Genomic DNA, 142,017 nt, shown 5'->3' with positions numbered 1-142,017 from the left:
CAGGACGGTGGCAATGAACAGCACCAATTGTTTCGTATAATGAACTAAGACCCAGTTTTAAAATATTTGCCCTCACTGGAGTACTACTCAGCCAGGAAAAAGGTGAAACCCTGCCACTGTGGCAGCATGGATGGGCCTAGAGGGATCTTCCTCTCCTGAAGTAAGTCAGATGTAGAAAGACAAATACTGTATCTTTGCACTCACTGCGGTGTGTAGCGAAACCGAATACACCATGAGCTAAATAATACAAAAATCCACTGTAGGACTGTCAGACCAAATTGGTGTTCACCAGAAAGAATGGGGGGAGAGGTGGGTCCACCAGGTAAAAGGGGACGATGGTCTGGGGAAAGATAGGCCTGGACTATGTGGACCTTGTGTAGCGTGTACAAGTGGATCCGTGAGGATTCACACCCCAGACTTATATGGGGTCATAGCGAGTTAACATTGGCAAAGACTAGCGGTGTCCCCAGGCCCTCCCCAAAGAGTTGGCTGCATGGACTGAATTGCTAGAAATAAAACCAGAACAAGGCTTGGGATGATGTGGCTTTGTATGGAGGGTCAGATATGCCCGCAGCTCGGACTCTGAGGCACCCTCTCCACCACATTCAAACACATCTTTGAAAAATCCCACCGCATTCATTTCAGGTGGAAAAACACATCAGAGCCCTGGCATGGCTGCAGGGCGAGCATCAAACGGGGTGAAGCGGAGCTCCTGCTCCCACGCGCTTATTCCGCACGTCCTGCGTACGCAGAGACCCCGCAGGATCACAGTGTTACCAGGTCGAGATTGCTGGCGCAGCACAAGACTGGGCGAACGGACACTAAAGAACTTCCGCTGCCCTTCTCCTGCGCCCTCCACACACAATCCCTCGTGACTGTCCTCACAGCCTTGGGGGTCAATGGTGGCCATCCCGCTTCACCGCTCAGGAAGCTGGAGTTTAGAGCAATCCGTGACTGGCCCGGATCTCAAGGCGAGTGTTGGGTGGGGTGGGATGGTGGTGCTCTTCTCTTTGCTTCCCAAGGGGTGCTCTTCTCTTTGCTTCCTGGACTTGCAAGTTGGCCTCCCTCAAAGGGCAGCTCTGGAAATGGGCCAGGGACTTGGGCGGCGGCCTGGCCTGGCCGAGGTGCATGATGGTCAGGCCAAGGCGCAGCGGCAACCTGAACCAGGAGCTAGCGGGAGGTGAGGGCACATGGCAGCTCACCACCGCAAGCTCATTAAGCCTCCGGCGGGGGTGGGGGTCTCATGTTCATCCTGGAACCCCTGGGAGACTCACAGAGAGGCTGCCCTGGTGGCCCTGGATATGCTGTCAGTTCTAGAATCTAGGAAAGGCAGCTCAGATGGAGGGACTCAGTCTCTGGCTAGGTGTGTGTGCTGAGGAGCCCCGCCTCCACTCCTCTACCACTGTGCCCTTGGGGCAGCAGGTGGAGAAGTGGGGCCCGGGTGGGCCTGGGGAGTGGACAGATGGGCACTGCTGTTGGAGCCCTGCCACCTGCTGCTGTGTGATCTTTGCGAGTCAGATATCCTCTCTGGGCCTTTTCTCCCCGAGTGCAAAGCAAGGTTGACGACTCTGATGGGACGGCTGCTATGTGTGGATGACAGAGTCTGTGTGTGAAGGCAGAGTGGGGAGCAGGACAGGCGCTGACTTTGGTGGGCCCCCGAGAGGCAGAGCTCCTTTTCCCTGCACGTGGCCAGTTGGGCGAGACTCTCAGGAGAAGCAGCGGAGGAGGGAGGAGGCAGGATGGGGCTGCAGGCAAAGTCTAGATTACTTTCATTCATCGCAGGTGGGCCTCGTCCCGGTGGGGGCAAAGACCACAGCTTCCTCATCTGCAGCTGATCAGATGCTTGTTGAATGACTGACTAAATGCAGCTGGGTCTCCCAGGACTTTCCCCACAGCCTGATCTCACAGGAGCGCTGGAGTGTAGACTATGTCATGGGGTCTGAGACAAGGGGGCCTGGCTTTTGCACCCCAGCCACAGTGAATCCGTCCTGGCCGTCCCACGTCTTTGTCCTCTGCTTTCGGTTCCTTCTCTCTGTAGAGTTGGAGGTGGCAGGGGTTGGGTGGCAGGGCTAGCGCACTTGCGTTCTCTTCCGCTAGGCCTTGTTTTGAAGACAGTTGAGTCAGCCTGGCCTCTGGCTGCAGGAGGGCACACTGGCAAAGCCTTCTGCCTGCTGTGTGGTCTGAGCCTGCCCGTCCTCCCCTCAGAGGTGGGACAAGCGGTGCCCGCACCCTGAGAGCCACTTAGACTCGTGACCATGTGTGGGCGCCGGCGGACGCTGCTCCCCACCCCCTGCAGGCTCCTGGAGCCCATGCAGAGTTACGGAGGGGACAGGTGGCCTCGGGCAGAAACTGTCAGCCCAGGTGGCCATCGCGCTGCTCGTGGTCTGTCTCCCTCCCCTGGGAAGGAGGGCGGCCTCCCGCGAGCGGTGACAGCGGGCTCCCGGCTCAGCGTCTCCCGGGAGATCAGACGCCCCGGAGGAGCGCAGTCAGGTGCTGCTGCCTTATCTTTCCTGGCAAAGCCCGGCCGCTGGGCCAGGTCCCTGCTGGCAACCGAAGGCAGGCATGAATAATAGAAGGGCTGGCACTGGGCTTGGCTGCCCAGCTGTGTCGGAGCCTTGCAGATGCGCCGCGGGGGCAGGCGGCTCCTGGCCTGGGGATCCCGGAAGCCAGAGGAGCGTGGGCCGGCGCTGCCAGGGATGGCGTTGCTTCATCAGCGTCACTCGTATGGCCTTGGTTTGAAATCTCAGCCTGATGTGCTGTGTGTCTTTGGGCAAGGCGCCCAGCCTCTCCAAACCCTCTCCTGCTCCCCTGGGACATCGCCACCCCCACTCCTGGGATGGTTATGGTGCACAGTAGGTGCTTGGCAGTGGCAGCTGTGGAAAGAAACACTCAATGAATGGGACAGTGGAAATGTCCCTCCGGCTACAGACTGGGGCCTCTTCTCTTCTCCCAGGCAGGGGCCTCTGCCTGGTCCCCTCAAAGTTTGCAGGACTGCAGTACTAATTTACACTGATGCTGACAGGGGCTCTGCTCCAGCCCCGCTGTGGGGCAGGAGCAAACTAAGCTGTAGTCCAGGTGGCCCAGCCAGGAAGGTACGGCCTGTGGGAGGCAGGGGCAGGGCCAGGCCCTGGTGAGTGCCGGAGAGGCTGTCTCTCAGACAGAGAACATAGCTCAGGTACTCAAGCGGTCCGGTGATGTAGACCCCGGGGCCACGTTAACCTGGGCAAGGTCACAAGTCCAGGCAATTGGAGGCAATTGGGGCCCCCAGAGGGGGACCTAGAGGGACACCCTCACCGTGTCTCTGAGGTGGCACCCTGATGGGGTGGGGGTGCCGACTAACTCCTATCACTTCTGATTTAGGGTGGGTCAGAGTGGGGGGGTCAGACCTGGGACACAGACAGGGAGGGCCTGGGGAGTGGTGCCACGTGTGACCCACCCAGAAGGCAGCGCTGGCCAGGCCCTGCGGTGCTGGGAGGTGGGGGCAGGGGCTGGCCGTGGAGGCTGCTGTGTCCTACTACCCATGAGTCACTGCCTGGCTGGGGCCCCGGCAGCCGAGGGAGCCCGCAGCCAGGCTTCCCCGCGGTTAGCAGCTGTGCTGTGGTCCCTGGTGGCAGGCTGCCATTCCCTAGAACCTGAACTTCAGACAGTGGCGTGGGCAGTGAGGAGGCTGTGAGCCGCTGCGGCCCTAAAACCAGCCTTCATGACCCACTTCAGTGCTAGCAGCCCCAAGTCCACGTTCCTGAATGTTGTCTGCATCCCAGGCTCTGTGAGAGGGGCTAGCGGAGGTTATACCCTGGCCCCCCGGGCCATAGGCCCTGTACCCCAGGGAGAGGGTGACTGTGCCCCCTCCCAGCCAGCACAGGAGCCTCTGGCACATTCACTGAATGCTCAAATATCTCCACTTTCTGCAGCCCCCACCCCCACAGGCTGCACCCCCACACGGCACTCACATCCACATCCGGATGGACACCCACACGGCGTCCTCAGGGCTTGGCGCAGAGTGGCTATGCAGGCCCCAAGATTGCCTAGACGTTTCAAGGGACATGAACCCAGGCCGGGGCCCGGGTGACAGGGCCAGTCACAGTCCACAAAGCCGGCCCTCTGCCAGAACCCCCAAGTATGGGCCTGCCCCGTAGCTCACATGCACACACACACACACACACACACTCAAGGGCACACATGTTTATGGGCAGCGGGGCTTTCAAAACAGCTTAATAGGGACAGTGAGGCGCTGATGTTTAACCAGCAGCATGAATGCTGAGTCACAGGAGTGGCTCCCAGCGAGAATGGCCAGCTGGAGAGTGAGATGAATGACCGTCTTGGGTTGAGTGAGTAACATTTGAATGGGGTAGTGACTCGTTTGGGAAAACTTTTAAGCTCCCCCCGGACCCCAAATCCAAATTCCATCTGCGGTTACTTAATGCTTCTAAGGTCACACGCTCACTGGGTAGTTGGGCTCAGCGCTCTCGGCAGACACCCCCAGGCGGGGGGGGGGGGGTTGTGTGTGCGGCGGGCGGCCCTGTCTTTCTAGGAAGAAGGGAGGGGAGCGCATGTTCACTGTGCACCTACTCCGTGCCCACCCTGCTCTCAGAGGCGTGCACATCTAGCCCATGTACCAAGCACAGTAGCTGCACACAGTAGGTGCTTAGAAGTGAGTAGCTTATTGCTGCATTTCATTGGCGCCTGCTGATTGAAAGAAGCACAAGCCCATTTGCATCAACCCCTTCCCCAGCCAAGACACTGATGGAAGGTCATAGCCTGACCCAGAGGGCATAGTGTGACGCAGAGGGCCCTGATGTCACCGGGAAGAGGTAACAGCCCCCCCACTGAACAGACAGGAAAGACTGAGGCCCAGAAAGGACCGCCAGGGGCAGGAGGGGGGTTTTGGCTCCAGTTCTTACATGATCGGAGGCTTAGAAGGGCTTGTTCCCGAGCCCCCCCTGTATATGCTGGGTTGTTTTGGGGGAGGAGACCTGCTTCAGTTTCCCTGAAATGCTGCTGGCATACCCTGAACTGTGACCTGGGCTAAGGCATTCCCATGATGGATTCTTCATTCTTGGGTCTCCCCCACTTTTGACCAAAGTTAGGCCTAGTTGGGTGCATTTTCTTCAGAGCGAATTTTAGGGACTGGCGTCATTGTGAGGACTCCAGGTCTGTGTGAGCCGGGGCCGTGGGCTCCAGTGAGCTCCGCGCAGGGTTTCATCACGTGAAGGCTTTTCACAGACAACCACTGGCCTGGGAAGGCGGTGGGCGTGAATATGCACCAGCTCATCCTCATAAATTATGCATTTGATTCAGAGACTTCCCCGGGAGGCAGAGGAGGGATTGGCTGTGTCTAAGACAGAGTCCTGCTCACAGGGCTTCCCATAAACCCCATCTCCCTGCCCACCCTGCTCCCGACACTGTGAACTTGCTCTGTTCAATGCTGGACTCTGCTTTTCAAAGAATCTGGAGTCACTGGTGGTTTCTGGTCCGAAGATGGTGCTGAGGCCGGAGGGTCAGAGCAGGCCTCGTTCGCCATGGTGGCTTTATGTAGGCCATCAATCTCGAGAGTGCCCCAGCCTCACTGAGGCCCTGGCAGCTGGAAGCTGACCCCCAGCCTGTGATTTACTGTCATTTTGATTTAAGAGCTCACATTCCTACAAACTAGAGCATCATCGAGTACAGGCTGCCCCAGTATCGTGCAGCAAACACTGGCCAGGGTGGAGCAGGCCTGTGTTTGAGCAGGAAGGGAAGGAAGGGCTCTGCCCCCCGATGCAGGGGTCAGGGTGAGCCCAGGGCCTCCCTGCAGCCTCTCCTCCCTTGGGGCCTGCGTGCACACAGGGCAGGAGGCGAGCCCACACCTAGGACTGGTGGAATCGTGGCTTGGTCTGCTCTGCTGGCAGTTGTCTCTCCCAGGCTCCACCCCTGCCCAGCTGCAGTCACATGTACACCTTCTGGATTTCACTGACCTCATGCTTCTCTTGAGGTGCTGCTGGTCCTCGCCGGCCGCGCCTCTGCCTGAGGACAGCCAGGCCAGAGGTCCCCCATCTTTGTCTGGGACTGTCAAGGCCTTCCCTACCCTCAACAGCTGCCATGTGTGAGCACCCACACTCTCCTTTTGGTTTCTTTTGCCCTCCAGCCTGGGGTGGAATCAGGTGGACCCTGTGGTGACACAGCCAGAGGGGAGGCCTGGCCGGTGCGCAGGAGAGGTGGCACCTCTGGGCCTGGGGCTTGTCCACCTGGCTCGGGTGCTGTCTCCAGCCCGCATGGCTCAGGGGAACCGTCACTGGGCCACTTTAAGGTCTGCTGACCCCTCTGCATGGAACCAGCCCTACCATGGGCATGGCCATAAGGGGTTTCTGTCATTCTTCAGAGGAAATGACTCCGTGTGTTGAGTCAATTCTGATGTCGCATTTGTAATGAAAGACATCTATGGGCCATCTATGGGCCATCGCCTCCGCGCAACACAGCTTTCCTCCCCAGTGCCAGCCACCAATGTTGTCTCGTCTCCTCCAGGAAGCCCCCGGGACTCCCACCAGGCTTCTCAGGCTGAGCCAGCGGTATCTTGCTGGATACTTGCTCTCAGCCAGTGTGTGCAGAGCTGCATTCATACACAGGCCCGGCTCTCTGGCGCCAGCCCTGGGGAGCCGTGGCAAGCGGGCAGGAAGACAAAGGACTCACCGACAAATCCAGACGCCTGTGGACAGTCGTGCCAGGCAAGGTGGTAAAGAGCTCCACCAAAATTAACTCATTTAATCCATACCCCACGCACGACTCTCCCACCTGATAGGTGAGACACCAAGGCCCAGAGAGACCGAGTAACTTGGGCAGAGTCACACAACGTTCAGGGGGCACAGTAAGGATTTGTACTCAGGCCCCCGGCTCTAGGGTCTCTATTGTAATCACCTTGCAGGAACCTACATGGGGAGCTCAGGCCCTCCCCCTAGGAGGGGCCCAGGGAGATTGTCCGGAGGACTGTGAGCCAGAGAGCATGCTGTGGCTGGACAAGGGGAAGCATGTCAGGAGCAGCAGAGCAGACCTGCAGGCTTGGGCCTCCTGCATCTGGCGCTGTGCCAGCAGTAGCCCGCCGTCCATGGGGTCGCTAGGGGCTGGAGAAGCGTCCGGTGACAGGAGCTCATCCTCCTGCTCTCAGGATGCTGGGCCTGGCGGTGAGCTGCTCAGGGCTGATCTCAGCACTTCCAGCCCCTCCCTCTGCTGCAGAAATAAGATGGCACAGCAGGGAGGTGAGGTGGGCTGGCAGCTCAGGGCTCGGGCCCCAGGAGGAGCCCACTCTCTCTGGCCCTTCCCCAAGTCACACACCCTCTTCCGGGCAGGGAGGCTGGGCCAGCAGAAGCCTCTGGCCCTTGGCCTTCCCTCGAAGGCCGCATCGGTTTCCTGCTAAAACTGTTGGTCAGCTGAGGGCCTCGGAGGCTCCTCCAGGAGGAGACAGCAAGTGAGGGGCCCCGGTTGGGGGAGCAGGGCGCAGGCACTAGTCCCTTGCCGGCTGGCGACTTGCTGTGTGACCCCCACATCACTCACGGCCCTCTCTGAGACTCACTCTCTTGAGGGGGTGCCGGCTGGGGGTCTGCGGGGCTGCTCCTCTCCCCTGCCCTTCCAGTCCTTCTCATCCCCCTGCCCCCCTCTCTGTTGCCCTTTCTCCTCTCAGCAACCCCGCAATTTTACAGAAAAAAAAACAACCCTGAGTCAAAGAGCCGGTGACCTGCTGACGCACGTGCCTGTAGGAGGCAGGGCCGGTGTCAGCACGATTGCCCCGCCGTTCTGGCCAAGGGTGGTCCTCCCGCATGAGTCTGCCCTCCCCCCCTGAAGCGAGAGGCCAGGTCCAAGTTCACCAGGTTGGGCCTGTCTCCTAAAGGGCACAGAGCCTGGGCTGCCCCTGTGTCCCCCTCAGCAGCTGGACGATGGAAATGAGAGCTACCTCTGAGCCAGGACTTGGGGGAGCCCCTTTAAATCTTCTCATTCCAGCAACATCCTTTTGGGGAAACCAAGTGTCTCAGGAGCAGGGCTGAGTCTGAGCCCGTGTTTGAGAGTGAGGCTAGGTCTGGGTGGACTGGCCAGTGGGGGTGGGCTCTGCAGGAAAGACGGGTCAGCCTGGGCAGCCACAGCTCCTGTTGTGCCCCGTCTCTGTGACAACTTCAAGACTGGCATCCGCGCTGCCCCTTGGCAGACCCACATGGGCTGTACCCTAAGGCTCACGTGCCAGCAGCTCTCACTTTCAGGAAGACAGGCCTCAGCAGCCAGGCGGGAGAGGGGCCCATTCTGCTGGGACTGGACCCGCAGCCAAACGCACACCCACCAAGCGGCACAGGAGGGCCAGCCGCCTGTGTCTGGCCTGGAGGCAGAGAGACCAGCACCGCTGAGCAGGGGAGCCCAGTGCTTTAGTCGGGGGTGTCCAGAGAAACAGAGCCTGAGGATAGACACATGAGGGGTTTGCACAGGAGCTGGCTCCCAAGTTACCGAGGCCAGTAAGCCCAACGGTCAGCTGCCTGCAAGCCAGAGACCCAGATGTAACCAGGCCCTGTCCGAAGACCTGAGAATCGGGAGATCTTGGGGGTATAACTCCTGCTCTGCGTCCACAGCTGAGAACCAGGAGGGCCAACGTTCCAGGTCTGGAGAAGAAGGAGGTCACAATGCAAGACGGAACAAACGCCCTCCCTCCCCTTTTTGTTCTATCCAGGCCCTCCCTTCAGGAGACGGGGTTCAGGGCGTCCTGACTTAGTCCCTGACTCAAAGCCTAAGCTCTTCTGGAGAAGCCTTATGGAGACACCCAGAAACACAACTTTCCCGGCCATCCTGGGATCCTCAGCCCAGCCAAGTGGACACGTGGGATGAAGCCTCAACCCACAAGGCTGGAAGAGAGTGGCGGGAAGAGCCATACTGGGAACAGCGTCCCCACTGGGAACGCCCCATTTTCACTCCCTGGGTTGAAAGAGTTGACCCTTTGGGAAAAGACAAAAATGCATATAAACAGCACTGATGGATGTTACAGGATAGAGCTTAGCAAAAGAATGAGAGGCCCCTGGTCCCCCGCCCCCCAACAGGGCAAACGTGCATGAGGAGGGACCCCAGAGCCTGCTCCCAGAGAGGGGTGGGAGGGGAGCCGGGCAGGGAAGGGGAAGAGGTCAGAGGAGACAGATGGCCTCCCGCAGGGGGGCAGAGAGCGCTCTGGCCTGTAAAGGGGCCATGAGAGTCTGTCCCCCCACGCCAGGCCTGGGCCTCACCAGCCGCAGGAGGACAGGGGAGCCCCCCCACACCAGGCCTGGGCCTCACCAGCCGCAGGAGGACAGGGGAGAGGATGGTGACACTGTCCTTTGTGCCTGGATGATTTGTTTAAACCCAGAGTCCTGAGCAGCCCCCTCCTCCAGGTTCTAGTTACTGGGCGGATTATTCACGTCTCTGACCAGCAACAGTCTGAGGGAGCACACAGGCTTGTGACTAGATGGAGGCCTGGGTGGGCCAGGGAGGGCAGGACGGGCTTCCTGGAGGGCCCCTGGGTGCCGCTGGAGGACAGAGGTGGCTGACCCAGTGTAGAAGGAGAAACCACCAGCTGCCTTCTGTCCTGGGAGCACATCTGCCATGTGAAATTTGCCCTGGAGTTTCTGGATGGACCTTTGACTGCCAGCCATGGGTCCCGGTCAGTGTTCAGGGCACCACCCTGCCTCACCTGCTCCTCTGTGGGCAATTTGGTGCATAAATGCTGAAATACACATTACCAAAGACTGACCGTCTTCATGGCTTCTCAGGGCACAGCTCAGTGGCATCAAGTCCTTTGGCAGTGCATGCCACCATCACCACCATCCTCTCCAGCCAGAAACTCAACACCTGCTAAACACTAACCCCCATTCCCCTCACCCCAGTCCCTGGCACCCACTATTCTGCAGCCTGCCTCTGCAACTGTGACTCCTCTAGGGCCCCCTAGAAGTGGCATCAACCATATTTGATCTTCTGTGCCTGATTTATTTCATCCCTAAGGTTCACCCTTGGGTCAGCATGTCCTTCCTTTTCAAGGCTGAGTAATATTCCATTAAGTGTATGTGCCACATCTTTTATAATCCATTCACCCATCAGTGGAGACTTGGTTGGCTCCACCTCTTGGCTGTCATGAATTAAGTCAAACAGGGGAGCAAAAAGCTGTTGAAGCCCCTGCTTTTAATTCTTTTGAGTATAGACTCAAAGGTGGAGTTGCTGGAACATATGGTAATTCTCCGATTTGTTTGAGCAACTGTCAGTATTTCTCCTTGACTCGTTGACTAGGAGCTTTAGGGAGGCTCACCAATAGCAGGAGAAGCCCGTCATTACATTCTACTATTATTTAGTGTTTGATGAATAGACCATTATCCTGGACTTCCAACCCAGGCTTGAATGCCTCACCATTGAAACTCTCTTGGACCATGCTAAGTAGCCACCAAAATCAACATCAATAATTTGTTTCACTTGGCAAGGAAAAATGTTTAAAATTTAATGAAGCCAGCAGATATCCACCGCCTCGTGTTGCCAAGCAGCCATCACACTAATAAACGGCCAACACTCTGCTTGTTAGAGGAGCGGCCTGCAGCTGAGGGGTGAGGCTGACCATCCAGTTTCTATAGGCGGCAAAGTGCAATCCATCATTTTGGAGTGTTTACTTTGAAAATGTGGCCTGTCCTCTGGGACCCACGCTTTTCCAGAGGTCCTTTGGCTGGTGCTGCTGATTCATATTCCCATAATTCCTTCACCGCATAATATTTTCCCATCGCCATGGTGACTGTGTGAGAAGGCAGAGTGAGAATCTTAGGGTTTATTCCTTATTTCACAGCGCTGAGATGAGAGTGCTGCTGAAAGTGGGCTCCCTGTTCATGTTTTAAGGGAAGAGTCGGTTCCGCCGCATGGAGGGGCCCTGGGGACCCGGGAGAGCGGGCGCCTGGCCTTTCCCATCCACCTGCTTCCAGCCTCCATGTGTCTTTATATTTCGGCATCTCCAAGCTGTAGCCCTTGGACAAGAGTATTTGCTTCTCTGAATCTCAGTTCCTTTCTCTGCAAAATGAGGTGGAGAATGGGAATTAGGTTTCTCTTTGTGACAGCAAATATGCAAGACATTTACCAATTGCAAAACCTTAGTCCAAAAGCAAAAATCACAAACAAAAAGCAAATAAAAAACCCCTCATCCCAGGCCAGAGCGCCTCCGCGGGTGAGTCTGTCTTGCGTGATGATGAGTTGCCTTCCCTTTGCTCCAGTCTCCCCCTCCGCACACATGCAGTCTGACCCCTCAACCCTCCGCTTCACGGAGCTCTCGACTTTACTAAGAAATGCTTGAATTGAATTCAAAATTGGATCCAGCAAAGACTTGCCAAGTCCAGTCTGTGGGGGCAGAGACAGTGGCAGAGGGGCTGAGTCACCTAATTCTCATGCTTGCCTTTGAACTTTCCACTTCCCACCCACAGGGTGGGGCCTGGAGAAGCAGGTGGGCGGGGACATGAGGTTAAATCTCATGTCAGGCAATCATCTTCCAAAACAAAAAGGAGTGTGTTAGAGTGGAGAAATACAGTAATCACAAAACCAATGAGGGACGTCTCAGGAGGGCAGTGTTGCTGGCAGAGGTGAACGGGGGAGGGAAGGAGTCCATCTGTGGGGTACAGTGGAGCAGCTGTCTCACCTGAGGGTGACTGGGCTGGGAGGTGACATGTGAGCTGGAGTTGATGTTGGAGCTGCGAGGTGACTGAGCCATGGGTCCCAGCAGAAGGCTCTGTGGTGCACAGGCAGGAGGTGGTCCCTTGGGATGCCAGCGCTCACAGGCCCTTACAGCTCATGCTCACTGGGTAGTGCTGATCCCTCTGGTCTGAGCTGGAAGGCAATGTCTGAGCTGGAAGGTGATGTCTGAACTGGGAGTTAATGTCTGAGCTGGGAGATGATATCCAAGCCGGGAGGTGAAGGCTGAACTGGGAGGTGACAGTGAACTAGGAGGTGATATCTGAGCTGGGAGGATGAAGGAAGGGCAGTGGCAGAGCCACCACAGAAGAAGACACTTCAGAGCGGCTAGAGGCAAGTGGGCAAAGGCAGAGGCACAGATTAGCCTGACTTGTTCACTGACCCATGTGATGCCCCCTGGCTAGAGGGCAGAGAATCCAGGGCCAAGAGTGCCCCCAATCATGATTATGCTGGACTAACGGGCAGGCACAGAGACTCTGTGCTCAGCATATGTACCACACCCAGAACAGCTGGGAGAAGGGGGACTTAGAAATGCTTTGAACCCCCCATGCTGGGTGTGTCCTTTTGTCAGCAGCCTGGGGCTCCAGGGTGACCCCAGCTGGTACTGGTTGGTGGTTCTGATGTGAGTTGAGGTAACCAAGAGCTGCAGATGCCTCCACCATCAGGGACACCCACTAAGGTTCCCTTTCTGGTCCTCTTTTCTCAGCCAGCCTCCGGAGCCTGGCATGTGCCAGCAACTTGCTTGAAAAGCAGGAAAGGGGGCAGCATTACTCATCTCTTCTGGCAAGTCAGCCTGGCAGGAGCTTTGATGGACACTTGGAGGGTGGAGGTATCAGCATACAGATAGCAAGGCCTGACCCAGGATGGGGTCTTCCTGTGGGGAGAACTTATTGCTGAGATTCCAAGAATAGCACATCCCAAGGGGTGAGTCTCTGAGGCCCCCACTATTAGCACCAGGAGGACGAGGCTCTGGGGAGTGTGTACAGGGGACAGCCCCTTTAGATGTCACTCACACCAGATGCCTAGAGCTGATCCTCAATAGGCAGTGCTGGTCACAGATCTCCGTGAGCTTAGCCTCCCTGACAGAGGACAGAGGAACTAGGGCCTCTCTCACTCCTGAGAGCTTCTTTCTCTCCCCAGCACAGTCTCAGCTTCCTTGGTGTATGTGGTGATCTTGTACCACCTTTTGGGGGGTGTGGTCCCTTCACTACACCCACCCCCTAAGCACCCATAACCCTCCACCGTAGTCCTTTGGGACCCCAGGCCCCTTTGTTCCATACCATTCTCCCTGCCCCTCCAGTAGCCTCAGTTCTGCAGTCACATACTGGGATTAGCCTTTGTTTACTTGGGACTGTTTCTTTGTTTTGTCTCTCTGTATTCCACATGCTAGTGAAATCATCTAGTATTAGTCTTTTGCCATCTGACTTGTGTGTTTTGAGGCTCTGTTGCTTGATAATACACATTTAGTATTGTTATGTCTTTCTGTTGAGCTGATATTTTAATCATTTGAAGTGTCTCTTCTTTACTTCTAGGAATATTCTTGGTCTTGAACTCTACTTTATCTGGTATTAATAGAGCCCCTCCAACTTGCTGTCTCCATGCTACATCCTTTCCCATCCTTTTACTGTCAGTCTACATGTGTCTATATTTAAAGCAGGTCTCTTGTAGTCAGCATATATTTGGCTTCCTGGTTTTTCCATTCTAGTAATCTCTGCCTTCCAAATAGAGTGTTTAGCCCATTAATGTCTAATGTAATTATTGGCTTGATTGGACAGGGGCCTACCATTTTATTATTTATTTTCTGCTGGTTGCCTCTTAAATTTTTCTACATACCTTTCCTTCTGTGTTTCAGGATCATCTGAGTATTTTTAAGATGATTAACCTACCTATTGACTTTGCAGTCATACCTCATTGTATTTCCTATTCAGTGGTGCTCTAGGGGTAATATTATACATCTTAATTTTTTACTGTTTCCTGAAAGTTATTATTGCACTATTCACAGAAAGTATAGGAAATTTGCAACCAAATAAATCCATTTATCCTCATTCTACCATACTTTATACTACAGATGAATATATAGCTATAGCCATTATAAATTCCACAAGACAGTGTTATAATTTTTACTTTAAACAATTACAGGTCTTTTTTAATTAAGAGGGAAAATTGTCACTATGTTAACCCAAATATTTTCTATTTCTGATGCCATTCTTTCTTTAGTGAGGATGTAGATTTCCCTCCTGCATGTTTCCCTTTAGACTGAAGAATTTCCGCTATATTCTGGCCTCCGTGGTTTCTAAATGAGATGTGCACAGTCATTCAAATCATCAAACCCTTTTGTATAACACCTTCTCTGTCTGCTTACAAGGTTTTGTCTTTATCTCTGGTTTTCAGCGGTTTGATTATGATGTGCCTGTGACATAGTTTTCTTCTCTGGAAACCAGTAATTTTCTTTCTGTCTCCATGGATTTGCCTATCCTGGAAATTTCCTATAAATGGAATTACATAACATGTGGTCTTTATGACTGATTTCTTTCACTTAATATAATGTTTTCAAGGTCCATCAAATGTTAGCACTATAATCATTTTACAGCTGAATAATATTCATTATAATATTCATAATGAAAAATATTCACTGTGTAGCATATTTCATTTACCCATTCATTGATTGATGGTCTCTTAGATTGTTTCTACATTTTTACTTTTATGAATAATGCTGCCAATTAGTTCATTGTTATATTTTATATTTCTCAATTAAGATGTCCTATCTTTTTTTCTTTACTGCTTTAGTTATAATACTGCTTTTTAAAAAAGATTTATTATTTATTTATTTATGCATACAAGTACTGGAGTGTAAGCCAGAGGTGTGGGGGTGAGAGGACTCACCAGAGACAGAGTGGGGAGCAGAACAGGCAGAACTACTGAAATACACTGCCGAGGGGAGCAGCGGACGAGACAGGAAAGGTCTGCTGCACCATGTAGGTCAGCTCCCTGGCTGGGGATTGATCTCAGACCGCACTGGCTGGTGATAGTTTGACAGCACCAGTGCTTTAACCCCTGCACCACCAGGGAGGCCCTGTTATAACAGCTGCTTTATTTTTTTTTAAAGATTTATTTATTTATGCATACAAGAGCTGGGGCACAGGGCAGAGGTTGGGGGAGGGTGAGAGGATTCACCAGAGACAGAGTGGGGAACAGAACTGGCAGACTAACTGAAATACACTGCTGAGGGGAGCAGCGGGGAGACAGGAGAGGTCTGCTTCACCATGTGGGTTGCTCCTTGGAGGTCTGGGGATCAAACTTGTGCTGCAGAGGCTTCGGATTGCTTCATAGTGCGGTGCTTAACCCCTTGCGCCACCAGGGAGGCCCATATAACAGCTGCTTTAAACTTATTATCTCATAACACCAATATCTGTACAATCTTAGGGTCGGTATCTATTGATTGACCCTTTTTGCTGGTGAATGGGTTGCATTTTCCTGACTCTGCAGATGTGGAATAACTTTGGATTGTATCCTAGACAGAAAATGTTGTGCTATGAAACTGCATTGTGCGATATTGTTTTGAAGATTGTTGGGTCTCATGTCAGCAGGTTTTCCACATGTTTAAAATCAAGTTTTGCTTGTGACATTGTGGTGGGTGGGGACTCAGCTCTCGCTTCTGACTGCATTTGTGCATCACCCACATGTGTAGCTTGGGGGTAGCTGGAGACTTGGGCAGAGTTCCCAAAACTTGGAGTTCTGTCTCCTCTCCAGGATTCCTCCCTACTCTCCAGGGACCCTGGCTGTCCAAGTGGCCCTCTTCTGGTTCCTCTGTCCAGAGGGACAGCTGGCCTGCTACTGGAGGTAGTCACAAGTATGGCTGTTCTTAGGGCAAAGTGACAGAATGGAGGATGAGTCCCATGAGGGTCAATTTTTCTAGATCTTGAGGTTGCCCCAAAGCCTCTCTGCTTATGTTTATTCGCTAGGGTCCTCGGGGTGTTGTTTTTATATTTCATCCATGGTTTATATATTTATAGGTGTTATCTGGAAGAGAACTGGTTTGTTAGGAATTTATTCCTCCAGACAGAAGCAGAATGTGTATCGTATTTAACGTTGACATGTATGTGACTATGTATATTCTCACTGTACGAGCTCTCTGAATGCACGCCACACCAGCTTCTCTCCCCCCCGACTCTGTGGCTTAGTGTCCTGAACACATAGTCACAATGCTGTCCCCAAAAAGGGGGGCACACCTGGTCCCCTCCTCCTCCAGGGCCCACAGTGACCAAAACCCAAAGTGAGAGTCCTTCAGGTGCAAACCTCACCACTAGCTGTGACTCATGAACTTTCACAGGCCCTGCCCCCCCCACCCTGCCCCACTCCCCCGGGACATATAAAACTGCCGCCATTTTATTTTGCTAAATATAGGAATTAAAACATGGTGACCAGATGACTTTGGCCATCATTTCATAAAAGAAAAGCTACAAAGATGTCAGATGGGCAATTTCAGAATGAGGCAAAGTCCTGAAATTCAATGCATCACGTCATGACAATGCACCCCACATTTCCTCAGCTGTGTTTAGGGAGGGGGTTGGTGCCTCCCGTACCAGGAGGTCCCAGAAGCTCCGCTCTTAGTCCCTCCCAAGTCGGGCCCCGCGGTGGGTGCCCAGGAATACATACCTGGGGAAGAAAAGGCGTCCTCCGGTTTTCTGCAGATGCGTCTACCCTCCAGTTTCTAATGGCCCTGACGGCAAAGATGCGCCGCCGCCCCCCACCCTCTCCTCTGTAACTCCCAGGCCTCTGGACTCATTTCACTCCCTGCAGCCGTCCCTGAGGTACCTCGTCTGCCCTACTTGCCATCACCCAGATACGCAGGGCGTCGGGACAAGGGCGGGGAAGGTGGGTGGGAACCAGCCAAGCAGGTGGGCGCTGCCCCCACCGCATAGACCGGCCAGGCCCCAGAGCCTCCCTGGGGGCCCAGACCCATTAGTGCCTGTGCAGGGAGGCGCCTTCTCTCTTCTTGGAAACCACCAGCCCGCTGGCTTAATGGCCGTGAGGGAAGCTGGATGCAGGCCCTCTGCTCGTCAGGCCTGCCCTGTCTCCCAGTCTCCCCTTGGAGCAGGGACAGCCGGCTGCTCCTCACCCGAGGAAGAAGGGGCACGCAGCCCATCCGCCACCTGATGAAGCTGGGTGAGCACCTCCCTTCAATCCCACCTCACGCCGTCCTGCTGGGCCTGGGGTGCTGGTCTGGAGTAGTCTCTGGGCTGCACTTGAGGGTGGGCAGGGAGAGCTTGGGTCTGGAGAAACCTTTTGAGAGGGCGGGGGGGTGGCTGAGCTCCCCGAAGAGCAGAGGGCTTGCTGGTGAGAGGTGGGTTCTAGGGGTGGGGGCTTCCACAGACATCTGTGTGGGGTACAGCCTGGCCACCTCCACACTAACACAGGCACTCACCCTTTTCTCCTGCCACCCTACCTCCTCTTCCCAGACCCCAAAGACCTCCCCGTGTGCAGTAACTAACGGGTTCACTCTTCAGGGGGCTCCAGTCTCCTGCTCCAGCCTGGGCTCTAGAGGCTGTGGCAGATTTCTGGGGCCTGGTGATGCAGGTGTTCCCTGCCCGGCTGGTGGGGGCAAACCCGGGATGTCAGCTGTGTTTTTGGGCCTGCATGCCTGGGGGTGAGGTGACCTCTTGGCCCCCGCAGGAAGCCCTGGGCTGGGGAAGCTGCAGGGAGGGAGGGCTGCAAGAGGGCTGCGTCGCCAGCATCCTCCTGAGTGGGAGAGACAGTTGAGAGTGAAATGTTAACTGCAGATCCCACTGACAGCTTGACTTAAAGGGAGGAGATGAGCTAAATTTAACCTCGCCAGTTAAAGAGCCAAAAATGCAATTTACTAATTAGCTTAAAATGGAAAGTAGTCCAGTGATCACAAAGAAGCTCTTCTGGTTACAAAATACAAAAAAAAAAGAGGCCATTCCCTTCCATACCGATGCATGGCTTTTACAATGTGTTGCGGCTCCAGAATGAGGACAGTAGCTTGCCAGCGACTCCCCAAGGTGCAGAGTAGGGCCGCCGGCTTCTGGAGAGCGCCAGGAGCTGAGTCTCCAGGTCACTTCCAGTTCCCTGTGGCAGGGAGTCGGAGGGGCTGGTCTCAGTTCTCTGGGACTGCGGCGCCCCTGGGTGGGCCTGGTGATGTCTCCAGGAGCCAGCTTCACCCACACAGTTCTAGGGGCCAGGGGGCTCAGAGAGGGAGAGGGCCATCTGGCTGGGAGGAAGAAAGGGTCCCAGGGTAGGGGGCGCTTACGATGGTCCCTGAGCCATAGACTCTCACTCACTCAGTGCTGGGAGGCCACAGCAGAGCACCCGTGGCGGAGCCCAGACACTGCCCTGTGGTCCTCCTGGGGTTGGGAAGGCCAAGGCAGTCTTGGTTTCTAGGGAGGCCTCTGTCCCGTGGCTTCAGACCCTCTCCGGTGTCCTCACAGGGAGTGGAGAGAGGCTGGTTGGGGGTGGGGGTTCTTACTCTTCTGAGAAGGAACCAAGCCCACCACCCTGGGGTGCTATCCATCTGCCCTCTTTTAACCTTAATTATCGCCTGTCTCCAAACACAGCCACACAGGCTGGGCTTCAACCCAGGGACCCAGGGGACACAACTCAGCCCCTAACAGGGGGCCACAGGGAAGGACAGCACAACAGTGACCAAGATGGGGCCGAGGGCTATTCAGAGACCAGTGCGTGGTTTCCAGCCAGCAGGCTGAGGCCTGGGTGGACGAGGCAGCCCCCAGGAGGGCTGGCCTGGCCCGGTCACAGCCGCTCACACCCAAGCCAGGCTCCCCTTCATTTAGAGGGCAATGGGGAGCCCTGGGGACTTTTGAGGCAGGCAGGGATTGCTTTCGAGCTACACGCTGGCAGGGCAACAGCAGCAGAGTGCAAGATGCACTTTCCTTACTGTGGGTGTCGTTTCCTTCCATCACCCTTGCCCTGATTTGAAAGGCATGCCCAGCCCCCGCCATCACGTGTCTGCCTCCCATGTCCCATATCATGGCAGCACTAACGGGGACCTGGAATAAAATGCTTTGTAGATTCAGCCAAGACATTATAAATAGTGTTAGCACAAAAGGTAACATTTGGGAGAAAGCATTTTCACAGCAAATTTTCATGTTCCTCATGTGTATACTCTTCCAACTGAAACAGATGGATTTTCCAAATCATGGCTATCTTTTAAGAGTATTTTTCTGCTGTTCCAATTTGGTACCCAAAAAATGTCCTCCTGGCAAAAATCGAATCTTAGCAGGTAACACAGCTGTTCATACATTTTTAAAAGATTTTTATTTATTTATTTTTGCATAGAAGAACTGGGGTATAAGCCAGAGGTGCAGGGGGGTGAGAGTATTCACCAGAGACAGAGTGGGGAGCAGAGCAGGAGAATTTCCTGAAATATACAGCTGAGGGGAGCAGTGGGCAGACAGGAGAGGTCTGCTGTGCCCTGTGGGTCAGCTCCCTGGCCGGGGATCGAACTCAGGCCATGGTGGTGACGATACTGAGACTTAACCCGGAGTCCACCAGGGAGGCCCCACAGCTGTTTGTAAATTAAATTAAGTAAATAGAAGCGATTTCCTGCGTGTCCCTGTAGCTGAAGCTGAAAGGACACAGTATCTTTCACAAATGGAAGGAATGTAAAAGCCTGGGAAATGAACTCGTGCCGAATCCTGATGATGATGTACAGCTAAATATCTTGCTACCCCATTTACTGGATATGGTTAGTTTTCAATCACTAAGCAGCATCATTATGAGTGCACATAATAACATAACGAAGGGCTCAGTTCAGATTAATATAGGTAAATGAATTCTAACTTGTTAATAGTAACATCAGATAAAATGGATTCCCCTTTCCTAAGTGACATTGTCCTAGCTGTCCTGCAATACCTATTTCTCACCAGAGTGGCCAATACATGAAAGTATGAGTTTACACGTTAACAGATCATGTGAAGTTTTCTTCATGAGATATTTATCATAAGACTCAATCACACAGGCTTCAGCCACATGTTATCCCAAGGCTTGCGGTGACCAACAAGTGTAGAATTTTGAGCTCTTCAGAGCCCTCCACTACACAAAACAAACTATTCTGAGCTAGGGTGACCACATAACTTGCCCTCCAAACTAGAACACTGCAGCCAGAGGGGGACCAGGAGTGACAGTCCAGGACTCGCGCGTAAACCCGGGCGCCTGGGCATGCTGGCCAAGCCGCTCAATAAGCTGGGATTAGCATATTTACTCAGGTTGGAGCGTGGTGTCCAAGAACTGCCACAAAACCTGAGAAGCAGCTCAGAGGAAATGAATAAAAACTCCTGATGATGACATTGTTGGTGAAGGAAATTTCATTTACATTCTACTATATGATGGGATGAATTAGGGACAATTATCACACCAAGTTTCCTAAACAGAGGGACACTTTTAAAAGAGAAAACCAGGGCCACCCTGGAGGCACAGCAGTTAAAGACAGCGCTATCAAGCTATCGCCAGCCACTGCATCACGGGTTCAATCCCTGTCTCTCCTGCTGCGCCCCTCAGCACTGTATTTCAGTGGATCCACCTGTTCTGCTCCCCACTCTCTCTGGTGAATCCTCTCACCCCCTGCACCTCTGGTCTACACCCCAGCTCTTGTGTGCATAAATAAATCTTTTTTTAAAAGAAAGAAAACCAACTGAATATTGCTTTTAATTTTCCACTCCACTTCAGACCCTTCAAAATATGTAAGTGGTTTTGATCAACGCAAAGCATGAAGTATGCTTTCGAGCAAATCACCTACTTGGGTAAAAAGCCATATGTTTCTTAGGTAATGAGGAGTTTTCATAGCCATTTGGGCTATTAACAGTAACCTGGAAGGCTGAATTGCCTCTGGGGTGCTGACAATTTCAGGGCAGACGATGACACTGGAGTGGGCTGTGGAGAGGCAGTGTCACGGGTTCACGTGTGCTGTTCCTCCCACAGGCCCAGCAGGACAGGGGTCCAGGTGGCCAGGGCAATGGTTCCTTAGCTCTCCCGAGTGGAGCCCTGGATCTGCTTCCCCTGAGGATGAGGCTCCTGGAGAGGGCAAGGCTTGGGAGAATGCTCAAGGATTCCACATTGGCCACCATGCAGGCCAAGTGAGCACAGAGTAGGGGGCAGAAGCCCTGTCCCCAGGGGCCTCCATGGGGCCGACAGTCCAGTTTCCACAGAGCTTTCAAAGGCAGAGACAGGAGGTACTGGCTGTTCAAGGGTTTGGCAGAGACAGGAGGTACTGGCTGTTCAAGTGGTCCCTGTGGGAGGACGCAGAGAAGGGAGCAGGTGAGCCCACAGATGGAGTGAAGGGATGTGTCCAGCAGCCAGAATCATGCAAGCGAAGCCCCAGGGGCAGATGCTGGTGGTACTTGGGAAAGGAAAAGCAGGATGGGCTGACCAGGGCAGAGGACACACAAGCTGCAGGGTGGGGCCAGGGAGGAGTCTGAATAGTTAGGACATTGCTCTGCGGGCTTCTGTTTCTCCAACACGGAGATGACCCTAAAGCTGGGAAGAGTGGAAGGAATATCCCTTGGGAGGAGCTGTCAAGAGCCCAGGCTGGTGAGAAATGCCTTGGGGGCCCCTTAGTTATCATGACATCTTCTCTAGACCCTGACAATGATCCCAAATCTTGCCAGATGGGAGTCACAGAAAAAACTGGGAAGGGGAGAATGTCATGATTTTCCAAAAAGCAGAAAAGATTGGATTCTGGAAAAGATCGCTGATACATTTGATATTAACATTGGTTCTGAGCAAAAATTTGAACAGCTCTTTAAAGAGCTAATGTGTGCACACTTGGAAGGGAAGGTGGTTACTAGGAAGCAAACCAGCTTCTTCCTCCACTTTCCCATTTACAGAGTGTTGGTAAAAATCCTTCAAAAACCCTGTGAGTGAAACTAGGTGGTAATCTAACAAGCGGGACAATTTCACACTTAGTTGAACAAACACACCTGGAGTGTGGATAGTCGATGAGGGAGTTGCGGCCCAAGGGCCTCTCGGGATGGGTTAGGCCCCACCACTTCCCCTCCCAGGATGCTTTTATCGATGATAAGGCTGAAGAAGACATCGAAGTGTCTGTTAAGGCACATTTGCTGCTGTCATGGTGCTGATGTGTTAGATGCTGGATTTAAGAGTTTAAAAGATTTCGAAAAGAATGGATTGAAATCAATAAAATGACACTTCACCGGGGTAAAGATAAAGCCTGACTTTAGATTAAAAAAATAAATTAGCTCAGTACAGGATGGAGCAGACCCAACAGCAGTTCGTCTGAAAAAGACTGACAGGCTTATCACTGGCTGGGAGTTCAGCACGAACCAACTGTGCGTGTATCCCTGGCGCTCCAAAAAATCAACACGAACTTCAGTTGTATCAGCAGAAACGGCACCCAGCTCAGTCCCTGAGGTTACTGCCTCCGGTTCTGGGTGCCGCTGGATCCAGGAGGAAAGAAACTGGTTGGAGGGAGGGGGTGCAGATGAGGGGTCTAAAATCGTCACACGATGAACAGGGAGAAAATGAACTTTACCCTGAAGAGGGCGAGGGCTCTCTTCAAGGCCATGGAAGTCTGTTACATGAGCGGGCTGTGGTGGGCAGCCGTGTCCCCTGGAGAGTCCACCACTCACCCCTCAGCGTCTATCACTGCAGAGTGTGTTCTGCATTGTGTCGAGCATGATGGGTGTTGGGGCACCTCAGTCCCTGGGAGAGATGGGGACACACATGGTTTCCACAAGGCAAGGAGGCCTGACAGCAAAATACCAGGTTGCTCACAACGGCAGAGACCTGCCAAGGCCTGGCAGACTGGCGGCTTCTGTGCAGGTGGGCGGGGAAGTGGGCGCTCAGACCTGGAACAGGCTGGGGGAGGTCCAGCGTGGTCAAAAGTATGTTCTGTTCGAGAGCTGAGATTCAGAGTGACCGATAGTGTGTGGCAGGCGCGTGTCCAGGGTCAAAGACAGCACTGGCAATAGACGTGCAGTCCGTGCCAGCCCTCTGCACCTCCTACGGTGGTCACGGTCACTGAGAGCAAGCAACACCCCGACCCCTCTTTGGGCCAGTAAATCCCGGAGTCACAGAGCTCCAGGCCACCAGGACATAGGCGGCTGTGGTGGTTTTCAGAAACCTGAACCGGGACAGAGACACTTCCATGACCAAACAATAGTGCCATGAATACAGGGTGATTGGGGATAAAAATAACAACAATGTGTCTAATAATTCAAGCTCTTTAACTTTGAGATGGACAGAGGAGGGTCTGCCCATGTGGGGGGGGAAGTTGGAGACCAGAGTGGATGGTTCTATACTGATGCTGAGAACCTGTAGCCCCATCTTGTTTTATAGAGTAACACTCTTATCGCAAGAAATGATCTTTAGTATTTTAACATCCATAATTAATGGCTTCCCGCGCCCGTTCTTAGAGGTTCTGAGTTCACGGCGTTCGTTCACCGTTGCAAAGCACCACAAAGCCAGGAGTTGAAACAACAGCAACTTATTTCCTTGCAGCTCTGGATGGAGGCTGCAAGTTCAAGGTGTTGGCAGGAGCGGTTCCTCCCGAGGGCTGCGTCTGTCCCAGGCTCTCCTCGCCGCGTGGACGGCAGGCTTCAGGGGGTGGTCCCGTGTGTGTCTGCGTGTTCATTTCCTCTTCTCGTGGAAACACCTGTCACGTTGGAGTCAGGCCACCCTTGTGACCTTGTTTTAATTGGATTCCCTGTGTAAAGACCTGCTCTCCAAATAGGTCACATTCTGGGGCTCAGGGAAGGTTAGGACTCAGCACACAGATGGGGGGGCATAATTCCCCCATAATGCTAGCTGAAGGGCAACTTCTCTTCGCTCATAAAGTAAGGTCAGAACCCCACGGCTGGGCCAAGTCCTGGCGCAGTCACCTCGAGTCCTCAGGGAAACTTGATTTGCTGCAGAGTCCCCCCCAACCCCACTATGGCTCCGGCTCCGTCTTTCACTCCTCAGGCCAGTTGAGACCCTCCTGCATAATCTTCCTTCCAGTTTTGTTTTCCAGCACCTGCCACACTTTGTAATGGTACATTTATTGGCACGATCGTTATCTGCCTGAATATTTCTCGGACTTGGTGACCTAGAGGAAGAAACACATGTTACGTCGCAACTCGGCAATAAGACAGATCTTCCCAGTAAAGACCAAGGTTTAGAGTAGAAAGCCTTGTTCTATGTTGAAGGTACTCTGACATTTTCTCTCCCGTTTCATCTATTTTGTGGTGGTAAACTGTTGAGACAGGAACTTTGTTGCCACTCTGCAGTGGGATGTGATGAGGGACACAGCAGTCGTGGAGCAGGTTTGCGAGGTGAGACTGTGCTGCTCAGTCTTTGAAGGATTTTTACCAACACCTTGAACATTCATTCTCGTGCCATTTATTGAAGACACACCGGCTGGTAAAAGCTGATCATGCGACAGTGGAACGAGGCATTAAGTCCGGAGGGTGGGGTAGGAATGGGGGACAAAATTTACGAGGGACAGAGAAGGGGACATAGCCACCATACGTCACGAGACATTTGCATCAGCAAAGCATGTGATGTTATCACGACGCAGTTATCCGAGACCACCATGGAGATAGTCTCGTAATCAGGTCCACAGCGGCCTGGACGTCCCTGGCCTGCCTTGTCACGGGGGGTATCCTCCGTATGTAGCCAGGGAGTGCGCTGCTGGGATTAGAAGATGGGAAATCGTTGCCCATGAGCAGTCAGCTAGTAGCCAGCTCATAGGAACCCATAGTAAACTACGCGTGACGTGTGCCATCTGAAGCGTTTCTTTTTTAAAGATTTATTTATTTATACAAAAGCTGGGGTACAGGCCAGAGGCACGGGAGGGTGAGAGAATTCACCCGAGACAGAGTGGGGAGCAGAACAGGCAGGCGACCAAAAGCACTGCTGAGGGGAGCAGCAGGCGAGACAGGAGAGGTCTGCCGTGCCATGTGGGTATCTCCCTAGCCAGCCAGGGATTGAACCCATGCTGCAGAGGCTGTGGACAGCCCCACAGCACTGCACTCAACCCGTTGCACCACCAGGGAGGCCCTCATCTGAAGCATTTTCAAGTGTGCAGCTCAGCGGCGCTAAGCACATTCCCATTCTACCCAGCCACCACCACTTCTGTCTCCAGAATTCTCTCACTGTCCCAAACTGAAACTCTCTCCCCCGAAACACCGTCTCTCTCTCCTCCAGGCCCTCACACCTCTCCCTTCTACTTTCTGTCTTTGTGTTCTTCTGTGACTGGCTTGTTTTACTCAGATCGTCCTCTAGGCTCATCCACGCTGAGCGGGTGTCAGAGTCCCTTCCCTTTAAAGGCTGCATAGTATCCCATGATATGGTGGGGCCGCGTTTGCTTATTCGTTCATCTGCTGATGGACACTTGGGCCATTTCTACATTTTCCTGGTTGCAAACACTGCTGCGTGCACTTGGGTGTGTGGGTGTCCTTTGCGAGACTTGCTTTCAATTCTTTGGAGAATAGTTCCAGGCCGGGAGTTCCTGATTTCATTTTCTAAAGAGTTGTTGTTTCTCTAAACCCGCTTCAGGCCAGCTGCAGGTTGGAAACGCTGCTCAGTTGCTGTCTCCCCTACCCCAAGCTGGGTGCCTGGTACTGGGTGACTATTTTTGGAGACATGTTGATTTAAACAATAGATGTACAAGGCCCCATGTTTCTGGGTAATTTTTGCTTTATTACTTCTCAGCAAATAAAGGCAACTGAGTTGCCATTTTCCTTTCTCTTTCTCGCATGTGGCACACACGCTGCTATTAACGCCAGCAACGTTGTGGTTATATTGTCCTCAAAAGAGGACTTCATTTCTTACAATGACACTATTTTTTGGACTCAGGCCATAAATTATCTCAAGATGACGTGGAATAACAGTCTGTTAAAATGTTTGGGCCCAACACTACACATTATTAATTAAGGTTTCAGAGATTTTTCTTGAACTTTCTTCCTAGATCTTTTTTAATGCTACTTAGATTATACCTTATTGACTCAACATGCATAGCCCTGTAGTTAGACTAGATTTTGCTTTTTATAGAGTAAGGTTTTAACAGGGTGGGGGGAACACATAGCTGCTTAATGCCATCGGCTAAGCGCATAATAATGATCTTTATCACTTCAAAAGCAAATAGATTGAGTTTGTAATGGTTATTTGTCATTGTCTTCTAGTTAAAGTAAAATCTTCTAAGACACTCTCCAGTTCGATTTTTATCCTGACCCACATGTGAATCTCCTTTATTCCCTAACTTTTCTTAGTTGTGGCCTTCAACTACCTTCCCTTTGTCATATAAATCAAGAACACTAACATCCTCCAGGAGCACCTCTTCACCATCATTCACGAATACCACTTCCTTTCTAAATTCCAGCGTGCACATACACCTCTGCTCGTACATTCCAGCTCATACACCTCTGCTCCGATGTATCCTAAGGCACTCTAAGGTGAAGCACAGGTAAGGGTCGGACTCGAAGGGGAAAGATGGAAGTGAGAGGACAGAGAAGAGCTAAGGTCAAGTGTGCACCTGTGCGAAGCCTCACCTGTCAAAGGTCCTTTCTCCATTGCACCTGCCCCTGCCCAAGATGCAGACAGCCCCCCGGTACTGGAGCTGGGGAGCATGACCCTTCTGCCAGCCCTACCCTTTACATTGGCCCCTTTCCTTGCCCCCAAAGTTCTGAAACATGCATCCACATGCATGCTCCTTTCGCTGTCCAGCAGCTGGGGGCCTGTCCCTTCTCACCAAGATGCTCCAGGTCCCCACTCGAGCCCCCTACCCCCGGGAAAAAGCACCCTTCCCAGCCTCACCCCACCCTTGACCACTCCTGCAGAGAACACTGAAAACGCACACCCCTTTGTAGCTGTCTGTGCTCTTAGCTCAGTGAGAACACATGAGGTTGATCTCCTAGCCTCTGACTGCCCATGGGAATTTCCTTCTCTCCTCCCTCTCCAAGGCTGGGCCTAGCTCCTGTCCCACCTTCCAGCCCTTTCTATACCTTTGTTGCTGAGAAGCTCCCAGTCCCAGTTCCCTCACTGGCTAGTCCCTGGCTGGTTTCCATGTCCATGGGGCATTTTCAAAGGGGGGTTTGCTGTCCTCTCGGGCCTGCCTGATGTTCCAGTTGTCTCATTGTGGGGTCGTCTCCCCCTGACAGTCCCCAAGTCTCCTTTCCAGACTGTCCCCACCTGGTCCTGCAGACACCCTGGGGTGCTCCAGCTCCTGGCTCCCCGCGGTGAGTTTGCACAGACTCATCTCTCTAATATCACTCTATCAGTCACTTGCTTCCCTCATCTTGTGCTGGGTCTGGTTCTGGCTCCCCTGTGGGCTCCCGGGGCCTCTCCTACCCAGCCCCCTTCTCTCGCTCCATCTTCTCCCCACGCTCTGCAGTACAAGCAGTCTATTCATGTCAGGCCAGCCCTTTGGCCTTCAAGAGGCCTGTCCCCTCTCTCCCCCACAATCACTAGCACTGTCCTCACACTCCAGGCCTCACGAAGACTCCGGCCCCCTCGACAGCCCCTCCTGTCTGTCTTCTGGGCTGGTCTCCCGGACAAGCACAGGGCAAGGTCTGACCCTCCCCTTCTCCCCTCAGCGTGGAATACAGCCCATATGCCAAACCTCCCACATGTGGGGGCACAGCTGGTCCGGGCACTGCCTGGTACTCCTGTAAAGATGGCCTTTTCACTGCTGAACCCCATTTTCCAAATAGCAACTTCTTATTCAGTTCTCATTCCACCTACTTGTGTTCCATGAGTACCCACAACTTGGGACCACTGCGATTTTTACATGTCAGCGGACTTGAACTTGGGCCAGGAGGAGCATCAGTGTCAGGGGCACCGAGCCCGCCAGCCTGTTCCCTGTTCTCCCCGTGACTTCCTTGCTACTTCCTTGCACCTGCAGTTCAGGTGCCCGGGGGCCGCATGTGCCTGTCCAGGCCACTCGCCCTGTCTTCTGAGGGCACACGTGTAGATTCCCTGGGCCCTGTGACAAGTCAGCAGTTTGTAAGGTGACAGAGGTGTCACCTGTGGGCTCATCAGAGGGGCAGGCCCGGGGTGTGTGCGCTCCCTGCATCAGCCTGCTAGTTCCAGGGCCTCCTTTTGAAGGGGAAGCGCGTCTGTTCCCCTGGATCCTGATGGAAAGTTCCAGTGGAGTTGCAAGCCCAGAGCCAAGCCCCCCTTGGGACCCGGCATTGCTGCAGCGGAAAACTGGGTGCAACGGGGCGCGGCTGGCAGGCAGGACTTGTGGCGTTGCCCGGACCTGGACAAGCCGCTTAAACCAGCTGGCAAGTTGTCCAGGTTCGGTCCTGGAGGTGCCAGCGGGCGCGGGGACAGCGCCTCCGGGGAGCGCGGACCGAGGCGTCCGGCGGGGGGGGGGGGCGGTGGGAAGGGGGCGGTGACCCCGGCCGGGCCGCGCCCCTTCCCGGCGCCGCCGCGCCCCACTGCCCGCCGCGAGGGTGCGCGCCCCCTCTCACGGCGCCAGCGCCGCCCTCAGGCCTCTCCTTTGTCTCCGCGTCCCCCGCACCTCGCCGTCCGGGTAGACACAGACGGCCGCGCGGGGGGCGGAGCCTGACAGCGGCGCCCCTGAGCCGCGGGGGGACCCGGGCCGGGCCGGCCGGCTGCGGCCCCGCCCCTCCCCGCCGAAGCCCCGCCCCTCCCCGCCGAGACCCCGCCCCTCCCCGCCGCGGCCCTGCTCGCCCCTTCCCAGCCGGCTGCGGCCCTTTCCCTCCCCACCGAGACTCCGCCCCTCCCCGCCGAGACCCCGCCCTCCCACCGAGGCCCGCCCCTCCGCCGCGGCCCCGCCCGCCCCTTCCCCGCGCTGCCCCGCCCCTCCCCGCCGAGACCCCGCCCTCCCGCCCCCCCGCCCCACGCCCCGCCCGCCCCGCCCCGGCCCCGCCCGGCCACGTCCCCCGCCGAGGCCGCCCCCTGGCGGGCGGAGCGGGCGCCCTGTTCGCGCGGCGGCGGCGGCGGGCCCGGGGTTGCTATGGTAACCGGCCGCGGCCGCCGCCACAGCAGGGCCGGCCCCAGCGCCCGCCCGGCCGCGGCTCGGCGCGGCTAGTGTGGGTGAGGGCGCGGCGCGGCCGGCCGGGGCGGGCGGCCGGGCTCAGCATGGAGGACGGCTTCGCGGGCTTCGGCAGCCTGTACGACACGGCCTCGCTGCTCCAGTTCTGCAACGGTGAGGCGCGGCGGCGGCGGGCGGCGGGCGGGCGCGGCCGGCGCGGGAGGCCGCGCGGAGTTGCGGGGGGGCGCGCGGTTCCCGCCGCCGCGGGGCATTGTGCTGGGCCGCGCCCGCCCGCCCGCCCGCCCGCGCTCGGGGCCCCGCGCCCCCCCACCCCCGCGCCCCGCGGCCCGGCCGAGCGCCAGGGAGGCCCGCGCGCGCGGCCCGCGGACGTGCTGCTCTCGGTTCCGAACCCGCGTCTGTCCGGAGAGGCCGGGAGCTCGGGGAGCGATCGCCAGCCGCAGAACAGCTCGCGGGGGCGCGCGCCGCGGCGGGGCCCCCCCGGGGCTCCCCGGGCTCCGGGCTGGAACCCCGCGCAGCCTCGCGCGCCCGGCGGACGGGCCCGACCCCGGCCCCGAGGGCTCCACTTGCTCCTCTCGGCTGCCGGGGAGGGGTGGATTTTAGGTTTTCTGGGGAGGGAACCCGCGCGGCCCCCCGGGGCGCCCCTCCGCCCTGCCTGCCGGGGGACCGCGCTCGCCGCGGGGTGCGGGAGCCCGCGCTGCGCCCTGCGTGTTCCAGAGCCCGGGGTGCGGGATAGTTCATGCGCCAAAGTTAAGCACATGATTGTTTTTTGGAAATCTGTGGGGTTTATTGCTTTATCAGAGGGTCCCGAAAGTTTGTTTTAAAACATGCTTATTTTATGGGGTTCGCCGATGGTGCCGTCGGGGGGATTTGGAATTCTAGGCGCTTTGACACCTCAAGCAATTTATTTTGCGCTTGTGGTTTGGGAGAACTTTTCTGGGTGTTCAACACCTGTTTGCAAACCGGAGGTATTAACTGTGGCAATAAAGATTAATGAGTGTGTTGATTCATCCTCTACACGGATATTTTCAGCTCTGGGGAAACTGCCTCCTTTTCACGGAAGCGTGTACACTCTGATTATTTTTGCAGCTTATAATTTTCATATTAATCGCACGGGCGCCTTCCTGAATTTAGTCATGCGCTTTTCAGTGGAATGAAAGAAAGTTCTTGCCTTCTCCACATGGAACACCGCCCCGAGCAGGGCCTGCTCTCCATCCTGCCAAGGTGTTGAGGGCGCTCCTGGGACAGGGGTTCTCCGCTGCCCTCGGGGACCCTCCAGCTCGGCCTTACTCCCAGCGGCTTGAGTGGGCGCCTCCAGTCCATTGATCCCTCACCAGTCATGTTTGAATGACTATGTGTGATCTTAAAGGTATCCCAGAATTTCCCCTATGTGAGTGGTGAAAGGCATATGCCAGGCGTTATTAAGGCTTTTAGAAAATTAGTACGTGGGCATATGTGTTGATGGGTGGGTTGAGGTTATGAAAATGAGACTAAATATTTTTCTTTGAGCGGTTGTTTGGGGGCTGGTCATGTCATTAAATAGCAGTTCATGAAGTTATTTACACTTCTATTTGTGAACGTTTGGTTTTCTGTTGTTGTTTTTTTTTTTTTTGTAATCAAAGATCCCCACAGCAATCCTGGTAAGGTTGTTTGCTGGTGAAGAGGTCTAGAAAAAAGTAAAAGCCATCTTTTCTCTGTTGTATAACTAAGATAAAGGAACATTACTTTAAAATAACTTCAATCAATCAATTTGTTCTGAAAACAAAATAGAATCGTGTCTATTAAGCTGCTATTCTCAAAGTGTTCTTAGCTCTGGCTTTATTATTTTTTGCTCACTTTAGGAAAATAAGTTTCAAGCAAGAGTAGTCTGTGGGGCGGACGTGAATGTTAACGGATGATGTCTTAGGCAACAGATGTTTTGATGTGAAACTATTCTTTGTAAGAGGCTGCCATTAAGTGAAAATATAAATGAATACAATTCAGTTAATTACTATGATGATTCAATTAAAGCATGAATCACAGAAACACCATTTCACCAGGAAAGAAATTAAACATTGGGACATGTCGCTAGCTTTTTGAGAATTTCTTTCTTTTTAAATTAGAGATTTACATTACAATGGCAAGACCATACACAACAGCACAATATATGAACTCATAAATTTTCACATGTTAGGGACACGCCATGCTTTTGATAGTGACTGAATCTGAAAAGCCCTACATAGATTAGTTTTAGGAAACACAACGTGCATTTAATAGTTGGATGACTATCACAGTTAATGCCCTTGTGAGAAAAGGTAGTCTCTAAATGAGAAGGGAAGAAAAGAAAGCTTTGTTCTAATGAATGAGATGCTGTCTCCCCCATCTACTTTTTGTCTTTCTCTCCTACGTAATTTGTAGTCGATGCTAAATGTGAAGTTAGGCAGTATCTTGCCTCCTGAAAAAACTGTCCATTCTCATCTTTTAGACACTGACTTGCTCATAGAAGACACTGACTTGCTCAGTGTTTTTCTTTCTTCTTTTTTTACATTTTTAAAAATAGGTCTATTAGGAAAAGAAGAAAGAAAAAGAGGCACCTGCATAGTCACAGGTGGGCAGGAGAGCTGCCCAGTGTTTTTCTTAAAGTATTTAGAACGCTGTCAAGTGAGCCAGACATCACAAATTTCTTTACTTTAAGAAAAATGACAGTAATTGAAGATGAATGATATCTGTCATTTATGAGCCAATTTATGATTTGGGGAATATTTATATCCTCCCCTTCATATTGTTTTCACAGTCCCCCTTTGAGGTAGGTAGGATTACCATCCCCTTTTACACAGGAGAAAACCAAATCTCAGAAAGATTTGGTAACTTTATAAAGCCACAACTAGTAAGACTTGGATACTGTAACAGGGTGGTCCCCAGGAAAGGGGGAGGTTCCCGGTTCCCTGCCCCACCCAAATGGAGGGTGGAGCTAAGCAGGGAGCAATAGAAGCTGCAGAGGAGACTGAGGAAGGAAGGAAGCAGCATGGAGAGCCAGAAGGAGACCTGGAGGAGGCGCATGGGGCCAAGAGGCATGTAAAGAAACTGCGCTTGTCTTTTGGTCGTGGACTGGGTGACACAGATGTGGGTGAGACCCGTGGGGAGGTGACCATGGCAGCTTTTATCTTGATGTTGATTTTGCTCTTTTCCTTCCGGGCTTGTCTGGTTGTTTCTGACCCTTTTCTGTGGGTCCCCACTGGAAGATGCCTTAGACTTGTGGCAGGCTTTGGGGCCTTGCTCTGGGCCAATCCCATTTGGATGGAGTTTTACCCACGGGGGGACGGGTAACTTTGGGTGCTTGATTCAGAATCTAGATTCTTTGCTTTTTCTGTATTGTTTCCTAGTTGTATTAAAGTTCCTTCCCATTAAAGTCTCACATGTTTTGTGTTGATGCGGCAGATGGAAGAACCATTTAGAATAGGCAGGTTTGCGGGGCTTGGGCTGCCCCTCTCCCTGCCCTGTAACAATACTAGTCTGAATCTTTGTTTTTATTTTAATAACAGCTTTATTGCAATGTTATTCACATAGCATAAAAATTCACCCTTAAAAGTGTGCAATTAAGTTTTAGTATAGTTGCAGAATTGGGCAGGCATCGCCTAATTTTAGGACATTTTGAATCCCCTCAAAAAAACCCCACTACCTAATAGCAGTCCTCAGTAACAACATTGCCCCAGACCCAGCAACCATGGCCCTGCTTTGTGTCTTTCAGTTCTGGATGTTTAGTGTGACTGCAGCTGTGGAGTAAGTGGCTTTTTGTGTCTGGCTTTTTCCCATGGCGGTGTTTCCTGGTTCCGTGTTGCAGCAGGTGTCACGACTTCATTCCTTTTTATGGCTGAATAATATTCCACTGTATAGAGGGATCGTTCTTTGTTTGTTCGTTCACTCGTTGATGGGCATTTGGGTTGTCTTCACTTTTTGACTATTTTGAATATGCTGCCCTGAATGTTCACGTATGGTTATGGTGGATGTGTTTTTGTTTCCCTGGGGACATACCCCGGCATGGAATTCCTGGGTCAGACCATGACTGTGACTCTAGGTCTCACATTTTTAAGGAACCTATCTGAATTGTTTGAAATCTAAATATCAAGGTTTTTTTTTTTTTTTTTTAACATCTTACCGATAAAAGAATAGGGAAGGAATGAACTGGATGGAAGAAGGAAAGAAGTAGCACACAGAACAAATGCTGCGATTTCGTTTTCCTGAGTCACCTAGCTGACTTTTCAGCTAGGAAAACGATTTCATTTTCCTTCCAGCACAGCTCCCAGCTTGAGTCAGGATGCTCCCTCTGGTGCTGGAGGTGTAGGAATCTCAGCATTTGCGGAGACTTAACCGGTAACCTGCTCTCATGGCTGACTTTCTTAAGCCTTTAAGCTCTTTCTTACCCAGGAAGTCAGAAGTGAAGTAGGTAAATGCGGAGCTGCTGCAGTTGAGGTAGGCTGCCCCTCCCCTACCTCCCAGCAATGCATCCCTCCAGGTCTTGAAATCTGTTCTGTGGCTGGATGCCCCACAGGTCATTCAGCTCCTGCTCCAGCACTTCCAAGGGACTGGAAACCCACCATCTCGCCCTGTAGTCCATTCCTCTTTAGACGGTTCTGACTATCAGTCCCTCCATGCCCTACTGTACTCATCGAGAAGAGACTTAGCGTCTTATCCATAGATCATGACATGTTTGAAGATGAACCAATAGCGCTTTCTCAAGTCTACGTCTTGCTAAATATTACCATTAAAAATTTCCTCCTAAGATGTGATTTTAGGCCTGTAATCATCCTAGTTTGCCTGATCTATACTCATTTCATTGTATCTATATGCCTTTTAAATTTTGACATAACTGCATGTGGTATTCCAGGCCTGGCTTTTCACTAGAACAGAGTAGAGCAGGATACTTCACCTCCCTTTGTCTAATGTCTATACTTCTAATAATGCAGTCAAGACCACATTATCTCTTTTGCTTGTCACTCCATAGTGTTACCTCTTAATGATTTCACCTACAGTTTTGGTCTGTTTTATACTGTGGCTAAGCCCTTTCTTTTCCTGTTCTTTTCTTTTTGAAGGGGGAGTTTCCTCCAGCAGGCAGCACCTTATCAGATTACCATGCAGTTGGAATCTGGATTGTAATTCTGTGAATAATCCCAGCACTCCTATAAAATAGTTCATGCTTTAATACCTGGATGTTGGTCATTACCTCAAAGGCTTATGATCCTGGTGTTTTCTCCCTCTTGCCCTACCAAGTGCCACTAGCCTCATGCAGTGTTCCTTTAAAGCCCTCATGTGGTGTATTCACCAGCCCCCTAATCTAGCCTGGCCTCTTCTCCAGATCTGCTTGTTAATGACCATGGCAGATCAGGTCCACCCTGCTTGCTTCTCCCTGTGACATTTCAAAATCCCTGTAATAGCCTTTGAGCTACAGCCACTTATTTTTTTCTAGTTTTGAAAACGGAAAATTGTTTTACTGTCTAAGCATTTACATTTTGGAAATGAAGAATAGCTCATTTGAAATCTTCAACATCTTTGGCAGCTATGCTGCCAAACTCTTTCCCTTAACTAGGATGGTGATGGAATTTTCAAGTGGGAGATAGTTGGATTGCAAATGGATGAATGGACTCGTGTGAGGAAGCCATCTCAACACCGGCTGTCTCCTCAATCCTCTCTGCCTTCTCCCACGGTGACAGCACAACCGGGCGTCTGATAGCAAAATCAAAAGGGAGCACTTCCTCCGCAGAGTGCTGAGCGAGCCCAGGCTCAGTGAGAAGGTCTAATTGGTATACTTGGGGCTCCACCCAGCAAGGAATTTATTTTATAGCCAAACCACAAGCATTTATGACATTATAAACAAACCCAAGCTTTTTGGTGGAAAATTCACAAAACTGTGTTTCAAAAGTAATCATTAGTTAGTTATTGTTCATTTTTGAGATTGAGTAAGCCTTTTTGTATATTTTCTTAAAAAATGAACATTTTAATGGAGTGGAGAGTGGCTGTGAAAGGAGGCGTCACAGCTTCCTTTCCAATGTTATAGTCTATTATGCTATAAAATGAGGAGCGTGAAAAGCATAATCATGGATAATACTGGAAATTGTACATTAAGGTATTGTTTTTACTAGTGAGGCACTTTAACCCAGGCCTTAAAATCAGTGGTATCTTACATAACAAAAATCTCATGAAAAAGTGTTATTTTTCATCTTTAAAAATCCTGGCTTATTAATAGAGGATTGCTAGTATTAGCAAAATACTGGAATGTTTTAAATGCTGTCAGAGATGTTGATAATAAAGATAATGAAGGTGTTGATAATAAAGAGGCCGCGATTGTTACCAGCTCAGCCCCAGCCCTGCGCCTCAGGCACGGCCACGTAATGTCCACGGAAAGCATACCTGTACACACCTGCTCAGGGCCAGATGTCCTCAAGTGTCTGCAGGAGCCACCGCACATCCTCTTGGGTTTACTTCAAAGGAATGACTCTTTCTAAGAGTTTAGCTTAATGAGAATACTTCTTCATTAAGACTCGCTTGCGATTTTGTTTAAAGCTGTAACTTCATTGGGAAACACTATTGGTGGGAACCATGTGTTTGTGGACTGTTCAGTTGAATCTTAAGTGCAGCCCTGTGCCCACCGGGCCAGCGCTCCCCCAAAGACTCAGACTCCTCCCTGACTTTAGTAAACAACCCAGCTGTGTAGGGACCAGCAGGGCCCACAGGTTTGGGCAGTGCAGGAGGGCAAGTACCCTGAGCCCCGAGTCTGCCACTGGGGAGGGGGGGGCACCAATAGATCTTTGGCCCCCTCCCCACAGAGGGAGGGGGCTCCCTCAAGGGGCACAGTCAGATCCTGCATTTCCAGCCCGTGGTGGGGCAGGCGTTCGCTCTCTAGGGGTGGAGCACCAGTTAGGAAATGAAGGAGATTGAGCGCGTCCCCCTGTCCTCGAGGACAGAGGCCTTATGTCCACTGTACATGGAGCCAGTTCAGGTGAACACCTGCCGTGGGCAGAGGACAAAACCATCTAAAACATCCGATTGTCCTGGACTGCTCTCCCCCACCCTCTATCTCAGCTGCCAGGGAGATTCTGCTCCCCGGTTAGTGGCCACCCACCCCTCAGCTTTAGCTCAGGCCTCAGCCCTCATCTGGGTTTGGACTTGGCTGTAAGATAATAGCAGTCCCCAGACCAGCCTCTGCCTCTGCAGCCTCATGCCCTCACACCATTCCTTTTTTTATCAATGAGTGAAGCACCCACATGCCTGTCAGACACCGGCCCGGGGTTCCACCCGCTGCGGTGGCAGGGCCCTGGCCCTCAGGAGGCCTGCGCTGCTTGTGGGGCCTTCAGTTCCTGCCTGCCGAGGGCCCCTGGCTGGGTGGTGCTGAGACGCTAGGGCTCGGGGCTGGCAGGACACAGACAGACTTCGTAGGCCAGCCTGGAAGGCTGTGCTTTCTGGGGTGAGTCCCAGTTACGCACTGAGAGGGGAAAACTTTTAGGAAGCCCTGAGGGGAAGAGGAAGGACCTTCTAGAAGCTGAAATGTCAGAGTGGGGCTGTGAGCAAGGCTTGGAGGGCTCTGTGGGCTGCTTGGTCTCATCCAGGATCCGGAGAACAGGGCAGGGGTTTTACAACCAGGCCAGGCGGGCAGGCTGGTGGAGCAGGTCAGGTAGAGGGGACTGCAGTATGGCTCAATGGAGGGTAAGGGGTGGAGTAGGCTGTGGGATGCAGGGTCTGGGGTGGAGCTGCCAGCAGAGAGTGGGGAGTGAACCCCAATACCTCATCCGCCAGAAGTCAGAGGTCTGGAATGTCCTTCTGGAAGACACAGCTCTCAGAACAGCCTCCCTGTAAGGTCTTCAGCACCTCCCCCCACCCCACTCTCCCCGGCACACTTCAGGGAGTGGTAACCCAAGCCAGCCTGGTCCAGCTGCTTAAGCTCCTCCTACCCCCACCACCCAGCATGGTGAGGGCCCCCTTTGATGACCATGTGGTGTTGAGTACAAACCTTTGCCATCAGTATGATCCCAGAGGTCTGTCACTGTGGTTTTTTTCACATCTCCCCTGAGACCATCACCACCTCTGGGCCGTCCCCCAGGAGCTCCAAGTGTTTGCACCGGCAGTACCTGGCATGCAGTGGGTTTTCACGTGGGTTGGATGAAACCAGGGACAACCGCATGGCTTTTCTGAAGGCCTGAATGGATCTGTGGTAGAGCTCGCATGTGTGCATACCGCACTCGTAGGTACCCGTGCCAGAAGTAGGTACCCGTGCGAGTACACACGTGCCCACACAGACAGCTCCCCTCATCACAGAACCACAGACGTAGGCATCCCGCTGGGAAGCATTCCAGGCTGGGGACTTGACAGGGAGACCCGTGCGCCTGAGGGCCTGAGGGGTAGCAATGGGCCCGAACGCGCCCGCACAGACCTTGCCCCGGCTGGACCCTGGGCCTCTGGAATCAATCAGTAAGAAACACTTGGGAAAGGCACTTGGCGGTTTAGCAGGCTTAAGGCAAATTATTTTTAGCCAAAGTAATTGACACAGTGAAGTCGTTCTTGGCAAAACTAGCATTTTTAACAGTAAAAGAGATTTGACTGTTAAATCAGCCCCCAACAAGAGTTATTTTATGTAACCAGAATTTTACCATTCTTAGAAAAAGATGCTGCAGCAGAGAAGCGGTCGGGCAGCGCAGCATCCCCGAGGGGGAGCCCGACAAGACGGTTAGCCCCTGTGCCCGAGTCCTGACGGTGATGATTCTTAGGCGCCGAGCCAGTGGTGACACCTCAGCCCCTGTCCAGCCGCTGTGCTGTGTGTCAGGCCCGGGACCGCACCGCAGCTGTCACAGACGGCGGTCTCTTTGCGGACTTCCCGGAATCGGTGCTTCAGCCAGTAACCTCGCGGGATCGCCCGCACCCTGTTGCTCCCCAGGCCGAAGGTCTGGCTCTGCTGGGGGGCCATCTCACCCATCCTCTCACCTCGGTGCAGGCACCAGGTGTATGCATGCATGTGCACATGTATGAGTGCATGTGTGCGTGTGTGCATGTGTGTATATGGTGGGAGAAGTGTCTGGCAGGAGAAACACTGATGTTGGCTTTTCACCAAGCAGCCCCAGGGGTCCCAGGTCCAATCACTTTACGGTGTTCCCCGTGGAATCCTCAGCACCCCTTGGAGGTGGCTACTACTATGGTCTCCATTTGGACTTGAACTTAGGAAGCCCCAGCGTCTAGGTGACTTGCCTGTGGCCCCCGGGCTGGTACTTGACCGGGTGTTCTTAGAACGTCCACAGTCAGCTCAGTATGAAGTATGTTTGACGAGTGAATGATAGAGCCAAAGACAGAATGGCATAGGCAGAAAGGGGCTCAGGAGGGGGCTGAGGCGCAAACACCAGGAGAGGCCTGAGCTCCGAGCTCCTCCGTGTCCCTCTTGGCTGGCTCAGGGGCGCCCAGGTTTCCTCGTCATCACCTATTTTCCCTTGAAATCACACCCCTTCAACACTCTAAAGCACAAATCTCATTTACCTCTGAGATTTATCTCTTAAATCTCACCACAGCCCCATGCTGTGTCCCCTGCCTTCCCTGCAGAGGCCAACAACCCTGGCTGTGCAGAACCCAGCTCCAGGGGCGGGGAGCCCTGCCAGCCTGGATTCCCTCTGGGCCAGGAGGTCCCCAGCTTGCAGTACCTGTGGTTTGAGCCAATGAATCATCTCAGGGTAGAAATGTGAAATGGTCATTCAGCCTGGTAATTAGAAAGTTTGACTTTTTAGCAACCCACTCAAACCAAGCGTTAATGACACTCTTCAGCCTGGGGAAGAGTTATCAGTTCTAGTTCTTTCCTCTGCAGACTTATTCTAGTAATTATTCTCTCGCATTTCTCAGCCCCTTTAACAATTTTTAACTGAGGTAGAATACACATAAAATTGACCGTTCTAACCATTCTCAAGCACGCACTTCAGGAGCATGAAGTACAGTTCCCCGCCCCAGCACCTCCCCACAGAGTCTGTCCCCACTCATTCCGCATCTGACCCCTCCCTGCCCCCTCCCCTCCTACTCTGTCTCTGTGAATCGGACCCCTCCGTGGACCTCAACCGAGAGTATCGCCCCTCTGTGATGGGCTTACTTCACTTGCAGCGCCTTATAAAAAGCGACATGAGGTGACAGGATATCCAGCTGGAGGTCCAAAGTCCAGCACGGAGCGAGGCAGTTACCTGAACGGTCAGGTCAGGTATCAGTGCTCCTGCCCGGGCGTCACCAGGCCGCGCCCAGTGTGTTCCCAGCCACTCCGCTTGGCCTGTGTAAAGCCTAAGTATCTTATCTCCACAATCCCTCTAATAAAAGTGTGTTCTTTCCTCCACACCAGAGGCAGTACAAGGCCAGGCTCAAGAACGGGGTGCAGACTCCCAGGAAACAGGACTCAGGCTCAGAACTGCCCTTGACACGCGTCGAGCAGCAACAAAGGCCCGTCTGACAAGCAGAGAAAGGCGACGTGCCGGGGTTGTGGGAGTGGGGGGGTTCAGAGCAGTTGAGCAAAATGCTGAGGGGCGTCTGTTGCTACAGAATTTCCGTGATTGGGCCTTCAAGCCTTCCGATTGCCAGAAACACACATTCTCACCCAGCTAGCTCGGAGCAGGGAGGGGACCGGCAGGTGGGGGGCCCCACCATTGGGGGGGGGTTCTGGACAGAACCTTGGAATATCTCTGAGTTTTTTTTCTCCTTCTAAGACTGCTGTTGCACATTTGGCACTATCCGCCGACGTGAGTCTGGCAGGAGCATCTCATTTGCGGGACGGTTTGGAAGGGTCGGCAGGCCCACGTGGCTCCTGTCTGCGGTGAATCGTCAGCCCTTGGGAATGAGGCAAAAGTGGATACATTTCTTTCAAGAGCCTCTAATCTGTTGCTGAGTTACTCTTCCCAAGGCTGGGCGCAGGCAAAGCTGGGTTGGGATCTTGCTTCTGCCATTTAATCGGGTGGGAGTGAAGTGGAGAGGGTGGTTGCCTGGACCTCGTCCCTCAGCTCTGGGAAGGGAGGCTGTTGTGGGGATAGAGGTGGACCATCCCGTTAGCATCCTGGCAGGAGAGGGGGTGCCCTCAAATCGGGAAGTTTAGGCAGAAATTAATGAAGGGGTGGTTTACAGAGCTATGTGGGGGGCCCATGTAGGACGTCCCAGGCTTAGCATAGTACCAGCACTGGCCCAGCACGTAGCCTTGCCCTGGACCCCAAGGGCAAGGGGAAGCAGTTACCAGTCACTGGACCTGTATTCAGCGGGGCCGTGTAGACAGGCTACCTGGTTGAAGCTGAGATCAGTCAGCTCACGGCCACCCTACACCACGCAGCTGGGGGTGAGGATGTTGGCCTTCCCTTCTTCCCACCCACCTGCTGCTCTGTGCCCTGAGGGCAAACCCCGTGGAAGCTGGGGAGCCAGGCAGCTCCTTGCAGCCCCCATGCCCCCAGCGCAGAGGCCAGGAAGGAGGACGGAGAACAGGGCTGAGGACGAGCCGGGGCACAGCGGCGGGTCTGCACAGCGATGCTCGGGCTGAGCACTGCCTTCCTGTCACCTTGCGGGCAAAGCTGTGTTGATCTAGCTCAGTTCCTGTGCCAAGTGGGCATCGCGGAAACACTGGAGTCAGGTCCCACCTCGGCCCCATCTTGTGGCTGCGTTGCCACACGTGGTCCTTTAGTGGTGGTTTATCAACCCTTAGCCCCCATTTCCATATTAAAATATGGTCACCCTGGGGACTCAGTCTACAGACGTCTCTGGGTGAAAATGTCCTGGTCTCCCTGAGCTCTCGTCTTCCCTTGGCACTTCCGGGGCACGAAACACACTCCTGGAATGGGCGTTGGGGTCGGTCCACCTGGTCTCTACCAGCTGTGCACCTCTGGATTCTGCCACCACCACCCAGTAAGTTCTTTACAGGTAGGGACCCCGCGTGGCCTTTGCACTTTGCTCTCTCCTTAGCATGGGCTCAGTAAAGTCTGATGAATGGAAAACTGAACAGTAACTTCACACTAAACCAAACACCCAAACCACACAAGGCCCGCGCTATCTTATCAAGAACTGCAAGGGCAGGGCGTCCGGCTGTGGAGGTGGCGGTGGCGGTTACTATCGAGCGCTCATCGTGTAGAGGCGTGAAGTGACTCCCACTGGTAGGTAACAAAGGGCCTGATGATTGCAGAGCCCGGGGACTTTGCATGTCCGTGGGTGTGTATTGGTACAGACATAGGTGTGTGGTTGTCATTTTAGGGTTATTTATCCCCCTATATTTTGCCTTGACATGGCCTCCGAGCACAGGCAAAGTAGTGCACTGTTCCAGCTTTGGGAGGATTCATGGGGAGACGGGCCGGTCGACACAAAACCCAACCAAGGAAATCCTGGAGAGTAACTTTGACACATCCTCTCTCTGTCTCACTGACCTTAAAACCTAACCCCGAGTCAGACACTCCCCACGCTAGCACGTTATAGTCCCAAGCCCCCTCCACATGTGCTTCTCCCCACCACGCCCAGGGTTAGTCACGTAGTATTTAATCACACTGGCCTCACGACGGCCAGGCGGCTGGTGTCACGGGCGTCACCAGGCCCACGGTCAGGCACTGCCATCGCACCTCCGCTCTCCCCGGGCTGGGCTCGCCTCTGGCGGCTGTGTTTGCGCTCACGTCACATCTGCCCCACCTGTCAGTCCACATTCCTAGGTGCCCTTCACTTTACCTGCTAAGGAAGACAGGACATAAATCATGGCACCTTTTAATCTGCAAATTTTGTTCCTGTTTTCACCTGGACTTTGAAAAAGGGATTTAGGGTGCCCCATGGCCGCTGAGCAGGAGCCAGGCGAGCCCGGGAAGGGAAAGCCCTTAAAACTTCTAGGAATTTTAGATATTGAAAACATCCCCTGTGCCCGGGATTCGATATTATATGGTTCATTGGGATCTGTTGTGGCTGGCCTGGGACATTTTTTGTTAACTAGTAGAATTAGAAGATCATGTGATGTTGGAGTAGGAGGATTTTTCTTAGTGACTTTAGGATGCTTTTTCCATTGTAGGTATAACTATGCAAAACAAAGAATCCAGGAAAAAATTGCCAGAGAAGGAATTAAAAATAAGATTTTATATGAAAGTACCCACCTTGATCCTGAAAGAAAACAAACCAATGGCAACAGCAGCAGCTGAGCAATCTCGGGCATAGAACACCCAAATACAACGGAAGTCAGTGTGAAAAAAGCTGAGATCAACTATAAAAAACCTACCTTTTATGTACCATAAAGCCTTCAATCAAATAAATAATTTGTGTAAATTGTATTTTATTTACCTACTGCCACTATGTCATATAGTGGACTATGTTTAGAAGTGTTTCCTTGAACTAAATAGTGAGCATGCATGACAACATCAAGAAATAAATCTCTCCCAATTACAATTAAAAACAAAAAAAAGAAGAAAAAAGAAAAAGGGATTTAGGAGATGCCCTGCTTTAAGAAAGTCTGATTTTTGGGGGCCTCTCTGGTGGCGCAGGGAATAAAGACAACACTATCAAGCTATTGTCAGCCACTGCAGCATGCGTTCAATCCCCGGCCAGCCAGGTTGCTGACCCACATGGTGCGGCAGACCTCTCCTGACTCCCCGCTGCTCCCCTCAGCAGTGTATTTCAGTAGATTCACCTGTTTCTCTCTCTGGTGAATCCTCTCATTCCCCCTCACCTCTGGCTTACACCCCAGTTCTTGTGTGCATAAATAAATAAATCTTTCATAAAACAATAAAGAAAGCCTGATTTTCTTATTTTAAAGATTTATTTATGCATACAAGAATTGGGGTACAGGCTAGACATGTGGGAGGGCGAGAGGAATCTCTAGAGACAGAGTGGGGAACAGAACAGATGGATTGGCTGAAATCCACTGCTGAGAGGAGCAGCAGGGAGACAGGAGAGGTCTGCTGCGCCATGTGGGTCACCTCTCTGGCCAGGGATCAAACTCGTGCTGCAGTGGCTGCAGATTACTTCATAGTGCTGTATCTTAACACCTTGCACCACCAGGGAGGCCCCCAGAACACCTGATTTTTTTCAACAAAATCTGGATGGATGGAACAGAAGCCATGGCAAGATGGCTTCCAGGAGTCCACAGCATTTCCTCCAAGCTGCCCAAGGCGCATCTCAGCAGTATACTGGCTGAGCGTTGGCCTCGCCCTCGGGCCACAGCCTGGGACAGTGCCTTGCTCTGGCTTTTTCATTTTTAAGAACCCCTATTTTCCTTCAAATCATATGGCCACGTGCCTGAAGGGTGGGAGCCTGCTGACTTTGCAGGGTGAAGCCTCACTCTCTAAGCCTCCAGCTTCCATCTGGCTGATGCATGGATGGGCGCCTCACTACCCCCCTCCCCCTCAGCCCCCCCTCCTCCCACCCAAGGAGGGCTCCAGTCCTCGGACAGTTGGCTGGGCCCAGGCTGGCACTCAGCTTCTCACAGACCCCTCCTAGCCCAGGTTTCCTGTCAAACACCTTGAGATCCAGCGCCCCCAGGGAAAAGTAGCTTTGCTTTGCAGGCAGCCCACATTCCCTTAGCTGCAGTTTCCAAATCCAGAAGGCTCTGGAAACCAAATGGCTTTTGCTGCCTTATTTGTTAGTTAAGCTTATCTTGGTCTGAAATCATCGGGGGAGGGGAGTTACTCCTCTGAATTGGTGGCTTTTGGTGGCTTATGTTTATTGCTGTTAGTCTGAAAGTTCTCCTGCTTTTCTGCAGAGATTATTTTGGGTGTGATCATCCCTCCTACAGTATGCTGTGCGCCCCACACCCCATGCCACTCTGGGCAGGCACCCCAGATCAGAGGCATACCAGTCCGGGGCAGGTCTGGCAGGACCCGATGGCCCTCGGGCTCTGTGCCAGGCGCTTCCTGCTGAGACTGCCTGGCTGGTCTTCCCCCAAGCTCTGCATCCAGAATCCCCAGGACACCTGACAGTCACTGAAGGCCTGGCTGTAGGTGAAGGGTGCCCTGAGGGGCAGTCACCACCACAGGTGCTCAGGGCCAGCACGGGGCCTAGGGCGTACTGGGTTCATCCCGAGAAAGCAGAGTTCAGGGACAGTCTACCGACTACTAAATTTATCTTCCTTCCTTCCTTCCTTTGTTCAACAGAGATTTGTGTGTCTGCTCTTAACAAGGGCTGGCACTTGGCTGGGGGAAGCAGCAGTGACACGTCCCTTCTGCTTAGTATCTGCAGCTGACCGTGTGTTGTTTCTCTTTCCCAAAGAGGCGTTTCCCAGCTCCTGGACTCCAGCCCCCTCCTGTCGCATCTGCTGCTGTCCGTGTTGTCCCCACCCCCACGTGTTTGGGGTTTACCTCCTGAAGTTCTCTCTGACACCCTCAGAAGAGCCCCGGTGGATGCAGGAAGCCACAGATAGTAACAAATCCTACATGCACTGGGGTTCACCATCCACATGTGTATATCTATGATCACGTTAAATTGATAAATCAGGCTCAGAAGAGATTAACCACAATAACGAATAATAAAATTGAACAGTTACAGCAATATGCTGTAGTAAAAGTTATGTGAATGCGGTCTCTTCCTCAACATACCTCACTGTATGTGATGTTTTCAGACTGTGGGTGACCACAGGGAGCAGAGTTGCAGAGGCAGAGGGACAGCACCTCCTTGGCTAAGGAACGTGGCTGTGTATGGGATTCCTGCAGCAGACAGGCCTGGTGTGCGCCTGCTGGTTTGGCTTCTGGGCTTGTCAGTGGCCTGTGGGGCTGCCCCTTGCGCAGTCGCTCAGCCTGCGGGCACTTACAGGCCTCCTGTTCAATGGCATCAGACGCCAAAGGGACAGCAGGGCTTAGACTGAAAAGGAAAGGCAATCAAGTAAATGGCTTTTTACCTAGACCTGAAAATGTGAAATTGAGGCGATATGCGCATGATGATTCTTCTTGCATAGACTTTGACTGGAAACAGCAGCTGTGGGGCTGGCATATAGGTTTAGGGGCCGAGGCCCTTGGGGGAACCGTGGCATTTAGGTGCCCCTTGAACACCTCCCTGCTGGAGCCTGGGGGGCCCATGGGCATTGACCCCCACTGCGTGGGGCCCCTCCCTGCCCCTTATGGTGGGCTCTCTAGTTTGGCCAGCTCGGAGGCTCCACCGAAGAGCCTCTAGGTGCCCAGAGGCGGGGCTGCGGAAGGTGGGCAGGGGCTGCGAGATGTGGGCGGGGTTGAAAATGTGGGCGGGGCTGTGGGAGGTGTGTCTGGGGACTGATCAAAGTTTCAAGGGGTAAAATCATCTAAACCTTTGAAGAAAGGCCGGGGATTGTACCTTTGAATAAAAGCAGGGAATTGTTCCTGTGGGGTTCCCAGCAACCAGTCATCAGCATCTTGTTACAATTTCCTTTTTTTAGTTAAATATCCTTACATGGTTTAAAAGCCGGGGAAGGATAAAGTGTTCCTAACACACTCGATGTTGCCTCTGAGCTGCCTGTGGGCAGAGGAGCCCGGAGCCAGAGGCTGTCTCCTTTTCTCTGCCAAAAAATCTGCTCCACACTGCCAGGTCCACGCTCTCAGAAAGGCTGACTACATTAGGCGCGCCCCTAGAAATGAAGTGGCCTGCTTAGCCCTGAAATCTTCCTTAGCTGCCTTTCTTGAGGAAGGTGATTAATCTTATTGAGTCTGAGCGAAAAGATTTACAGGTATGGCTGAACCAGCTCTGTGCACTCTGAAATGGCAGCCCTGTCAATTTTGTTTCTCAACACGTGACAATCTTGTGCAAGTACTGGCTTTTGATGTAAAGGGAGAAAAAATAAAACAATTGCTTAGTTTTTAAAAATTCTCCAAGGCCAAATTTCAAGAGCCCTGGTGTATGTCCTTACGTGGTTTGGGGTTGTAGAAAAGATAATCTGGTCGACGATCAAGGCTAGCCTTACTGTTTTCAATAATGTAGTGATGTAAGTAGACTGTAAAGTTTGCATGTTGTTATACTAATCCCAATCGACAAGTAGGGATCAACTAATATTGTGCCCAGGCTTTAGACAAGTTGAATACTTATGTTTGTGCTCTGGGAAATCTGGCCCCAGTAGATTTAGCACCTGCCTTGAGGTTTTGCTGAGTCTGCTCTGCAGCCCAAGGTGTACGGTCTCAAGTCACAGCAAGTCCAAGCCAGGATCCACAGTGGCTCTCGCAGGTCCTGGTGCTTGACAGGCGATGGTCTGCCTTGGGGGTCTGTGGGACATGACTTGTCAGAGTTCACTGTTCTTTCCCCAAATTCTGTAGAGTGAAAGGGGAAGGGAGGGCTGGGTCATCCTCAGGGAGACCTAGGGATGGAAAGGTCCTCCCAGGATTCAGGGCTAAACTTTATCTTCAAAAGGAAGGATCCAAAGAAGGAAGTCAAAGGAACCAGTTTTATTATGAAGCTGTTTTGAAATGTCCTAAACCTAGGTATTAAAAAGAATGGCTTATGGGGCCTCCCTGGTGGCACAGGGGTTAATACGCAACCTGTGAAACTGTCCACAGCCTCCACAGCCTCTGCAGCACGAGTTCAATTCCCCAGCAACCCAGGGAGCAACCCACATGGTGCAGCAGACTTCTGACTCACCCGCTGCTCCCCTCAGCAATGGGTTTCAGTCTACCTGTTCTGCTCCCCACTCTGTCTCTAGTGAATCCTCTCACCCCCAAAGCCCGCACCTCTGGCATACACCCCAGATCTTGTATGCATAAATAAATAAACCTTTAAAAAAATGAATTATGTTAAAATACGAGTTTTAAAGAACACAGAACTTGCATCTTAGCTCAGCAGAGACTGATGACACCCCTTAACTTTCCCAGGCCACCACTGCACCCCAGACAGGGCGCCCACCCGCTGAGGGTAGGGGAGCAGCTGAGACTCTCGGTGGGGGAGAGCCTTGCTCAAGGGGTGTGGCAGAGCCAGTACTCAAACTCCTGCTGTTGGTGTCTTTTTTTTTCCCACTCGATTCCATTAAAATCCATTGCTCTCACTTACACTTTGAATGGATCTTTACCCGCGCATAGGATTCTAACACCATACAGTAGGGATCTTCTTGTCAAATGCTGGTTCGGTGAATTATACAGACGCCAGATGTTGTTGCATTTCATGATGTAGTATCACAAGTTCCCATTCATTAGTATCACTGCCCAACTCTGGAAAATCCTCAAGCAGCTGATGGAAGCTGTCAAGTTCAAGGTGGCAGAGCCAGGTCAAGTTTGTAGATTCCAAATCCTTCCTGAACAACCCACAGTTCCTGGTGTGAGCTTTGCCTGGTTGTCTGGCCGTCCGTGATCTTGAATATTCTCCTGTGCTTAAACTGAGCTGTGCCAGGCTTTGTTTTAAAAACACACTGAATGCCTTCTAATACGCGATGACAAGCCCCTTTGTTGTGTCATGATCAACACTAATTTATTTTAGAGAAAACATGTTTTGTTTTTCTTCAAAGAAACCAAACAATGGCTTCTTCTCATTTGTCTTTGTTAAAATAAGGATGACTGGGTATCTATTTTAAATTGCCAGATTGTAGGGGTGCCTTGTCCTGCTCTCTGCAGCCTGAAAGAGCCCTCCTGCGTGGGTGACAGAGTCGGCGGTCCTTGATCCTCGATCCTTGATCCTCGGGTGGCTAGGAGCAACCTGGAGCTGCATTTCTGACTTGCTTTGTGTGGGTGTGTGATGTTTCTTTAAGATCTGGAAGATAAGCCCCATTCGTGATATGGGAATTGCTTCTGTTGTGGCGATGCTGCCAGTCGAGCAAGCATCTGTGTTTGCTTGGAGGTAAAAGGTGGTTGCTGGGCAATGGGCGAGCTGGCAGCAGCAAGAATGTGGAGGTTCCTGTGAAACGGGCATTTGCGATGTGGTCGCTGCTGAGTCTCAGAGCATGTTTGTTTCGCTTTTTCCTGGTTCTCGCCCTTTCTGTTTATTTCTCCAGCTCATGCTGGTTCTGTTGACTTGCAGGCACCCCCTTTCCTTTGGGAGGGCTGTTAGCAATTCCAGGCACTCTGCTGATGCCTGGGGTGGGGCCAGCTTCCTGTGCTCAGAGTGCTGACCGGAAGTGCTTCCGGAAAGTTCTGTTGCAGATGGGTGCTCTGTGTGCAACAGAAAGACTATGGCTTTTTGGAGCCTGGCTGCTCTGCTGACGTCCCCCATGGCCTCCGCACCCCGGTGACAACTGGAGCAGAGTTCCTGGACCCTGGTCCACAGGGTTTCCCGGACTCCCTAGCCTCTCAGTTGGGGCAGCGTCGTCAGCAGTGTCCTGTTACAGTGAGGGACACTCAAGCCAAAAGGATACCATTTTCAGATGCAAACACAGGACGTTTTCTCACTGCGAGGCCCTAGTCCAGGCCCCAGAGCAGATGGCCCATCGTGGAGATGCGAGTGCTGGCCATGCCTCTGCTCCAAGTCCTGCAGGCCCACGCCGCGCCCGAGGTCCTCAGACCCTAGGGTCTGTCCTGCTGGAAGGGCTCTCGCGACTGTGTGTGGCTTTGTAATGTCTCACCTCAGCCACTTGAAAGAGATTGCCCGAGTTGGGCACATCTCCCACAGGTCACACATTTCCTGACTTACTATCAAACCACCCAGGATTCATATCTCCAGCAGCCTCACCAGGGGAGCCTGCAGGTGCTGGGAGGCTGTCAAGGGTGCGGAGGCCCAGGAGGATTTTCCAAAGTTCTGTTTTTTCTGGAAAGCTCACATCGGCACTGGCAGCAAGCGCTGTCCATTGTGTTTCATGATGGGACAGGCTCACTTCATTCGTTTTTGGGGAAATGACTACAAAGCACTCATGTCTGAACAGCCACCGCTAGTCTCTCAGCTGCTCTTTGAGGGAAGACGATGCTCGGCGGCTTCTGGGCACAGCGGACCGGCTGCTTTGTCCTTCTCATCGGTCTCACGGAATGAAGAGACTCACTCTCAGGGCTGAGTTTTAATCATGTCAGTACATTTCCCAGCCGCGTTGAGGACGGTCTCTTCTGTAAGTGGCAGCAAAGAGCCCAGTGCCTTGTGCTGGGGTGCCAGTTTGACCTGCGTGCTTTTGCGTGGTCCCTGCACATGCTGACGGGCCCAGGCTAAAAAGCACCTCGGGGACCTTGGGGGAATAGTTTTGACCTCATGGGCTTCCTGAAGGGGCCTCAGGGACGCTCCAGGTCTCTGGACCATTCTGTAGTGTCACTGTTGTGATAGGAGATGGCATGGAGGGCCCATGTGTGCTGGGCGAGGCCACCAGAGTACCACGTCCCTGTTCAGGGCAGGCCTGGTGCAGTGGTGACGGGGCAGAGACGCCCTAGTGAGTGAAGTGCTGACAGGGAACTGGAAGATGCTCCGGGAGGTGCTGCAGACTTGTGTCTACCTGCTGCATGGAGCTGCGAAGAGTAGGAATAGTGTGAGCTGGGTGGAGGAGAGGGAATAGTCCCACAGAGACCCAGCAGCTTGGGACTAGGGTGCAGGAGCTGGGGAGAGGGTCAAGTGAGAGAGGGGCTCAGAAAGTACCCAAAGGGCTAAGCATTTGATCTCACAGACAATGGAGTCATTTCAGGGGTTCACAGAAGCGTGGGTGATCGGCTTTGGGTCGCAGGGCGATGGCGCTGCCGTGAGGAAGAAGAAAGCACCAACTAGAAGCACTGTTGCCGGGGAGGCCCGTGGGGCTTTGCAGGACCGAGCCAATGCCAGGGGCCCGGCCAGGGAGTGGCCGTGGAAACGGGAGCTCTGCCTGCGGTGTTCATTGTTCTGCATACTCAGCACTTAAGTCTGTAGTATGTGGCGACGGCGACGAGAATGAGCAGCGTGAGGTGGGCAGTGCAGCAGCACGAAGCCAGCTGGGATTGCCGGGTGGTGTCCAGCCGGGGCCAGAGTGGGCAGCCGTCCACGCGTCATGCTCGTAGGCACACACGTGGACACACGTGCACACGCATCCCCTTCTTCAGGCGGCATACCTGTGGCCCGCGTGGTCAGGTGTGGAGCCCGGGACGGTCCTATGCCCAAGGTTTCAGTTGAGGTTGTGGCTGAGCCCATGGAGGAGGGCGCTGGAGTCCAGAGGGAGGTTGCAGCCACTCAGCAGGTTTGGAGGAAGAAAACCCGACCCCTGGGTCTTCCTGGCCCTTGATGCGAGCAGGAGAAAGAAAAGCAAGAAATGGAAAATCAAGCTCTCCCGTGGCGCCTTCAGTCATGGCCTGGATATGACTCCCTGGACGGTGCAGCCCGTGGGCAGTCCCACGGGCAGTGCTGTGGACAGTGCTGTGGGCAGTCCTGTGGGCAGCGCGGCCGGCCTCGCAGATCCTGTCCCTGAACGGACAGACTGCATCTGTAAAGGGTAGTGAAGTACTGGCTACAGTTTATATGTCTGTCCCCCTCCCACCCGGAGTGTTTTTCTTTTGAAAATAAGGTGATTCTCTTCGCCCACCCCACCACCTGTGCCTCCACGGCTCTCAGCATTCTGCATCCTAGCCAGGTGTGCGGGGGTGCAGGCAGGCAGGCTTGTTGTTCTGTCTGGCCGCCAAAGCGAGGAATCTGCTGGCTGTGGCCTCTGTCCTGCGAGGTCAGTGGGTGCTGCCCATGGCGTCGCAGTGACAGAGAGAGGCTCGGGAGGGCTCCTTCTCATCCTGGGGCAGAGGTAGCTGCCAGGCCCATTTCTAGTAGGTTCCCTCCATGGCAGTGGGCGTGAAGCAGCTGCCGTGGCAAGAAGGAAGACTGGAATGGGGGATGCAGGCTCAGCCTCCCACTCAGAACCCCCCAAGCCCAGCCCACCCTCAGCCAGGCTGCAGCTCACCTGGGGGGTGCTGATGACGTCTTTCTATTTCTCTTTACATTTTAAAACCTTTTCTAAAATTAAGACATAGGAAAGGCCCGCCGGTTAAATTGTCCTGTCTCTGAATGTGTGACACAGACAGATCGCTTTACCGCGAGATCCAGTCAAAGCTGCTCCCCACAACTCAGGTCCAGGGATGAGGCAGAAGGATGGCCCTGGGGTCCCTGTCCCTAAATATGTCTGTGCTTCAGTCTTTTCGCTCTACTGTACTCCGAGGGGCGGGGGTACAGTAGTCTCTGTTCCCATATAACCTTAGCTTTGTGTTTACCGAGAATGAACCATGAGGTGCACTGAGTGTCCAGAGAAACCCGGGCCTCAACCTCGCGCCTGGCCTGGAGGGCCCTTCCAGAGACCACTGTTCCCTGTTCTTGCCGTCTGGTCAGTGGGGGAAGGGGACTCGGGTGCAGAGGAGGGAGCAGGACTCCGCAGCCTGGTTTCTGCGTCATGAGGTGTCGTCATTTTCTGTGTGGCTTGAAGCAAATTCTTAGAAAGCCTGTGCACCTTCAGCTAAGTAGAAAGACCTCCCCAGAGACATGGCCGCTCTGCTCCCTCCAAGCCGCTCACTTTCTGTGGCAAGCAGACGCCACCAGCACGCACGCACTGACTGGGTGAGGCCCAGCTGGCCTCGGGCTGAGCTGCACTGCGTTGCAGCCTTGGTCACAGAGGCCCGATGCCCCTGCTTGCTCTGCAGCAGACAAGGTGCGTGATGACCAGGAGGTGGGGGAGCCCAAAGGAGGCAGCCGGGTGCCAGGCAGCCCCCCAAGCCCAGGGTGGAAGATCCCAGCTCAGGTTTGTGAAAGGCCGGCACGTTCCTGACTCATCTGCCTTGGAAGTGCCCCCAAGGGTGCCCTAGGCGGAAGCAAGGCTGGGCAGTGCAAGCAAGGGCCGCAGGCGGGGTCTGGCTCCCTATGTGCTCCCGCTTTTATATGAAGCTCTTGGCACGTGAGCATTTGGGCAGCAGGACCTGAGGAATTGGCCCATGTCTGTCTCCCGCAGATGAAGTTGAGCCAGGGGTAAAGGACTTTTCCAGGGTAATACGACTCTGGCCTGGGGGTTCATCCAGAGTTCTTCCTTTCTGCTGCCTGGGTCTCCTGGCGCAGGAGACCAGCTCTCGGGAGTCACCAGGTGACCTGGGTGACGAGATTAGGGTCTGCCGTTGCGTCTGTGTTGATTTTGTGGTGTGCTGCTGTGGCTGACCACAGGCCCGGCAGTGAGCGCCAGTCCATCAGGGCTGCACCCCGCAGGCAGGCGGGCTGGCGCACAGGCCTGGGGGAGGCTGGGTGATGGCAGGGGAAAACTCCGGTCTCTCACCAGAGGCCAGGACGACATCCCCTCCCAGGTCAGCTCCGACCTCTTAGCCCATAGCACCGCTGCAAGTCGTGGGTTTTGAACAGCCGATGAAGGAGCCGTATGCGAGGCTGTGTGAACATGCATGCGGGGTGTGTGTGTGTGTGTGTGTGTGTGTGTGTGTGTGATGTGTATAAATGTGCATGACGTGTGATTGTGTGGTGTGTTTCTGGTTGTGTGGTGTGGAATGTGGTATGTGGTACGTGTGTGATGTGTGAGTGTGTGATGTGTGTTGCAGAATGTGTGTGGTATGCGTATGTGTCTGGTATGTGTGATGCGAGTGTGAGAATATGCGTGACTGAGTGGTTTATGTGTGTGATACATGTGTGAGCATATGGTGTGTGGGGGTGTGATGTATGTATTGTGTGAGTGTGGCGTGTGTGGTATATGTGTGATATGTGTGTATGTGTGTGTGGTATGTGTCGGTCCCTGCTCCCCCCCAGCTCTGGCTCTTTTACTCCCACATGCCCGCTTCACCCCCACCCCCTATCTGGCCTCTCGCAGCCGCCCACGTTCAGCCCCTCATGGGCTGGGCCTTCTGTGCAGGGCTGCATCAGGCCGGCGTCCTCTCAAATGCTCCTTCTCCTCTTGCTGTCACATGAGCCCCACCTGAAGGGCCTTGGCGGTTTGGGGCGGGGGGCGCCCGGGCTCAGGCTGCTGCCCAGACTGGCTTCTCCCCTGGCCTGGCCCGCGTCAGGCGCCCAGACTCAGCCTTGTCATCCTATTTTAGCGCTCCCTCCTCCTGGCGACTCTGCCCGCCACGCTGCTGGCAGCCGCCGCCAGCCCATCTGTGCTGTCTGGATGCGCACCCAGGGACAGGCTGGGGCTCCCCGTGCCTCGGGGACACTCAGGGCCTGGGCCAGCCCCCAGAAGCCAGCCCTGCGGGCAGAGGGCCGAGGCCCCCTCCATCTGACTTGCTGCTTGGAGACTTGTCTTCCTGCCCGGCTGGTGGCTCAGGGAGGCGGGGAGGCTGGGGGACGCTGGAGGGGGCTGCGTAGGATGTGTTTCTGGGTCTTTGTGGCCCGTCGCAGTTTCTATTTACAAGGCTGCCCCCGAGGAGCCCCTGTGCCAGCTGAAGGCTGCTTCTCTTCAGTGTGTCCATCAGCCTTGGCCTTCAAGGCCGTGTCCTGCTACAGGCTGCAGAGCCAGGGCGCTCTGGTGCAGCAGGAGTCCCAGGGCCGGAGGAGACTTTGGTCTGTACATGGTCGCGCCTCAGAGCCCAGCTGCCGTCGTCTGACGCTAGGCTGAGCGACTGGTGCCCACCCACGCCTTGCTCGTCGTGGACCAAATGAAACACATGGGAGGGAGGCCGGGGCCTCTGCAAGCGCTGGGCAGGCAGTCTGCTGCTTCCCCCCACAGGTCCTTACTGCATGCTCTCACCACTTCCAGACTCTGGAAAGAGCAGCTAAGAAAACAGACAATCCCCACCAACCCCGGGAGAGGGACTGCGAACTAGTAAGCAAACACGAGACAAATACCCTCCAGGGTGCGATGGATGCGCAAGAACCTGTGCTAAGTTCTCAGCTTATGAGGTCTGGGGACCAGGTGGTATCACTGGGAGTGAAGCGCCACTTCCTCCAGGAAGCTCTCCCTGATTTTCCCAGCTGAAGCAGAAGTAGCTGCAGTTTTCTGGGAGACTCCAAGATGCCAAGGACTTGACCCTGCATGTCTCTCAGCTTCGCTCTCTCAGGCCCTGAGTGTCTCTCTCCCACTTTGCAGGAGACGCAGCCCGGAGGGAGCAGGCTGTCACCTAGCGCCTTAGAGCAAGAGGGTGGCAGGCCTGGGTGACCTGCTCCAGAGCCACCGTGTCCCTCAGGTCTTGTGTCCATCCCTCTCCCAGTGCTCACCTGAGCCCATGGGTGTGTGTTTTCCTGTTCGCTCCAGAAGAATGGCTTAGCTGCTGGACCAGTGCCCAGCCTTCTGGAAGCTTATTCCACATTCATGGATTCGTGGGCTCTCCATGCCACGTATCTGGAGGCCTTGGTTGCCACTTACGTGCTCCCAGGCCTGCTCTGCAGACTGCCATGGGGAATATCGAGTTGGTATGCTTGGAGAACAAATAGAGGGGAGTGAAGATTCTTTCATGTTAAAAAAAAAAAAAAAAAAAAAAAAGTCAGCAGTTGGTTTTGGACAAGGCTCTGCTCCTGAAGCTGAGGTTGCAGAGCTCTGCACCCAGGAGCCGTGCCTGGACCACAGCTGAGCCGGCTGCACGGCGTCATTCTTGTGAGGATTGACCAGACAGTTCAAGGCCGGGCACTTGGATTTGTGTGGCTGCACAGAGCACCCCTGGCCAACACCCTCTCCATGCCAAGGCCCCAGAAACAGGAGCCCCTGCACAGCCCGGGCCTGGGGACCTGGTGCTGCTCATCCCATCGCAACTGGCACATTCTTGGTCTGTGGCCTCGGCTAACACTCCCTGGGGCACCACGCCTGTGCTGGCCTTGGGACCCCCAGCTGCTGGAAAATACTTGGGGCAGAAAAATGGCTTTTGAGGCCATTATGAATGTTACACGTGTGACTCCATTTTAGAGGGAAAACGAGCTGGTGTCCACCTCGATGCCGAGGAGAGGACTCAGGGGTGCTACAGTGCACATGTGGGAGCAGTGTAGTGCCCTGAACCTTCTCCGGAACACAGGGACAGGGCTTGACTGTGGCTCGGAGCCGTGGACAAGACGGGTTTCAGCCCATTGAGCGTGCCAGTCCATCCCGCCCATTCCTCCATTTTTCATTTGCTCAAAGCCAGTGTCCCCACGGCCTTGACCAAGCTTACTCTTTGGCAATTTCCCTTTGCGTTGAAGCCAGGCTAGGCCGTGTGGAGAGCTGCCTCTGCCGTTTTGATTTGCGATCCCTGATGATCAGTGAGACGCTTTTTGCTGCTTTTTGGCCATTTGTGTGTCTTCTTTGGAGAAATGTATTCAAGTCCTTGGCCCATTTTTTAATTGGGTGATTTATCTTTTTGTTATTGAATAAAATGGTCAAATTTCAAAATGTGGCTCTTTTAAAAGGAAGTGTCCCTCCTAAAACTTGACTTTCTAGGAAGCTGATTCCCAGGGGGCTTCATCCACAAGGTTTAATGAGTCATCTCTAGTCCCTTCCCCGCCCTCCTTCTTGGCTTGAGATTAAGCCTCACATGCAACTCAAGGACAGAATGAAACTGCAGAGGTTTACTTTGGAAAATGCTGCAGCTAATGCACAAATGTCCTTTTCAAGTGCGTTTAAGAAACTGAAGAACTAGATGGCCGGTTCGTGTTATTTGAAGGCTGTTCTGTAAATGTGCTCTGAGCGGGGTTCCCGGTGGCCGGACGCAGTGTCTGGGACATAGAGAAGCTCGCATGGGCCTGCATGCTCGACTGCTGCTCTAATCTCAGCCACACCCTCTCAACGCTGCATGCAAAGAGCCAGGTGGAGGGAGGCGAGCAGCCCTCAGGGACAGGTGTGGGGAAGTAGGTACAGGAACCTGGGGCCTGGGCTCCTGGACTCTGCTCCCATCAGCGGCTGTGAGCCCACAGGTGCATTTTGTGGAATTTGAAATGGAGACTTTTCAGTGGGGTTTTAAAGGTAGTCTAAGAGTGTGAAATTGGGGCGTGGGGGTGGTTAGAGTTCTGCTCTGACTACTTAAATAATGCAGGTCTGGCCTTGATTAAAAGTATTTTTCTTTTTTCTAAAGCTCTATTAAGGGGGAAAATGTGCTCTAATCTTTAAGTCCAGAAGTTGTTCAATTTATCTTTTGCCTTTCTTTGTCCAAGCTGAGTATATTCCTATTTTTTGTATCCTGTTTCATTTTACCAGAGATTTTTTGATATCTCCTTACACTTGGGTAGGTTTTCTGAGATCATAAGATAAATTAGAAAGATAGTAAGATTATTTTGTTCTTGTCGCGTCCATCCCCTTTACAAAACTTTCTGCAAGGATCACTGACTTATAATGATCCAAGGGTTTTTTAAATGAATAATTTGATAAGTCTTGACGTATGCATGTATCCACAAGACGTGACCTCTATCAAGATGATGAACATAGTCATCACCCCCTGAAGTTTCTTTGCGCCCCTTTATCATTCTCTCACTGTCACCCCCCCCCACCCCGCACCCTGGCCTTTGTCACTATAGATTAGTTTGCACCCTGTGTAGTTTCACATCCTAGAACCATGCAGCATGCACGCTGTTGCCTGGTTTTGCTCACTCCGAGTACTTATTTCGGGGTTTGGCCGTGTCAGTGCAAGTATCAGCGGTAACATGCTTTTGCTCCCGAGCCGTGTATCTGCCACGTGGACACGCACAGTGTTTCTCTACTCACTCATGGGTGGACTTTGGGCTGTTCCTAGTTCTGGCTCCTGCTTGGACAAGGTGTCCCAACCTCTGCGTGGACAGCCCTTCCATCGCTCCTGGAAAATTGACGAATCTGTGGTTGTGGCTGCTGCCGTGTCCCACGGCAGGGAACAGGTCCAGTTGCCCCATGTGCTCACCAACACTTCTTTTTGGCTGTAAACTTGTCTGCTTTTGGCCTCGTTGATCAGTTGAGAAATATTCCCCCCACGTCGGTGGTCTACAAGAGTTTGTGCAGAATTGGGATTGCTTCTCCTGAAGCGTTGGGTTGAATCCACCAGTGAAGGCAACTGGGTCTTTTCTTTGAGGAAGGTCTTGAACTATCAATTCCATTTTTAAAAATAGGTTATCTGTTTCTTCTTACACAAGCTTTGGTAGCTTTGTATCACGGAGAATTTGCGTGTTTCACGTAAGCTAGCAACGTGTTGGCATGGAGGTGTTTTCCATGTTCCCTTGTCATTCCTTAAACACCCGTGTGTGCTGTAATGCTACTCTTCTTCCTGGTGTCGCTATTTTGTGTCATTTTTCTTTTTTTCCTGATTAATTTGGCTAAAGTTTTCTCCATTTTATTTGCTTTCTCAAAGAACACGCTTTTGGTTTCATTGATTTTTCCTTTTTTTTTTTTTTTTTTTTTTTACTGTTTCATTGACTTCTGCTATGATGGACATTAACTTCTTTCTTCTCAAAATTCACTATGTAGCTTGTGGGGGTTATGATTGGGATATGTCCAATCTGTAGACCAACAGCGGACAGTTGTCATCATAGCAATACTGGGACTTTGTATCCACGAACAAGAATATCTCCATTTCTTTAGATCTTCTTTTCTTTCATCATTATTTTTTGGTTTTCTGCATATAGACCTTGTATATATTTTGTTGATTTCTTTCATCATATTTTTATAGTTTCCTGCATATCTGTATCTATAGCCTTCTAACCATCCATCCATCCATCCATCCTTCCACCTACCTTATACACCCTGTCCTATACATAACTATCCTAAACATATTTTTTTTAAGATCTGTACCTGAGTATTTCACTTTGGGGGGTGCGGTTGTCAGTGGCGTTGTGTTCGTGACTCCATATTCCAGTTGTTTACTGGTGGCTTATAGGGAAGCAGTTGACTTGACCTTTCCCCTTGTATCAAGCAACCTCACTGTGGTCACTTACTAATCCTGGGAGTTTGGGGTTTTTTAAAAAAGATTTATTTATTCATTCATTCATTCATTTATTTATGCATACAAGAACTGGGGTGCAGGGCCTCCCCAGTGGCGCAGCGGTTGAGCGCTGGGTTGCGAAGCTGCCCGCGGCCTCCGTGGCGCCGGTTCGATCCCCGGCTGCTCCCCGGCCACCGGAGGAGGGTCCCACATGGCGCGCAGACCTCTCCTGCCGCCCGCTGCTCCCCTCAGCAGTGGACCTCGGTCCTTCTGCCTGCTCTGCTCCCTGCTCTGGCTCTGGTGAATTCTCTCACCCTCCCGCGCTTCTGACTGTACCCAGTGCTTGTATAAATAAATAAATAAATCTTTAATAAATAAATAAATAAATAAATCTTTTTTAAAAAAAAGAGAGAGAGACCATGCAGCTTTCATTTAAAAAAAAAAAAAGAAAAAAAGAACTGGGTTTCAGGCCAGAGGTGCGGGGATGAGAGGATTCCCCAGGTACAGAGTGGGAAGCAGAACAGGTGGATCCACTGAAATCTACTGCTCAGGGGAACAGCGGGGAGACAAGAGAGGTCTGCTGTGCCCTGTGGGTCAGCTGCCTGGTCCGGGATTAGACTCAGGCACAGTGGCTGGTGATAGCTTGATAGCGCGAGACTTTAACCCCTGCACCACCAGGGAGGCCCAATCCTGAGAGTCTTTCATCGAGCGTTGGTGCTGTCCACATAGGCCAACATGTCATCCGAAGATGGTTTAATGTCTTCCTTCCCCATCTGTGAGCCTTTTACTTCCTTGCCTTCACACACTGGCTGGGACTCCCAGTGCCATTGTTGAGTAAGGGTGGTAAGGGGTGTTCCCCCCCCACCTTGTCCCCATCTTAGGGGAGCGCGTCCAGGTTCTCCCCGGCCAGTGCCAGCTGCAGGCTTTCGTGGGTGACCTTTACCCATTGAGGACACCCGCCCTGGCCCTCCTGTGCTTCCTCCATGGCGCCTCCGCACCTGCTGAGACCCCTTTGGTGCCATTGACTTCGTGTTTCTTGTGTTTGGGATTCGTTGAGCTTTTCAAACTGTGGGTTTTCCATTTTCATCAAATTCTGGAAATGTTTAATTTATTATTTTTCCAACTATATAGGATCCCTCCCTCTTTCCTAGCCCACCCCTCTCTCCCCGCCTCTCCCCGCTCCCGCGCTTCAGCCTCTTTTCTCACTGAATTCTCTTTGGGAAGTTTTATCGCCAACTTGGGAAGTTCACTAATTTTTTTTAAGTTAATCTCATCCATCAAATTGCGGTTTTCATCTCTGGGAGTTTGAGTTCTTTTTGAAACACGTCCTACCTGCCTCTCCCGGCATGTCTGGCTTCCCCTCAGCCCCTTGGGCGCGTGTACAGCCCCGGCAGCTGGCCGTGCTCCCTGACACCAGCGCCATCATCTGTGTCATTTCTAGGATTTTTGCTTGCTCGAGTCTTTCCTTATTATGGGTCCTGTTTCCCTGTTCTCCGTCTTAGTCTGCCTGGTGCTGTTTAATTGGATTCTGGCCATTGTGCTTTTACCTTGTAGGGAGTTAGATATTTTTGTATTCCTAGAACTATTTTCAAGCTTTCTTCTGGGAGATGATTGATTTACTTGGAAACAGTTTGATCCTTCCAAGTCTCGCTCTCCAGCTTTGTTTGGGGTCGGGGGTCGGGTGGGGTGGGGAGGGACCAGAGTGGCATACAACCCTCTGATTTCTCTACCCCATGCTCTGTGGGTTCTGTGGGCCCCACCCTGGGTGGGTGAGCACTGGCTATTGTTCTCTGATCTTCTGAATGGTTCTTTCCCCAGCCATGGGTAATGTCCTCACACAGAAATGCTGACCCATCTTAGCCACAAGACAGGGCATCCTCTGCTCATTCCCAACATTTCTCTCTGCCACTCCCTCGCCTTCAGACCTCTCCCTGGGAACTCCAGCCTGCTGTTTGTTTTTGTTTTTTCTGGACATCCTGCTGTCTCTGCAACTTAGGGAGACTATGAGGCTCCACCCCCTGGTGGAGGGCCCCCTCCTGCATCACCTCCTGGAAGTCCTCTGTGCTTCATGCTGGGCCGTCCTGGGGCCACGGGTTTTGTTACCTCTCTGAGGGGGCACGGTCCCTCCTTGTCAATGTCCAGGTGTTATAGGACAGGGAGAGGGGCAGCCCAAACCCCGCAAACCTGCCTATTCTAAATGGGTTCTGCCATCCGCCGCATCAACACAAAACATATGACACTTTAATGGGAAGGATCTTTAATAAAAACTAGGAAACAATACAGGTGAGGCAAAGAGTCTAGTTTCTAAATGAAGCACCCAAAGTTACCCATCCCCTCGTGGGTAAAACTCCATCCATATGGGGTCGGCCCAGAGCAAGGCCCCAAAGCCTGCCACAAGTCTAAAACATCTTCCAGTGGGGACCCACAGAAAAGGGTCACAAACAACCGGACAAGCCCGGAAGGAAAAGAGCAAAATCAACATCCAGATAAAAGCTGCCATTGTCACCTCCCCACGGGTCTCACCCACATCTGTGTCACCCAGTCCACGACCAAAAGACAAGCGCAGTTTCTTCACATGTCTCTAGGCTCCATGCGCCTCCTCCAGGTCTCCTGGCTCCATCTTGCTTCCTTCCTTCCTCAGTCTCTTCTCCAGCTTCTCCTCTTCCTGCTCAGCTCCACCCTCCCTTGGGTGGGGCAGGGAACCTCCCCCTTTCCTGGGGACCACCCTGTTACACAGGGTCTTATCCATTCACATTCAGTTATTGTCAATGTCTTAAAATGTCGGTCACCATTGTAAAAACCTTCTGCCTATTGAAGAGAGTCAGTGATTTTTAAAAACTTGCTGTAATATATCTTGTGTGTTCCTTTGTGCTATTTTAGGTAGGAAGGTAAATCCTGTCCCTGTGACTCATCTTGTCTGAAGCAGAGGCTGATGACACTTTTTATTTGTGCCTTTTATTTATTTTTTTTGTGGGACCCTCGCCGGCTGCCGGGGAACAAACCGGTGCTGCAGAGGCTGCGGGCAGCCTCGCAGCCCAGCGTTCAACCACTGTGCCACCAGGGGAGGCCCTGATGACACTTTTTAAAAAGTAGTTAGACAATGTTGATAAGAAAAGGGCAAAGGAAAAGCTTTACAGTGACAATGCCAATCACAAAAAAAGTGTTGTGTTTGGTGGGAGGCGGAAAGACCTCCCTTTAGGTTCTGGCTTTGGGGTCTTGTTACTCACCTTTTTGATGGAAACCTAAAAGTTCTATGATGAGGTCTAGGTATCTTCACTCTTACGCGTCTCCCTGAGTCAAATATTGTCACTCCATCCTCAGCAGCTGGACCGCTGGCTTCAGCGTGTTACAGTGCCATCTTGAAGACCAGTGCTCTGACTTCAGCCCCGTTTGTGGCTTTCAAACCATTTAAACTGTGCTTTTCTGACTTTCATTGCAACTCTTTCTTCAAGGACAGGCTCTTGTGCAAGCGAATATCGTCTGGAATTCCCAAAACCATTCAGTCTGCAAGACCATGGGTGCTGTGGGGAATGCAATTGCTGGCACTTTAAATGGAAAAGTTGTGTACTAATTGGACATGAATAGAAAACATTAAGATAAGGATAGCTTTCATTTGATTCTTTTTTGCTGAGAGGTCTTGAAATTTTGTATCAAATAAAAATGTATCACAGCTGCCTTTTCAGATACTTTCTGTTACATCAACTTAGGAACTGAGACAACAGCAAGTCTCAGAACGAGGCATTTACCACAGTTCTGGTGTTTTTCAAGTTCTACCCTTAAGCCCCTTATTTTGTCTGCTGGGTCCCCCTCCCCACCTCCACAGTTTTAATCTCTCCTTTTATGGTTAGGACTTGGCAATCCTGCGAGGCTTGCAAGGGGCATTATTTCCAAGCTTTGACCTTCTTTCCTCTCTTTCTCATCCCAGCTGGATGTGCCCCGGTGTTCTTGGGGTTATGAACTTCAGGGGCCAAGATCAAGTTTGAGAGCATATTGCTCTGCACAGTGTTAGGGGATTTCTTTTCTGCTCAACTGCAAGATGTCTTTTTTGCTTGAAAACTATAAAGTGGAAAAGAGGTTTTAACAAACCTAAGAGCATTTAGATCTTTAGTTTCTGACAGAAACAAGAAACACAATTACTCCTGCAAAAGTAGGGGTGGGTGTGTACATTTGTGCCTGTGCTGGCGAGGTACCTGTGTGTATGTATGCACATTTGCACATGTATTGCACATGCCTCTGTGTGTGCATGTGTGAATGGGTGCCGCTTCCATATACAAACCTGTATGTGGTGTGTGCATGTAGGTGCATGTATGGTATTAGGTGATGTTAAAGATTAAAGTATTAGCTGTTAAAGTATTCAGTGTTAAACATTGCAAAGATTTCAAGGCCTCTTGGGCGCCAGGGGAAGTCTGCTGGCTTGATAATTCTGGTTAGGCAAAGTGAAATTAGAGTATAGTTCATGGTAAAGTAACATGTTTCCCAAACACTCAGCTAGAGACTCTCAAGGCTGTTCTTTCGAGAGGTGGTTGTTCGGATCCTTCCTCTTTTGCTTCATTACTGTTCAGTCACTGAAGCCCAGTAGCTCACCTGAAACCCTGCTCTCCCTCCTTCACCTATTCAATCCAGGTCTGTCTGGTCCTCACGTTACACCTCTAGCCGGGCTTCTTGCCAGTGTGCTCTCACATGTGCTCCTGTGTCGCCCTTTTGCTCCCTGTTAGCCAGCCTGACCCCTGGCCCGAGCGCCTGGCATGGGAAGGGGGCTGCATGTGTTGCTTTGCCCAGCACCACCTCTGTGAGGAAGGAAGCCCAGGAGCATTTTACTGAAATGAAAGGGAAAGCTTCTTAGCCTGAAGCGCCACATCAGCTCAATACAATGCTCACATGTTGCTTTTTAGGATGAACTTAGGTACCTTGGCTGGTCTCTGACACCCCAGTTTCACAGCCTAAGGCTCATAAAGGTTCTTTGTATCGTCTCCTCCCAGACTCTGCTGAAGTCCCCTGGCCAGTAGGGTGGCAGCGCTTTGTACCTGTCAGGGATTCTGTCACGGCCGCCCAGACCAGCGCCAGCACTGGGGATGGGCTTCTTGAGGGGTCGGGACAGTCCTCGTCATTTTCTATGAAGTGAGGACTGCCAGAGCCAGAGCAGAAGTGCAGGTGCCCCCCGAGATAAGCAAGACTCAGGGTTCCTGGCCGACCCAGGTGGCCCGAGGAGGGAGTCCCAGCATAGAGATGAGCCCGGAGCTTTGCGCAGCCAGCCGGCCTCCTGAGAGCACCTCCCCGTGCCCTGCTTCTGTTTCCTGTGCCGCCGGGAGCCCATAGAGCGGCTCCTAGTGTGATGATGGGCCAGCTTTTCCACAGACCCTGCAGAAATGATTGGCCCGTCATGGAAAGGCAACTTTTATTTGAGATGTTTATCTGCAAACGATTGCTAATACCATTGCTTCTAAAATACTACAGCCTTGTAATAAGATTTTGTCTTCAGTAGCATTTGTCTGTTATTTCAGAAACATAAAACAATGCACAATGGCGGCGTCTGTTCTCCTCAGCTCCGCACACGTCCACGGGAACGAGTTCTTGCCATTTGGACGGCGACTCTGGGTGAAAAGAGGCTCCCAGGCAGCCTCGCAGCTCGTGCTTTCCAGCTGGGTGACCCTGACGAGGGGCCTGACTTCCCCACCCCCCGTGAAATGGGCACAGCGAACGGAAGGTGGCCTAGTGGGCTGGTGGTCAGGGGTGGGCCCGTGAGCCCCACGCCTGGCACCGTGACGGGGAGAGGGCGCTTTGGTACTTAGTGTCCTGAGTAATCAAGGGAAGTAAGAACCTCCCCAGAGAAAAGGGACGGATCTAAGTTCACCTTTTAAAATCGCTTGTCCCCTCGGGTCCCAGATCATCACACAGATGACCTCACATCCCAGGAGGCGCCCGGTCAGGAGCTGCTTTATCTCTAGATCATGAGAGGACATAGAATGGAGGGGAGGACACACTTCCTTGCCTGTTAAATTAAGAAAACACACACGGCACCGGAAGATCTTTCTGTACCACTCTTTTCCTGTAAAAGGTCACTAAACCGAAGTCTGAGCCACAAATAGCTGCAAGATCTGGGCTCAGAGCCGAGATGCAAGGTCCTCTCTGTGCCTGTGAGCACCTGGCCCCAGGGCACCCCCTGAATCACAGCAGGAGGCCAGCATCCCCCCAGGTGCTTGTGGGGTCCAGCTGGACTGGGCGCAGGTGGGCCCGGGCCGCCTCTGGCCCCCAGGCTCGCGCTGCCCTGGAGTGGGCTGCAGTGTCCTCTGTGTCCTGAAGTTGACATCTGCTTTCCTCACCTGGGCCGGAGGTGCTGTCCATGCGGAAGCAGGACCTTTCACCTCGCTGGGCTCCCTCACGGGCCAGGCACAGCTCGGCACCCCCAAATCTGTTCAGTGACCTCGCGGGCTTCTTGAAGTCAGTGTTTGCTTCTGGCTTTTGTAAACAAGCCTGCTGACAGCTGTGAACCACAGTCATCCTGAAGGGCCAAGGGCTGAGCAGCTATTTACCGTCATCCTGAGGAGACCCCCACGGTGGCACGGGCTTTGGCCACGTCTCCCAGCTGCTAAGTGACAGGCACTGAACCCCTCAAGTCTGTGTTCTCCCTAACGCATCAGGACCAGGCAGCAAGGTTCAGGAAGGCTGATCACTAGCCATGTCAAAGACCAGTTTTTCTGAACCACGTTCAGCTGTTGATAAAATGCCAGGAGGCTGGAACTTCCGGGCATCCCCCAGCGCCTTGCCTGGCTGAGACATCTGCTCAGGCCTTGGGGCGCTGCAGGCACCCACTCAGTGCTGTCAGCCCTTTGCCCAGTGTCTGTCTGCATGACGTGATCACTGTCTGGGGCTTGGTTACCTGATGCTGAGATAAGGAACATGCTCCCGGTCATGTGTGAAAGACCCCCTCACCCGCCCCCTGCCCTCCCCCACCAAGGAAATTAGCAGATGCCTCAGCCCAGCCTATGGGTCACCTTCATACAGATGTTTAAAAAACCAGGAGGCGAAAGTATGGACAATATGTATTTTCCAGACCTCCCTGTAGCCTCCCAAGAGTGGTGATGCTTGACAAGGAGGTGAAAATGACAGGATATAGCAGCTCTGGCGCTGGTGCTGTTTTAATGCCCCCCTAGAGACATTCTAGTGGCACAAGGGCCCCGGCCCCTCTTTGGAGCAGTTACCTCCGGAGCAGCGGGAAGACAGTCCACTGCAGGGTTAAGCACCTCCTGGCAGGCTGGAAAACCACTGGATTATGTCGCCTGGAAACTTTAGCAGATCTCACAGATGAGTGTGTAGTCGCTTGCATTTGAAGGCAGACATTGAGGTGGTTGGGGCTTTGTTTTTTGTTGGTTAAATAGTAAAATCAACCGTTTCCTTTGTGAATGTGCAATCTCATTAGAATAGACTCTGATTTGTGCCGTTTTATTAAAACCACCTATGCACAGACAGGCGGCTCCAGGCCTGGTGACCTCACAGATTGGGCCCACAGAGCCTCCGGCCTCGTCTCACCCAACACGTCGTGATAACACAGATGTGAGACGTGAGGCTGCATAAGGCAGGTAGCCGCTCCTCTCCCGTGCTGTTCTGGCCACCACCCCTGGTCCCAGGAAGGGAGTGTGCCAGCCCCTGAAAGCTGCCGCTGCTCTGAGGCCTGCGATCAGAGAAACAGAGGGTGCTCTGTGCCAAGCCCTTCATGACATAGAAACGCATTCTTCATAAAGCACTGGTTGTAGTTAAGCATTTGGTGCTATTTTGCATCTCAGTGTTTAGAGGGCACAGAGGAATTTTGAAGGAAATAATAAACCTGAATTTACTTTGATAATTTTTATCAGCAATAACATCAGTAACAATAATACTGATGACATTCCTGCTTCATGCCTGCTTAAATTTGTAAATGCAGAAGTCGACCCTGAGCACGCTACGTATATGAGCTCATTATGACAACCTGAAGAAGGAGTTAATCGTTGTCATCCCTGTTTTACAAATGGGGAAACTGAGGCACATTGCAATTAAATCATTGCTCAGGTCACATGCCAAGAAGTGGTCAGGCTGGGATTTGAGCCCAGGTAACTTATTGTAGCATGTGCCTGCTTGCAAGTGCTCCCCAACCCTGGCTTGGCTCTGGAAGCCTCTCCATGCACAGGGGAGCCCTTCTTACCCACTCCTGGGGCCGAGACCTTCCCAGACAGGTGTTTTTTGGCCAGACTCCCAGGTGACATTGTTTCACAGGCCTGTGAAACACTTTAGAAAGTTTTGTTCCTTTGTTCACACTTTAGAAAGTTTTTACTGAGCTCTTCACTTGCTCCTCAGAGGGAAGACCTTTCTCTCCTGCCTGCCTTCCATCCATGTGAAAGGACAGTGGAGAAATCTCCCAGAACATTCACAAGATGTTCTATCAACCTGAGAGACATTCTTTCCAATGAGCAACAAATATTCAGTTTTCATGGAAATATTTCTGTGCTGAGCTCTCATGGTATCATAGCAACCAACCTCAACAAGCACAAATAACAACCCCTAATTGACAAAGCCAATGAGCAGATCTTGGCTCATTTGAACTCTCATAAAGTTCTTTCATTTTTTATAGCAATGTTCACAGAACTGACTTTGGAGTCAATTCTGTGAGTCCTAGTGCAGTGTAGATTCATGTAACTTCCACGACCAACAGGATCCATTACACCCTGGAAAAGCTCCTACCTCAGCTCTCAGCAACTGCCAATGTGATCTGCTCCACTATGGATTTGTTCTTTTGAGAATGTGATGGAAGTGAAATCATGCAGTGTGTGTGACATTTTGACACAGGCTCTCTTCACTCAGCATAATGCCTTTGAGACCCATCTCAGTGGTTGCATATATCAGTAGTTCATTCCTTTTCATTGCTGAGTACTATTCTACCATGTAGGTATGTCATGCTTTATCCATTTACCAAAACACATTTGCGTTGTTTCTAGTTTTCGCCAAGTATGAATAGAGCCACTGTAAGCATTGGGGTACAGGTTTTACATGAATGTAGCATTCCTTTCTCTAGAGTAAATATTGCTGGGTCACATGTTAATGCTTGGTTAACTGTAGAAGAAACCCCTAAACAGCTTTCCAGACTACCCCACATCATTTTTATGCCCACTAGCACTGTAGGAGTTTTATTTGCTCCATATTCTCACTGCATTTGTTTTGTCAGGGATTTTGTGTCTTACCCACCCTAGCAGATGTGTAGTAATGTCTCAGTGCTGTTTTAATTTGCATTTTCCAAATGGCTAATGATGTTGAACATCTTTTCATGTGCCTGTGTGCTCTTTGGTTCATCCTACAAAATTTCTCTTTGGCTTGTAAAAATTACATTGGAGTTCCGATAATGCACATCTAGATTTGATTCCTTCACTTTTCATTTCTCTAAAGAAGTCTTTATTTTGCCCACATTCTTAGAGGCCATTTTTGTTGGGTATAGAATTCTGGATTGAAGTGATTGCATTCCATGCTTAGAAGAGGTTCCACTCTCTTCTGGTCTCCATGGGCTTTGACAAGAAGTCAGCTGTTAACCGAATTGTTGTTTCTCCCAATGGAATATAACAGTTTTCTCTTGCTGCTTTCAATATATGTACTTCATCTTTCATTTCCAACAGTCTGACTTTTCTAACACTTTGAGATTGTCTTCTCTGTATTTATTTTGCTTGGTGGTCATTTAGCATTTTGTAGCTTTATATTTCTGCCTATCAAATTTGGGATATTTAAGGGACGTGGTTTTTTAGACTTTTTCATCCCTGTTTCTCCCCTCCCCTTTTTTTGGTTAACATTTTTTTTGAAAATTCTGTAAAGATATCAAAGAAATTGATTAATCCCTTTTTTAATTTTTGAAGGAAAAATCCCCCAGAGTGAAATACCTACCACCCCTGATCCTCCCTCAGCTCTTTCTCCCACCACCAGCTGTTCTCTCTCTTACATTCCAGTTAACTGTATTTGGGGCTGTTTGGGATCATCTAATAAGTGCCCAAGGCTCTGTCCATTTTTTTTCAATTTTTTTCCCTCATTGTTCTTCACCATGGATATTTCTGGGGCATGCTTGACCCTTGCTTTAGGCTTGCTTAAGTCTCCTTATTCTTTCTTCTTTCATGTCCTTTCAGTTACAAAATCTATTCAGTGAATTTATCATTTCCAGAATTATACTTTCAGTTCTAAAATTTCCATCTGATTCATTTTTTATTGATTCTGTTTTTCTACTGAGAATTTGCTTCTCTATTAACTTTTAAAAATTTTTCTTAGAGGGTAATTATGACAGTTAATTTTAAATTTCTTACCTGTAAGTTCCAATATACTGTTCACTTTGGAATTGGACTCAACTTATTTTCTCTTGAGAATATGTTCCATTTCTTGAGTCTTAATATGTTGAGTGATTTTGGATTGTGAGCTAATCCACAGGGCACAGCAGACCTTTCCTCTCTCCCCACTGGTCACCTCAGCAGTGGATTTCAGTGGCTCCACCTCTGTTCTGCTCCGCACATTACAAAAGTGAGTCATGGAGATTCTGATTGCTATTATTTTTATTTCTGAAGGAAAAAAAATACCGACCACCCCTGATCCCCCCAGCCCTTTTTCCCAGCCCCACCTGTTCTCACTTTCATATTTTAATTTTAATTAACTGTATATCCAACTGCTGTGACAGCTGTTTAGTTTGCCTTTGTGGGAACCTCGCTTGGCTGGGCAACAGCTCCTCTCAGTTCTAGTCATGTGAGTTTATCTGGAGCACCTGAGTCTGTATGGAAATGGGTATGAATGGACAGAGTTTGGGGATCCCTTTTCTGGCTTTTCCTCTTCTGGGTTCTCTCCAGCGACCCCAAAGCACTGGGATAAAACTCTGGAAAGGGGGATTTACTTGTGTGGTCCCATCTGCCTTCCAAAAAGTGTGACACTGCATCAGTCTGTGTGCTGGGCCCACACTCTGCACCGCCAGGGACTTGGTTTGGTATAATTTCCAGGCGTGATAATTGCTTTCTGCAGGGAGTGAGGGGGGAGTGGAGGGCAAGGGTGCTCATTGATAGGAGTCTGTCACACCCAGAAGCAGTCATGAGTCCATGATGCTTACATTTCAGTCGGGAGATGAAGACAATAAGCAAACAAAGGTGACAACCATTGGACAGTGATGCCATGACAGAAATCAGTAGTGCTGCTATGAGAGTCACTTTAAGTGAAGCTATTAGGAGGGCTCTCTGGAGGTGGGACCTAGAGAATTGACAGATTTGGTCATGAGACAAGCTGGTTGAGAAATATTTCTAGTAGAAACCCTAAGATAGGAGACAGGGGTCAGTGTGACTAGAACATGGTGAGTGAAGGAAGATTTGATATCAAATGAGGTTGGAGGACCTCTCTGGTTGCACAAGGGATTAAATCGCAATGCTGTGAAGCTATCCGCAGCCACAGCAGCACGAGTTCGATCCCCTGCCAGGGAACTACCCACATGGCACAGCAAACCTCTCCTGCCTCGCCCACTGCTCCCCTCAGCAGTGTATTTCAGTCAGTCTGCCTGTTCTGCTCCCTACTCTGTCTCTGGTGAATCTCCTCCCCCCCACACACACATACCTCTGGCCTGTACCCCAGTTCTTGTACACATAAATAAATAAATCTCTAAAAAAAAAAAAAAAAAAAAAACGAGGTTGGAGTGGCAAGGAAGGTCACATGGGACCTGGCAGTCCTTGATACAGAATTGGGAATTAATGATTCTCCATAAGTAGCAAGGATTGTGGCAGCTGTAAGAAAATTCTCAATAGATGGGGCCACTTACATTGCATTGTCAGAGTCGTAGCCTTGCAGTCATGTGACCATGGCCAGTTAGCATTGTTGGAACCAAAGCTGCCATAGGGCACAGCGTGGTCAGCGGGAGCAATGAACCCCCTGTACCACTGATTCACCCTTGGCGTGCCAGAGATAGGTGGCCTGCACTGACTTGGAAGTATAACAGCGATTCAAACCACAGTCAGAAATCAAAACTCCTGGGGAGGGTGGGGCATCTTGTTGCGGGCACCTGCTGTGAGTCTGTGACGCTGCTGTCGCCTGTGGCATGCGAGACTCACCTGTCCTGTTCTCTGATTCAGATGACAGCGCCTCCGCGGCCAGCAGCATGGAGGTGACAGACCGCATCGCCTCTCTGGAGCAGCGAGTGCAGATGCAGGAGGATGACATCCAGCTGCTCAAGTCGGCCCTGGCAGACGTGGTGCGGCGGCTGAACATCACGGAGGAGCAGCAGGCCGTACTGAGCAGGAAGGGACCGACCAAAGGTGGGCACGGTGCTGGCACGGGGTGGGCCTTGGCCTCAGAGGGTGCAGGGGGTAGGTGGGCCTGCAGCATCAGCTCTCAGGTGCTTTGCTCTCCCACAGCACAGGGAATCGCCACTCAGGTGACAGGGGAGGGTCCCCACGGGATGGACATCACCGGCGTGGCTCATTTGTCCTTGACTCTGGGGAGTTCGTGGCCCGTTGTCCATCGAAGGTAACCAGGGAGAGGTCACCTGCTGAGGCGAGGAAGGAGTGTCCACTGAGGACTGCTGAGAACAGTTATTGCAACTCTGATAGAGGTAGTTGGCAAAAAAACAAAGCCAAACCCCGCAATCCCTGGGGCACCCTTCAGCGGCTGTGCACTTGCAGATGCTTCATGAGGCTCAATCTCTGTCCTCTCCTGTGCCTCCTCCACTCCGTGCAGCTCAACTTGAGCGAACAGGGAACACCGGCTTGGAGTTAAATTAATAATAGCACCATTATACACAGGCACAACTAACTTCCATTTCAGGGCAAGAGGAGCATTATGGATTTAAATGTAAAATGTAGGTTAAAATATGGTCATTGTCCCTTGTATCTGGGATTATCTGCCTTGTTTTGCATTAACCAGCAAGTAGTTCATATTTCTCATTGTAAATTTTGCTCATGAGTTCAGATTGTAATTCAGCAGCTTGCCTCTTATAAAACTTTAATTTACCTTTTGCAAACTTTTGGGGGGTTATGTTAATAATCCCATTAGTTAACAGATCAGAGAATTAGAATTACTAAATACAGCCAAAACCTTTTGGTAGAGATGCTAATAAGCAAGTCGGTTTCACTGCCCCAGGACATGGAAACCTCCAGTCTCAGACATAGCCCCCGTAGCCTGGAGGCGGTGGAAGCATTGTCTCTAAGCAGTCTCTGCTGCATTAATGCTTAGCTCTGAGACACAAAGTAATACTTGTAGCTGCCATTGCTGATGGCTAGTTGCAGCTGATAAACTGGGTGTATTAGCTCATCTCCTCTCTCTGAAATTTTGTGCAAAAGGTGTTATTATGTCCATTTTAGCTGATGAGAAAACAGCCTTTAGATGTTAAAATGTGTGGCCCCAGGCTACACAGCTAGTTAGGGACAAGTTTGAGGCTGGCCCCCACGCCTGGCTTGACGTGTTCTTTCTGTCATTCATGTTGCCTTGCTACAATATTGTTTAAATTAGCATTATTCAAATCAAACCAAATATTAAAGAAATGAGTAACTATACTACTCAAGAGTTTTTTTCTCAAGATTTAATTTGATTTGCAAAGTAACCCAGATGCAGTAGATCATAATCAGCACATAAATTGTGTGAAATATATGATATTCCCTTCATATATTTTAATAGAAAATCAAGTGCCACTAATAAATTAATAAAATGTCAGATCTTTGCAGCAAATGAAATTAATGAATAACTCAGTTCTTTATCCTGGTTAGTCAAAATTAAAAGCACATTGCCCCTCGCTTGTCTACTATGCTTTTACAATCTCTTTTACCTTACAAATGACTGGTTATAAACAGTAACTTCTGCTTTGTTTTGGACAGTTTCTTCTGTTTTTCTCATTAATTGCCCTCCCTACCTTAAATAATCATTCTTTAATAATGAAAGGAAAGTCTTACTAGATATATTTCATTTTCAGAGGCTGAAATGATTATTTCTAAATTGTGTATTATGAAAGTGATTGAATGAAATAATCAAATTAAAGTAGAGAGAAAAATATCTTCTGTTTTTACTAGGCTACCTTTATTATTTATCAATGTGTGGTCAATTTTATTTAACTAATCCCCCCCATTCCTCCCACTGACTTCCCCTCACCCCATTAAGTTTATTTAAAGGCAAATCTAAGACATCCCATATCATTGTATCTAAATATGTAAGATATAGGATTCTCTTTTCAAAATCTAAATGCCAGTATCACACTTAAAAGTAACTAACTCCTAAGTCTCGAGTCAGCGTTCCCATCTCCCCAGTTGTCTGGTGAATGGCTTATTCATTGCAGCAGCCTCTTGGAGATGTAATTCACATAACAAAATTCACCATTTGAAGTGTACCAGGCGGGGCCTCCCTGGTGGCGCAGGGGTTGAGCGCTGGGTTGCGAAGCTGCCCGCAGTCTCTGCAGCGCTGGTTCAATCCCAGGCTGCTCCCCGGCCACTGGAGGAGGGTCCCACATGGCATGCAGACCTCTCCTGCCGCCCGCTGCTCCCCTCAGCAGTGTACTTCGGTCCTTCTGCCTGCTCTGCTCCCCGCTCTGGCTCTGGTGGATTCTCTCACCCTCCCACGCTTCTGACTGTACCCAGTGCTTATATAAATAAATAAAAATAAAAAAATTAATTAATTAATTAATTTTTAAAAAGTGTACCAGGCGCTGATTTTCATTGTGTTCACAAAGTCGTACAGCCATTCCTACTGTCTAATTTTAGAAAATCTTCATCACTCGAAAGAAAGCCTGTTCCCATCAGCGGTCACTTCCCCTTGTTCCGTCCCTGGTAGCACCTCTGTAGATTCAACTGTTCTGGACATTTCACGAGTGGAGCCCTGCAGCAGGTAGCTTTTCTCCACAACTGCTCTCACTTGGCATGATGTTCCTAGGCTCATCCATGTGTAGCAGATAGCAGCACTTTGTTCCTTTTTATGACTGAGTAGTATTCCACTGTAGGGACATACCACATTTTATCTGCTCACCAGTTGATGGATATTTGACTTGTTAGTGGTTTTTTGTAGGCGTTTGTTAATGCCCATCTTTCCTTTGCATGCTTGCACTACCAATGCCTAAAAAGACAAATAGCTCAAGGGTGCAATTAACAGCCCCCTTCCCCTGTCAAACAGTATATTAAAGCATGATTTATGTATATTCTGATGACTGCAGAATCTTTTTTTGAAATTATATGAAGTGTTAGGATTTTAGATTTCTGGCATTGTAGATAAAAGGTAACACGTGATATCTTGTCTTTTCATTTAACAGTATGTCCTGAGGGTCTGCCCCCACCCCCCACCCCAGTGGAGAGATCCTCCACATTCCTTTCACTCTGCAAAGCTCTCCATTGTGAGCTGTGCCTGGCTTATTCAGCCATCCCTGTGGGTGGCCTTTTGTTTGGCAAATAATACCCCAGTGATTGGCCTTGTGAATAAGGCATTTGTATATTTTCCAATGTATCTTTAGGAGAAAGGAATGGATAATTTTGCTAGATACTGAAGCTAGGAATTGTCCCAGCACTTAAGTAATCATTTACTTTGCCATACGGTTTAGCTAAAGCAGCGGCCTTCTCTAATTCCAAATACAAACACTTTTTAAATTTGGACATAGATGATGGGGAATGCTAAGGTTCTTCTGGTCACACATGCTAAGTTGTAAACTTTGGATTTCGACAGAGGCACATCTCCGAGAGGGCCTGCAGTGTGAGGTTGCTGGGCTTCTTCTGAACCCCCGTCTCTCCTGTGGGAGGACGATACCAGATGACCACGGAGTGACTATTGAAAATATGACTCAAAAAAACAACAACTTAGTGACTTGGTTTCTGCTGCATCTTCATGGCATCCTCCCTGTGTCCCCCTGGGCTTGGTACAGGGATACTGACCACTAGACTCAGGGCCCACCTGATCCCGTGAGGCCTCATCGCAGCCATTTACATCCACAAAGACCCTGCGTCCAAATGAGCTCACTCCCTGGGGTTCGGTGTGGGCATGAATGGTGGGGGGGGGGCACTATTTGACCCAGTACATGTATTTTAAAAAACAAAAGAATGGAGATTGCAGTGGGGGGTGAGGAAGAGGGAGAAGCAAGAGATGAGGAGATGCGACAGCAAGAGGAGCAGCTCTGGAGTTGGGGAACCAAGGGCCCTGGTTTGGAGCTGGGTAGGGCACCGAGGAACGTTAGAGTTATACCCTAGCTGAGCAGTGGCCAGGAAGTGAGGAGAGAAGCTTCGAAGGGTAAGAAGGGTGCCCCACTGCCTGCAGGGATGACTGTGGTTTTTCCCATTTCCTTTTGCATTCAAAAAAAGACAGGAGCCTGGCCCAGCTTGGAGACCAAAAAGGTTCAGTCTCTGAAGAATGTGGCTCTCTGTAGATTTGTCAGTGTTGGTATTTTAAGAGTCCAGATCAAGGCAGACTTAATTCTGTGCTGAACAAAATAAATTCTGCTGGCTTTTTAATTCTGGAAGAGTTGTAAATTTCCAGAACAGTCACAGGATGTGCAGACAGCCATCAGTCCACCCACACCCAGCCCCCTGGTGTTGACACCCCAAACTCACAGCCCCTCGAGGTCAACCCACTGTTACTAATAAAGGGCAAGCTTTGCTGTGATTCCCGCGGTGGGTCCCTAATGTCCCCCTCTTGTTTGGGACCCCATCCAGGATTCTGTCTGGCTGTCCTGCCTCCTTAGGCATCTCCAGGATGATGGTTTCTCAGATCTTCCTGGTTTTAATGACCTGGACAGTTTTGAGGAAAACTGGCAACACAGTTCATTGACTGACCTTCAGTTTGGGTTTTTCTGATGTTTCCTCCTGTTAGACTCAGGTGATGGGTGGCAGGGAGGGAAAGCACAATTTTCATCTCGTCCTGTCAAAGTCATTTAATCACCATTGATGTTGACCCTGGTCTCTGTGAAGTGACGCTTTCCCCTACTTCCATGCTCGGTTGTTCAGAAGTCACCATGCACAGCCCCCATTCAAGGAGTCCTCCCACACATGAGGAGTTCTCTCACACGGGGAGTCCTCCCACGTCCGAGGAGTCCTCCCATACCTAAGGAGTCCTCCCGTACCTGAGGAGTCCTCCTACACCCAAGGAGTCCTCCTCCAGGACAAAGCAGGAGGAGGAGCTTAAGAGAGCAAAGTTAGTTTAGTTTAGACCTTTGTTTATCCTCCAGTCCCATGTTATTTCTTCTGTTGCTCCGCTTGCTCCAGGTCTGGTGGTCATGCTCTTCCCTGCAGCTGCAGCTCTTGTGTCCCTTTGATTTGCCCTCATCTGGGGGGTGGGGGCGTGGGCGGGGTGCTTTGTTGTGCTGTGAGCACATCTTTCCTCCTTCCCCTCTGGCATGCGAGGGGCACCAGGCCCTTGTCCTGGGCTTCCCTCCCTGCCCTGGGATCAGCCACAACCCCAGAGCCCTGGCTCCTCTGCTGCCAAAAGACTTAGCAAACCAAGCCTTGCTGCTGGGCGCCGCTGCTGTCGGCTCTCAGCAGAGCCAGGAAATGTGTGTTTCTACGCACCTGCGTGTATGTCCGTCTCTGTAGTCACTAATCTGTGTGTTCAGCTCAACGTGAGTTCAGACTCTGTCTCCTGGCTAATCTGTTACCACGTGGGCCATTCTAGCCTCTTCTGCTTGCTGGTCTGTAACCTCCTCCAGCGGTAAGAAACACCCCGCCCTCCCCTGGGTGCTCAGCGGTCCCGTTCTCATACTTATGTACAGGATTTGCGTATGGCAGTGACCCCTTCTGCGAGGCAGTGTCCTGTATTTATAACACAGTGGATTCCTTTTGTCACGATCCACTTCCCATCTCAGAGCTAGCTTTTTATTTGCATGCACTAAAGTCCACTCGCTTTGCTGAAAGAGCAAGCACATTTGGACAGATGCATCTTGTCAACACCCATCCCTGCCATCTATGGAGAGTGGTTTACCGCCCCACAAGGATCCCTTGTGCAACTTCAATCCCCCCATGCTCTGCACCCACTGGGCCACTTTCTAGATGGGAACAGACAGGCATCACACCATGTGGCCTTCGGACTGTCTCCTTGCGTTTAGCAGTGTGGGTCCAAGACCCATCCACGTAGTTGGTGGGACCGATTTGCTGTTCTCTTTGCTCGTTTGGCTGAGCCCTCCTCCACCGCGTGGAGACACTACATATGTTAATTCACTCACCAATTGAAGGACATCTTGGCTGCTTTCGGCTCTGACAAGAATAAAACTGCTATAAATATTAAATGCAAGTTTTGTGTAGACATAAATTTTCAAATCAGTTGGGTAAATACCTGTGTCAGCACAATCACTGGATCGTATGTATTTAGCTTTATAAGAAGCTGCCAAACTGCCTTCCAAAGGCCTCTGCCATTTTGCATTCCCACTAGCCATGAGCGGGGTCTGCTGGGGCCCGGCACACTGGCCAGCCACGGGGATTTTGTCTGGGTTTTTTTTTTTTTTTTGGACGTTAGCCATCCTAATAGGTGTACAGCGATATCTCATTATTGTTTTAATTTGCATTTCCCTGATGACAAAAGACGTGGATCATCTTTTCATATGCTTATTCGCCATCTGTGTGCCCACTTTGGTGAGGTGTCTGTTCAGATCTTTTGCCCATTTTTTTAATTGGGCTGTTTGTTTTCTCTCTGTTCAGTTTTAAGAATTCTCTTTTATATGCTGTATACAAATCCTTTATCAGATATGTGATTTGCAAATATTTTCTCCCGGTCGGTGACTTTTCATGCTGTTTAAAATGCCTCTCACAGAGCAAACATTTCTCTTCATTTTAATGGCATCCCAGCCAGCAGTCTTTTCTTTTAGGATTGTCCTTTCGGTGATAGATAGAAACACTCATCTGCAAACCCAGTGAAGGTGTCTGGGATTCCCTCATTGCTCTGGCATCATTTGTTGAAAATCTCCATTGATTCGTCTTTGCATCTTTGTCATCTCTGCTAACATTTTAAAATCGGTGTCCCCCTCCATTCTGCAGAGCTTAAATTCCAGAAAGAGTTGCCTTCACAAAGGGAAAAGTTCTCATTTCCTTTTCTGTTTGTTTTACAGCAAGACCTCTGGTCCAGACCTTACCTTTAAGAACCACCATCAACAATGGCACCGTGTTACCAAAGAAACCCAGCGGCTCTCTCCCATCCCCCTCCGGGGCCAAAACCACCGTGCCAGCAGCAACCAAAAGGTAGGCGGCAGGTGTCTGCCAGTCAACTACCAGTTTCAGCTTGATTATAAATTGTTACTTTTCTATATGACACTTTACAGTTTCTCTGAATTAAAGCTTATGAAAGTATTTGTTGGGTTGACATAACAGGACCTCTATTCATTGACGGTTTTTCTTTTTTTTAGATTTAGTCAAATCTCGTGGCTCAAACCACAGTGCATGTTCTTGTAGCCTCACTTAAAAATCTCTTTTGGAAAAGCAAATGGCATATTTCCATTGTAAATGTGAGTGTGCTGTTCTCAAGTCCACACCGCCGCACAGCAAAGTTCAGGTTGCCAGACCAACCTTCAATTTTTATAACTGTGGGACTAGCTTCTCCTTCTAGATGGTGCTTCGTGGTGGAGCTCTGCCCACTTTGTCTGTCAGACATTGTGGTTGGTGCTTCACTTACCAGTAATTTCGCCATTGTCATGTTACAATTTTGTACTTTGTAAGCCCGACCGCTTTTTAAAATTTTTAGACCCTGGAAAATTACATACCTGCTGGTAATATAGCTTAGAAGCCATGAAGAGGTACTGCAGTGCTGCCCTACAGCCTTGTGCTCAGAATGCAAGAAAACTTGAAAACTGATTAAAATGCCAGCTGCCTCTCATGTGCCAGGGAGGGATGAGCACCTGCTCTGTGGGGTGCTGAAGATGCCTGGTGAGCTTGCAAGTGTTAGTGGAGTTGCTGAGCTGCAATGGACACCTAGCAGCAGCATCTCTTCTCTTAAATAGATAGTGTCACCTTTATCGCCCATCCTTTACCAGTGCATTGCCACTGGTGCGGTGGGGGGGGGGGTGCCGGGGAGGCGTTGTAGACAGAGTTTAGGTGCTTATTGCTGGCAGATTTTCAGAAAACTGGTTTTGCAGGCTTTTCAGAACTTTAAAATGAAATTCTTGTCTTCTTTGCATATCTATTTAATGCTTGTTTGAATCATTTATCTATAATCAATATGAAATAATGTTGTGGATGCTGATTGACAATCGTAAATATAGACTAGCTTTTATTCCTCTAGATTTTAGATTGAGAAGACTGACTCTTGTAAAGATTCAGGTGGTCATCTGTCATGATTTGTTTTTCTGGTAAAATATATAATATTAAATTTACCATTTCGCCATTTTTCAGTCTACAGTTCAATCATGTTAAATAGATTCATATTATTGTGCAACAGAGCTCTAGATTGTTTTCATTCTGCAAAACTATTAACTGCAGATCCACTAAATAGCAATCCCTCCCCAGCCCATGGCAACCACTTTTCTAGTTTCGTTTTCTGTGATTTTGACTACTTTAGATACTTCATAGGAATGGCTTATGTCACTTACCATAACATCCTTGAGGTTCATCCATATTGTAGAATATGACAGAATTTCCTTCTTTTTTAAGGCTGCGTTATATTTCATTGTGTGTATATACCACTTTATCATTCATTTGTCAATGAGAATTCTGGTTATTTTTACTTCTTGAGTATTGCAAACAATGCTGCTCTGAACATAGGTGTGCATTATCTCTCTGAGACCCTGCTTGGAATTCTTTGCGGTATATACCAGAAATAGGGCTGCTGGATCATATGATGATTCTATTTTTGGTTTTTGGAGGAACTTCCACACTGTTTCCTATAATCACCACTCCATTTTATATTCCAACCAACAGTGCCTCATCCTGGTCAGCATTTTCTGGCACCCACTGGGTGATAGAGGCCATCCGGATGGGTGTGAGGTGGTATCTTATTTTGGTTTTGATTTGCCTTTCTCTTATCATAAGTGATATTCCATTTTTTTTTTCAACTTGGTCATTGTTTGTGTATGGAAATACAAATGATATTTGAGAGTTGATTTTTTTATCCTTTAAACTTTGTTGAAATTGTTCATTAGTCTTTAAATTTTGTGTGTGGCATTTTTAGAGTTTTCTACATATAAGTTTATCTCATTCACAAATAGAGATAATTTTACTCTTTTCTTTCTTTCCAATTTGAATGCCTTCTATTTCTTTTTCTTACCTAGTTGCCTGGCTAGAGGTGCCAGTACTATGTTGAACATCGTGGTGAGAGTTGGTATCCATGCCTTATTCCTGATCTTGGAGGAAAGACTTTTAGCCTTTCACTACTGTATGTGATGTGAACTGTGGACTTTTCATATGTGCATTTTATGATGTTAAAGTAGTTTCCTTCTATTTCTACCTTATTGAGTGTTTTTAATCGTGAAAGAGGGTCAAATTTATCAAAAGCTTTTTCTGCATTAATTGAGGTGATGAAGCAATACTTGTCATTCATTCTGTTAATATAGCAATTGATTTTCATATGTTAAATGAATTTTAACATGCTGGAATTCCAGGTATAAATCTCATGTGGTCATAGTTGATAATCCTTTTAAATTGCTGTAGAGTTTGGTTTGCTAGCATTTTGTTGAGAATTTTTGTTTTAATTTTCATCAGGGATATTGTTCTATAGTTTTTCTTATTGTGATTTTGTCTGATTTTGGTATTAGAGCAATGCTGGTCGCATAGAATGAGATTGGAAGTATTCTTCCTTCGATTCTTTAAAAGAGTTTGAGAAGAGTTGGTATAGGTTATTCTTTAAATGTTTGGTAGAATTCTCTTTGTTGGGAAGTTTTTGATTAATCCTTCACTGTCCTTCTAGTTACAGGTTTGCTTAGAGTTTTCATTTTTTTCATGATTCAGTCTTGGTAAGTTATGTGAAACATGATGCCAGTATTTGTCCATAGTAGTCACTTACAGACCTTTTTTATTTTTGTGACTTCAGATGAAATCTCCCTAATTTCAATTATTTGAGTTTCCTTTCTTTTTTGGTAGTCTAGTTGAGGATTTGTTGATTTGAAAATAACAACTCTTCTTTTTTTTTTTTCTATTTAACTTATCTCTGCTCTATCCTTTATCCATATCTCACTTCTGCTATCTTTTGGTTTACTTGGTTCTTCTTTGTCTGGCTCCTTGAGGTATAAAGTTAAGTTGTTGATTTGAGATCTTCCTTCCTTTTAACATGTGTTTACCACTATAAATGCCCTTCTTAATACTGCTTTGTCTGCACCCCATAAGTTTTAGCATTTTATATTTTCATTTTTATTTGACATTTGCTAACTTCTCTTGTGACTTTTTTTCTTGGATCCATTGGTTGCTTAAGAGAGCACTGTTTAAATCTAAGGGCCCATCAGCAAATGATTGGATAAAGAGCTGGTACATGTACCTAATGGGATGATGGTCACGTAAAAGCAGATGAAGTCCTGGGCCTCCCCGGTGGCGCAGCGGTTGAGCGCTGGGTTGCGAAGCTGCCCGCAGCCTCTGCAGCGCCGGTTCGATCCCCAGCTGCTCCCCGGCCACCGGAGGAGGGTCCCACATGGCGCGCAGACCTCTCCTGCCACCCGCTGCTCCCCTCAGCAGTGTACTTCGGTCCTTCTGCCTGTTCTGCTCCCCGCTCTGGCTCTGGTGAATTCTCTCACCCTCCCGCGCCTCTGACTGTACCCAGTGCATGTATAAACAAACAAACAAACAAACAAATAAATAAATAAATAAATAAACATGCCTCTATTAAAAAAAAAAAAAAAAAAAAGCAGATGAAGTCCTGCCAAAATGTTTATGATATGAATGTACCTAGAGGCTGTCTGCTAAGTGAATTAAGTCATATGGAGAAAGATAAACACCATCTGATTTCACCCATATGTGAAAGATAAAGAAACAAAACAAATGAACAAACAAAACAAAGCAAATTCTTAGACTATGAAAACAAAAGAGTTATAACCAGAAGGACAGGGTGGAGAGGGGTGGATAAGTTGGGTAAAATGGGTCAAATGTATGATGTAGGATGGAAACTAGACATTTGGTGGCAAACGTAAGATCATATACACAAATGTTGATTCATAGTTTTAACCACCTGAAACTGACCAATGTAACTTCAATAAAAAATTTTTTAAGTTGACCACAGTAAAAACATAAAATAAAATTCAAATTTGAAGACAGTGAGTTGTTTCATGATTTGATTTTTCAAAGTTGCACATAGTTAACAAAAATGAGGTTATTGCCCTTTGTCCTTGGAGAAAATAGAATTTTATAATTCATGCCTCTTTCTGTGCTTGAATTTAAATAAAATAATTTTTTCAGAGCAAAAAATTAATTAAATTTCTGTTTAATTTTCAGAGCAACATGTTCTAGGATTTTGTGGAAGTCTTTATTTTTGGTACAAAGTCACTTTGATATTGTACAGTCCCCTCATTTTATAGACATTATGTGGGTCTGCATCCTAGAAGGATTAATTGGCATGACTGTCAAAATTCCTGGCAAACTGTGTGTTGAGTTCTAGTCTTTGAAACATTTATTCAGAGCAGGATCAGGCTGGGAGTGCGATTTGACTGCAGGAATAAAACTGCACGATGGGATCTAATTGATACTTTCCCACAGGTCCTGAAAAAACAGAGGCAAGTGGGTACTTGGGCTCCTCAGTGCTGGGAGTAGAAACCCTTTACTGATTATAACAAAAACCCAAGTACCAGCTTTTTAATTATCATTAATCCTCACAACAGCCGTGCAAAGTAAATATTATAATCCTATTTTATGAGCAAACTAAGGCTCTGAGAGGTAAAGGAACTTCTGCTGTCCCATGACTAGGAGCAGGGAGTGTGGGCTCAAACCTTCCAGAATTCTGGGTTTGTCTGGGTCCTGAGCTCCAGCTTTCCACTGTGGTAGGCTACTTCCTGCAAAGATCCCAGGACAGCCCTTGCCTTGATGCAGAAAAAATGCTGGATATAAAGAACATTTGGCAACCTCCCTCTTGAATGCCTGACCTGTCTGGATTCTGCTTGTTGGAAGCAGGGACATTCTGCAATGCACTGAGGGACTGAGAGAGAATTCTGGAAGGTTGCAAGTGTGAAACACAGAATTGCCCCTTAATAAGGGGCTGCAGGGGCTGAACTCCATGCAAAGCACCAGACTGTGTGCTATGAGCAGATATCTGGGTCCTCCACCCCCACCCCACCCCACCCCGTCCAACCATATAAGAGTGTCCGTGGATGGTGATTATTCAGCAATATTCTCTTAGGAGGAAAGGGAAGGAAGAAGAAGGAAGAAATATTATTTCAACCGTCATGTTATGTTTGTTTGTATTATCATTTAAACATCATCCTGCCTTCCAGAAAGTCCACTTTTTTTTTCCTCAACTAATTCAACTCAAATAATTAGTTGAATTCATCTGATAAACTGTTGTCTGGTGCCAGTTGGGAATACGTGGTCTTCTAGACTGGGTGTCCAAGACTCATGGTTCTCCGTCCAGCAGCAGGGTTCATTCCTTGGGTTTCTCTGGACTTTATGGCCTTCCGTGCTTGTAAATTCCCATCCGTTTGGAAGCTGGAGACCTGAACTGTGGCATCTAATTCTTACTCTGAGGTTAAAACTCCTGGATGTTTCATTAGGAGAGGATTTTGAAAACAGGAAGAAACAAGCTGAGCATTCTGAATATTGAGATTCAAATAAATTCCCAGCCATTTCAAATATGTTTACCATCATGTAGGAATTTCTCTGTAATCAGAGCTCCAGATGAACTGAGTTGGGGCATCTGTGGTGTGCGGATGGGTACATGTTTATTTTCTTTTCTCTGGGGTTTTTTCAGCCTACTGCTTAAGAACAAAATCCCCTTTGGAAATTGCCCAGCGCCCAGCAGTGTGCTTTGTGTTGCCAATTAAGACTTCGATTGGGGGCTTGATTTGGAATCCTTGGGAAAAGCTTTGTTTCCATTCGTCAGAGGGAGAAAGGCAGAAAATCCGGGGAAGACTTTGTAGGTCATACCTAGCTCGGCGGGGATGCCCGGCGGACAATAGAGTAACATTTCCACTGGCTCAACACAGAGACAATCACTCATTCTTTCTGCCCCTAAGTTGAGCTTCACAATAGGGCAGGGCTGTGAGAAGAGACAGCAAGAGAATAAAGTTGATACAAAAAGAGAGCATAATTTTAAATGTCCTGCTCAGAGTATAAGAGAGGATGCTGACCATCTCTGGCTTCCAAGCAGACAGCGAGCGGCCCTTTCGGAAGCAGTGACACTTGTTAGAGACACAGCTTTTGTAAGGACGTGATCAGCGCCGAGACATGCATGCACCGTTTAAAGGACAGAGAAACAAGAGCTTTACTGCTTGTTTTAAAAAAGATTTATTTATTTATGCATACAAGAATTGGGGCACAGGCCAGATGTGTCTGGAGGGGAGGGGGTTGCGGTGAGAGGATTCACGAGAGACAGAGTGGGCAACAGAACAGGCAGACTGACTGAAACACACTGCTGAGGGGAGCAGCAGGGAGACAGGAGAGGTCTGCTGCGCCATGTGGGTTGCTCCCTGGCCAGGTGGGGATCGAACTCATGCTGCAGAGCTGCGGATAGCTTCATGGTGCTGTGTTTAACCCCTTGAGCCACCAGGGAAGCCCCTTAATCTCTTTTTAAAATTAATTGTAATATATTCCTTTTTCATTCAGATCCACTGAAATGTAGGTGCGAAACTTTTTTTTTTTTTTTTTGAGTCTGTTCTCAGTAAAGACAAGAGTCTCTGCCTGTGAGGGGAGAGCGCTGCGTGGACCCCTCTCCTCACATGAGAAGGGAAGACCTTCACCCTGATTGCCGCAGGGGGTTGACTTCATCTGGTAGGAGAAAAACCCTACTTTGATGTCTCCACTTTCCTAAGGTCATTCCTGGCCTTCTTAGAAGATGGTGTGGCTCTTGCCACTAAGATCTGTCTTCACAGTGAATGGCAGAGCAGTTCAGTGGCTGTGGTGACCATGGCTGTCAGACTTAGCTCACAGGATAGGAGCCAGCTGAGTGCCGGTCCCTTGCGGACTCTCCAGTGGCCAGCACGGCGCCCAGTAGACAGTCAGTCTAGTTTAACTGGAAATAAAGTCTCAACAGTACTCAGTTAATAAAGAGTTTATTAGATAATCCATGTGAACCCCAGAAGTAGTTCAGCAGTCTGCCTCTATGAGAGCTGTTCCTGTAAACACAGGATGAATTTAGTTTATATAAGTAGGAACAGTGAGTCATTGGCATTAAGATCATAATTATTCTTGACAGGAGGGCATCTCCTTCTCAGTTATCCTAAATAGATGCTGATGCTGGAGGCAGACAGAGCTGGATTTAATCTCTTCCTTTCTTTAAAAAAAAAAAAAAAAGGCAAGGACTGGAATACACTGCTGAGGGGAGCAGCAGGTGAGACAGGAGAGGTCTGTGTGCCATGTGGGTTGCTCCCTGGGATCGAACTTGTACTGCAGTGGCTGACCACTCTCTCTCTGGTGAATCCTCTCCCCCCACCCCCCCTACCCCCACCCTGCACCTCTGGCTTACACCCAGTTCTTGTATGCTCGTATAAATAAATCTTAAAAAAAAATGCAAGGACTGTCCTACCTGGTGCCCTCAGGACTAATAACAGGCTATCACCGCTGCAACCTGAGTTTGATCCCCAGCCAGGGAGCTGCCCCACATGTTGCAGCAGATCCCTCCTCTCTTCCCACTGCTCCCCTCAGCCAGTGTATTTCAGTAGATCCATCTGTTCTGCTACCCACTCTGTCTCTGGGGAATCCTCTTACCCCTCTCCCCGGCACCTCTGGCTACACCCCAGTTCTTGTATGCAAAAAAAAAAAAAAAAGCAAGGACTGGGCACCTATTGTTAGCCCTTTCTCATGGGACTCCTTGGTCATTGTGGGGTGAACCTTGGCCTTGAGGTAGCGGGTTCCTGCATCGGGATGTGAACTTGGCTTCAGTCTCCTGCATGCTAGACCGGGGCTGGGGCTTTGGGGGCCAGAAAATTTCACACTCTTCACATGGGAAATATCTGTTGAGTGCATCACTGTTTAATCTTGATGGAGTTACCCCAAGATTTGTCTTGACAACTGACATCATCACGAAATGTCTGGTCACACAGAGGCCCAGCCTGTCAGAGTTCTGCATTGCCATTGAATAAATTTGGAGTCTTTTTGCAATATTTTGGAAAACCAATTCTTGATTCCAAATCATGTGGTGAACACAAGACATAATTGCACCTTCCTATGCCTGGAGCTATCCTTTCATGAACAGAAGGTGGCCACCAGTCCACACAGCAGAAAGTTTATGATTCTAAAATTTAAATTGGCAAAAATCATTGAATGTGCATATGTGGTGTCAAGGTGAAGAGCCAGTCCATTTTCAGATCTCAGAAGGTTTTGTGGGGCCTCCCTGGTGGCATAGGGGTTAAAGACACAGCACTGTCAAGCTCTGGCCAGCCACTGCAGTATGAGTTCAATCACCAGCCCGCCAGGGAGCAACCCACAGGGCACAGCAGACCTCTCCTGTCTCCCCACTGATCCTCTCAACAGTAGATCTGCCTATTCTGCTCCCCACTCTCTCTGGCAAATCCTCTCACCTCCCGCACCTCTGGTCTACACTCCAGTTCTTGTATGGATAAATAAATAAACCTTTAAAAAAAAAAGAAAGAAGGTTTTGGGTTGGGAGTAGGTGTGGAAAGCAGAAGGGAAAGAAAAAATGATGGTAATTATGCATTTCTACACCAAAAACACTTCACCGGCCCTAAGTACTGAAAAATGTCCTGTGTCCTTGTCCAGCCTCTTCCCAGCCAGCACTCTCACCGCTGCGAGCATCAAAGGCCTATTTCTCACTTGCTGTCCAGACGGAGCGTAACTTCTTTGTCACTCCCGCTGGCCCTGTGAGCACGCGGGCCCGGCCTGTGCAGCGTTAGACACACTCCCTCTGCGGCCACGAGACTGCGGGTGTCTTGTCTTCAAGCTTCATTTTCTCTCCTTCACATGGAATCCAGTAAATCCTCCTTAATTCATAAGAGCTCTTGGCTATCAAAAGAAAGGGTCTTATTTTTTTCGATGTATACAACAATACTAGATTAAAAAAAAAAGCTTAACATTTTAATGCAAATGTGTGAATGAAAAATATCTTGAAAGAGCTGTGATGCGTGATACCCAAGCCTCTCTACGAAATGTACGAAATCCGAAATGTTTTTGCCCGTGCTGCGCGCTGGTGGGCGTGCTGTTGTTGACGGAAGCATACCAAAATATTTTCCCACGCTCTGTGACTGCACTCATGTTTACTCTGCTTTGTTTCTGTGCCTCTCACACGTAGCTGGAACAGGTCTGTGGGCCTTCTCAGTGCATGCAGACTGCACAGACCAGCTGCAAGGTGAGGGCCGCTTAGATGGATGTGTAACCCTAGCTGCTCCCTTTAACACAGTAGCTTAGAGGGCTCGTCGGTGCCGCCATTGAGCAAGTCCTGAGCCATGTAACCCTATTAATTTTTGACATTTCTTGGCTTTTTAGATGTTCAACAAGTCCTCAAAGCAAGTGTATTCCAGTTTCATAAATGGCAGGTAGTTGTCAGCTCATCCAGTCAAGAAAGCCAGGTGTGAAGTAACCTCAGCCAGTTCACTTTATAACCTTCCATTGGTTTCCCCCCTGCAAGGTGGGGAGAGCCATCGGCTGGCAGGGAATTTGTGGGGTCTGTATTAGATCATTTATACAAAATGCAGAGTGACTCTGTGTTCACTGTTGCTGCTGCTGCTGTTCCCATTCTGGGGACCCCGTTAGGTCTTCCAGCCGCTGGGCTGGAAATTGACTGATGGCTGCTGTAATTGATTCATAATAGTCATGACTTCTCAGCTCTTTCAGGGTGTTCTGTACAAGTCTCTAAATTGCCGTGAACTTGCCCTGAACTCCCACAAGAACCTCGAGGTGACGCTCAGCTGGTTGCTGTGAGGGCAGCGCACCCGCCAGCCTCGCGCCAGATGCTCGGCCGAGAAGGGCCCCGTTCGGTTAATGATCCTGGTGTTTTTCTCACCGGAATATCTTGAACTTTAAACACAAAGGTTTCTGTAATTTCTAGACTTCAATCCCAAGTTTCAGAAAGGCAGTGCTCTCCTGACATCTGTAATTTCCCTGTCCCCAAATTGAGTGTTCTAAAAATTCCCATCTAACCTTAAGGCACACCCCTGCGGATCCCCGCGGTGAGATGCCAGGGCTGTGCGCCCACATCGGCACCAGCACGGTCGTTTCATGGATGTTTGGCTTCGCCAAAGTCAGTCAGTGCCCGGGTGGCTTAAATAACCATGAGACAAACTGCGGATGATTCCAAGTGACAAAGGGGAAGGGCTGAAGCTGGAGAGACTGGGGAGGAAAAAGAAGGAAACAGAGAGCGGGCACCCCTAGGAAGGGTGGCAGCCGGACACAGGCCCCCACACCCTGTGTGTGACCTTCATGTGTTTCATGGAGAGAAATGGGGCACTGACACTCTGCAGGAGGGGCCATCTGTTGTCTTGCTCCTAGGTGCCCTCATACCTGAGGCCAGTGTGCTCTGTCCCCACCCTCTCCTGGCAACTGCCCATGGGGCTTCCTGGGGCCTCCATCAGTTGGCCTTCATCTCCTCCCCTCCCCTCCCTGCACCCCCACATTCCCTACCTCTGTGCTCACTCAGGCTGCTCTGCTACCTTGGGCCCCCCAGTTTCTGAACCCATGGCTTAAAGCATGACTCTTTCCTTAAGCCCCCCGAGGGAGTCTCCTCTCTCCTCCTCATGGGGGTTTCCTCCACTGCGGCTCAGCAGCCACCCCTGGTTACTGACCCCTGTGGCCACCCACCACAACTGTGTGTCCAGACCAGCCGCACCCAAGTCTGGGCCAGCCCCAAGGCTTGCCGCCCGCCCTCTCCTCCCTTCTGTCCCGCAGAGCGGTGCTAAACTGGGGTCTCTTCCCGGGCCGGTGGAAGCGGGATGCCCCCACGTACTTAGGCACTAGTGCCGTCCTTTCATTAAATAGTGGGCTCTGTAGAGTCTACAAGAGCGACAAAGGGGATAAGGTGTCAGGGGACCTGTGACCTAAAGAAACAACTAGAACACTCTAGAGGCAGCCAGGAGCGGACCACCAACCCAGCCCGTGGGCACGAGCTTGCCCCCCTCGGAGAGAGGTACCAGCTGGAGGCCGCTCTCGCTGTGCTTGGTCACACAGCCAAATACTCGGGGTTTTTTTGTTTGTTTGGTTGGTTTTTTAAAGATTTATTTATTTATTTATTTATTTATACAAGCACTGGGTACAGTCAGAAGCGCGGGAGGGTGAGAGAATTCACCAGAGCCAGAGCGGGGAGCAGAGCAGGGAGCAGGACCAAAGGACACTGCTGAGGGGAGCAGCGGGCGGCAGGAGAGGTCTGCGCGCCACGTGGGACCCTCCTCCGGTGGCCTGGGAGCAGTTGGGGATCGAACCGGCGCCGCAGAGGCCGCGGGCAGCTTCGCAACCCAGCACTCAACCGCTGCGCCACCGGGGAGGCCCCCAAACGCTCGTTTTGTCTCCACAGAAATCCCCAGGCTGCCCCCCTGGTTAAGTGGAGGAGGTTTAGCACTGACATGGATGGCGCCACTAACAAGTCTCGTCGACGTCATATTCTGTCATTAGCCCACCTTGACGCTTGGGGCTGGAGGGGTCTTTGCTGGGTGACTGTCCTGGGCATTTAGCGGCATCCCTGGCCAATGGCAGCCCCCACCCCACTGGGACCACCAGAAACTGTCTCCAGACACTGCCAAATGTCCCCCGAGGCCAGTCCCTGCTGGCTGGGCGCACTAGCCTGACATAGCCCATCCAGGGCAGGGTCACTTCCAGCCACACAGCCCCCGCAGCTCGCACATGGAGTTTTTGGGGGGCTGCCCTTGGAGCTGCACTCAGTGCCGTGGTCACAAAGGCAGGAGGGACACCAGGTGCCCTGCTGGGAAGCGCCCAGCTCCATGATTAGGAACTTAGAGCTGATCGTCGTTTAAAGAGCCATGTGGAGGGATGATGTTCTGTACTTACCCCACTCCATTGGGGGTTTCACTGTCATTTCCATCTTGCCTCCAGCACCATCAAGAGGACCAGCTCTTCAGAACGCGTCTCCCCTGGCGCCCGGAGGGAGAGCTACGGGGACTCCAGAGGAAACCGCAACCGCACGGGCTCCACCAGCAGCTCCTCCAGCGGCAAGAAGAACAGTGAGAGGTGAGGCCCCTGCCCGCTGTGCGCCCTGCGAGCCCGCAGACCCCTCTCCCCAGGTGTGAGTCAGATGCCAGAACCCTAACGACTCACCCAATTCACCTGCTGGGAGCACTCTTGGGGGCTGGCGTCTCCCCAGACCACTGATCCAGCTCCAGGGGCGGCCGGTCCCCCTCCCCCTCAGCCCTGTCAGGAGAGTGCTGGAGCCGGGGACAGGCGGGTCTGCCTGGTGCCCCTTGCCTGGCGAGCAGGCAGCCCTCTGCCTGCCTGCACATCTGCTGGGCGCTGGATCTTCCCAGCACATCTGCAGCTGTTTGAACATTTGGTGGAGACTTCGAGTTGGCCGGCAGTGGAGTTTCTAGGATGGACTGGGTGGAAAGCTGTAACTTTATTATTTATCAGAAACTTTTTACTATTGAGCTGACACCAGAAATAGGAACCTTTTCATTCTGGTTTCATGAAATACATTTCTGAGTTTGCGTTTTTCTTGGAGGTTAGTTTGCCATGGTGTATGAAGGTATCTCTGAAACCGGTAGTGACATTTTATCAGTGATGCTGATTTCCTGCTCTGTACCAGCTTTGTGCTTAAGAACGTGTCACGCGCATGACATTCGTTTCCTGGAGGATACCCGCCTCATGTACTCCAGTCTCCCTTCATCATTAGCCCTGTGCTGCCTTTTATTTTCTCTACTGCATAAGGCTTGGGAAGGAACTGGACTTTCACAGGCGAATCACATGTTTTTTTCCAAATGTTCATCTAGGAAGAAGCCTTAGTCATAAGGCAACCGACTCCAAGCCACAGACTGTAAAATTCCACGTTTCTAGATCCCTTCTGCTTCCATCCTGTAAAGGAAGCAGAAGCTTTCAGTTTAATTCCCAGGGGAAGTCTTTTGTAGGGAGAGGCTGGGCTTCGTACATCTGAGGTGGGTCAGGTCCATGGATGGACAATCTCAGCACCACTGCAGCTTCAGTCTCCACGTAGCCTGTGAGCACGTCTCATCAGGAGATTATGCTAATCGGGATAATGCCTTGGAAATAAGGCCAAGCGGCTGCAGTGACCACTGAGGGCCCAGGAAGAAGCGGATGGCCTCTGGGCTGCTGGCCTTCGGGTAAGCTTGGGAGCTGGCCTGAAATGGCTGGCCCTTGGCAGTTCTTACATAACTGGCTCCCCTTCAGCACATCTGATTTCTATTAAGAATTTCCCAAAACAATCTGCATTGTTAAGCCCCAGGACTCTTTGATCTCCTAAGCCCTATGGCTTTGGTGATTGTGCTGAGTAAATATTTCCGTAGGAGGTATTTACAAAGGGAATTTTCTTTAAATGCCACAGTAGGAGACTCTGATTTGGAAATGAGGGACTGAGAAAATTTACTAATCATTTTCTAAAACAATCCTGTCAACTAAACATGTCCATTGAAAATTAGTCCTTTGTCTCATTAGAACCCAGGAGTAGTTGAGGCCACGCAGCGCTGAGCTGGCCAGGCGGCAGCAAAGGTTCGGAGGGCTGCCTTTCTGAGGGACTGCAGCGCTGGCTGTACCTGGAGGGACCGCGGGCAGAGAGCTGCTGTGGCTCACACAGACAGAGGCGGCTGCTGAGAAGCAACAGAAGTGAAGGTCAAGTTGGTGATTCGGCGGCTGCCTGGCCCCCTCGTCCTTCCTCGCTCTTCCCCGTGAGCAGCCCTGCTCAAGGCTGCTTCGCCCTCCTGCCAAGCAGAGCTGGAGACTGGTGTTGACTGGTGCCCGGTCTCTGGGACATAAAACCAGCTAGAAAGCTCTAGGGAGGGGGCTTCCATGATACTCCTTTTTAAACAGCATGGAATTTGGTGCCTCCTTGATAGAGCAGCCTCACATCTCCATCACACATTACATCTGTCCGTGGTCCCAGATGCTTTAACATCTGTCTGTGGTTCCAGGCCGCTGTCTTACACTTTAAAAGACTCTAAGAATGGCCCCCTGTCTGGTTACTCTAGACAGCGAGACGCAGTAGAAAGGGCGCCGCTTGGAGTGAAAGAGAGCAGAGGGCCAGCAAGCCAGTGCTCTGAGCCCCGCCTTTCCCTCTGTGAATTAGAGATTTTAGACCAAATCCTCTTGGGTCTTAGATGGGAATACCCAGCACAGTCTGACCCTCAGGAAGGGGGTGTCATGCAGTTGATAAAAGATGGGACCCGCAGAGCAAAGAATGTTTTTTCTCTTTTCTGCTCTGACCCACGTTATATGACATCCCCGTGAAGTGACACAGCCCTGAGTGCAGACAGATTTGGGCCAAATCTGTGACTGGGGAAAAGGAAAGAAATAGAAATCCCTTAGTGCCATGGTTGTTAACATCACACCAGGCTGAACGAGGGAGGGCCCTGGAGGGGTGACCTGCCCTCCTGGGCTTAGGGAGAGGCGATCCCACAAGGCAGCGCCAGGACTTGTATGGGTCACAGATTATTTGGGATAAAGCTCAGTCACCACACACCATCTGCAGCGCTGCTGTTAGCACAGTTGGCTAACAATGAAAATTAGAAAGAGGCTTCTCTTACAATCCCACAACAGCCTGTATGTTCCTCAATAATAATAATTACAGCAAATATTAAGACCCTCCACTTAAATTGTACAAATCTTCCTGTTGAACACAAAATGATGTTTTTGAGGTCCTGAACATTTGCCTTTTCAAAGATCTAATTATTTTTAAATAATTGCTTTTTTTTTGGTGGGAATGAAGACGGATCCAGCCTCTGGAAAGCAATATGGAGGTTTCACAAAAGGTTAAAAATGGACCTGCTGCATAACCCAGCAATTTCACTTCTGATTATCAATCCAAAGAATGTACAGACATGTCTGCACTCTTATGTGTATGGCAGCACTGTTTACAACAGCCACGTTATGGAAACAACCTAAGTGCCACAAAACAGATGAGGGGATCAAGAAGGTGTGGCACATATACACGTTGGACTATTACTGAGTGATCAAAAATGACATCATGCTATTTGCAGCCACATGGATGGAGCTGGAAGGGATAATGCTAAACAAAATAAGCCAGGAGAAGGGTAAATACCAGATGATGTCACTTACATGTGGAATATGGAGAAACCAAACTAAGGGTCAGACAGATTTTAAAATCAACCCTTGAAAGCTGACCATGGAACTGAGGCTTCCAGTTGAGGAGGGAAAAGGCAAGAAAAGGGTGGGAAGAGAGCACAAGGGGCAGGGTGGAGGATGAGGGTGATTCACTGGTGGGTGAGCTCCGGCAACGACACTGAGTGGGAAATCCTGTCATTCCAAAGCTCTAACAAGGATGTAAGGTACTCACGTACAAAAAAAAAGAATAAAATAATAACAGAATCAAGAAAAGTAATCATAAAATATACAATTAAAATATTGCATTTTTAATTCTACAAGCTATATTTTCTAGTACAGTTTTAATCTTCTTGCTCCTGCAACTTATTATTTCTGAAAATGGTCACTAGCTTTCTTGTGACATTGTGAACTTTTATCTTAGAATGTTGAACATTTTAAAATACTTCGCTAGTAATAAGTCACGACATTTTAACAGCAGTTCATCTTTGCACTGGCAAAATCTCCCTAGGAACAAAAGCAATAGAGGGTAGAGTAATATTTACCTGATGTATTATTTATGGCGCATGAATATTAACAGCTGTACAGTGCTTGTCATTGTGAAGGACTTATTAAATTTAAATAGGAAGTCGGCAATAATGTTCTGATTAATGACCTCTACTGTGTAATGTAACCAGAAAAGTAATCCAGTAGGAACTTGAAATTTTGTGATATCAGAGAGAAAAGCGGTTTCTGTTAGGATGCCCAGTTTATGGCAAATGTTGCTGGATCGATGGTCTCAGTGGCCAAACCAGCTCCTCCTTTGTCATTCACTGTGGAGTAGGAGACAGCCTAAGGAGACACTGTTTCCATCAAAAAGTGGTGGTAATGGGCTGATCTTGTGACAAGAAATGTTTCAGCCATTACAGGGCTGTAACCTTGTAATACGCATTTTTGGAGCAACAAATTAAAAACTTAAGCAATTTCAAAATAATCGAGCCATTTGCCCTGCAAAAGTGTTCCCCTTGACGCCCTGCTGTACCTGCCACCTGAGCATGGGCACAGCTGTTCCTCCCGCCAGGAAGGTCCTGGCCGCTGGGCTGGGCCCTCAACCGCTCCTTCCAGGCCCTCTGGCCCCTGCCCTCAGCCTGTGGCTGGCATCTAGAGGGCTCGGGCTCAGACCAGCTCATCCCCAGCCTGGCTCCCGCCTTTTCATGTGCCCCGATGTCCTGGCCTCACCCACACAGACTCTCACTTTTCCTCAGCAAGATTCTTTTGTTGTTAATTTATTTATTATATGAGTCAAATGTGTTTTAGGAAATCCGCTATCATCTCACACCTTGGAGAAGCACAGCTGATTTCACTACATTTCCACCCGACTTGCTTTCCAGGGTGGTGGTGTGTGTGGTGTGTAGTCGAGACATAAACCGTCTCTCGGCACGTGTCTTGTGGCCCTCTGCGCCGCCTGAGCGTGGCCGTGTCTGTGATTATTCCACTGCTGTGTTCTCAGAGACGTGGCCCATCGGCCAGGGCCCACGTGGGTGCCAACAAGGATTTTCTGTCCGGTCAGACCACTCCATCATCTAGAATGGCGCCACGCCCATAGCAGGTGCTCAATAAATGTTTGTTAAGTGAATCTTTTTGCCTCAAATTAGAAAAAAAAGGTGAAAAGCATAAAGGCATCACAGCAGACACAGGGGCTCATCCTAAACATGGTCACTTTCTGTTATGTGACTGCCAGCAACTTACTTCATCGCTTTGGGGTTTTCCTCAGTGCCGGTGAAAACAGAAGGCCCCCGAGACATCACAGGGCGAGGCAGGGCCTGCATGGAAGCCTTAGCCCGGAGCCTGCCCCCGCTGGCCTTCCATGGCCGTACCCTTCTCTTCCTGCCCCCGACCTTGAAGTGCCTCTCTACGGGACATTTTGGAACCCCCAACTCCCATTTCTTCCCCTGCCCCAACCTGAAAAGGGAGGAATCATAAATTGTGAACATCCCATCGCCTTACCCACTCAGCTCCCCGGTGCCGCCTGACTGGTCGAGACGCCACTCTGGACACCACAGTGTCAGGTGAGCTGGCAGGTGGCAGGAGTCGCCCACAGACCAGCTCCTTCGACAGATGTTAATATCGTAGGTAACGGAAGAGGACCAGTCGCCTTCACTTCTATTGTCAGCCAACTCACTCACAACCAGTGAGATACGAGACGCCTGACTCCACAGAAAAGCATTTGGCCAGGTCGTTCGCCGAGGAAGACACATAAATTGCCAACTCATGAAGGGAAAGATGATCAAACTCAGTTAAAGAAATGCACATCTAAGGTGGAAGACAGCATATTCAGAAAAAAAGTTTCTAATTATATTACAAATCCCCACACAGATATTAAAAACCCGTAGAGACAGATGTGTAGCTTAAGGACTTGGCGCTGGTACTGTGGTGGGGGTCTCCCGCCTCCTGAGTGACATGTCTGCACCTGGAAATTGGGGGAAGATGGTTGGCTGTGTGGGGTCGAGCTCCTGCTGATGCTTCAAGACCCAGCTCAGACATCCTTTCCCTGGGAGGCCGGCGCTGCTGACCCCTTACCCGGAGTTGGCGCCTTCCCTACCTGCTGCTGTCTTCATCTGTCAGTCCCCCTCCCACACATACTCGCCCTCCCTTTATGCCTCGGGGGCAGAAGCTGGTGCCCTGATGATTCTTTGTGTCTCTAGCATGTGGCACACAAAGTATTTGTTGAATGAATGAATGAAAGGACATGATTCAATTGCAGCTGGAGCTGTGGGAGGCCTTGTAAACAGCGCCACCTATTGGCAGATGATGTAACACTGCATTTTAGATTCTGAAACTTTTTACCCTGAAAATTAGTTGACTTAAATTAAGCATCTTTTTTTCACACTGAAGAGATTGTTTCACTCTTCAAGCCTCTGGGTCATTTATCTTTTCAAACATGTTTAAATAATGAGGGGCCTCCCCTGGTGGGGCAGCGGGTTGAGCGCAGCGCTGTGAAGCTGTCTGCAGCCTCTGCAGCGCAGGTTCGATTCCTGGCCAGCCAGGGAGATACCCACATGGTGCGGCAGACCTCTCCTGTCTCCCCGCTGCTTCCCTCAGTAGTGTCTTTGGTCCGTCTGCCTGTTCTGCTCCCTGCTCTCTGGTGAATTCTCTCACCCTCCTGCACCCCTGACTGTAGCCCAGTTCTTGTATAAATAAATAAATCTTAAAAAAATAATAAAAAAATAAAATGATACTGTTGTGGCTCGGGATTCCCAGCCAGAAAAACCACTTTTAAAAATGTTTAAATAATGAAAGCGTTAATATTCCTTATGCTATTTTAGCTTCAAGGCTGTTGGGTGAACCAAACTCAGGGTCCTGTCAGTGAAATCAGAAGCGGGAAGCAATGTGAATAATAATGATCGTGGGAGCCTCCACACGGTCCTGTGGCTCGCTGTGTTTCCGTCCTGCTCAGTAGATGAGGGGAAGCCAGGCTTCTGGCAGGAGGACTCTCCCTAGCTGGACTGCAGACCTCCCCACTTTGCAGGCTGTGCTGGTAACTGGGCCTCCCTGGTAGTGCAGGAGTTAAGTCTCAGCACTATGGAGCTATCACCAGCCACTTCAGCAAGAGTTACCCACATGGTGCAGCAGACCTCTCCTGTCTCCCCGCTGCTCCCCTCAGTGGTGTATTTCAGTAGATTCACCTGTTCTGCTCCCCACTCTGTCTCTAGTGAATCTGCTCCCCCTCCACCTCCCCACACCTCTGGCCTACACCCCAGTTCTTGTATGCATAAATAAATAAATCTTTAAAAAAAAAAGGGGAGGGAGGAAAAGAATTGAAGCAGAGTTTGTGTCCCCACTGAAATCTCCAGGGACTTCTACACATTTAATTAAACATCTACTAAACAACCCTGTTTCTAGTACAAAACTGCTTAAGGGCAGTTTTTATAAAGAATTGTTACTGATGTAGTAGAGCATTTTAATTGCAGCAGGAATCTTATTTCATCATGTGAAGCCATTTCAAAAGGTGCCATGGCTGTGTGCGCATCCAAGAGCCCAAGTCTCAAGCCGGGAGGTAACATTTGACCTTGACCTACTCAAGCTGCCCAACGGCCGCACAGCAGGCCCATCAGTCCTGCCCTACCTGGTGCCAAGAGGCCACCTGGCCCACCCCATCTGTTATACAGCCCACGGTCAGGACCAGGCTCAAGTCCCCTTTCAGGGATCCTGAAAGTGCTGGGCTGGGCGAGGTTCCCTTCCCCAGGAGGCCTGCGGTGAAGGCAGAGAATCTCTGTGGACTGGGAACGGTGACACCAGGTCTGCAGTGCGGGAGTGTGAGTCTGATCAGATGGAAACAAAACAACCACTGTCAGGCTGAGGCTGCGCCTCACCCCTGCCAGATACAGAACGACGGGGCCTGCTGAGCCCGAGGCAGGTGAGGAGGGACCTTCCCAGGCCCTGCTGTCTGCTTCTCTCGCACGGACGTGATGGAGAGAACAAGTCCACATCCCCCGTCGCCCTGGTGGCGCTCACGTCCTTGTGGGAAAAACAAAATGAAGTGATCAGGCTAACGTGCTACGGAGACACTCGAGGCTGGGGCCTGAGGAGGTGGCAGAGGGGAGCATCGAGGCCTCGCTGGGAGGGGCTTTGGGCCGACAGTGCAGGGCCCTGGGACTGGCCCCCCAGAGGCAGGAAAACTGGGGCAGAGACCTCACACAGGCCCGTGTGACAGGCGGCAGGACAGGGTAGCTGAATGGCATCAGAGGGAGAAAAAAGGAAGGTGAGTCCGAAAAATGAAGGGCCTTCTAGACCCAGGTGAGACGCAGGCGCAGCTGCGCTTCTACCATGCGGGACTGCCAGGGCCAGAGCTCAGAACCCAAGCCCGCAGCAGCCCAGCTCTCAGCTGAGACACACCCCGGTGAGCACACACTCCTGCCAGAGCATCAGCCAAGCATCTCCCCGGGGCTGCTTCAAATTATCTGGACATCAAGATGGTGACACATAATATTCTCCCTTACATCCTGGAGCGAAGGCTCGCTTTGCCGGTGGTGTTTCTCAATGTCTAGTTGAGATTGCGGCGGCGATAGGACTGTGGCTGCTCGGCTGAGGTTTTTTCCAGTATGCACACACCAGGCTCCTGTCTCATATGGCTCTCTTTGGGGCTTCTTCCATCTGGTACGGCATGTTCATACCTTAAAGTGGGGTCCTCTGGGCAGCTGGGCGTGTGGGGGACGCTGGCGTGGCACAGATGTGGCTTCCGTCTCAGCTGTGTTTGAACAGAACATGTGTCCCGTCCACCTGAGTGGCGCCCCTTGGCTGCCAGGAGGTGATGGGCCCTTACAACAGGTGGTCGTGAGCTTGGGGGCCATGTCAACTGGCCCGAGTCCAGGGGCCCATAGTGCCAACAAATGACTACACCCCCTTTCGGAGTCTTCCCTCTTGCTCTCGCCCCAGTCCTCTCGCAGTAGCCCCCCAGGGGATGGGCTGAGAACACCCTCTCTCACAAGACCCTTTGTCAGGAATTTGTTAGTTTTAAATAATTTCTTTAAATAATCTGTCAGAAGGGCATGGGGAAGGGGTAAAAAAAAAATCTTTTTTACACTGGAGACAGGGCTGTTCCCATCTTGGCCAACCAGACCTTTTCCTTCCCCAGACAGTTACTTGCTCTGGTCAAAAGCAAACTTGGCTGATGACGCCAAGCCTGTGGGCGGCTGCCTCTGGCTTGGGACATTAGTTCAGGCTCCTTCCTCCCACGGGCACCCGGTGGTTTTCCCTACTAAGGCCTGGCGTCCGCGCCGCACCCGTGACACAAGCAGCTAATGTCCGCAGAGGGTGAACGAGACCAGCCCCGACCCCCTCTAAAAACTGCTTCTGTTTTATTTCCACAGCAAACCCAAGGAGCCCATCTTCAGTGCAGGTAAGTCCCAGTTCCTTTCTGCACGGGCGCCCCTCACTCTCCTTGTCAGAACCCAGGGGACAAACAGACATAGCTCCTGCGGGGGCCAGTTTCTGACACCCAGCATATTACCTGTCGGCCTGCACCTGGGCTCTAGCCGCTGAGGTCAGAGGCCGCCCGGTACGCTGGTCACCAAGTCCAGACCCTGGACGGAGCCCTCAGCAGGTGCCTCAGGACCCGTGGGGGAGCGGCGTGCCCTGTGGCCTCCAGCGTCCTCCCTGACGGCTGGGCTCTGTGGGCCGCGCTTGGTCTCTCTGAGAGCTGCTGACACGCTGGGTTATAGCTTTGTCTAGAAGTAGCTGTTTCTCTTTTCCTGCCTTTGATTTCCTAAGCTGCAAACTAATCGTTCATCGAGAACTTTCGTATCTTTGTCTCAACATGTTTTGCCCTAAAGTAGATGCTCTTGTTAGGATCATGACTATTCTAAAAAGCACATTTAAAATGCGGAATGGACAAGGACAGTGGCTCCCCACGGTCGCCTCGCGCCGCCTCTCTGGCTGTCCCCTAAACTCAGAACTGGCTCTGAAGCAGCCAGGGCCCTCGTGCCGTTTCCTCTTCAGGAAGCAAGAAATTACTCCCTGAAAATGTGACCGCCTTAAGCTTGCAGAGCTAGGTCTGGGGCGCTGGTTGGAGGCCTGGGCCTGGCCGGGCTCCCCCCGGGGCAAGTGGACGCGACGGGTCTCGCAGCACCCGCCTCTCTCCATCTAGCCCTTCAGTCTCCGAAATCACAAGGGAAACGCCGGGTGACCCACTGCAAAGGTAGGCGGCACGTCTGAGACCTCATAGCTCTCTGAGCCACCCGTTACCCGGGCAACAGAACTTTAATCATAACGCAAATGTGGAAATGCTTTTTGTGATGCAAACCCCTCGATTTGTCCAAGTAAAAGCTTTCCTGAGCGTTGACTTGGATGGGTTTGAAGAAGTGACTATAACTCACATCTCGATTGACTATTGGCTGATCACAGGAACTTCTTGTTTAATCCATATAAACCTTAAGAGAGCTATAGGGCAACCCCAGGGGTCCCACTGTTTGAAATGGTCCCTGCTCGGCTGCTGACCTCTCCCTCTAACACCTGGGCTTTGGGGTGTATGCTGTTATCCTAAAATGCCTGGAAAAGACCTGCTTCCCCTCCCTGCATTTTGATTTTGGATGCAGAATGCCGGGATCATCCCCAGGAATCGGGCCCGGGTTAAACCCAGCGCTTCTCTGCCTGCCCAGTCGTTCAGAATCGTGCGCTTAGCGAGCCTCCTTCCTGGGGCCCCACCAGCCCGTGACAGCCCCCCAGGCAGGGTCGTCTCATGCGCTGCACGCACCGGAGGCACTTGTCTGTGGTGTGGAGCTGACAGCACGTGCTCTTCGTGGCCAAGCTCTGTGGTTCTTCTTGCACAGATTTGATGCCGTCACTTTTCACTTGACTCGAAACTGTCGCCTGCCGCCTTTCACTTCTCTCACCTGCTGGGCGAGGCAGTGAGAAATCAGGATGGGAGGAGCAGGGTGGAGGTGTGGGGCACAGAGATGTCTGACCAGGGAGGCAAGTTCCTGGGGGGTTGGAGGGAGTGGACAGCAAGGTCACGTGATAGGGGCTGTGGGTCCAGCATGTCAGAGAGTAGTGGATAGGGATTGAGTGCAGGAGGGATGCCGTGAAACCCAGTTTGGGTCTTGATGGGTTTGGCAGCAAGAGAAGTCACCTAGAGAACCACAAGGAGGTGCAGTGATGGGGGCCTCAGCTGGGTGGTCCCTGCAGAGCTGGGGGGCAGAGGCACGTGAAACATCCTCACGGGGTGGGGAGACGCACCGCAGTGGCTGGCGCTGTGCACACAGGCGTGAGGGGAGGCGCTTGGTTCCTACCTAGAAGCCAAACTGTGTATGCAGAGTGAAGCGTGTGTGGCATGCATGCCCCTGAGACCTGAGTGCATGCTCACGGGGCTGAGGGGGTGACCTCTTCATTCCTCGGCAGTGTTGCATGCGACATTGTTTGCAAAGCCTTAGGAATACGACTTCCAAGGAGTCTGCAATGTGGCGCCTACAGAGCTGTGATTCCATCATGGTTCTCCCCACCCATTGCCTCCCTGCAGATGATCTGCCTGTTGGGTTAAGTACAGATAGCCCCGGCTCCAACTGCCCAGTTGGAACGCCATCATGCCCTTTGATCCGCAGAAAAGCTTCCGAGTGCCCTGAATTCAGCAGGTGCTCACAAGGCATTTTCCTTGGTCTTGTTAGAGCCTGAAAACTTAAGGCAGAAAAGCCCGAGTTGTTCCTTGTTCCAAGTCCAGGACTTGCCCCGTGTCCACACATTAGTGGGCTGTACTCAGTCCCTGTAACTGATTGAGCATCAAGTGTGACTTTATTACAAAAAGAACTGTATTCTAGGAAGCTTTGTTTGCTGGGTCCTCTCTTTAGTTGGTCCTTTGTTCTTGTTTCCCACTTCTGGCTTCTCAGAGCATTTTCCTGTCTGCGCAGGTCCTGGCGTGGACTTGTGGGGCTTGTGCCCTTCACACCTAAAAGCATTGTCCAGTGTAACAGATCCCCACGGCCGGGTTTTGTTAGGTTGCAAGAGAACGGGGCTATTTAAGTATTGAAGGACATTTTATACATTTTGATATTGAAATTGTGTATACATTGAATGCAGTGAAAATTTAAGTACTTTTCTTGTGTTAGCTGTAGTTTTTGGAGGGCGGCATGTCTCCCCCTCCTGATGATAAAGAAAGTGTAAGTCCCTCTTGGAAGATAATAGCCCAAGTCTGGTTCTCTCCTGCCTCTCCCATATAACACCGGCCCAGGTACATTGGGCTCTAAGGTTCTCACTGGCTTCTCTGTTCTGTTTGTAGAAGAAGGTTACGTAAAAATGTTTCTCCGCGGACGCCCCGTCACCATGTACATGCCCAAAGAGCAAGTGGATTCCTACAGCCTGGAAGCAAAAGTGGAGCTTCCGACCAGGAGACTGAAGCTGGAGTGGGTGTATCCTTTAGTCGTTGCTCGGGCTTCTGCTGAGTGGCCAGTCAGTCGAGGCCGTTAGCTTGAAGTTTAACTCAGAAAGTCGTCAAACGAAACTGTGCTGGCAACAAGTTTGTAAGCCCTAAGAAAGAAGGAGAATGCCGTGGAAGGAGGACTAGCATCCCCCCTCCAGCCAGTTACTGCTGGACCAACCTTAGGGGCCTGGCCCCAGGGATACTGTTTAGTTGAAGGTATAACTTAGGAGTCTGAGTAACTTAGGGGTTCCAAGTGCTAAGTGTGGGGTGCACGTTGAGAGGCACAAGTGAAACCCGCAGGCAACACAAATACACCATTTAAAATAAATACTGCCCTCCCCCAAGTCAAGTCCAGGCTGCTAAGGCCAGAGTCAGTCATGTGACTGACATTCCTGAAATGAAGCCACTGGAGGCTTCCAAGTGTGAGATTCGGAATTATGAATGAGCTTCTCAGGAGAAAAATACAGAAAGACAAAAAATAGGGCCTTGATGAAGCGTCCTCAAACTGTTGGGGTTTTGTTTTATTTTATCTTGCTTTGTACTTTCGTTTTTTACTCTATACTTTGTTTCACTTTTACTATTTTTTAAATTTTGTGTTCATTTCCTTTTCCTTTTTTTTTTTTTTTTAAATTTTACAAGAGGAAGCCTGCGGAGGCCACCTTGCAACCCATGCAGATTTTAAGACAAAGGGCAGAAAGCACCCCTTCTCCCAACAAATGTCTGCTGAGTACCAGCTCAATGCCAACCCTGGTCAAGCGCTAATACGAGTTGGTTTAAATGATGCTGTTGTCATTTCTCACTGCTGAAATTCTGGAGTCAGAGTGTTGGGGAAATTTGCCCCCAAAACATGTATTTTATTTTTTTAGATTCAACTGTCACAACCCATCACCTGCCTCTTTTCTGGAATCTATTTGGGCACATGCATCTGCAGAATCCAGCTCTTCTTTAAGCCAATAGCTGTTTAAATTGGTTAAGTCGAAACTGGAAAGTATTATTTAAAACTCAGGTGTACAGCCTCCTTCCCAGGCATATTTTAGATGTAAAACAGTGGAATTGGTTATAATAAATGCCGTTGTTTTGCCAGGTTATTTTATCCTACCCAAGTTCAAGTGATATTTTGCTCTTTAAATAGTTCTCAAGATTGGGATGTTTACACGACAAAACCTTGGCAGGAGTTATCATCCGTAAAGAACTGGGAATGGGGCCTCCCCGGTGGCGCAGCGGTTGAGCGCTGGGTTCCGAAGCTGCCCGCAGCCTCTGCAGCGCCAGTTCGATCCCTGGCTGCTCCCCGGCCACCGGAGGAGGGTCCCACATGGCGCGCAGACCTCTCCTGCCGCCCGCTGCTCCCCTCAGCAGTGTGCTTCGGTCCTTCTGCCTGCTCGGCTCCCCGCTCTGGCTCTGGTGAATTCTCTCACCCTCCCGCGCTTCTGACTGTACCGGGTGCTTGTATAAATAAATAAATAAATATTAAAGGAAAAAAAAGAGATGGCGAGAAAAAAAAAAAAAAACTGGGAATGGTTGGGGCAAGAAGGACCTAAATTTTTTACCTTTTGTAGGTGTGTGTGTGTGGAGTTGGCATCTTTTACAGCTACTTTTATAATGCAAAATGTGTTCACGTAACACATGTTTTAGCTCCTGGATTACAATAAAAAATAAACACTTATTAAGTTAATAACTGAGGCATATTACCAGAATCTTAAAATAGATTTTTAAATACTTTCTGATATAAAGATGTCAAAGCTTAAAGTTTTTGTTTTTTTTTTTTTCTGGAAGAGCATTTATACTTCACACTTACTATATGAAACAATGTAGTCATTTAACACTTTCAGCTTTATTTTGTTTTCTCAACAAACAGCAAAAGCCACCGTGGTCATAGGGATTCCAGTCTGTCCCAGGCTCAGCTCCTGTCCCATGAAGCTCTCGTGAGGCCATGGCTGTGGGACCCTCCATCCCCAGCTTGTCGACGTGTGTCTCAAGGTGATGTGACTGTGGAGCGTTGAAAGATGACAAGCTCAGCGCCCCTGTCACTCTCCCTAAGTCCAGTTCCCAGGGTCAGGCTCTGTAGGGCTTGTGACTGCAGCAGGACACGCGCAGGCCCTGCCCCGTGGCAGCTCGGTGGGGCTGAGTTAGACAAGAGCACCCCGCAGGAAAGGAGCAGAAAGGGCAGTGGGAAAAACACTGGAGCACAGCCTCCCAGCGTTCTTGTGACGTCAGTGTCAGGTGCATCTTCAGGTGACTTTAGTTCTAATGCCAGGCAGCCGGTCCTTAAAGACCAGCCTGGCAAAACATGGAGGCAGACCCTCTGGGAACATGCAGAGTGACTCCCACATGAAATTGGAACGTCCAACCAAGAGCTGGCCTCTGGCCTCGGGCTGATTGCTAAACTGAGAAGCCTTCACCTCCCAGTCACTGCCCAAATGTCAGACCCAGGGACCTCTGGTAAATAAAATGATCCCTTAGGATTTTTGATCAAACCAACAAATTCAACTTTCAAAATACATCACATACTTCTAAAAATAAAGCCACATCTTTATAGCATTAAGAAAACAATCTTCATGAACTCACAGACCGTTCCAGCGTTCTGCCGACTGTGTGGGTCCAATGGATTGGCACCAAGGGGTTGCAGTTTAATGTTATTCATATTAGCAAAATTGATGCTAAAAGTCCTAGAATTTTATTGCCTGTGGCTTTGGAATAAAGCCGATGCTTGGTCTGCTTTTCAAAGAAAATAAGAACGTTTCTCTTGACACACGCGAAGCTATGGGTACCGGGGCCGAGACTGCCGCAACAACCTGTACCTGCTCCCGACAGGGGAGACGGTGTACTTCATCGCGTCCGTGGTGGTCCTGTACAACGTGGAGGAGCAGCTGCAGCGACACTACACTGGCCACAACGACGACGTCAAGTGGTAGGTCGCCTGGCCCAGCCTCTGAGTGCACGCGTGGCGGTGCTGGCAGCGGACGCGCATTAGGGTGTCACTAAAGAAAGGGGAGCCGAGAAAATAGGATCTTAGGGGAGCGCTCTTTAGGTCTGTGTTGGCTCCCAGCTCCCACCTTTTTAGTTTTCTGTCCATATAACTCATCATCCTAACCAGCCACGTTACCTAAAACAGTAGCGAGAATAGACACCTACTGAGGGCTTCTTAACAGCTCACCTGCTAGTGACTTCTAAATTTAGGTCTTTATTTTTTTAATAAAAATGTTTGCCTGTGTTTATGGCCATCTGATAGAATTCCTTTATTTTTAATTTATCCACCGTTCATTTTTGGCTGTGGGTAGGGATTTGGTGTATCTTGGAAGGACAGATGGGCGAGTAGATGGATTTACGTATTTCTGTTTGTCCTAGGTTTCTGGTCAATTATCAAAATCCTGTTGGAAAAAGATATGATTTACTTAATAAAGGTTGTAGACTAATTGAGTGGTTCTGAGATTGAAATGGTTTTTCCCAAACAAAGGATGCTTTATTCCTTTATTTTGAAAATTCCCTAGAGGTAGAGGAATCAAAATGAAATGGAAAATGCATTTATTGTCTAAGATTATTGGGGTGGTGAAAGAATTCATTCTGAGTCCCTAAGAAGTTTAGCATCATTTGGTCTTACATTTCAATTTTCAGCTAGATCGTATTTGTTTAAGGGAAAAGTAAAGCTTACCTTTGGAAACTAGCCGTTTTATAAATATCCTTTTTTTAGCCTAGCGGTTCATCCCGATAGGATCACAATAGCAACAGGACAAGTCGCAGGCACGTCTAAGGATGGAAAAGTGAGTGCTATTATCTTTTCTTACTTTTGTAATGAACTGGGAACAAAGTCATTTTCTGAAAACATTTTGCTGATGAATAGATCTGATTATCGGAAGCCTTCTCAACACTAGACTTTTATTGCAAATTAAAATTCTTACAATGACTTTAAAACTGTCTTGAACTCACCTTAATTTCAGCCAATTTTTTAAAAGCATTGTTTTTGCCTGAGAATACATTAACTTTTAAGATAGGCTTTGATACACAATAAACATGTAAATGTTAACGTATTTAATAAGTTAAAATCAAAACAATCATTTGACGTTGTAAACCAACTTTAAATTTAAAAATTTCCAATTTTACAAAGAAATAATCTTAAAAATGATAATAGTTACTTGGATATGGGACATTTTCCCTCTTCAGCAGACTTTTGGCTTCCATCCATGGAGTTTTTATCCATGCACGATCCACAGAGGCTACTTGGAGGATTTTAGCACAATGTTTGTAAACACGTCAGCAAGACTTTAATTTGTATTTTAAGGAAGCAGAGAAAAAACTAGACTTTAACAAATAGAAAAAAAATTCAGAACTAGATTCCAGTTCTGTACTGACCAGTCTGTGGCATCACCTGTCTTAACTTAAACTCCTGGAGACTTGTTGGAGATCTGCTTTGTATTTTACCGCTGTGCAATATATGAGCTAAAACTAATTACATTAAGTCCTCCCATTTTATCCACATGTTTTCTTCCAGAAAAATATGAACGTTACCATTCCTTAGACAATATTTCAATAATATCAATTTTTAAATATTAACCTTACACTGTTTTCTGTTAAAATTGTACACTTGAAAAAGGCAATAGGAAGGCTGGAAATAAGACTACATGAGGTAAGTAGATGCAAAAGGAGTAGCTTCTTCATCTTCATGTTTTTAAAATGCTTTGAAATGAGTCGTCACCGTTTGTTCCTCCCTCTAGTGGGTTGAAAGTGTATTTCCGTTGAAATGGGATTGGAGCTCTAGAGCCAGAGAAAATGTGGTCTCTAGCGGAGCCCAGCCTTCACCCCCCCCCACACCCCCTACCCCCCAAGAGGTCGTGCCTGTCCCCAGATGTCCCTCGGCTTAGAGACATGCGAGGCCAGAAGCCGCTGACCTAACCCCACTCTGGCCCGGGGCGGTGCTGGTGCTATTCCCCATGCTGTCTCCAGGATGCTGTCTTCCACTGAGGACAAGCAAACCCATTCACCTCGGAGCAGAGTCAGAAGGGCCTTGGACTCCTCATGTCAGTTCTCAGTTTTATTCGTGTATGAACGACTTGCCTGATTCACTCCTCTGAGGCCCGGAGATGTTAAGCTGTTAATGGTACTTGCTGGGGACCAGTCTGTGAAATATAAAATGTACTTCCTTTTTAATAGCAAAACAGACTTTAAAAGAATAATCCTTAGATGCAATTCCATTTTCCTTGTCATTTTTTTGATTAAAAAATTCAGACACGTCTAGATGTGCAAATTGGACTATCCGTTACCAGGGAACAGTTTGCAAAGAATGACTTCTCAAAATGTAAAACTTGCCAGACCTCTCTTGGCATTAAGCTGGCCACCAGGACCCTGACCTCCTGGAGCCATGGGGGGTATTTTATTTATGTTAAGAAGGGAGAGTCCTAAAATTTTAACAAAATTGAAGTTACCGCTGAAGAATCTTGTAGATTCCAAATAAAGATCTGTGTCGCCATCAGCTGATGACTCTGCCCCTTCTCCAAACAGCAATTGCCCCCACACGTCCGCATCTGGGATTCTGTCACCTTGAATACACTGCATGTCATCGGAACCGGTTTTTTTGACCGAGCTGTCACCTGCATCGCGTTCTCAAAATCTGTAAGGATGAGCCGGGCCCTGTGGGTGGGTGCTGCAGATCCTATCAGGGCAGGAAGGTACATGCCGGGGCGGCCCGCTGCGTGCATGGGCCTGCTACATGCACAGAGACCTCCCCACTTCCCAGACCCCCTCTTTGAGAAGCCACCCTCAGCCCCTCCGCTCACACATGTCCGCTGGGGCACACGCATCCCTTCCCAGCTGGGTGGGCGAGGAGATGAGGACAGACCTGCCGTGACATTGTCTCCTGATCCTTGGGATGGCTGCTCTGGGCTTGAATCTTCCTGCCGCTCCTGGTCTGGGGAGGCAGCATGCACTGTCACTCGGGCTGGCTGCTGTGAGTGAGCAGGGGCTTGTCTCCCAGGCATCCTCAGAATATTCCTGCTCAGCAGATCCACCCCTTGAACCACTTCATCAGCCGGCTCAGAAACATGTTCACAACGCGTGCACTCGTGTTCACAAGCGCCACCTGCCTCTCCCCCCTCACCCCTCTCCGTATCCTCAATGCCAACCCTGGGCTGGTAGTGACCGTCTCCCCCCAGGAGGCTGCAGCCCTTCAGGAGGAGGGTGTGGGTGTGGCTTGGGGGCCGGGTGGTGCGCCAGTAAGCAGGTCTCAGGGAGGGGGTGGATATCCTGTAACTAAGAGGTAGGGGGCTCTTGATTAAAAGTGAAATCGATATTGGTGTTGAACCACGTCCAGCGGGTGTCATTCTCAAATGTGGGCTTGCTCTGGACATTCTTTTCCAGAACGGAGGAAGCCATCTCTGCGCGGTAGATGACTCCAATGACCACGTGCTGTCCGTGTGGGACTGGCAGAAAGAGGAGAGACTGGCAGATGTAAAGGTACCTCCCAGGCCCGCGTCGGCCCCCACCCTCAGGCCAGCCCCCGCCCTGGGAACCCCCATGCCCTGCCTCTCCTCTCCAGACCCCATTCCTAAGTCCTGTCAGGGCTCTCTCTCTTCACCCCATCTACATGGGGTCTTTTTCTTCCTCGTGCCCCAGTAGTTCAGTTCTTGGCATTTTGCTAGTTGGAATTCATTAGAGCTGTCAGTCTCCATATGAAGAACATATAAGTATCGAGCAGAAAGAACAGTCAGGGCCAGAATCACCTGACCAGGGTGCAGGTCCTAGATCAAGGTAATAGGTGAGGGGTGGCCAATGACCCCTGAGAGCCAGGGCCCCCAACCCCAGACCACGTTGGTCACAGAACCACTGACCCAGTCCCAGTGATGAGAAGCAGGACGGACTTCCAGGGCCCACAGCACAGCTGACCCAGCCAGAGCGTGGACTCTGTAAATCCAGGTTCCTGGGCCTCCCCAGAACCCCAGCCCCACATGGGATGAGGCCCAGCCGCTGCATTTCACCCCCACAGGGAGCTCTGTTTAGCTAGGGTTCACACTCATCCTTCCCTGGAGGAGGAGAGCGAGGTCTTCGGTCCTCAAGCACCACCGCCGCTGGTCCACAGCACCAGAACGCGAGCAGGGGCCACTCCGGGTCAGGGGCTGTGGGAGAACGCAGTGCCCACTCTGCCCGCAGGGCCACGGGCCGGCCAGGGAAGTCAGGGCCCGAGCAGACGCCTAGTCAGTGTTTAGAAGAGACAGAATGCAGGGGCGTCGCGCCTCGCTTGACTCAGCCATTTGTGGTTCACACTTTCTTTTCGCAAGTATCTTAAGAGATGTGAGACGCTTGCTTGTCCTGTCTTGCTCAGTGCTCGAACGAAGCTGTGTTCGCTGCGGATTTCCACCCCACAGACACCAACATCATAGTCACCTGTGGAAAGTCACACCTCTACTTTTGGACACTAGAAGGAAACTCCCTCATTAAGAAGCAAGGGTTATTTGAGGTAAAGCCCAATTGTAGTTTCTGTTTGAGCCTCCACTACGCGACACATGTCGTCCGCGGTCTTTGAAGGGAGCTTTGAGGTTCTGGTCTCAGCATTGACAGTAATTGGCAGATGTGGGGGTGCCACTGAGGGGTATAGTGACAAAGATTATCACTGAGCATCCCAACAGAGTTGGGGAGCACATCATGTCTTGGGGATACAGAGAAGGAAGGCTGGACCACACAGGGAGCAAAGCTCAGAAAGGGGGCTCCTGGGGTGGCCCCTCCATGGTGTGCAAGGGTGCACGTGGTTGGGGTGGTGGACACTCTGCCATCGGGGGCCTTGGGGAGCACCAAGGCCTTGAGAAGCACCCTGGAGGTTGAGCTAAGGAACTGCTGTTGCTGCACCTGGGCCCTGACTTCAGGCTGCAGTCACAATAGCACAGCCCACCCCTGCCCCTCCAACAGCCCCCCTACTCAGACTGTTGCCCCCCTAGCACCAGCTCTTTCATGGTGGACATTAGTGAAAGGTGCACGGGCCAGGGGTGGGGGCGGGCAGCCTGGGATACATGGCTCAGGTTATCGCTCATCCCAGTCAAGAGGACATCCTGTCTAGATGCTTGTCTTTACCACATTCTGCAGAAGCAAGAGAAGCCAAAGTTTGTCCTGTGCGTGACGTTTTCAGAAAATGGTGACACCATCACTGGAGATTCAAGTGGCAACATCTTGGTGTGGGGAAAAGGTAATGTGACAGCCCCTAAGGAGACTGTGATAGATCAAAGGCAGTTTCCGTCAGGACTCTCCATTAACGTACCTTATGGGTCACTATTAAGTCCTGAGTTGCAGAGAGCACGTTCTTCTGTGTGTGTGTGTGTTGGGGGGGGCGGGGGGCAGCCCTGAAGCTGTAAAGTGAGAACAGAGGAAAACAAGGATAAGAGGCATTGACCTTTCATCATCCTAAAAGCTTAAGCCCAAGACAGTATGATGGAGTTAATGGCTTTATTAACAGATTATAATGAAGACATAATCAGTAACTCTCCAGCCACTAGGGCCTTAACAGCTTTCTGGTTCACACAGCACTTGGCTGACAAGTATTGAGTGTGTGAGGGTATGTGAGATGTGTGGGAGGCAGGTGTGAGGGTGTGTGTGAGGTGGATGTGAGGTGGGTGTGAGGATGTGTGTGAGGTGGGTGTGAGGCAGATGTGAGGGTGTGTGATGGGTGTGAGGTGGGTGTGTAGGTGTGTATGTGAGGCGGTTGTGTGTGTGAGGCGGGTGTGTGTGTGTGAGGTGTGTGTGAGGCAGGTGCCTGAGGCTCACCACGTGCCACAAGGACAGGAAACCACCCCTGGCTTCGGGGAGCTTAGCTTTAGGGTCGGGTGAAGGTGCAAACAGACCCATAACTGTGACGTCGGAATGAGACTGTGTCCTCTGCTCCGGGCTGAGGTGCTTTCTACCTTGTTTCATGCCCCTGAGCGATCCTGAGGGTGAAGAAAGGGCAGGCTGGGGTGGAGACAGGTCCGAGGCACGTGGGCCCTTCTGTACTCTGGGTTGGCAAGTTCCCCCAGGCTGTACTTGTCAGGAGCCCAGGAACTGGCGATCTGGTCCCTGCAGGCTCACATGGCGGCCATGTCCTCCCAACGTGTGTGAGAACAGCCCAGAGAGCTGGCGGGTGGCCTCTGGGTCACGGCCTAAGGGAGATTTTCTTGGTCTGTTCAGGTACGAACCGAATAAACTATGCCATCCAGGGAGCCCACGAGGGGGGAATTTTTGCACTTTGTATGTTACGGGACGGCACCCTGGTGTCAGGAGGAGGGAAGGACCGGAAGCTCATTTCGTGGAACGGAAACTATCAAAAACTTCATAAAACTGAGGTAAGACTGCACGCGAGCTATTGAAATGCATTTTCAACCTTAAACCGTCATTCTAACCAGTTTCCCGCTCAGTTTGAAATCTTTACAGTTTTGAGAGTTATTTAGATACACTGTTATTAAGTGAGTAACATTTTATTAAAACCCTGGAGGCAGTTTAAGGAATAACTATTATTGCAGAATGCAGTTTCTAAAATTTGGGGTTGGGCCTCCCTGATGGCGCAAGGGGTTAGGACGCAGCCTGTGAAGCTGTCAGCAGCCTCTGCAGTGCGAGTTCGAACTGCGGCCAGCCAGGGAGCCACCCACATGGCGCAGCAGACCTCTCCTGTCTCATCACTTGCTCCCCTCAGCAGTGTATTTCAGTCAATCTGCCTGTTCAGTTCCCCACTCTGTCTCTGGTGAATTTTCTCAACCCCTGTACTTCTGGCCTGTACCCCAGCTCTTGTATGCCTAAATAAATAAATCCTTAATAAAATAAAATAAAATTTGGGGTTGTGACACATTTCACATTTAGAATACATTTGTCCCCAAGGGAATGTTACCCACATTTGAGTCACTGTTAAAATCCATCCTCCTTGGTCGCTTTGATTTCCGGCGTGCTGCTCTGAGCATCCTGGACTACCCCTCTCTGAGGATCTCTCGCAGGTGGCTGGTGTCTCTGCAGCCTCCCCAAGTGCCCCAAGTCCACTTCCTTCCCACTTGGTCAGCAGCCCTGGGCCCCAGGAGGAGCAGCGGGGAAATCCGTATCCCTTCAGGCCCCAGAAATCCAGGTAGACAGGTAGTGAGGCCAGCACCATCTGAGGTTTGTGGTCTTCCTAGCAGAGACCGGACACGTGGAGAACTTTCCCAGCTTCCAAGTCAGGTGCACCCTCTTGTGACAGCTTCACCAGAAAGCAGGCGCCCAGGGAGCAGCCTGAAATCTCCTGTCAGCTATTGTGCTGGTGAAGGGAGGCCTGTGCCTGTGCCTTGGGAACCACTCCCCCTTTCACGGAGAAATTTAATCGTGGTGGCATTTTATATCCTAAGGTTTGACCAGCCTTCAGGTGAATGTATACCGTGGGAAATTTCAGTCACACAAAAGCCCCAAAGGCTCCTCCAGTTTCAAAGAAGACTCTCCCTCTCTTAGGGCCTGTGGTTCCTCTTTGTTGGCAGGGCGGGCACAGCTTTTCTCAAATCTGCGCCAGCCAGCCACTGGGCGGCAGAAGGTCTGTGAGAAGCAGGCTGCAGCCTCTCGCCAGGGCCTCACGGCGGGTTTTGTTCCTTTAAGGAAGAGCACACACCTCTGTTTATTTTTTCACAGTAAATGGTTCTCAGCTGGTGTAGCTTGAAATGCTTTTTCCGAATATTCAGACAATTCCATGTCTGAAACTGCCGAAGAACCCACAGGCTAAGTCACAATGAATTTCGGTGCTCACATCGCAACTGGGTCTGCCCTTCCTGGCTCTGCCTGCGGCTGCTGCAGGCAGTCCTATGAGGCGGGCAGACGGCAGTGTTCCTTATTTCTAATCTGGTCAAGAACAAATGCTTTATTCTGTATGTTTTTAACCACCTCACACTGGCTAATTCCTCAAGGTAGATGAGGCATTTGGAGTCTTAAAAGGAAGATTCGGGTTTGGCCCTCTTGCCACCTGCTGGCAGTCACTCTCCTCCCGCAGTCACACGTGTGCGTCTGAGGGCGCCCGCACACACTGTCCCTGACCGCGGAGCAGGCTTTCCAGTGAGAGCGCTCATGGCTTCATGACATGTTCTATCTCCTTTTCCATGCAGATTCCAGAACAGTTTGGTCCCATCCGGACGGTGGCTGAGGGCAAAGGTGACGTGATCTTGATAGGCACCACCAGGAACTCTGTTCTGCAGGGCACGCTGTCAGGGGACTTTGCTCCTATTACTCAGGTGCGTCCAGGCTCAGCAAGCCCCAACACCTCCTCTGATGAAGGGTAGAATAACGCGTTACAAAGAGGCAGTGATTCCTGCGTCTCATACTCCCATGACCTCCCTGCTTCCAGGCTTCAGGGGCCACAGGTTACTCGGGCAGAGAGAGACACTGAAGTGAGCCAGCACAGGGGGCGCTGCACCCTGGCCCACCCTTCCTGTGTGTTGCCTGCGATGTCTTGGAGCTCCCCCTTTGTCTTGCTTCCTTATAGGGTCACACTGATGAGCTCTGGGGACTGGCCATCCACGCCTCAAAACCTCAGTTCCTGACCTGTGGGCATGACAGGCACGCCACTCTCTGGGACGCAGCTGGGCACCGGCCCGTCTGGGACAAAGTGATAGAGGTAGACGTGCCCATGGCATTGTTCTTAGAAAGATTCATCTGCAATGTGGCCCTTTAGTTTTTTGGCAACAACTTGATGGGAAATTGTCCAAAGCAAATGGTTTCTCTTTAGAATTGTGTTGCTTGAAATTAGGCCTCGAGTGGTCTCCCCCCATGATCCTGTTTGCTGTTGAATTTTTCACCAGCGCGTTAGCCTTCCCGAGTGGTTTCGGGGTTCCTGAGTCTCTCTGCAGGCTGGCATGCTCAGCACCCTCACGGGGGGTGGGGGGAGCGGCTGGACTGGTTTGCGCTGAGTGAGAACCCACGGGCTGTTCCTACGACATCCTTTGTCTGTCCGATAGGAGTGTGGGGGCAAAGACCCAGCTTCCTTTCAGAGCCAACCACTCCTTGCCTTGGGGACAGGAGCTCAGGTGGCACGTATGATGAGCTGTTGGGGTTCAGAGGAGCGGGGCCCTTGGGTTGTCTCCAAGAACAGTTTCGGCAGAGTTCCCTTTCAGCCTGAGCTTCAGCCCAGCCCCACTTAGAAATATTTACAGCAACAAGGTCAAGGCCATCTGAAGAGCTGCTTGTCTCTCAGGCTTCCTCCCCTGACCTCCAGGCTCCTGCAATTCACTCTCCTCACTTTGCTCCACCCTAACACTCCTGCCCGCTGACGTTCTGTCTGAAACACATGGAACCAATCGGGCCACTCTTTGTATCAAAAGAAAAAAAATGACCTCCACTGTGTCCTGCTTCCCGGTGACTGGGTCCTTATCCGGCCCGGCAGCCGCCTCACAGCGCCCTCCCTTGCTCTCCCAGCCCCTCACACCCCGCGTCGGAAACCCACCTGCTTTCCTGCCAACCCACACTTCTCCCACCGTCACCTCCGCCTCTGTGATCACATTATTGTCCCCTTAATGCTGCCCCCCCCCCAAATATTGGTGCGTCCACTTCCACCATCACCAATGATAATCCTTCCTGGACCGGAAGGCCCAGTGCCCGGCCCTCTGCCAGGAAGCCTCTCTCCTCGATGGCCTCCTCCCACTGCCCCCTCCTGACCCCGCAGCTGGTCGCCACCACTTCCTGGGGCCATGGCCACTGTGTGTCGGAGCTGGTCGTGGACGCAGGTGGCCACCAGGTGGACACTGGGGCATGCCCCACCCTCTGAGAGCCCTCCAGGCTGCCGTGGTTTCCTGCCCAGTCAGCGCCCGACACCCATCTAAGGGGCTGGGCACAGCAGTCCTGCCCCCAGGCCCAACCAGCACACACTCAGGCCGGCTCTCAGCACAGGGCTTGGCCTCCAGCCTGGGCGGGCCACGTCCTGCTGGAACGACTGATCCCTGTGGCTGTGAGGGGGCTCAGGCCCACAACAAACTCCTGCAAGGATGAACGTTTAGGGTTCCTGAAATGTCACCTACATCCAAGGGGGGAGCATTTTCCTCTCTGGGGAAAAAGGTGTTTTCATGGGCTGGGTGGCCCCGGGATGGCGCTGCTCTGTGTGTGTTTTATGTGCTGTGCCGTGTCTGACCATCCATTTACACTTCCTTTAAAATATTTTAGGATCCAGCTCAGTCTTCTGGTTTTCATCCTTCAGGGTCTGTGGTTGCAGTCGGAACACTGACTGGGAGGTGAGTGCTCGGCCCCGACTGGCTCCCTGGCCCAGACTCGTGTGGGTATTTCTTGGGGACCCCCTTAGCACTCGGCTGCACCTCTCAGCGGCAAATCACTCCCCAAGAATTAAGTCAAAACTGGTCATTCCCTTTCTGGACCTGGGGAAAATCGGAGCCTAGCTCTGGGTCCCTCTTCTGAAGGGGTCCCCCCACCCCATGTTTCAGGAGCTTCTGAGAGTCCTCAGACCCCTTGGAATCAGGCAAGAAAGCATTTCAAAGTGCTGAGAACTTAAAAATGCTTTTCTGCTGCCCTTTCGGCACTCTGAAAATGCCGGGTGCCAAGCCTCAGACCCAGAACGGGTAGCGGGCACTGATCTGCGGGCAGCTGTCTGCGCTGGGCCCGCCTGCTGTCTGCCTCAGCGTGTTCCTTCTTCACACCCAGACGACCTCTGTCACTTTGCCACCTCCCGCGTGCATCTCCAGCAAAGCCTTACCTGGCTCCATGGCCAAAAAACAGACCCAGTTCTCCACCAGGCTGTGGGCACTGCTGGGGCAGGGGACAAACACTGCAGGTGCCCAGCCTCTGTGGTGCCGGGCGGGTGGCGAGGGCCGTTCTGGTCATGGTGCACAGTGGGGGCTGTTCCAGTCATGGTGCGCGCACCTGCTGGGCTCTCGTCTATGCACTGTTGGCGGTGTCCGCCCGCCCTTCCTTTCAGAACTCGTGCCACAGGATTCGCTGTTATGGCTGTGGGGGGTGTGTAAAGAGAGAGCAGCCTTGGCCGGTCGCAGTAGCTGGGAGAGCTGGGCCCACACACACAGCAGAGTTGTTCACGGACATGTTTGCCTTGCCACACATGTGTACCTGACTCCTCACATGCATGCAGCCGACTCCTCACATGTGTGCACATGACTCCTCACGTGTGTGCACCCAACTCCTCACACACGTGCATCTGACTCCTCACACGTGTGTACCCGACTCCTCATATGTGTGCACCTGACTCCTCACACACATGCACCCAACTCCTCACGTGTGCACCCAACTCCTCACGTGTGCACCAGCTCCTCTCATGCATACACACAACTTAATCTCTCGTGGAGAGGCGGAAGCTTTAAACTTAGCGACCCCGATGAGGGGCTGACCCAGTTGCCGCCGTCACCTCCATGCTGTGTGTGGTTGAAGGGCAACAATGCCAGGCTGCTAGGAGCCCCAGACAGTGTCCTCTGGGCGAAAGAGATGGAGCATGTGACCTAGTGCCTCCCCATTGCACCTGCAGCCTGGTCAGCCCTCCTCTCGGGTGCTTATCTTCTGGCCCCAGTTAAGCAGCACGTGAGCTGTGAGTGGCCGTTGAGCTGTCAGGAATCGAAGCTGAGTGCCCCAGTCCGAGGGGATGGGGGTGCCAGCTGGTGCCAAGTAGGGTGGGGTTAGGGCCCTGCTGGAAGGCGAGGAGCCAGTGGACATGCGTGGGGGTCACAGCATCTGGGTTGGAGTTGACAGCAGGAGGGAGCCCCCATTCCTTCTAGCCCCTGAGCACCTGAGATCTCCCCCCTACCACCCCCTGAGAGCACGGGCAGGAATTGTCACTCGCTCCATCGCCTCCCCTTTCCGACCCCACGCCTTGGTAGAGGTTGGCCTTGTACCAGGACCTGGAGCACCTCCACGCCCATGTGGACATGTCTACACTGAGCCCATGCAGGAGCCCGGGGCCTGGTCCCCATTTACAACTGCAGAAACTGAGCTCAGAGAGGCTAAATTCAAAGCCCAGCCTCCACTCTCCCTGCCTCTGCTCTGTCCTCCCCTCTGCCTGCCCAGGAGGACCCCACCTGAGGTGGCCCTTCCCGCTGCCCCTGGGGAAGCCCCCTCAGGGGCCCCTCTGCTGCCTCTTCCCTTTTGCACACAAGGGACGGAGCAGACACCGAGAATTCCACACCGCCCCGTAGTCGAGGGCCGCACCGCGGCTTTCTTTAGATGTTCCCGTGTCGGAAGTTTAAATGAGAGAGCTGGGAGCAAGTGTCCTTATGCAAACACAGTAGTAAGTCCTCAGATGAATTGTTTTTAACAGTCCAGCTGTCTTCAGCCTCATCTTTGCTCACTAAACTGCCTCTTGTCCTTTGCTGTTGGCAGGTGGTTCGTGTTTGACACCGAAACGACAGACCTGGTGACCGTGCACACGGACGGCAACGAGCAGCTCTCGGTGATGCGCTACTCTCCAGGTGGGAAGCGGCCCTGCCCGCAGCCCAGCCACCAGGGTCTGCCCAGGGCCCAAGGGAATGTAGCCCATCTGTGCCCATCAGCATGGCATCTGGGCCCTCCCCTCCTCTGGGTCACCCCCTGTGTGTGTTTAACTTTTATTATGGAAAATTTCAAGCACAGACAAAATTAGCAGAGCCAAATGCAGGCCCACGTGCCCATCACCAGCTGCAAGAATGCTCAGCTCAGCCCGTCCAGCTCACGTGCTCCAGGTTATTTTGAAGCAGCTCCCTCCCCATGAGGCTCTCATCTGGTGACATCACTGCATATATCTTGAGAAAGATGAGCGCTTTTTTAACAGCTTTATTCAGGTCATTTATATGCAATAATTGACTCATTATAAATGGGTCCATTTATAATGTTCACTAGAGTTGTACAGCTATCACCATAATCCAGCTTTGGGACTTTTCCATCACCTACCCCCCCACACAAAGTCCCCTCCTGCCCTTTGTAACACATCTTCATTCCTACCCCAGCCCTTGGCAACCCTCAATCTGTTCTGTCTCAAAATTGCCTTTTCTGACTATCAGTGGGATCCATAGCCTATTATGTCTGACTTCTTTTACTTAGAGTAACGTTCCTGAGATTATGTTATTGTGCCTGTATTAGTAGTTTGTTCATTTTTCACTACTGGATAGTATTCCACTTTATGGACATACCATATTTTGTTTGTCCGTTCATTAGGTAATCAATACTTGGATCGTTTCTGGCTTTTAACAGTTATGAATCATGCCGCAGTGAACATATGTCCTTTTATAGGCATTTGTTTCAATTTCCTTTGGGTAAATTGCTAGGAATTGGTGGATTGTATGATAAATTTGTTTTATGAAACTACCAAACTGCTTTCCAGAGTGGCTGTACTATTTTTATCAGAGATGTGTGAGGGTTCTTCACCAACTCTAGTTATTTTCTTTTTCATAACAGTCATCCTGACACAGGTGTAGTGATATCTCATTGTGGTTTTGAATTGGCTGGTTATCACACATGCCAAGCATCTTTTCATGTGCCTTTTAGTTATTCTTTTATCTTCTTTGATGAAATATCTCTTTAATTTTTTTCCCAGTTTTTAATTGTATTTTTTGGCTTACTATTGAGTTGTAAGAACTCTTTACATATTCTATACATAAATTCCTTATCCTGATATGTGATTTTCAAATATTTTCTCCCAGCGTATGGTTTATCTTTCCATGTTCTTAACATGTCTTTTAAGTGCAAGCTTTTAATTTTGATGGAGTCCGGTTTATCACTGTTTTGTTGATGTCAAAGCCAAGGTTAAGAATATTTTCTCCTATGCTTTCTTTAAAAGGGTTATTTTAATAGTTCTGTGATCCATGTGTGTCTGTGATCCATTGGGAGTTCATTCTTGTGGATGGTGAAAGGTGAGAATCTACATTTCTGCATGTAGATGTCCATTTGTCTCAGCACCTTTTGTCAAAAAGGCAATCGTGCCCTATTAGATGATCTTACTAGTACTTTCATCAGAAGTCATTGGACCATAAATATCAAAGCTTTTTTCCAGACTCTAACCTTCATTTCTGCACTCTAACCATTCACATGCCTTTATACTTGTGCTGTGCCTCAGTCTTGTTTGCAGTGAGTTTAGAGTAAGTTTTGAAACCTTCTTGTCCTTTTTCATTGGTATTGACTCCCTCAGGTCCTTGCCACTTAAAATTTTTTTTTCTTTTTTAAGATTTATTTATTTATACATACAAGAACTGGGGTACAGACCAGAGATGTGGGGGGTGAGAGGACCCACCAGAGACAGAGCAGGGAACAGAACAGGCAAATCGACCAAAGTACACTGCTGAGGGGAGCAGCGGGCGAGCCAGGAGAGGTCTGCTGTGCCATGTGGGTAGCTCCCTGGCTGGCCGGGATCGAGCACATGCTGCAGAGGCTGCGGATTGCTTCACAGTGCCATGCTTAACCCCATGTGCCACCAGGGAGGCCCAACCACTTTAAATTTTAGAGTCAACTAGTCAGCTTCTAATTTGAAAAACCTTCCAGAATTTTAATAGTATGTACATTGAATTTATAGATTAATATGAGGAGAATTGCTACTTGACAAAATTGAGTCTTCTAATCCTTGAATGTAGTTTGCCTGTCCATTTCCTATATTTAGTAGAGATATAGTAGTACCTCTTTATTTTTTAGTATCTCAAGCTTCAATTTTTCTCAATGATGTTTTATGGTTCTTAGTGCCCTTCCTTTGCTGAGTTATTTATAAGCTGCTTTTTAATTCCGTTATGAATGGAATAGTTTTCTTCTTTTTTTCCTACAATGTTAATATGTTGATAGATAAATAAAATAAAATTTATTTTTGCACAAGGATTTTTATATCCTGTGACCTTTTTGAGTCTTTTTTCAGATTAGTTTTAAGGGTGGGTGTGTGTCTATAATCCTTAGGATTTTCTTCATGTCGGATCATGTCATCTGCAAATAAACACAGTTTTGCTGCTTCTTTTCCAATCCAGGTGCCTTTAATTATTTTCTTCCTGGTTACATTAGCCACCACCTGCAATATAACATTGAACAGAAATGGCAAGAGTGACAGGTCCTTGTCTTGGCCCTGTCTTAGGAGGAAAAGCATCCAGACATTCACCATTATGAGCTCACATGTCCTTTGCCATGCTGGGGAAGTTGCCTTCTGTTCCCAGATTGTTTAGGGTTTTTATCCTCAATGGAATCAGGGTTTGTCAAATGCTTTTTCTGCATCTGTTTGATGCGATTGTATGGTTTTTAGCCTTTATTTTACTGACATGGTATATTATGCTAATTTTCAGATATTAAACCAATTTTTCATTCCTGGGGTAAATCTCTCTTGGATGTGGTTTATAGCCCTTCTTATATATTGCTAGATTCCATTTGTTAATATTCTCTTAAGGATTTTTGCATCTAAATTCATGAGGGATATTGCCTGTAATTTTCTTGCCTCATGATAGTTTTATCTGGCTTAGTAGAGTTCTACTGACCTTTAGATTAAGTTGGGAAGTTATCTTCTGAAAGAGTTTGTGAAAGATTGGTATTTTTTTTATTAAATGTTTGATAGAATTCATGTGAATTCAGTGAAACTTTTGGGCTTTTCTTTGTTGGAAAGTTTCTAATTACTCATTTAATTTCTCTACTTGTGAGTTTAGTCAAATTTTCTACTTCTTGAGTCAGTTTTGGTGATTTGTCTATTTTATCTAAGTTGTCTGATTGGTTGGAATAAAATTGTTTATAATACTTTCTTATAATCCCTGTAATTTTTTGAAGTAGTGGTGAGATCCCCTCTTTCATTCTTGATTTTGATAACTTGTGTCTTTTCTCAGCTTTTCTTGGTTAATCTGTCTAATGATTTGTCAATTTTATTGACCTTTTCAAAGAACCATCTTTTTGGTTTTGTTGATTTTTTCTGTTATTTTTCTGATTTCTTTTTTCTGTTTGATCTTTCTTATTTCCTCTCCTCTACCTGATTTGTTGGCTCTTCATCTTTAGTTTCTTAGGGTGGAAGCTTAGGCTATTGGAGACCTTTTCTGGCATAGAAGTTTGGAGCTATAAATTGCCCCTTAAACTGCCTTAGCCACATCCCATACATTTTAAAATGTTGTATCTTCATTTATTTCAAAATATATAATTTCCTTGATAATTTCTTCTTTGGCCTATTGGTTATTTAGAACTCTACTGTTTACTCAAAATGTTTGGATTTCCCATACTCCTTCCTGTTATTGTTTTCTAATTTAACTTCATTGTGATCATAAGACATATTTTGTATGACTTTAGTAATTTTAAATTCATTGAGACTTGTCTACGGCCATACCACCCTGAACGTGCCCGATCTCGTCTGATCTCGGAAGCTAAGCAGGGTCGGGCCTGGTTAGTACTTGGATGGGAGACCGCCTGGGAATACCGGGTGCTGTAGGCTTAAAAAATAAATAAATAAATAAATAAATAAAAATTCATTGAGACTTGTTTTGTGACATAGCCGATGGTCTATCCTGAAGAACATTCCATGTACATTTGAGAAGGATGTGTGTTCTGCCACCTTGGGTAGAGTGTTACATATATGTCAAAAACAGAACAAGTAGATTACTGATATTGTTCTAAGTTGATTGATAGTGTCATTCAATTCACCTGTATCCTTGCTGATTTTCCAATTGCCCTATCAGTTGTTGCAAGTGAGATACTGAAATCGCCAACAGTTACTATTGAATGGTTGATTTCTCTTTTTGACTGGACCAGTTTTTGCTTTGTGTGTCTTGAATACCTGAATGGACAGAGGTTATGCTCAAGCACCTCGGGCCAGGAAGGCTTCCATCCTGTCTCAGTGGATGTGGGTGAAGGTTGAAGAGTGCATTCAAAGTTAAGGCCACTTCCAAGTCTGCCCTGCCTTTGACTTTCCTCTGGCCCTTCTGCATTTCTCTGTGTGAAGCCTCAGTTTAGCTAGCAATGTGTGGATAACAAGCATCCTCCCTTGCCTGCACCGTGCACACACACAGCCTCCCATCAGCCAGAAATCTGCCCGCTCCAACCATGAGCACAGCTGTAGACTAGCAGAGCCATCAGCCCTCCCCACTCAATTTCCCTGGAGATTGTCACTTCCATTGACAGCGTCGCCAGGGCTTCATACTGAATGGAATTCCTTTGACCGTGAGGACAAAACTGCTAAGCCTCACAGCCTGCTTTTCCCTGGCAGAACATCTGTGCCAGCTGAGCTGGTGGGAGGGCACAAGAGCAGCCCCAGGCAAGGACATCACAGGCTTATTCTTCTCACCTGAAATTCAGCAGTTTTTCAAGCCTTCTCAGATGGTTTTATCTTTGGCCAAGGTGCTGAAATGATTGGCTTTGGCAGTTTTTAAAGCTTTATAATTACTTTATAGGGAGAGGATTTGCCAACCATCTCATTTCCCTACAGCAAAAAGTGTTGCCCACTTGTTTGCCTCCCCTGGTGGTGCAGCGGTTGAGCGCTGGGCTGCGAGGCTGCCCACAGCCTCTGCAGTGCTGGTTCGTTCCTCAGCCGCCGGCAAGGGTCCCACAAAAAAAAAAAAAAGACATTTCCCTTCAAGTACTATTTTGCTATCCAGGTAGTATACTATTTTATTGCCCGATAGGATGATAGAGTTTGTATATGAAGTCAAAATAAATGCTTGATTTATTTCACTTTATTTACTTAATTTCCAAGGTAATGGGTTTATTCTCTGTACCCTTTACCAGTGATCAGTTGTGGGGAGAGAGGGAGAGGTTGGCGCCAATATGAATTTAGATATATTTGCTGTGTTTCAATCTGTGACAGTGACAGCAGGTGGAACAGTTTGTCCGTCATTGGCCCATGGAAGCTGCTTCAGGCTGACCCCTGTGTCCTTTGACAGTGTGTGCTGGGAGTGCTCATTCTGCCAGGCAGGCGTTGTCTCTAAGCCTGATCATTGTACACTGTGTTTTAGGAAATACTATTTTGCTGTGACGCACAGGACATGTGACTTGGTGAACACTCCTGGAAGTAGCAGTTTTGGCCCTTGAGAGTATGTGACCATGACTGGGCTGCCTCTGTGTGGAATCTGCTGTTTTATAAGCTGCTTCACGGCCATGTCTGCCTCACGGCAGGGCTGTGTCTGTGATCTCTAGAGGTAGCCTCGGAGAAGGTGCACGCCCTTTTGGATGCTTTTTCCTTGTGCCTGAGCAAAGTTCATAACTTCTCACCATAAATGGACCATAAATGGACACCTGCACAGGCATCCTGAGAGCATTCCTCCTTGTCGAGAAAGAGCATCCCCAACTCACGATGCATTGCGTGCTTGACATTCAATACCGTATTTCTTCTTTCATTGCCACCCAGTATTCTGCGTCCCCTTATGTGTTTGTCATTGTTTTCTTGGTTATTTTGAACCTCTGCTACTTACAAGAGTCCTCATCTACAGCCTCTTTTCCTAGAAAGTCCTTATTTACCTGTCAGCTCCCGCTAACCTGAGAGTGTCCTTTGGGAGTATATTTAATTCCATTCCTCGTTAGCTACACTAATGACCATTCCCTGGAGACCAGAGAGCTCTTTTTACCTAGAATCCTGCCCCTTGGGCTTTACAGTCATTACTGGAGGCTTCAAAGGCTTTAACTCTGTGCTAAATTAGGTCAAGCTGCATTTGAATCTAATGCCCATTCTTCGTAAGCCGGGTGACCCTTGACAAAGCAGAAAGCAGGTTTTTGTGAAGCTCAACTGAAAAAGGCGTGACTGTGCTCTTTGAGGAGTGGCACATCGTGTGATACCATTGATGATGCGATGTTGTCATTGGCAGTGGCAGTGATGGTGGCTCCAGTCCTCAAGGAATGACCCCAGACCCACAGCGGCATGACCCCATTTGGTTCACTCTATGCCTGGCACTTAGCATGGGATCTGATACAGACTAACACTCAGTCAGTATTATTTGCATGAGCACAAGCTATACAGTGCAGCTGACTGAATACACAGCAGAGTGTGATCAATAGTATAAGTATTCTGGTTGCAGACAAGATTATTCTGGTGCATGAACTCTAACACTCACTGTAGTGTGAGTATATTTTAATTAAGTATTTACAGATTTTAGGTTTTTTTTTAAAGCCTCAGATATCAGAACATAGGCTGCTATTGATCTGGAGTTCCAGGAGACTGCTGCCAATAGCAGCCTAGATGTGCAGCCCACCTTCCCACAGCTCCCTAAGCTGTGCTGTGCTAAGTAGAGGGGTGTCACTCCCTCAATCTCAGGAAAGTTGTGCTAGCTGCTAGAGGAAAAGCTAGTGGTTGTTGAGCTTTGTGGGTCATGCTGACCTTTCAGGAGGACCAATGAACCATAGCTTCCAGGCCCCTGACCATGGGCAAATGCTGCCTTTGCACTTAGTGGCATAAGTGGACATTGGTTCATTGCCACAGCCAGACTATATGGAATTGAGCTTCAGGATAAAATGAGACTGCTTCATGAAACCTCTTTAAGATTGCTGCAAAGCATGTAGGGGGCGAGGGCTGAGCAGTTACATCATAAAGTTAAGCTGCTGTCTGAATTTCTTGACTATGTGGCACCAGTGGGAGGGCCAGTATTAGCTGCTAATCTATTTCTTGCATTTGGTGGTAGAAAAAGGTTCAGAGAGTTCCAGAATTACTGGTACCTTCCAGGAATCAAACAGTGAAGCAGGGCCCTGAGCAAGTGTTTGAATTACCTACAGTGGGTGGGGAGATTCTTTGGTACCCTGAGAACCACAAATCAGAGAAATTATATGGACCATCTAATAACTATTTCACTCACATTTTCTTAAGTATTCTTCACTTATGAGATATTTTGTCTTCTGATAAGAAGCTAACATCATATAAAGTTTTCCTGAAACTATAGTCAACTCTGTTTAGAGAGGTGGAGTGTTTCTGCTTTTATTAGAATGAATCAGAACCTGCAATTCACTTGCATCATTTTCAACTTCAAATCCCACCTCTGCTGCCTGGGTATTAGACCTACTATGATCCCACAGTGCACCAGCCACACTCTCCCCATGCCCCCAGCATCCCTACCACCTGAATTCTACCACTACCCTGTGCTGTTCCCAGTACAGATCACAGTGCCCCATGTAACAAGCAGGGTGGACACACAGCGGCCAGACACCTTCCACCTGTAGCACCAACTTCCATCCCCTCACTTCACACAGCCCAGATCAGCTGTGCCGCTCTCTTAGCTGTGTCACCTTAGGCAAGAGATTGAACATCAGTTCCTTCGTCTAAGCAGCAGAAAATTTATACCCATGAAGAGAACACTCTTGACCTTGGTTAAGACCTGTGTGAAGCCAGCCAGCAAAACTGACTGTAGTCTTGTCTTTCTCCTCTGGATAGCTGGACTCTCGCACTCTGTCTTTACAAGTTCTCCAGCTGATTTTTCTTTTGGATCAAACACCAGCTTCTTTTTGTGGAATAAGTTTAGGAATTTTATAGTCTCTGAGAGAGCTTATGGGCTTTATCAGGAAAGATGGGGATTGTTTACAAAGAGAAAAAACTGCTCTGTTGGTCCTGAGAAATAGGCAGTACCTGCGTTAGCATATTAACTAAAACTGGTTGGTTTTGATATATCAGGTAGACAGTTGGTTTTATGTGTTTATAAGTGAATGTAGATAAAAGAGCCATGGATTCAAAGGCAAACCTGGACAAGCAGAAGAAAGAGTCAGCAAACTTGAAGACAAAAGAATGGATATTATCAAGTCTGAGAAACAGAAAGAAAAGGATTAAAGGAAAGTGAACAGAGTCTAAGGGACCTATAGAGTACCATAAAACAAACCAGGATGCGTGCCATGGCACTCTTAGGATGAGGAAAGAGAGAGACAAGGACAGAGAGAACATTTGAAGAACTAATGACTGAAAACTGCGAGTTGGTGAAAGACATGAATATGAACATCCAAGAAGTTCAAGGACCTCTAAGTGAGATGAACTCAGAGCCCCACACTAAGACATATTATGACCAAGCTTGCAAAAGACAAAAACAAAAGAGAATCTTGAAAGCAGCAAGGGAGAAGCAAATCATCACTTACAAAGGATCCTCAATCGGAAACATTTCCCTTCAGAAATCTTTGAGACTGAAAGACAGTAAGTTGATATATTCAGAGTGCTAGAAGAAGAAAAAACGTCAACCAAGAATCCTATTTCCAACAAAACTGTCCATCAACAGTGTCTTTTCAAAGATAACTTTGGAAGTGAGATAGGATTCACTCCAAAGCAAGTTTTTCCATTGAAATAATTAATCTGTTAATAATTCTAAATTGATAATGGCAACTGTGTTAATACTTGTAATTGTAAAATGTTTATTTTTAACAATTGACTTGCCATCTGTCATGTTTTTATAGATGGGAATTTCTTGGCGATTGGCTCCCACGACAACTGCATCTATATCTATGCAGTCAGTGACAACGGCAGGAAGTACGCGCGGGTTGGCAAGTGCTCGGTAAGCGCCCTTCACCTCCCATGCTGTGAGCAGTCACTCCAGTACATGAGTCAAGCATTAATCAGGAGTTTGTAAGTCAAGCAAAACTGCCATGTGTTCCCCTCCCAGGGTCATTCCAGCTTCATTACTCACCTGGACTGGTCTGTAAACTCACAATTCCTCGTGTCAAATTCCGGAGACTATGAAATCCTTTACTGTGAGTAGCTCCCAGGGGGTGTCTGGGTTCAGATCACATAGAACATTCACTCAGAGACCATGAGGGGGCCTCCTACCAGAACCCACTTCCTTTCCTCCTCTGTGGAAAAAAAAATGGGCTGGGCTGGACAACCTCCCAAGTCCCTCCCAAGACTGAGATACTTAGGGTTCCAACCAGCCTTGGGTCCCCAAGGAAGAGAAGGCCAGACCTTACAGAGAGGGGCTGGAATGGGCGGATGTGGCAAGAATGAGAGTCGTCACAGTGAGAGACACCCTGGGTCGAGATACACCTGAAGTCCAAGCTGCCAGAGAGCACACAGGCTCTCCCCCTGGGGGGATAGCAGCCTCGGAGCCCCTCCTTTCTTCCAGCTCCCCCTGGCCAGTAACTGCCCAGCAGGATCCAGGAGCAACAAGGATGATAAAGGCTGGTGACCATTAGCACAGGCCACCAGCCATGTGCTGGTTCCTCAGACATTGGTCAAGCTCCTACTGGTGCCCAACCTGGGACGGAACACAGGGATCGGGGCAAGAGGCCACATTTTCACATGTGATCTGCAACAAATTCAAGCATATCCCATTTTATAGACAAGGAAATCTAGGCTTGTAGGTACCGAGAGCCAAGGCAGGGAGGTGGATGCCCACCTGAGTGAGTGCCATGCAGGGCTGCTGGAGGAAAGGGGGAGATGACATGTTCCAGAACCTCCTCACCCTCTTCAAGGTCCTCCCCACCTGAAGCAGGGGATGGTTTTCAGGGACAGCCCCTGGGTCTAGACTCTTCTCAGACACAGTCTCATACTCCACTTGGGGAGCTGGCAAATCATCTGGGAGACCAGAGGTCCCTGGTATGGCTGGTTTCCATGAGTTTCCATCCCTAACTGGGAGCTGAAGGAATTGGGGTGTGGGTGTGTGTGTGCGTGTGCACGCGCGCATGTTTTCCAGCTGGGGGGAGCTTATCAGCTGGGATGAGATGCGTTCAGAGGCTCCATGGGGGACAGCGAGCAGGTAGACACCTAGGAGCCCGAGGAAGCTAAAGAAGGAAGTGGGAAGAAAAGCAGAAGAACAGGTGGCCCCACAGAGATCCCCATCTTGTGTTCCAGTGCCAGCTGTGAGCACACTTCCCTGGGGCTGGGAGGCGGAAGGGCCCCCCTCTCGGCACTCTGCAGATGGCGGGCCTGCCTGTGAAGGCTCCCAAGTCATGGCCCATGAACTAAACCCAGACCTTGGCTTTCCCAGGGGTCCCCTCAGCGTGTAAGCAAGTCGTAAGTGTGGAAACCACAAGAGACATTGAGTGGGCCACGTACACCTGCACTTTGGGATTCCACGTCTTTGGTAAGTCATTTGCTATCCACTTTAGGCTATTTCTCGCATGGTTAGGGAATCTCAGAGTCACCAAGTTTGATCAAACTGCACTGTCGCCTTGGGGCCCCTGCCCAAGGCACTCTCCCTGCAGCAACCGGGGATGGAAGGGCTTGCCCCGAGAAGGACCAGAAAGTGGACTTAACCCTTGCCTATTGAGCAAAATGGATCCTGAGATAATTCTCTAGAATCTTCCCACACAGGGTTGTGTCAGACATCCTATGGGGTCAGCTCTTAGATGACTTACGGCAGATGCCCACTTTATGACCACCCCACCCTGCGGTCATCCTTATGATGCATCTGTCCCATAAAATGTCCCATAAAAATGTCAGTCACTTGACAATTTAACGTGCCCAGTACAGTTGCCATCAGCCTGACCACCTGGGGCTGCTGGGAAGGGCCGTGGGCACAGCTCCCATCTCAGACGTCCCACCTGAGGCTCCTTCCTCTCCTGGGCCACGGCTCTTCTTAGTAGAGAATGTGTTGGTTTTTATTCCTCCTGTGTCCTTTTGGAACAAGTGGTGGTTGTTGAGTTACATAAAAATATTATGCTAAACTGTAACCCTGGGTCCTAAGCACTTAATTAGAAAAAAAATTATTAAATTGAAATAAGAAATTTGTTTTTAAAAAAAAGCACAATGGTAGTGTAAAAGTTAGTGAGTTGGTACAAGACTTTGGTCTTTCCCACCCCCCCCCCCATTAGCAAACTTCAAGTGATTTTGAGAAAACTTTTCCAAGTTACTAATTTTTTATTTTATCCTTTTAATGTTAATAAAAATGAAAATTTCTCAGTACTTTTGTTGTTTATTGTGTAAATCACAGTCAGACATGAACTGTGCTGAACTTTTCAAATTATGACGTTTTAGAACAAATTATATGACGGCAATGTATTTTTTTACATTTTACTGTCATTTAAAATCTCTCATCAAATTCCACCAAAGATTATCAGTCATGCCATGATTAGCTTTCTATAACAAATTAGCTTTCTATAACCACTTTCTTTCTGCATAAAAATCAGTGTCAATGAAATAAAAAATAAAGCTGGGCCTTCCTGGTGGCGCAGCAGTTGAGTGCTGGGTTGTGAAGCTGCCCGCAGCCTCTGCAGCGCCGGTTTGATCCCCGACTGCTGGCAAGGGTCCCACGTGGCACACAGACCTCTCTTGCCGCGCCCGCTGCTCCCCTCAGCAGTGTACTTCATCAGTCTGCCTATTCTGATCCCCGCTCTGGCTCTGGTGAATTCTCTCACCCTCCCGTACTTCTGACTGTACCCAGTGCTTGTATGAATAAATAAATAAATAAATAAATCTTTATAAATAAATAAATGAATAAATAAATAAATAAATAAAATAAAGCTGCTACAAGGCAAAGAATACTGACCTGTTTTAAACGTCAGCCCCAGGTTTCTTCCACTTACTTAGCTGCCGAGAATGAATTGTGTATAAGCAAAACCTGCAACGCACTGCAGTGTCGAAGGGCTCAAACTTAGAGATCTAGATTTTATCAGATCCATGAACAAAATTTTTAAAAGCAGTCATCGTGTAAAATAGCAGCTGCCAGAACCTTCGCGCTTGACCTTCAGAAGTTGACTCACTGCAGCTTGCTTCATTTTTGGAAGGCTCGTCAGAATTTTCCACAGGATCTGGAACTTCATCCTTACCCACCTCTCCAGCCGCAAGCGATGCTTTTCCCTCCCCAAGCGGTTTGGACAGAGCGTCAGCCAGTCTCCTGAACTGGCCAGACTGCCTGCTGCAGGCTGTTGAGGAGGCTGGGGCCCTGCTGTCCAGTGGCCTGTGAGGGGGGCGTGTCAGAGGCGCCTCCCTTCAGTGGGTCTGTGGTCTTGGCCTGTGAGCACATTCACCTCTTCAATACCAGAGATGCTTCTGTAAGGAGAACCGAGTTCCTTACCATTTGCTCAGCTGCCCGTGAACCACCTTCTTCTCTCTAAAAACAGCACCTTTCCCGCCAACTTGCACATGTGCCTGCCACATGGCGAGTTTCTCCTGGTTCATGATGGTCTCTTTCATCTTGTTGGAAAAGAAAAGGGGCCCCTCAGAGAACTAGGGTTCACACTCAGGGGATCTGGGGAGGACCAGCTGAGGTTAGGCGCACACACGCGGGACCTGCCAGTGTACTGGTGGATCAACATTATGATATTTTCACTATCCAGTAGCATCTGAAGAGTGGATTAGTATCATAAAGCAGAGGTCTGTGATAGTTATGGTAGAGTTATTATCTCTTTTTTGGTTCTTAAACTATTTCACTTCAAAGTTCAGCTTTAGAACAGATTCTTAAATGATCAAAAATAAATTGCCACAATTTAGTAGAATAAAAAAGAAAAGGCAATATTTATTAGCTCTTTACATAAGACCTACATCAGTAGTCAGTTGGAATTCACAAATCTTTTTAGAGTGACAGTTGACAGTTTGCTAGTGTTAAATGCTGGGACCCCTGGATTTACACCAGAGCTGCCATTTGAGAAACTGGTATGTATCCAGTTCTATCATATCTGAAGTTACCGGAATCAAAAAGGGTTTTCTGGAGAGGTGGTCAGGAGGCACCATTCCCCAGACCATGTCCCAGACCACAACAAGCAGATCCCACACCTGCTGGGTACCAGCAGGCAAGCAGCATCCACAAAGAGCTGACACCAAAGATACACTCAGATGCAGGGTTAAAAAGGCCTTTGGAGAGCCTCTCATATGTGAAGAGTTACCCCAGGTAAAGAACAGGAAACTACAGGCTTGAGTACTAGTCAGTTTTCCATTAGATGCTTTGGAGATAATGGAAACCATTATCTCGCAGGGGTTCTGGCTTTCTGCTGCAGAAGGAGCCTCAAAAAAGGTGGGCAGCCAGTGAGCCTGTCTTTGTTACTCTGCATCAAAGGTTTTCTAGGACTGCCTGGAATGATGATCCAGGGAGAGGCTGGAGCAAGGATAAAGCCTTCCTCTGGTTCTGGCTTCAAAAGCCTTAGACATAAGGTGATTTTATTTTCCCAAGAGCTCGACCATCAGTCCGTGTGGTGTGGCCCCTTTTACAGGCACGTCCAGTGCTGTGTTCATGTGTTTGTTTTAGGAGTGTGGCCGGAAGGCTCAGATGGAACCGATATCAACGCTGTCTGTCGGGCCCAAGAGAAAAAACTCCTGTCGACAGGGGACGACTTTGGCAAAGTGCACCTCTTCTCTTATCCCTGCTCGCAGTTCCGGGTAAGGGGTTGTCTTCTCTGACCTCACCTATTATGGGGTGCACCCTTCCAGCCTGAACTGGCTGTTTGGTAATCGCCCCAAAATGTGCTGGGGTCCCGCTGCTTTGGGGGCTCCTCGTTGCTCTCCACAGAAAGCCCTGACCCTCTCAGGGCCTACAAAGGAGCCCCAGGACCTGCATCCCCTCTCCACCTCACTCCCGCTGCTCCAGCCCTGCTGAGCAGCACCTGTGGCCAGCACGTCCTTCCTCACCCTTCTGGGACCTGGTCCTCCTTCCTTGAGGAGGGCCCCATCTTTGCCCTCCAGAGTGTGGTTAGCCCCCTGGGCCACCATGCCCCCCACCAGCCCCCTGCCCCGGGGACTGTCACTGGCAGTGACAGTCCCAGCCCAGGGTGGTCATTTGCTCCTGTCTGTCGCCCACCAGGCCAGGATTCTCCATGTGAGGGAGGCAGGCCTCGGGGGTGTGGGGGGCGGGGGGAGCTGTACCCACCTGTGTCTGTGCAAGAGTAGGTATAGAATTCCAGCACTTTCCAGCCATCAGCTCCTCTGTCATCCTCCCCAGGCTCCCAGCCACGTCTACAGTGGGCACAGCAGTCACGTCACCAGTGTCGACTTCCTCTGTGACGACAGCCACCTCATCTCCACGGGCGGCAAAGACACGAGCATCATGCAGTGGCGGGTCATCTAGTCCTGGGCAAGAACCTGGAGCAGAACAGGCTGAGGACGGCCCGGCTGCTGGCCCCTCGCTGTCACTGTGATTTCTGTCTTGTTCTTACAAACCTCAGGAAAACTCTGCCCCTACCGCTTACCTTAGCTTGGTGCATCCCGAGCAGCCCAGCAGGGGGGCCCGGCAGGGTTCCCTCTGGGGTGGTGGGGGGGGAGATCCATGACACACATTTCATAGAAAAAAGACGCCAAGGTTTACATTACAGCGACATCAACAAGAGTCACTGGTATGTCCTTAGTAACTTTTCTACGAACCCTTCAAAAATGGTCACAGGATGCCTTTCAAATACTGCGGCAGGCTCTGCTGTTTCTCGTCCCGCTGGCCGCGGCGGGTGTCCCTGGGGTGTCCCTGACAGCGAGGAGTACCGAGCTGTGGTCGCGGGGTGCCCGGCCCAAGAGGACAGGTGGGGGGGGGGGGCGGCTGACCAGCCTCCCAGGTGGGCTTGAGTGTGAGCTCGATGCGTTCCCCTTGCACCTCCCTCTGGGCTGGAGGGAGGAAACCGATGTATCCTCTTGGGTTAAGCCGATTAGTCTCCTCATTGTTTGAAGAATTGCAGCAGTATAGACAGGCCCTTCGGTGCTTCAGCTGGACAGGACCCCGCTCTGGGCGGCCAGGCCTCCCCTGCACGAGCTGCGCCCTGAGGTGGAGACGCAGCCACCTCCTCTGTACAGGAATTGGCATGAGACCGTGTTGTACTTGTCTAGGACGTTAGCAACTCATAATAAACACGTCAGGCTAGGCTTTGCTCTTTTATGCTCTTGGACACTATAATTTTGTATTTTAAGACCAAGTAGACCAAGTCAAAAGATCTCTCTTAAGTGTACCGTGCACCTGCGGCCGGAGGTGCGGAGGCCCGGGGCGCGCCCACAGGCGGGGCGGATTGAAGTGTTTACATTGGGGGATGTGTCTCAGACCTGCAAGTAGAAGCGTGATGGATGGACTTAAAAACAAAAATGAAGATTTACTTGTTCCAGGCACGTCACCGCCTCAGGCAACCTGGCCGCACGCACTGGCCGGCCCCAAGGACTGGCCCACCGAAGGGTCCCCGCGGAGGGCCGGACTCCAGCCCATAGTGTGTATTAAAGACGGATCTGTTTGTATGTATCCTTATCAAATATATTCTATAATGAAATGAAGTCTCAAAAGTGGATTTCTTATTGACCTATACTCATGAAAGTATATGAATTAAAATATTTAAAATTAGATACGATTCACACTAGATTCTGTTTCCTGTTCAGGTGTTCCTTTCCTCACCCCGCCATTTGCAAGTGGGGTCCTTGGTGGACTAGAAAACAGAAGGACTCTGCTTAATTACATCCCCCTTGCTGGTTTACTGGGTTATGTAAATTCTGGCAAAACTGCAGAAATAATCAGATCAGGGAAGGCAGAGGGAGCCGTCATTGACTTACAAGATCTGCTGCTTCTGTCTATTCCTAGCATATATATAGAACCTATGAGTTAGGTTATAATATATATTATAAGCAATGAATATGATAAGTAATAGAAGTAATCTGTCTTAGCACATATAAACTGTAGTTTGTGTGGATTAACTCGCTGCTGCCTTGGCACTTGCCTGCATGGTAAATGAAATTCTTTAAGGACAGGATCAACCTGGCAGGTGTTCATTGTTTGCTAATCCTGAGCCCAGTGCGCTCTGGCCCCCACCCCCACCCACCACCTATCAGGCAGACAAACCTAGAACCCTCAGGAGCCTGCTCAGCCAGAGGCCCCAGAGCAGGGTTGACCAGCAACCTGAGGCCAGCCCTCTTCATCCAGTGGCCCATGGGCACCTGAGCCCTTGGCCTGCTGCAGAGAATGCCAGGAGAAGGGCTGTTACTGGAATCTGGGTGAGGTGATATTATGAGGACTTGGGTGCAAGCAGTCGCGGAGGGGAGAAGGATGGCCCGAGAGGTTTCAGGGGCGATGTCAGCAGGCCTGGGGCAATGGACATGATCAGGCCTGGCTCCTGGTGCTCCCCGGTCAGATGGGCATGCTGATGGCAAAGAGGGGGGGTGCTGCCAGCTTCAGAGGATGCAGAGCAGGCCGTGGCCAGATTGAAGAGGGAAGGGTCCTCTTCCATCTCCACGTGCAAGCGCAAGCTCAGAACAGAAACTGGCTGCAGGTGCGGGAGGCGCAGCCAGGGAGGTAGGCATTGAAGCCAGAGCCAGAGCCAGGGAGGGTGCAGATTTCAGGGAGCTGGTCAAGCCCTCAAGGGCCCCTGATCCTCGGGGGATGGTGAGGGGGCTCTGGAATTCCAGGACAGGTGGAGGAGCATGGGCTGCCAGATAGGTGGGAGGAAGCCAGGAGGGGGCCCGGGCCAGGCAGAGGACAGACCCCCCCCACAGCGAGCGGGTAGGGCCTGCAGCAGTGCCTTGGGCTGGCTCAAGCCACAGCGGGTGAGATTTTCACCAGTTTCCTAGCATTCGAGGTGCTGGGTGGGAGATGTGGTGTAGTAGAGAGGGCCCCCCAAGTGAGGACGAGAACCCAGGTTGGGGATCCATGGGGGTAGGCATGGTCACATGGGGGTCTCTGGGGCCAGCTGGAATTGGGGGGAGAACATGGGGTGGGTCCTGGCTTTCAGAGACCTCTGATTCCCCATGTGAGGTGCAGGGGGTGCACCCAACAGTGGGGGTGTACCTGACAGTGGGGGTGAGGCTGCAAAGCCTCCAGGCATCTTCCCCAGCTCCTCATTTTCCATACTTCTGACCCCCAGCATTAGCCCTTGTCATTATTTGGCCATTTTTTCCTGTGATTCGGAAACAGGCTTCCGCCATGAAGACTTTGAGGCCAAAGAACACATGAAGCAGCAACCCTGGAGAACCCCAGGCCACCTGGAGCCACGGGGGGGGGGGGCATCTGATGCACAACTGGGGCTACAGCTTTTTGTGAAAATGAGCTGAGAAATCTGTGCTCCTTGCAAGGTAGAAACTGCTTCCAGGCTGGTCTTCCTGCTGATTCTTTTTTTTTTTCCCTAAAGATTTATTTATGCATACAAGACCTGGGGCACAGACCAAAGGTGCAGGGGGTGAGACACCAGAGACAGAGTGGGGAACAGAACAGGCAGACTGACTGAAATACACTGCCGAGGGGAGCAGCACGCAAGTCAGGAGAGGTCTGCTGTGTTAGGTGGGTACCTCCCTGGCTGGGGATTGAACTTGTGCTGCAGAGGCTGTGGACAGCTTCCTAGGTTGTGTCTTAACCCCTTGAGCCTCCAGGGAGGTCCTCCTGCTGCTTCTTTTAACCCATATATCTATCAAACATATACAAAGCAGGAGGAGCCTTTCATCTGGCTTTAAAAATTATTGATATTTAGAAAATCTATTTCCAGCTTCTGGTGATTTTGTTTTGATTTTTTGTTTGTTTGTTTTCGAGGGGCAGAGAGGTAGCTGGATATTTTAAAAGCAAGGCCGAGCCACCCTGTTGAGACAGGGCAAGCTAGGGTTATTAGGCAGTTTTAGGGACAGTGCAGGAGGGGACCTCTGAAGAATTTAGGGAGGCTTCAGAGATAAGGACAACCAAAGAAATATAACCAATTCCATTAGGAAAAACAAACATGCCAGGACCAAGGACAACATTGTTAACGCTGGTCCTGGTTTCCTTCAGGTGGTAAAGGGAGGCGGAGATTGGAGAAATGGAGAGTGGTTTAATTTATGGACACATTAAAAGGGCAGCTGTTTAACTTCAATGCAGGGATGCCCATCCAGAAGACTGGGCCATAAATTTAAAAATGCAACAAATGGGGAAAGAGAAAGCTGTTAGATAAGGAATGTGAAGATCCCCACTCAGTAGCAAATTGAGTGAGACAGCCGAGAACAGACCAATCACAAAGAGACTGGTGGAGCTTTAGAATAATGAGGGAAAAAAGGTCTATATTCCCTGAGACACGACTCCACTTTGGCTTCCTTGCCCCTCCCAGGCCTGGTTTCCTGGCCTGGGAGTCCCACTTTATTTCTGCTCGTTTTCTCCTCAATAAACTTTTTCTTTCTATAAACGAACCTGCCTCTTCTCGCTTGCTTGCCTGAGCGTCTGCGAAGTTCCTGCTGCGGCTTCGTGAGACACCAACCCGTGGGGGTCTAGTGGCTGGGGCTCAGCGCTGCCCTGCAGCCTGGGATCCGTTCCTGGCTGGGAGACTAGGCCTGACAATTCTGGTATCACTGTCAAGTCACCTGTAAACATTGGCGATGCCCAGGAGAAGACCCTTTATGTCGCCCTCATGACATGGCCAGTGCCAGCCCTTGTTCCAGTTTTGGGTTGCCACACGCCCGCCAGGCTGGCACCCTCCATGAAAGAATTGGGTGAGGGCTCAACGCAGGCCAGCAGCCTGGTCAGCTGTTCCCAGAACCCATTTTGCCTGTGGCCGGAGGCTGCAGCCCTGAGGCATTTGCTCCCCCAGTCCCACCACCCCCAGACCCCCGGCCTCACACTGGGCCTCTGCCCCACGGAAACTACCCCCCCAGGTCGCCGAGCCCCAATCCCTCAGGCCTGGGCTGGTGGCGAGACCAGATCCCAGCAGCCTGGGCAACCTCTGCTCCCTGTCGGTGCAGCCTCGTTCAGGGTGCGCTCCCCGCAGCTCCCAGCCTCCCCCACCACAGCTTTTCGCCTGGAGCCTCTTACACCCATTTCAGCGAACACAGGACACAAATTTGGTTATTTAGATTTAGAACAAAACAGGCGGCCCAGCGCCATCAGACCACGGAAGAGGCGGGCGCCCAGGCGTCAGGCCCGGGCCGCCCTCGTGCGCCACCTGCTGGCGGAAGCGAGCGGCGTCTCCGGCCCGAGCTGGAGCCGAGCGCCTGGGGCCCGCGTCTGGAGAGGCAGGAAGGGAACCCCCCGCTGAGATGGTTTCCCATTCTCAGGTCAGGTAGGTGTTCAGGTGACTCTCCTCAGGGAGCTACCTGGGGTCCGTGGGGAACCCCGGTGTTGCTGATGGCCGCTCGCCCCCCCACCTTGACCTGGGTCCTGCACCCCCAGGGCCAGCACTGGTCCCCAGCTCACTCTCCCTTTCGGCTGGGGCGCTGGGGTGGGGCCCCTCAGGGCCGTGGGAGAGGCCCTAAGATGCGCCATCTGGCCTGGGGAGGCCTTGTGTTGCCTGCCCCCCAAGACCAACAGGAAGCAGCTCCCCACACCCTGCCCTCTGGGCACCTGGCTGAGCGAGGCTGCCTTTAGATGCTCGGCCTGGAGCAGAGTCCGGGGGCACACCGCCAGCCCCCAAGGGACTGGGGTGAGAGAGAAGCACCCCCTTCCCTCTGGGGACAAAGGGGATGGGAGTCACCAGCTCTGCTTTCCCCCAAAGAAATCTTCACAAACACTTTTTGAAAATTCTGACTGTGGCTCTTTTATACCCTCCTGTGATGGAGTCTGAGGGTTCCTGGACCCTCCTTTTCCAGTTCTGCGGCAGTTTGGCGGGGACCCTGCAGGGCCACACCCTGGGGCCTGAGCTCCTGGCTGGGGTGTCCCTTCCACATCTGGGGACACAGCAAGACTTCTCGTCCTGTGCTTTGTGTGCTGAGCCATTTTCCTGGGTATCTCTTCCTAGGAGGGGCCTCTGGCTTCCTGGGGTGCCCGTTGCCTCACTGAGTTTTGCCCGGTCATCCTCAGTCTTGGGCCAGCAGAGCCCCCTTGTGCTGCTTCATCTGCATAATGCAGCTGTGGGAGGGGCCCCCCCGCCCCACTTTTGAAGATGAAGAGGCAGCAGGTCAGAAAGTTAGAGGGACAGCAGGCCCCTGACTCCAACTGTGGAAGCGGGGCTGGGGGAGGGTGCTGGGGGCAGCGGGAGGGCAGGCACCCTGGTGGAGGATGGAGGATGGTTAGGGCTGGGTGGTGAGGTCGCGGGCAACTGAAGAGGCATGAACCCGGGCCCCTCTGTCGCATGCAGTGTTGCTGACCCACAATTAATAATAATAATAGTAATACTAATAATAATAAGGTTTTAAAAGAAAGAGGAAGTGCTTGCAGGCTGGCGGGAGGCAGCGCCATGGGTGACCCGGTTCGCCCGAGCTGCGTCCTGAGCCCCGTCTCAGACCCTGTCCTGCAGTTGCTACTCGCGGGTCCAGACCATGTCGGGAACATGTGGGGCCCCGACACGCATGGGCGGCTCGGCCAGAAAGCAGCTGGTTTCCCGGGCTCGCCCACGGCTGAGCACGGACACTTGGGCTCCGAGAGGCTGGTGGCCCATCACGCCAGAGTCATGAATCCTGGGAAATGCGGGCGGAGACGGTTACCGAAGAAAGGCGTGGACGGGGACACAGAAGCCGGGGCTTCGCCTTCCCCTCGGCTCCCTCAGCTTCTGCCTAATCGGTCGCCCAATCCTGAAGCGCTGGATGGGGCAGGCCCACGGGAGCCTTTCTGGGATCCGCGTGTCGGGGCAGTTTCCTCAGATTACACCCCACTTTCCCCTGATAGGCAACACCAGCAGCCAGAGGCCCTCAGTGTCGCAGCTGGACATCCTGTGCCATGGAAGGAGGACCCCCCAACAGAGGGGAACCCCAAGCTCATCCCCCTGCCCCTTTGATTAGGCCAGTTGCCATGTCCTGGGGGGGCAGAATGGCCTCCGCGGGGAAAGAGTGTGCTTGGAACATTCAGCTGCCTCCTCGGGGCGCGCTCCCTCCTTCCCTGCTGATCTAGGCGATGGCTCTCCTCCCAGGCCAGTGTCCATGGCCTGTGGCATTTCTGGGATCCCCCTGGCCTTCGCGGTCACCTCCAGCCCCGGTGAGTGGTGAAGGCAGGAAAGGAGAGTCACTGTCAAGGGCGCCCCGCTGGCTGCCACCCCCACGTGCGCTGCAGGGAGGCACAGCGCCCGTGCTCACGTGGTTGCTGTGGTTGATTTTATTCTGACTTGCACGGAAGTGGTGGGTCGAGGAAGCAGCGTCAGCTCGCCATCCGGGTGGAGACAGGCGGGAGAAGCCGCCACGCCTGGTGCGCCTCACCTCCACTCGCGGGTCCCTGGCGTCGGGGGAAGCGAAAAAGTATTTTCAGAAACGGAGATGCTGTTCTGGCACGTTAGCGCCTGCACGCCTCCTCCCCGGGCTCAGCAGCTCGTGGGCACAGACAGCAGCAGGAGCAGTGGACGGAGGGGACAGCGGGCTCGGGAGGACGCCCCCGGGGGACCCGCGCTCACCACCTCGCAGGCTGAGCCCCAGGGCAGGGTGTTGATTGAACGCCCTGTGATATGAAAGGTGGAGCTGCAAGCAAACTTGGGGTCTTCCTTGGGGAGTATTTGCCAAAGCACGTTCCCTGGAACATGGACTCCCTTCCATGGCGTGTCAGTAGACCCTGGCTGGGAGTTGCCAAGTGACACAGGCTTGAGTGGTTCTTCTAGTGTGGGTCGTCGCTGGATTTGAATGTCTTCATGTGCACTGTGGGTTTAGAGCGGTCATTGTGTCTGTCCATCCAGCCATCTTCCATCATCTACCCATCCATGCGTCCTTCGGCCATCCATCATCTTCCCGCCCCTCCATCCATCCAGAACAGCACCACCCCCCACCCTAATCCAGGAGCCAGCCTAGGACTCCCCACACCTGGGAGACCGGTGTTCTTACCCCTGTGGCGCTCTGAGGGGAGACAGCCACAAAGAGGCCGCGCAGTTGCCAACCAGAGGAAGGCAGAGAGGGTGCAGTGGCTACAGAGGCGATTTGAGTTTGGGGACTTGGAGAAAGTGACCTTGGGAAAAGGGGGTGTGGCAGAGTGAGGGCCTGAGGTTTGCAGCCTTCGGGGAGGCCCCCTGAGTGGAGAGGCCAAGGAAGATCTGAGCTTGCAGTGCCCTTTGCTGAGCATCTCAGCAAAGCAGGGCCTCCGGAGCATCCACTGGGGACACCGTTTTGTTCACCCCCCCCAACCCCCTTTCTGTGGACGTGGAAATCAAAGCGCTTGAAGAAGGGGGATTCACCCAAGGTCACTGTGCTCTTGGCGGGGACATCCCCCACTGCCCTCGTTTGTTTCTTTTTATAAGATTGGGTTTGTCACTTCTTAAATGATCAAACAAATACCCACTATCACAGCACATTCAGAAGCCAGCGCTCCGTATCCCAACCTCCCAGAAATAACTCTCATTTCTTAAACGCATTTCCGTCCTGCATTTTTTTCTAGTACATTTTTGGATGTGTTTCCGAGGGTAACATATTGCATGCACAATGCTTTATGTTATTTTTTATGTAACTTCATCAACGTTTTCCCAGCCCATTATAAATAACTTGTGTCAGCTGCATCACACGCTGTTCTGATTCCTGTCACTGCTCCTCGCCCAGTCCCCTGGTGCTGATGCTGATGGTGGTGACAGAGACGGTGATGGTCGTGATGGTGGTGCTGACGGTGGGCTTAGAGGGGTCTGACAGTGATGGTGATGGTGGTGATGATGGTGGTAACACTGATGGTGAAGAACCAGAATAAAGGCCACCTGACTGGAGGCTCCTTCCACCAACATATGAACAGGCTCAGCCGTTTCCCATTAGCTAGGACGCCCCCCTGGCCCTTCACTCCAGTGCCCTGTGGCTGTCTCAGGACTCTTCCCTCCGGCCCCCCTACCCCGAGGGCTCCCCATCAGCTTCGGGGCTCTGTTCCCTCGTCAACACTGACAAGACCCAAAAGTGTATCTTCGATTCAGCCTTCTTAGCTTCCACCCTGCGTGTCCAACTGCCCATCACTGGCACCTTGACCTCATGCCCGAACCACACTCACATACGACCCTCCGCAGGCCCCGTCCTCTCAGCTGTCCAGCCAGGAACGCAGACAGCCCTCACGACCCCACTCCCTGACCCACTGCCCACGGCGACAGCTGTGATGACCGCTGTGCCCTCTCAGAGGTGCCGCTCAGCCGCCCTAGGAGGACGCGGCCCATGGAGGCTGTTCCAGGACAAAGAACAGAGAGGCTGGTTAACCAGCCAAGGGACACCAGTAAGCTGGGACTCGGAGCCCTGGAGTCGGGTGTCCAAATTCACACTGGCCCTGAGCAGTCAGGCCTCTCTGGAAGGGAGGAGCCCGCACCTGTGCTGTCTGCCCAGCCACCGCCCGCGGGCTGAGCGCCAGGCCGCCCCTGGCAGTCAGAGTGAGCTTTCTAAGCTTGCACCCTCTCACTTGGACCCCAGAGTGGTTCTCGAGGAGCCGGCACACAGGGCTGTTCTGCTCCTCCCGACACTGTCCCTCTGCTTCCACCCCAGCCCCACTGCACGGTGCCGCCCAGTCTTCACATGAGCTCTCGGCCCAACACTCTTCCTCCCGTATTCCCCAGTCAACAACTGTAATGTTCATAACTCAGTTTCAAAGTCACTTCCTGAGTGCCTGGCCTGGTCTCCGGTCCCTCCAGCGTGTCCCCACCTGTGCTGCTTATCACATCAGTTATCACGCCTGTAACTCTTATGTCCACACTCCCTGGGGCAGAAAGGCACGGCATCTGGTGCACCCTCCGTCCTGCAGCACCCAGCACTGCATCTGGTCAGACAGGTGCTCTGTATTAGGTGGGTACAGGAAGAGGGGCTGTGGACAGCCGGGCCAGCTTTCAGCTTTGTATTTGATTCCCAAACCTTTGTCCTTAGCCCTGAGGATCGTCTCCTGTGCCCAGCATTTCACTACTGCGGAGGACGCTGCCAAGAACAGCTTTGTCCCCTGAGCTCTTCCTCTTGCTGGACTCGTCTCCCGGACAAATGCCCAGAGGCAGAGCTGCCGAGGTGGAAGACAGGCAGGAAATGCTTTTTATCCACCCTGCTACGTTTTGCATAAATGAATTCTGCGGTGATGGCTGCAGCTTGGGAAGCATTTTCTCTTTTAGCAGATGAATCCTCTCTCCCTGTCTAAAGTCTTCCTGGCGGAAGCTGCACAAAGCTATTTTTACCTAAAGGCTATAAACCTCATCATTCTCAAAGGGGAAAGGCGGGCGTGTGAGGAAACTGTCTACCCACCTCTCCAGCCCATCAGCCCCTGCGCTAGCCTAGTTCTGGGTCATTTAGGGGAAAGCAAATTTAAATTATGTTCCAAATTAAGCAGTGGTTTGGAAGGGGTGGAGAAGAAAGAAAACACAGACACATATTATCCCCACTTGGGAAATAAACAATGAGCTTCCTTCAAATTCTAGGAGGCCAGAAAGTTATCAAAGCAAAACCAGGGAACTTTGGCAGGTGACTCTTAGGAAAAGACCTGAAAGCAAGTTGGGGGTTGGGGAGTCACCTGGCTTTCAACACGCTGTAACAGCAATAGCTTGTTTCAGAAAACCCACTCTCTAATCTGGTTGAAGGGGTCAGGGGTCAGAGGTGTCAATGCAGAAATGCTCTCCCCTCATCTGTGCTTACTCCCCCTCTTACCTCCCCACCTCACACTCCCATGTCTCTCCGCTTCCAATTGCCCGTGGAGCCCTAAAGTCCACCCTCTAGATGCCGGCTCTCGAGGAAACCCAGGCAAGGGCAGGGCCGGCCCAAGGCCATACAGCCGGTGGGCCAGAGCCCTCCACCTGCCTGCAATGAACATATAAAGGCTTACAAGTAAGATAAACGCACAGACCAAGAGTGAAACTAAAAAATATGAAGGTGCCTGCGAACACCGTGAGTGAAACTGGCTGTGCCCACATCCTGAGTGTTAAAGGCTGATAAAGCAGATGGTGCCTGAGTCTGAGCCTGATGAGGATATATAAAAGGAGCAGATTTCTGAAGCAAACTCAGAGCAGCTCCGAGAGACTGGCCTGAGCAAAGGACTTGCCAGAGGCGACTCTTCCAGAGTCTAGCTCGCTCTTCCCTTTGGACTTCAGACTGCTCTCCAGCCTGACCTTCCTCTCGCCCTGCGGTTTGACCCACCACAAACTGGCTTGACATCCTGTGTGACCATCTGAACTCCGGGCCCTGGAGCCTAGAGACTTCCACAGCCGGAAGACTTCCATTACAGTGGAAGATCTAAGACATGTTGCGTCCACTGTCTTCAGTGAAAGGTGCTTTGGGAACATGGGTTGGCTTGCCCGTTTGAGCTTGAGTGTTTGTGTGACAACTATAATAATAAAATTCTCTCTGCAAGCCAACCTCCAACTGGAGCCTATTAGTCACACTCGTGAGACTGCCTGTCTCCTCCCAAATGGTCTCCAGGTGATCCTCTACCTGCCATCCTGCCAGGATCTCACATTTCTCCAAGGCTAAGGCCATCCCAGAGATGGCTGGGCCCCCAGGCTTGCCGCCTCGCACAGCCCCATCAGAGGCTGTCAGGGCTCTGTCCAGTGAGGTTCCTCTATTAAAATAGATTCACTTCATGTAGATCCTTGAATTTCTTTTAATAAAACTGCCATATCGCTAGTATCTTTTACCCAGTGATTAAACATCCTTCTTCATCCCTAGTGTTCTGTAGTTTTGATTTCTTCTATTTCTTAAATTTGACGGTGAGGGTAAATGAAGAGGGTCAGGCTTCTACCCATTGGCCTCTGTGGCTATCACTTGTGGCCTGGATCTTGTTAACATAGAGGGTGCGTGGGTGTGGGGCAATCAGGCCTGACTATGGACCCCTGAGCATGGGGGTGTGCACCTGTGCAAGTGTGCACACCTGCACTGAGAGAGCAGGGCTATAAGGGCGGTGTAGCTCAGAGACAGCCGCAGTGGGGGGCTCCAAGGGGGCAGCAGCAACCCCTAGAGGAAGCCCAAGGGAAAGAGTGTATAGAGACTTGCAGGGGCCCAAGTGGCTGTCTCACTGCTGTCTTGTTTGCCCTGCAGGTTCCTTTATACCCGGTGGAAATGATGCCGAGGGCTCCAAAACGCTGCTTCAAATCACTAGAACTATAGTGACCTCCCCAGCCTGGGGCGGCTGCAAACACATGGGTTTTCCATCTTCTTTCCTTAAAGGAAAGAAGCAGGGCCTCCCCTGGTGGCACTGGTGGTTGAGCACCGCGCTGTGAAGCTGTCCACAGCCTCTGCAGCGCCGGTTCGAAACCCAG

General features: G+C 50.7%; 2 protein-coding genes and 1 non-coding gene across 3 annotated transcripts; all 3 read left to right on the top strand.

The window, feature by feature from the left end:
- Nucleotides 1-28,732: 28,732 nt before the first annotated feature.
- EML1 (EMAP like 1) lies at nt 28,733-131,346 on the top strand. The gene is made up of 22 exons (XM_037503917.2): nt 28,733-28,831; nt 69,324-69,506; nt 76,247-76,376; nt 88,254-88,388; nt 97,292-97,320; nt 100,189-100,318; nt 103,088-103,237; nt 104,018-104,087; nt 105,823-105,933; nt 106,678-106,773; nt 107,639-107,773; nt 108,394-108,493; nt 109,468-109,622; nt 111,387-111,512; nt 111,764-111,895; nt 113,434-113,501; nt 115,606-115,694; nt 124,549-124,646; nt 124,755-124,842; nt 126,075-126,170; nt 129,270-129,400; nt 129,960-131,346. Exons 1-22 carry the CDS (start codon nt 28,765-28,767, stop codon nt 130,083-130,085), a joined length of 2,445 nt encoding a protein of 814 aa, XP_037359814.1. The 5' UTR covers nt 28,733-28,764; the 3' UTR covers nt 130,086-131,346.
- Nucleotides 41,230-41,665, top strand: LOC119239401 (cytochrome c oxidase assembly protein COX20, mitochondrial-like). Its single transcript, XM_054692447.1, is given in 2 exon segments — nt 41,230-41,604; nt 41,606-41,665. Coding segments are annotated over 2 exon segments (189 nt in total). The 5' UTR covers nt 41,230-41,445; the 3' UTR covers nt 41,636-41,665.
- Nucleotides 119,514-119,632, top strand: LOC119239578 (5S ribosomal RNA). The gene has a single exon (XR_005123865.1). It is a non-coding gene; the product is annotated as a 5S ribosomal RNA (ribosomal RNA).
- Nucleotides 131,347-142,017: the final 10,671 nt, after the last annotated feature.

The sequence above is a fragment of the Talpa occidentalis genome, unplaced genomic scaffold, assembly GCF_014898055.3.
Source record: "Talpa occidentalis isolate TD23 unplaced genomic scaffold, MPIMG_talOcc4v2.1 talOcc4.11, whole genome shotgun sequence".
NCBI lineage: Eukaryota > Metazoa > Chordata > Mammalia > Eulipotyphla > Talpidae > Talpa > Talpa occidentalis.
Note: the sequence above shows the minus strand (reverse complement) of the source record. Positions and strands in the feature narration are given on the sequence as shown.

Coding starts and splice junctions, on each gene's coding strand:
- EML1 (XM_037503917.2), top strand. CDS start 28,765: ATGGAGGACGGCTTCGCGGGCTTCGGCAGCCTGTACGACACGGCCTCG. Junction 109,623..111,386: donor AAAAACTTCATAAAACTGAG/GTAAGACTGCAC, acceptor TTTTCCATGCAG/ATTCCAGAACAGTTTGGTCC. Junction 129,401..129,959: donor ATCCCTGCTCGCAGTTCCGG/GTAAGGGGTTGT, acceptor CATCCTCCCCAG/GCTCCCAGCCACGTCTACAG.